This window comes from Malaclemys terrapin, chromosome 4 (genome assembly GCF_027887155.1).
Source record: "Malaclemys terrapin pileata isolate rMalTer1 chromosome 4, rMalTer1.hap1, whole genome shotgun sequence".
Lineage (NCBI taxonomy): Eukaryota > Metazoa > Chordata > Testudines > Emydidae > Malaclemys > Malaclemys terrapin.
In genome coordinates this window covers 23,693,572-23,820,572 of record NC_071508.1, presented here as the reverse complement: position 1 = coordinate 23,820,572, position 127,001 = coordinate 23,693,572, and the positions used below count along the sequence as shown (strand labels likewise).

At 44.4% G+C, this 127,001-nt stretch overlaps 4 protein-coding genes across 11 annotated transcripts; 1 reads left to right on the top strand and 3 right to left on the bottom strand.

Moving 5' to 3' along the window:
- Positions 1–2,976: 2,976 nt before the first annotated feature.
- On the bottom strand, positions 2,977–13,270 carry BNIP5 (BCL2 interacting protein 5). The gene is made up of 6 exons (XM_054027166.1): positions 13,187–13,270; positions 10,885–11,621; positions 9,700–9,834; positions 8,606–8,670; positions 7,331–7,594; positions 2,977–4,938 (listed from the first exon to the last, which is right to left on the bottom strand). Exons 2-6 carry the CDS (start codon positions 11,609–11,611, stop codon positions 4,894–4,896), a joined length of 1,236 nt encoding a protein of 411 aa, XP_053883141.1. The 5' UTR covers positions 11,612–11,621; positions 13,187–13,270; the 3' UTR covers positions 2,977–4,893.
- Positions 13,271–31,450: 18,180 nt separating this feature from the next.
- Positions 31,451–48,502, bottom strand: ETV7 (ETS variant transcription factor 7). Of its 2 annotated transcripts, XM_054027026.1 has the most exons (8): positions 48,312–48,502; positions 41,071–41,203; positions 39,905–40,069; positions 36,658–36,780; positions 35,766–35,981; positions 34,368–34,510; positions 34,125–34,225; positions 31,451–33,010 (listed from the first exon to the last, which is right to left on the bottom strand). In XM_054027026.1, exons 1-8 carry the CDS (start codon positions 48,315–48,317, stop codon positions 32,893–32,895), a joined length of 1,005 nt encoding a protein of 334 aa, XP_053883001.1. In that variant the 5' UTR covers positions 48,318–48,502; the 3' UTR covers positions 31,451–32,892. The 2 variants fall into 2 exon arrangements, with proteins under 2 accessions (XP_053883001.1, XP_053883002.1); XM_054027027.1 differs by lacking the exon at positions 36,658–36,780 and having other exon boundaries at positions 48,312–48,500.
- Positions 48,503–54,156: 5,654 nt separating this feature from the next.
- KCTD20 (potassium channel tetramerization domain containing 20) lies at positions 54,157–98,527 on the top strand. Of its 6 annotated transcripts, XM_054027018.1 has the most exons (12): positions 54,157–54,205; positions 61,480–61,564; positions 64,430–64,537; positions 70,385–70,430; positions 75,868–75,933; positions 86,767–86,836; positions 89,010–89,286; positions 90,082–90,184; positions 90,632–90,752; positions 93,103–93,300; positions 95,188–95,298; positions 95,595–98,527. In XM_054027018.1, exons 3-12 carry the CDS (start codon positions 64,434–64,436, stop codon positions 95,885–95,887), a joined length of 1,389 nt encoding a protein of 462 aa, XP_053882993.1. In that variant the 5' UTR covers positions 54,157–54,205; positions 61,480–61,564; positions 64,430–64,433; the 3' UTR covers positions 95,888–98,527. The 6 variants fall into 6 exon arrangements, with proteins under 6 accessions (XP_053882993.1, XP_053882994.1, XP_053882998.1 ...); XM_054027019.1 differs by lacking the exons at positions 64,430–64,537; positions 86,767–86,836 and adding an exon at positions 87,175–87,377; XM_054027023.1 differs by lacking the exons at positions 64,430–64,537; positions 86,767–86,836.
- Positions 98,528–103,174: 4,647 nt separating this feature from the next.
- Positions 103,175–125,041, bottom strand: STK38 (serine/threonine kinase 38). Of its 2 annotated transcripts, none has more exons than XM_054026679.1 (14): positions 124,858–125,041; positions 121,930–122,065; positions 119,976–120,027; positions 119,698–119,820; positions 118,856–118,939; positions 116,324–116,447; positions 114,249–114,403; positions 112,867–112,969; positions 110,909–110,970; positions 109,840–109,957; positions 109,393–109,516; positions 108,024–108,119; positions 107,584–107,678; positions 103,175–106,689 (listed from the first exon to the last, which is right to left on the bottom strand). In XM_054026679.1, the coding sequence occupies exons 2-14, from the start codon at positions 122,058–122,060 to the stop codon at positions 106,559–106,561; spliced, it is 1,398 nt and encodes a 465-aa protein (XP_053882654.1). In that variant the 5' UTR covers positions 122,061–122,065; positions 124,858–125,041; the 3' UTR covers positions 103,175–106,558. The 2 variants fall into 2 exon arrangements, with proteins under 2 accessions (XP_053882654.1, XP_053882655.1); XM_054026680.1 differs by having other exon boundaries at positions 121,930–122,062.
- Positions 125,042–127,001: the final 1,960 nt, after the last annotated feature.

Sequence of the window (127,001 nt, the reverse complement as noted above, 5' to 3'; positions counted from 1 at the left end):
TGACTATGGAAGCCAGAAATTATTACAGCTCCCATGAGCCCAGTGGGTGCTATTAAAAAAATAAGGGTGTTTGTTAGTTTGCGGTCAAATCCTGCCATCTCTGCTTGGCCCATTCTTAGGAGGAAAGGCTACCAGGGCTTCTTGCAGAGTAAGGTCCCACGGAAGGTGGCTAACGGTGTCAGGATCTGTCTCATAGTCTTTATTCAGTCGAAGCTCGCATCAGCGTCAGTGGGAGTTTTGCCTGAGAGGACCAAGGGCTCAGCGGTGGCTCTGCCAAAATCCCCCCCATGTAGGGTAGCACAAAATGTCTCTGACAATCCCAATCTGCCACACAGTTCCCCCTGTTCCAGGGTAGGACATACCCTGCGCCAACTTTGTCCAGCACATGTCCCCCAGTACCCTACTGCATCGCCCATCTCTTCGTGTCAACCCCTGACCCCATGCACGGGGGGAACAGGGCAGTCTCATGGAGGCTGCCCTTCCCTACCGCTCACATACCCATGATGTGAGTAGCTGGTGTAGGCAACAAAGGGTAACCACTAACTTCAGTGGGCACTGGATCCAACCCACTGAGAGGAGCTGAGACCACTAACCACCAGGATCAAGATCCTTCGCCACCGTGATCTGGAGCTATAAATAACCCTGGGATGGGGGGAGGAAAGGAAGGAAGTATCAATGAATGGCAGCTTTGTCCCTTGTTTTGACATCTGTTTACACACTAGGTGTTTCCCACCAGCTGAACACTTTGCTCTTGGCATGTTCGCCAGTGGGAAAGCAGAAAGTCTCTTCAGCATCCAGTGTGAGAATTCTTCAGTCTTCTGTCTGTTGCCTTTGCTTTGGCTAGGCATAAAACCAACTCTGAGCTGCAAGGCCCCATAGCATGAGATAGTAGGAACAAGAGTCTCTAGGTAATGGGATATGTTGGCTTTGGAAGGAATGGGTAGAATTGCATTGGTCTTGGAAGATGGATTTCCTAGCAGGCAGCATTATGGCAATGGAACGTGCTGCAGTGTTGCCTATGCATAAGGGGGATTTGAAGGGTCTCAGACTCACACACACACACACACACACACACACACACACACACACACACACACACACACATGCTTACACACTGGCTGAGAAACCAATGATTAAAGGAAAAGTCCTGTCTCCAACGATCTGTTTATCAACCCACCAGTCTTGGTGGAATCTATGCCAAGGATGAATTTTTGGCTTGTTAGAATGAAGGTTTGATGGTGTTAGGTGCTCTCACGCCAGTGTGCCATGCCAATCTTATCAGGCCTTATCACACTGCAATAAAAGACCTGCGGCACGGCTGTGGCTGGTCCAGGTCAGTTGATGCAGGCTCGCGGGTTGAGAGGATAAAAATAGCAGTGTAGCCCAGGCTCTGAAACTCCACGAGGGTAACCAGGTTCCAGCCGGAGCCCAAACATCTACACAGCTATTTTTAGGCCTACAGCCTGAACCCTGGTCAATCGACCCCGGCTCTGAGGCGCGGTGGTATGGGTTTTTTCTTGCAGTGGAGATGTACCCTCGTAGGGATGAGCATGTGTTCTTCATAATCACATGCTCCCTTTCGTAGATTTTTTTTTAAGGCCAATAGGAACCATGGGATCATCCAGGCTGACCTTCTCTATAACACAGGCCAGAGAATTTCATCCAGTTACCCCTGCATAGAGCCCAGTCAGTTCTGTTTGACTAAGGTATGTCCCCTGCAGCAGGGACCTTCCCAAACTACTTCTGTCAGGGGTCCTTCCGGAATTCTCTGGCACTCTCTACTGGCACCAAGCCAAGATCTGCGGCCTTCATCCAGAGATCCATTCTCCTGCTGAGGGGGTCTTTGCAATGGGGCAAGATTTAGGACCCATTCCCAGTACTTATTGTTTAATCTCTTTCACATTGTACATCTTAAAAATAGCTGTGTAGATGTTTGGGCTCCGGCTGGAACCTGGTTACCCTCGTGGAGTTTCAGAGCCTGGGCTACACTGCCATTTTTATCCTCTCAACCCGCGAGCCTGCATCAACTGACCTGGATCAGCCACAGCCGTGCCGCAGGTCTTTTATTGCAGTGTGATAAGGCCTGATAAGATTGGCATGGGGCAATGCCAATTCATGCCAGCACGGGCTCTAGCCCACCTGTGAACCACCTCCCTCTGTACTTTGGTGTCCGGGCAACCATCTTCTACTTACTAATAAGTCACTGATATCACTGTGCTGGAATTTTTGTAATGAACTCCTTATAAGAGCAGAGGCAGCTATGATCATGCGATAAAACAACACACACACCGATGGCCACCTGCCAAAATATTATGTCTCTTATCCTGCTTTTTATCTAATATACAAGAACTGGCACAGGACCCACATTAGGTTGTGACACTCTGCACCTCAGGGGAACACCCTGCACGCCCACGTTCATCCTTATAATATGATTGTGTGGTATCCAATGCAAAGTTTGTCATGTCGAGTGTCTCCGGAAAGCTCATGATGCACTGAGCATCGTTGTTATAGTGATGTTATAGGTTGTAATTTCATGTATATAGTTATGAGGCTGAAAATGTGTCCTCATGGCTTAAAACAAGCCCAGGCAAAACTCTCCAGGAGCAGAGGGGCAGTTCACACCTCATCAGGGCATGTATGGGACAAACCCAGCCCAGCCTCACAGGAACAAAGGACACTGGCCTAGGCAGCAACAAAGGATCTGTTGGACTCTCAAGTCAGTCACCTCCTTGCCCTTGGATAGTTTGGGACTGCGATGAGGTAATGTTCACCTGACTCTGAAGTGGAGGTGGTGGGGAAGCCAAGAGGGATGAAAGAACATTTGCCAGGCTCTCTCTCTTCCACTTCCATCTACAGATACCACCACCAAGCGACTGAAGCACTGATCAAAGGGGAGAGCCTGGCTGAAGGGCAACCAGCCAGCCTGTGATGAGAAGCATCTAATTTTGTAAGGGCATTGAAAGTGTTAAGATCAGCTTAGAATGTGTTTTGCTTTTATTTCATTTGACCAAATCTGACTTCTTGTGCTTTGATTTATTATAACTTAAAATCTATCTTTTGTAGTTAATACATTTCTTTGTTTATTCTACCTGAAGCAGTGCGTTTGGTTTGAAGCGTGTCAGAGACTCCCCTTGGGATAACAAGCCTGGTACATATCAATTTCTTTGTTAAATTGACAAACTCATATAAGCTTGTAGTGTCCAGTGGGCATAACTGGATACTCCAAGATGGAGGTTCCTAGGGTTGTATCTGGGACTGGAGATACTGGCTAGTGTCATTCGGTTGCACAATCTAAGCAGCAGCTGGCCAAAAGTGCTCACTCACATAGCTGGGAGCAGCTGACATGCCAGAGGCTGTGCGTGAACATCCTGGGAGTGGGAGTTCTCACAGCAGAGCAGGGTAAGGCTGGCTCCCAGAGTCGAGGATTGGAGTGACCTAGCAGATCACCGGTCCAGATAACACCAGAGGGGAACATCACATAGGTGTATTAAGACACACTTTACTCCACCTGTAACATAATATTCACTTGCATTCTGCCCCACCCCACTCTCCACATTTCACCCAGCATCTGGGAGAGGGATACACTCAAGTACATGCTCTCCAAGATATTCATAACAGCACTTGGGAATGTTTGTTCCTCTCTGTGTTGATTAATGTACGAGGAGAAACTGTAGATTCTAAAATCATCTGGCAGAAAACCTGATAGTTCAGTACATAACGTCATTACTCCAGCGGCAATCCACTTGTCAGTTCATGTGCGCCCAATCCATAACCCGCTCCAAAATGTGATGAGTTTATGGCCCTGCTGTCTACAGTAGGAAAATGGCTCATGGTTGAAGACACGTCCTCGGTGGACTCTCAACCAGTGTTGAGAATGGTTTGGTTGCAGGTGATGACAGAGCCAAATGATTTCCAGTCCCCCTTGCAGAATGGTTACATCACAGTCCTCTGATGGGGAAATGGAACTCTTAGATGTCCTTCATTCTGAGAAGTATTGCCCATTTTTGTCCCAAAATGTTCATTCATTTCATAGAAATTCCATGCCCCTCACGTTTATGTTTGAAAGAATCACCATGCTATTGGATGCAATAGTTTGGCATCATCACATCCAGTGGCTTCCTGGGCATTGCACTGTAACAGCATTTGCATTACAAACCAAGAACGTAGGAATACAGGCATTGCCCTAGAAGCTCAGAGCTGCGGCCCCTCTAGTTCAGTATCCCATCTCTGACAGTGGCCAGCACCAGATGCTTTATAGGAAGATGCAAGAACTCCAGCAGTAGCCGATGGCAGATAATCTGACCTCGTTGGTTTCATCCCAATCTCTAATACTTGGAGATTAGCTAAACCCTGAGACATGAGGTTTAATCTCCCTTGCAGAATTTGAATAGCATTAATTATAATAAATAAAAGACATACCAACAGGATTGGAGCCCAATTTCGTAAAGCAACCTATTCATGGAGAACACTTAAGCACGTGCTTAATATTAAGCATGTGCTTAAGTGATTTTTCTTACCAGGGTCTTGAATGGTAGAAGAAGTAAATATATTTTTATATCCTGGAGTTAAAATAGTCCCTGAGCTATCATATGCAACAATTTGGTCAATAGAGGATTATCACAGATTAGTCAGATGAACGTAGTATTAGCATTAGCTACTGAATATTCATCCTTAGCTAGCTCTCTTTTATGTTCTCCTTGTTGACCCCCATGTTACTCATTTTCTTCCGTGGTTTTTAATTCATGCTCCACGAAATTCTACCAAAGGCAGGAGTCAGTGACAGCTGGTCCCTCCCAGCCCAGGATGGCTTCCTGTTTCACAGAGGTGGGGCTGAAGTTGAAGATACCATAGGTACCATAGCAGTTCAGAAAGCAAACTCCTGGGGAGCAGTTTTCAGTCTGGGCTTTCACAGCTGCTAGTGCTGAACTTCTCACGGTCCTGTTGAGACAGAATAAACCACAGGTGAGGATCCGCTCCACAAAGGGGACGGGTGTGTGACGCTGGTGAGCACAGACCTTGGCGGGTTATGAGGAGTATATGGGAACTAGTGGCAATGCCATTGGCATAAACCAACCTCTAACTATTGGGAGTTAGGAGGAAAATTTCCCTGTGGGCAGATTTATCCCATTTCTGCCTCCTGCGAGTTTCTGTCCTGCAGAGCCGTTGGCACTGAGCAGACTAGATTGCCTGATCCAGCCCTGGCATTTCCTACCCCGCAGTGTACCTCCAGTGCCCAACTAGAGGGACTGGGCCAGGCATTGGCAGATCTGCAGGGGCCAGAGAAGGAAGGAATCCACCACACAGCAGCAACTGCAGTGGTGCTTCTCGGCAGCTCCTGCAGGCTCAGTGCTCCAGAATCAATGCAGCCCAGCTCCTCAGGAGGAAATGACTGATGGACCTATGGAGTCACAGGTTCACCAGCCCCCTGCCCTGCTCAAGCCCCTTGGTGTGCTGGGGTGAAGGCAGCTCCCACACAGCAGAGTCCCCAGAGAGTTCCCGTAGAGGCCATGTCCCCTGCATGAGCTCCCAGAATTCTGTCAGTGGAATCACACCTTGCAGGAATTCAATGCATCAAGCCCATCCTGACCACTGATGCATTAACCCTTTCTGTTGCTCTGCACCATGCGCGAACACTCTCAACCTTCTGTCCCAGCGCAGCCCACCAAAGAGCAAGAAGTGAAAAGCTTCCCTGTGTTGGTCTGCCTGGTGGGGGCAAGTGACACTAAATTTGGCAGTGTAGTACATAGGAATAGGGTAGTGTCCTTTTAAATGGTTTGCAAGCCCTCCATTAGCGCTTTCTGTGTTCTATGTTTTAGAAGTCACTAGAAACCAACCAGAGCAGCATTGTGTGTAGCTAGGCCAGGCATGTCTGCGTAGAGCTATTTGGGACCCAACTGTGCCCATGTCATTTCTTCATATTGTTGTGTAAAGAGCAAAAGACATAAGAGGCCTACGGACAAGAATCATAGAATATCAGGGTTGGAAGAGACCTCAGGAGGTCATCTAGTCCAACCCCCTGCTCAAAGCAGGACCAACACCAACTAAATCATCCCAACCAGGGCTTTGTCAAGCCAGGCCTTAAAAACCTCTAAGGATGGAGATGCCACCACCTCCCTAGGGAACCCATTCCAGTGCTTCACCACCCTCCTAGTGAAATAGTGTTTCCTAATATCCAACCTAGACCTCCCCCACTGCAACTTGAGACCATTGCTCCTTGTTCTGTCATCTGTCACCACTGAGAACAGCCTAGCTCCATCCTCTTTGGAAGACTTCAGATACACAAAGGAGGGCATTGGCAGAGGGATAAATAACATCCCAGGACCCATTAGGCACAGTGTCTGAATGATCAGAGAACACTCAAGGGACCACCCAGAAAAAAGACCACAACTGAGCCCAGTGGAAATGGAAACTTTTTTAAGTCTTCTGTTTTCTCATGCTCTTTTGATAGCTGTTACCCTAGGTCTTAGTTTATCTGTCTGGCAATGATCTGTTTTATGGGGCTGATACTACACACTTCCACGGTGATGTGTCAAAACGGTTTTGACAAAATTATTTTCTTTTGTCAAAAGTGGGGTTTTGTTGAAAACCATTTTAAAAATTAGTTTTAGAGGAAAATAGTGGAGGAAAAACCCTGAAACCCCCCAAAATGACAAGTTTGGGGTTGCTGAAAACAGAACACATTTTGACTTTTCTGACAAAATCCCCAAATTTTTGGCCAAAAGTCTTTGAAGGAAATAAATATTTTTTTCGTTCTGGCAAAGTGTTTTACGTGGGACCAAAATCATTTCCCAACCAGCTGCAGATGCCAGCCACGGAAGCTGGATTGAGTGATACCGGAGGGTTTTAGAACTATTACAATGCAAATCAGGACCATCAGGCAGGGAGGTGTGAGAGAGAGAGCATGGTCTTATGGTTAAGGCACTGGATAGGGACTCAGGAGATCTGGGTTCAGTTCTGATCTCTGCTATGAACTCCCTGTGTGACCTTAAGCAAGTCACTTCATCTCTGTGCCTTGGTTTCCCCATATGTAAAATGGAGCTAATAATCCATTCTTTTGTCTCTCTTGCCTATTCAAATTGTGAGCTCTTCAGGGCAAAGACTGTCCCTCATTAAGTGACTGTACAGCACCTGGCACAATGGGACCCTGATCTCAGCTGGGGTCGCTAACTGTGACAATAATACAAATAACAATGGTGGGATCAGATGCTCATCTGGTGTAATCTGGCATAACTTCATTAATGCCTATGGAGCTTCACTGGTTTACACCCCCTGAGGATCTGCCCCAGCATGCTGTCGTGGGCTGCATCACACACTCGTTTCTCCCTCTTACCCTGACGTTCTTGCTGTAGGAAAACTGCACAAAAGTATCCTGGAGATATTGGTCTCCAAAGCCCATGATCCTGTTCACCGCGTGGTTACAGATGCCGGCCACCTTGGCAGTTAAGTGCACAGCGAATGCAAATTTTATCTCCTCAGGAGACATTTCAGGCACTTGGGCTGTCACTTCTTTATTGACGTAGACATCGGCTAAGTGCTTGAAGGAGCTGTAGGAGATATCTTTGAAGAACGTGGTGAGATTTGTGTCTTCTTTTATCTGTTTAAGAGGGAAACCAGTAGCATGCACATTCATGAATATCATACATATTTCCCCAGTCTGAGTTTCCACCAACCTCACAAGCTGACCCACTCCCGAAATTGTAGTGGCTTCCTACCCATTTGGTCCATTCCTATCCATTCCCAGACAACCATCTCCTTCCTCTGCTAGCCTGAAACTCATCCCTGCACAGAAAGCCAGCACAAGGTCAATGCACTGCTTAAGTTCCATTTTAAGCCCTAAGTGCTGCATAGACTTTGTTCTGGCCCCTTCTGTCTGTCAGATTCCCTTAGGACTTACCCATCACTTCATCTCTCCAACCTCATCTGAGGTCTGATCCGAAGCTCACTGAAGTCAGTGGGAATCTTTCCACTGGCTTCAACGGTCTTTGGATCAGCCCCGGATGATAAGAAGCTGTGAGAAGTACTGAGCACCTTTGGCAATCCCTTTGGATGGAAAGCCACATTGTAGGTTAACCAGGCTTTCAGTGATGTGTATAGCAGGTCACTCAGATATTGCAAAAGGGCTGGGGATGGAGCCCAGGTTCAGAAGTAGCTTAGGAGAGGTGTCAGAGCAAAGTCCTTAACAGATAACTCTATGTGAGACTCCACTGAAGTCAATGATGCTGCCCCCAGGGCTGGCTCCAAGTTTTCTGCCGCCCCAAGCGGCAGAAAAAAAAAAAAAGCCGATTGGCAGCACTTCAGCGACAGCTCAATCGCGCCACTCCATTCTTCGGCAGCGGGTTCTTCACCCCCTCTCTTCCTCTTCGGCGGCACTTCGGCGGCAGCTCAAAGACGAAGAGAGGGACTGAGGGACCTGCCACTGAATTCCCATCAAAGACCTGGACATGCCGCCCCAATAGCGGACAGAGTGCCGCCCCTTTGTATTGGCCGCCCCAAGCACCTGCTTCCTTAGCTGGTGCCTGGAGCTGGCCCTGGCTGCCCCAGTTTAAACCAGCAGAGAATTTGACCCAGAACATCTATAGTCCACCAAACAAAGTCCTCCCCTTACCTTCTCGTCCAAGTGATCCCCAGTGCTCTTGAGCAGGGCAACTATTTTTCTTATGATGGCTTCTTCTGCAGACAGAGAAAGAGAATTACTTCCAGAATTTCAGACCGTCTCTTCTACAAGCCCAAGTCCTTCTGCCCTAGACGTTGAGGACTGGATTTTCAATGCAGGCGCTTAAAGGTTATTTTCAGAAAAGCAATTTACGTGTCAAGGGCAACAGAAAAGCACCCTTCATTCTAAGCCATGACGGTCCTGATCCCAGCTTGAGCTCTGCAGAGTCAGCCCCTGGCATGGAGCTCGTAGGACTGGGAATGTTGGCCTTGCTGCCCGGTTGCAGGTGTACAATGTGGCTCTGGGTCCCCCTCTGTTTGTAGCAGGACTTTTATAGATTCCCCACAAAGGACCTGGTCTGTTAGCTCACAGGCAGTAGCCGATTCCAATTGTGCTGACTAACATTGCCTGATTGTTTCCTTGTACTCCCTAGTCCGTCTGTCTGGGTCTCCATCTGATGTGTCTTTTCCAATAGTTAGATTGTCAGCATTTTGTTAGTCATTGCTAACCCGACAGCCAATTTTCATCCCTGTGCGCCCATAAACAGGCTTTAAAATGCTCCAGATATCACGAGATTCGTTATAAAATTGCCTGCTGGCAGCACTACCGATCAGCCAACAAGTAGTCCCTTCCTTGCTCAGAGCCGGCCACCTTGCTTACAAGGGCCACATGCCCTGCTCAGTCTGCATGGGCAATTCCTACCAGGATGAAATTCAGGCCTGGGCAGCAGCCTATGCTGCAGTAATGTACCCCACGCCCACTCAGCGTGGTACTCTGTCCTCCTCTAGTGGTGACTGGGCCACATAGAGAGGTTGATGAGCCTGTAACAGCTGCCGGTCCCAAGGTCCAGCCCCGCTGCTGACAACCCATCCAGGGGCATCACACTACAGCTAGTGCCACTCAGTCCTCAACACAGGGTTTATGCAGTGCCCGGGCCTTGGGCTGCCTCTCTGCATAGGGACAAATCTCATCCCACTGAGGGTTTTTTGTGCATAGATCAAGGGTGGCCCATGACTGTACATGTCCTGGAATGAGATGATACTGACCAGATTCTGGAGTGTCCGCAGGTCTCAGTAGCTCTTCGTAACTGTGTTTTCTTCTTCTCTTGGCTTCATTGCCCTGGATTATCAGTTGTATCTCTTCCGAGACTTGTGTGCAGTAAAGCTCATGTTCTTCCCTGTCTGCAAAGACAAAGAGGGCGAGGTTTTTAGATGGTGTGACCTTGCTGACTGAAAGGGAATTGTCAGATCTTCCAGTAGCAAAATTCCAGCTGACACTGCTCACGCTTCCCCTGGCTCAGGAATTCATGTGAAACTGTGGCCAGCGACTGAGCATGACAATCACATGGTGCTTTTCAAGCCCTGGCTTTTGCTACAAAGACAGTCACTGAGCCTCGCAAACATATGCTGAAAATTTACCAGCCGCTTCATAAAGACTGTGTAGCAGGGAAGAAATGATTCTTAAAATGTGTTTATAAACTATGGGCTGGCCTACACTCAAAAGTTGTTCTGGTATAACTATGTCAGTTAGGGGTGTGATTTTTAACCGATAAAATGATTCCAGGAAATGCCCCATTGTGGACTCAGTTATAGCAGTATAGAGGTACCGGCTACTGGTATAGTTTTTGCACATCCCAAACCGGAATAAGTTATACTCGTACAAGAGGGGAGATTTGCCATTTTCACTATACCAGGATAGTCAAAGCAGTGCAGCTTTCTTGTGGCAGCAGGCCCGAAGGAGAGAGGACTCCGCAGTCCTGTAACTCCCACAGAAAGTCACAGATCATTTTAAGCCAATGGGATTAAGGCCAGGTCTACACTAGAAATTTTGCCAGTATAATAATGTGAGTTTGGGGTGTGATTCTTTATGACTTCATACCAGCAAAAACCCCACCTGTAGATGCAGCTGTACCAGCAAAAGAGTCCTTTTCCCAGTATGGCTTATTTTGTTCCGAGAACTGGTATAAGTTACACCAGCAAAAGAATTTTTTGCCAGTATAAACTGCATCAAAACAAGGAAGATTTGCTGGTATAGCTATCCCGGTATATCTGCACAGGTAAACCCTTTCCAGTGTAGACAAGGTCTTTGACGTCTATTCATGCCTCTGCAAATCTCCCAGTATGTGTCACGGTTACAGTCACTTTTCTGAACATAATCCCACTTTAAAATTCTGCCCATGGTCCCCTCAGGGAACATGGAACTATTTAGCTACAAATATTCTATGCTCCTACCTTGTGAGGATGGCCTGTGAATGCTCCGCAGTGGAAGAAAGCTGGGCCTCTTTGCTTTTATTCCTGCTTCCGTCCCTGCTTTCTTTTCCTCCTCGGTGGCATGTTTCTTAAAGGAGAAAGCTCTCCTGAGGGTGGATCTCTTTTTAATGGTTTTCCCAGGCCGCGGCAATGAACTGGAGTCTGCTCCAGTTCTTGTAGCTGCTTCTGCTTCTATGCAGCTAGGAGCCCGCTCCATGCTGGCCTCTTTTTCCTTCGTCTTTTTATCGGAGTGTTCTTTATAGTCATCAGTGTTTTTCCGGTAGAAGAAATTCAGGAGAGTCTTTATCCAGGGGTGTTGATTTTTCCCCTGGGACAAATTCTTCAAGCCTTTCCCCTTTGGCTTCTGCTCGTCTTCTGTAGCATTCCCACCAGTCAATGGTTTGCTCTTCTCGCTGAGCGCGTCTTCCAGCCTCAGTGCCTGGGCTCTGTATGCTTGGCCCTTCCCTATCTTGGAGCCTGAGTACCCATAGAAGTCACTTGCTGCTCTTCGGAGCTTAGTCATCTTCTTCCCTTGTGCACCGTTGGCCTCCTCCACCCTCTTCTTAGCAGCAAAGGAATCCTCACAATTGCTCAGTGTACGCTTGACATAAATTTCCAACACCTTCTTGGCGTCTTTCTTGTCTAGAGATAGGAACTTTCCCCTGGGATGGCTCTCTGTTTCCCATGGTCTCCTCCTTTGGGTTTCCATGGCTTAGATGCTACAACAAAGGAAAAGAATGTTTCAGGTAGCCACAGAGCTGGATTAGACTCAGTGGGACAGCTGGTGTAAGTCAACATGGTTCAACTGGAAGCTTTGGCACTCTGATACCACTGGTCAATGATCGACAGTTTTATTGTTATTACTCAAACAAAGTCTTATCTAGGTTGTATATGTATTTCTTGTGCAGCTTTGTCACGCAAACCAGGATAAAGATCAGAAAGATTCAGAAAGAAAAATTGAGCGGAGGGACTGGAAGAGTCAGGGGATGAGCAAGACGCTTTCAGCAAAAGCCCATATGTTTCTATCCTAAGAGCAGCTCCTAGGGGGCAGACTGGCTGGGTCATAAGCCAGGAGGCTGTACAGGACACAATGGATTTGCAGGAGAATAATCCACATAATATGATTTTAAGGTCTAATAGTTCATAAACCTCCAAAGCTAAAGTAAAATGCTACATGCTGGTAATCTCAGTTTTCTAGTATTGTTCCTAGCCTCGGTGATTAACGCACTATCTGACCTTGAAATAATGGTCACTCCCTCAAATCAGACGATAAGCAAGCCATTTACCAGACAAATCAGGATGTTTTCCACTCCTGTCAGGCTTGTGACTTGATCAAAGGTGCCTCGCAGCTGTTCACTGGAGTTGGTGGTCTCAGCCCACTTCCTGGTAGACAGGTGTCTACACAGCAAAACTCATGACCAGCAGAGACCATGGATGGAGAGGACCATTGAATCTGAGCTCCCTGCTTTCCCCTAGAGGTGGTCTCTACAGGTGAGGGCTAGGGGCAGTGTGACTAGTACAGCCTGTGTGACTGCTCTCTCTTACATTATAATGATTAGCTGATGATGATGATTGTTACTCAAACCAGCTGATCAGTAACTTATTCCCCTTTTCTTGTACCTACACCATGAAACACTGCAACTAAAAAAAAAATCTTAATTTTTCTCTGACACTAGTTGGGCAACTCCATTCCCTTCAGTGGAGTTACTGCTGATTGACACCGTTGTAAGGTGAAATTCAGCCCTGCGCAGAGATCCAGCACAAAGCCTTTGCACCACTTAAGCCCTCTTTTGAGGGCTCAACTGGGACTTAAAGCGTTTCGTGCTTTCTGCTGGCTCTCTCTGCCTTGCCTACAAGGTCAATTTCACCGTGACTGAGAGGAGAATCAGGTCCAAAGGATACTTTCCTCGCTAGAAATTAAAGGCACGATACGCAAAATCCAAAATCACAATCGCCGCAGACAGCGCGGAAAAGCTGCAGCCGAAATAAAAGCATGATGGGGCTTTCACGGGTGCAAACCCCAGCTGACATCAATGGCACTACACCAGTGCAAGTTTTAGATCACAGCTAGAGCCAAAGGTGGTAAGACCACTCCACCCCTCCGAACATCAGAACTTTCTCTACAGCAGGGAGACATGATGTAGACTCACAGGCATCAAAAGCATCAATCCACCCCAGGACGGCTTATATCACCCACAAGTTTAACGAAGCAAGTTCATTTTGTTGCTATTGATTCTGATAGATTGAAGACAAATCATCTTTAGTCTGATTGTATTTTATTTACCTTTCTGCTAGTACTCCTTCCTTTCTTGGCCTGTTTCAAGACAGGTGCCTTAGCCACAAAGCACTAATGTTTATAGGACTCCCAGGAACCAGTGCAGTTCTTTTTATACTACAGCCGGTTTCACATTGCGCGAGATGTTTATTTTTACCAACCACTCAGGTAGCAGAAAGGTTGATAACACCTGCCGCTGGTCTCTCAGCCAGCACCTCCGCCCTGCAAGTGTATGTCAGCAGTAAATAGAGAAGTCCATATTTGGCATCCTGGCGTTCGTGAGTTTCACCGGGAGAAAAAAAACTTCCTTATTCCGAGCAACCACGAAAGCAACAGCTTCATAAACTCCAATCAATGCGGCCAGAGGGCAATAAGTGCATTTTGAAACCTTGATGATCTACTGATCATGATGTTTGTTTCATTGCCCTTTTTGGCTCCAGCGGTTAGTCAATATTTGAGCCCTTCCCAGTTCCTTTCCATTAGGAGGAGACATGGATGATAAACATCAGATTTATGCTTTGGCGAAATCCAGTTCATTTACAAAAAGGAAATATGTTTCCCTGAAACAGCAGGCCATTTGCTTTCTCAGAAATCCAAGTCTGCCTCTTCAGTGAGTAATGTGCTCATAAGAAGCTCTATCTCTTGGCTTCATCCTAGGGTCACTGTCTTGTTGGCTGCTGATTATTGTCTGCTGTCTGCCTCTCACACACAGAGCTGCAACCAATCTATCCCTCAGCCCCTGCGCTTTACAATCAGTACCAAGGAAACCCCTTCTGACCAGTCTTGCCAGGTGGCCTATGGCCTTGGGCTTTGGCTTCCTATTGTTTCCAGCTATCACAACATAAAGGGGCCTTTTTAATTGCTCCTTCCCTTTAGCCTGAAAGAAAGGCGATTAGCATAGCCGTCAGTTTTAACCAGGTCTGTGACTGATCTGTGGATTAAAGACACACTTGATGACAGCCATCTACATCTTCTAGCATAACAGGATGTTTTCCATCACTGGTTATTCAATAGCTTTTTGGCCATGGGGCCAGCCTTAAACAGAAAGGCTAAGATTTTCAGAATGGGAGCTAAAATTAGGCTCTTATGGCCATATTTAGGCATCTGGGATCTGATTCAAAGCTAACTGAAGGCCATGGAAGTCTTTCTACTGATGTCAATGGGCTTTGGATCAGGTCCCTAAGTAAGAGGCTTGATTTTTACCCAACAACTTATGTGCAAAAGCATCATCATTTATCCTAAGCTGTAGGCACCTTTACCAACATTTAAACTACAACATTAGGTCTCAATTCTGCAATCCAATCTGCTCCTACAGCCCCCCGCAAACACGTAGAGTCCAGCTGTAGCCAATGACAGGTGCAGGGATCTGCCCACACAAAGCTCATTGCAATATCGGGCCCTAATGAGACATCCCTGTTCTTTGATTTCTGTATGTTTCTGCTCTATGTGGTGATGGCCCTTCTTTTTCCAATACAAAATGTACCCTTGCCACACTACCTGCTGGAGCACCTTATACGCTTCACACGAGTCCCCCAGATGGGCCATTTGCAGGCTAAAGCAAATAGATTGATTTATTTTTATAAATGCAATAACTTACTGGACTTTTTGGACAACAGAGAGGTTTCAATTGCTTTCACTCCCCCAGTATAATTTCCTCTGGGTGGAGGCCATTCCATTATTGAGACCAAGAGCTTAACAAGCTGCAAAAAAAGCTTTATATAGCCAATGAGAACAGCCACAGTTGCAATACACAAATGGGATAAGCCCTCCTACTTCAGGGCACAATCCAACCACTAATTGCCTGGGAGTCGGTAAGAAATTTTGCCTTAGGCAGGTTAGTCCATGAGGGGGATTTTACACCTCCCTGTTAAGTAGCTGGTATTGACCACTGTCAGAGACCAAATACTGGGCTAGATGGGCCCCTGGTTTGATCAGCTATGGCAGTGCCTCACTGCCTGTACTCCAAGGATTGTTTATTTCTCACATAGGTACTGATCTCAGTCACTCTATATATGGACACATGTAAAAAGCAACAAAGGGTCCTGTGGCACCTTTGAGACTAACAGAAGTATTGGGAGCATAAGCTTTCGTGGGTAAGAACCTCACTTCTTCAGATGCAAGTGAGGTTCTTACCCACGAAAGCTTATGCTCCCAGTACTTCTGTTATCTCAAAGGTGCCACAGGACCCTCTGTTGCTTTTTACAGATTCAGACTAACATGGCTACCCCTCTTATAATGGACACATGTGTTTAGCAAAGACAGGTACAGTAAAACCTCACCCACAGCCAGCTCCTCTGCCAAAGCAAACACAGCAATTATTGCCCAAGCGAGGCTGGGGAGGAAAGAAAGAATGAGAATTTCACCCTGTTGTTAGCTGTGCTCCAGTCCAGGGGTTCTTTCTGAGTCCCCCGCAACATGCTATAAAAACTCCACGGCCCACCTGTGCCACAACAACTGGTTTCCGCCTATAAAAGCCAGGGCCAGTGTTAGGGGGTAGCAAGCAGGGCAGTTGCCTGGGGCTTCATGCCACAGGGGCTCCTGTGAAGCTACATTGCTCGGGCTTCGGCTTCAGCCCCGGGTGGCGGGGTCAGGGCCCTGGGCTTCAGCCGGCTTCAACTTTCTGCCGAGGTCCCAGTGAGTCTAATGCTGGCCCTGCTTGGTGGCCCCATTCCCCTGAAGCCTGCTTGCGGAGTTTTGCTGGTTTTAATTAGCTCAGCAGAGATGGATAATGGAGATAAGGCCATTCCTAAAAACAGAGTCAAAAAATATTCAAGGGAGTTAATTATGCCCTGGGCCAGGGAGGAATTTGGACCAGAAAGTTTATCTTCACAGCATGGTGATTACATTCCAAAAGCAGCTGTTAGCTGTTAATTGTTCTCATACCACCTAGTGGCGAAGCTGTGCACTGCCCCTTGAAACATCAGAGTAAACAGAACTCAGTTGAAGCTGTGCATTTAAGGCATCAGTTGCCATGCAGACAAAAACCTCCCCCCTTGTACAGCCCTTGTGGCCACAGACCTATGCACTGCAGCAAGGCTCCACGGGAGATGAGAGATTCATAAGAACGGACATACTGCATCAGACTAATGGGCCATAGCTTCATATAGTGTCTTCCGACAGTGGCCAGTGCCAGATACTATGGAAGGAATGAACAGAACAGGGCAACTATCGAGTGATCCCTTGTCATCCAATCCCAGCTTCTGGCAGTCAGAGGTTGCGGGACACCCAAAACGTGGCGTTGTGGCCCTGACCCTCTTGGCTAATAGCCACTGACGGATTTAACCTCAGTGAACGTCTGATTCAGTTCCTCCTTCTGTGTGATGAAGAGGGGGGATTTTTCCTGTTGAAGTTGTTCCACCTTAATTAAATATTAATTAGGCCATAGCAAGAGCCAAGTTCAAGAAGCCCTTTATGGATCAGGGGTTATGGTGCTCTTGTGGGTTGTTGCGCACCCGGCTTCCCTTCTTCCCTCTTCCTAACAAAGAGTAGATTTGCGCATGGAGCTTGATCAAGTTTTTCCTGTTCCACTTTAACTGTTAATTGGGCCAATGGAAGCACCAACCCCAGGAAGCTCTGAATAGTCCAGTGGTTGGAGTGCTGCCCTGGGATCCTAGAAAGCCTGGTTCAATCTCTCCCTCCATCTGAGAAAGATGTGGGATTTCAGTAGGGAGCTCACTGAGACTTTTCTTGTTGAAGCAGTGCCACTTTAATTAAATATTAATTGGGACAAAGGAAGACTCAGCTCCAAAGAGCCCTCTGCAGGTGAGGGTGCTTGGCTGGGGAGTTAGAGATCCTGGTTCCATTCACTCCTTGGGTCCCTCAAAAGAGGGAATTTCAACAAGGAGCTCACTGAGTGCTTCCTGGTGAAGCTGTCCCACTTTAGTTAAATATTAATTGGGCCACAGGAAAAGGCTAGTGTCTATAGCCTAGTGGTGAGGGCTCGCCGCTGGAATGTTGGAGAGCTAGATTGAGTCCCACCCTTGGCCTGAGGAAGAAGAGGGATTTGCTGCCTCAGCTTCTGCTTTTAATTGGGCCACAGCAAAAAATGCAAATTCCTCTTCTGTTCTTGCTGGTCAGGATTCCCACCTGGGCTGTAGGAGATCCCAGTTCCAATCCCCCCTCTACAAGGAGATTGGAACAAGGATGTTCCACAGCCCAGGGACCACCCCCATCCATCCCACCCTCCCCTCTCCTCTCCTCTATGAGCTTTTTCATTTTACATGCCAGCAATCTGGGTCTACTTTGGTTTAGCTGGAGCCCACCCTTCCTGTATAGGCTCCTCCTTTCCCAAAATGTTCCTAAATCTCTCCTCCCTACACCATCATCTCATCCATGTATTGAGACCCGGAGGTTCTGCCTGTCTAACTAGCCCTGTGCGTGGAATTGGAAGCATTTCAAAGAAGGCTACTAAGGAGGTCATGGACTTTAATCTCTTACCTAGCAGCCTACGTTTGGCCTCCAGGCCCTCTTGCCTACTTTCCCTATGTCACTGGCACCTACTTGTACCACAACCACCAGCTCCTCCCCAGCCCTGCACAATAGTCTGTCCAGATGTCTCAAGAGGTCTGCAATCTTCGCACTAGGCAGGCGATTCACCATGCAGTTCTCCCGGTCATCACAAACCCAACTCTCTCTATTTTCTCAGTGTGAGAGAATATCCTGACATCATCTGGAAGGAGGGGCCCAAGTATGGAATTGTTTCCCACTGCTCCAGCTTGATGTTCTCCTTCCCTGAGACCTTCATCCTCCTCAGCAGCACAGAGGCTGTCAGACTGGGGGTAGGACCATTTTACCGTGTCCTGGAAAGTCTCATCCATGCACTTCTCTGTCTCCCTTAGCTCCTCCAGTTCGGCCACTCTGGTCACAGGAGTCCGTCTCTGATGGCTATGAGCTGCTTGCACTGAATGTGCACATATGCCATCTCCTACCAGGCAGGTAATCACTGGCTAGCCCCCACTTTGCTGCTGGACGTCTGCCCATGTTATTTTTACCCTTGCTGGGGGGTTGTTTGGGGCTGGGTGTGTGTGTTTGTTTTGGGAGGGGGTCATTATTTCCCTAATGCAGAGGATGGGAGGGTGCTTGAGAGGTGAATGGACTGTAGATGCTGCCAAGCTGCCAGGGAGCTGGGTGAGGGGGGCAGAGCTCTCTGTTGGTGCTGGCTATTCCTGTCCATTCAGGTTGGAGCCATTCCCACCCCCTGAGATGGAAGCACCAGCAGCAGGCCTACTCTTCTCCTTTCCCCCCATGGGTCAGATTCCTCCAGCCTTTCCCCAGATGCCCTAATACAGGTGGCTTAATCCTGCCAAAGGACAAGAGAGGCAGGATCATAGAGGCATGAACCCAGAAAGCCGTGGAGACAGGCTGGGGTAGGGCGTCCTCTCTAGGACTAAACTCTGCAGAAGGGAAGGCAGGAGCTTGATCCAGGTGTGGTGCCCAGAGTCTGATCTGGGGAGGCACAATCAAAGGGGTGGAGCCCAGGGTACAGACCCTGCAGAACATGGAGAGATTCCCCCTTTGGGCTGAATCAGGGTAACGTGGGCCGGCGGCCCCCAAGGAATTTTTTTGATGGCAGTTTCAGGGGGCTACAGCACAGCCTGAGTCAGGGAGTCTCCATGCTGGAAATGGGGACTCTGTGTGTGAATTCCCACCCCAGCATCAGGCTCCTTGGTGCCAGGACAACGTACCCTGGGAGCTGCGATAGAGGGTCACCCACCCCACTGCCTCCACACATGAGAGAGAAAACTCTGGCTCACGTTCAGCACCGAGGTGCCTCCTCCCCATCTAGACTGGATCCAGGCTCACCCCCTGCTCTGCATCCGGAACTGGGGACCTAACCCCGGACCTAGACTGCAGAGCTGCTCGCTCCTGGGCCAGTTCAGTGCCTGGACTCAGATACCTCCTCTGATGAATGGCTTCATGCTGGCTGCTGCTCCCCTAGGCTGGACAGTGCTTGAATCACAGTTCATCCATTTCCCACTCAGTACATGGCTTGAAGGGACCCACTCCTACCACTAGACCCCAGGGCGCACGTTGCTCTCAAAATGACCTCACATCTTGGGCCTCGGTGCTGGCTTGGATTTGAATCACCCTGGTGGCACAGCCCGTACGGGGACACAGACACACACATGCATTCACACCATGCCAGGACGTACATACAAGATACGCACATCTAGACATGGTAGGCAGAGGGGGATGCCAACACGCTCAAACACATGTGCCTACAGAGTCAGGAACACGCAAACTAATCATCCCAAGTGACCAGCATAAAACAATTAAGTATCCAGAGGGCTTGACTGGGGGAGGAAGATTAAAAGAACTGCAGGTGTTTAGCTAGGCCAAACAACAGCTCAGGGTGGGACTTTACCAGCCCTGGATGGATGTGATGATCAAGGCAGGAGCAGGCTTAAGGGACACATAAGTAAGGGGGATGGATGGGGGGAGGGATAGCTCAGTGGTTTGAGCATTGGCCTGCTAAACCCAGGGTTGTGAGTTCAATCCTTGAGGGGGCCACTTGGGAATCTGGGGCAAAATCAGTACTTGGTCCTGCTAGTGAAGGCAGGGGGCTGGACTTGATGACCTTTCAAGGTCCCTTCCAGTTCTAGGAGATGGGATATCTCCATTATTTATTTAAGAGAAGTGGTAGCCCGGATCTCAGGAAACATTTGCTAAATGACAGCTAGGGCTCTCAGGCTGCAGAATAGTCTCCCCCATGGGCAAGAGGCCCTGTCGCTGCAGCTGTTTGAATTAAACTGGACGGAGGCCTAGAAAGTAGATTCCAGGGAGCAAATCTGCACTGGCAGGGGATAGGCTAGACAGGACCTGGAGGTGTTAGTCCATCCCTCACGTCAGCGATGCGCAGAGAGGCACCCAAGCCTGTGGCTGTGTGTGCAGACACAGGGAAACACAGCTGCATGGGGCACATGCACCTGCACCTGTGTACACATGCAGATACAGATGGGGCAGATTTACCACAGACCCCCAGCATGCCACCTCTCTGTCCTCATCCCTGCTCGGGTCTCGCCTCCTGCTGCCTCTCTCTTCTCCCCAGGACTCCCAGTCCCCACCCCTGTGCGCTCGTGCAGGCAGAGCAGAGAGGCAGACGTGCAGAGGACAGGGGCTGTGCCTGTCCCAGTCTCTCTCGCTCACTTCCCACCTCTTCCCCCTCCCTCCCAAAAAACATCTCCTTCTGCCCTTCACACAACTCTCCGCTCCCTCTCTCGCTGCCTCTCAAAGTCACCTGCCTCGCCTGGGCTGCATTTTCATATATTGATTGCTTGGCTCTAACAGCCCACGTCTCAGTGAGCTGCCAGCTCTGGGAGAAGGATCTTCATATGGGCCCCGCCCCCTATCATCCGTCCCACCCTCACCCCCCACCTATCTGCCCCTCCACTCCCCACCAGCCATCATTAAACTCCAGAGCCTCCAAAGCAACATGCAGAAACTAGGGAGAAAAGTGGAGTTTGTCCTGGGAGGGGAGGAAGCATGATGGATTACAAGGCACGGGGCAAAGGTGGCAGGAGGGTGAATCGTGGCAACCTATGAAATCACACTGAAGGGACTAGCACAGTGGGGGGTGGGGACTCAGAACAGGATCTGACCCTTGCTCGCTTTTTAACCCTTTTGCATCATGATTTAGCTTTCGGACGTAAATCAGCCTCGTTCCACCGCCACCTGCTGAGGCTCTGGCCCACTGTCTGTCTCACACCCTGCAGGTACTTCAGAGAGAGAACATACAGCTGACGCTTGGATGCCCTTCATGCTACAGCCTTCTCCTCCACCCCCCTCCCATCTCACACACACACACACACACACACACACACACACTCCCGCTTGCTGCACATATGGCACAGGACACAGCTGGAGCATGAATGTGGCCCCTGAATTTTAATGGCAGTTCAGGGAGAACGAGGCATGTGGGATGGGGTCTTTAATGGGGTCATTATTTATGGTGTGTCCAGGTGCGCTAGTTATTTGAAAATAGTGAGGATTCAGACTTTACAAACGATCAACTTTACAGGCTGAGAACTGTCTCTCCGCACACATTAAAAAACACTTGCAGAACTGTGGCAGAGCCTGCCCGGCTTAAATAATAGATAACAGTTAATTTAAAAAAAAAAATACTAGACAGGCCTGTATGTTGCTGTTGTACCCTCCATCCCCACCAAAATATATGATTTTAATTAGCGCTGACTTTTAATATGCTGCATCCCAAACTTACTAAGGGCTCACTCAGGGGCCTTAATTTAAACCATTAGGCCGCCATCCTGCGTTAGCATCCATTAGCACGGCCCACTGTTTGCGTGCACGCGCTCAGTAGAATACCACATGAGGCCCAGTGGGTCTTCATGCAGGAGCAAGGCCTAAGTAGGGTAGCTAAGGCCCATGAGATGCTGAGCTGGCCACAATGAATGGCGAGGGTCTTCAGCAGCTGTCGGGATGTGCTCAGGCCTGTTGCAACAGAGGTCGGGATGTAGGGAACTAGTCAAAGTGTGAGACAAATAGAACTGCTAGCTGGTGTGCATGGCAAATGGCTTCCTTTGTTCAGCTCATTACATCAGCTGCAAACCAAATTCTTTGCAGTGTCCATTAGAACAAAAGCTTTTTCCTCTCCGCTAGCACCATAAACCTCAAAGTGCTTTGCAAAGGCACTCAGTGTCATTTTACACCTTAGGAAACTGAAGCATAGAGACATGCAATGACTTGCCCAGGGTCACTCAGCTGGTTAGTAGCAGAGCTGGGACTAGAACCCAGGAAGAAAGCAAGAGGATTTTTCTGCTACTTTGATGTGCCACTCTGTACTCTATGGGACAAGTCCCCTACTGGTGTAAATCCATTCCCATTTACATCAGCTGAGACGGACCGCACATCTCCAAAGTGATAGAGCCGTCTGTCTGCTCCTGCCAAAGCACTCATACAACAAAGTAGAAGGTGCTCTGGAGCATCTCTTTCCCAGCATGCTCTCTGCTGTTGACACATACTGGTTTTTCACCTGGCCAATATTTGTAGCAGACACCTCAAGCTGCAAAATTCTTGCCTTGCTCCAAATACAGACACACACACACAACATTTGGAACTGTTTGGATAAGCTCCTCACAGAGATGCAGATTAGCTGGAAAATTCTGCTCCAGAGCAGGGTTCTGAACTCCGCTCCATTTCAGGTGTATGTATACCTGAGGTTTGCTGGGGGCCTAGCTCCAGGTTTCAGTGAGCACAATGCACTGATGTGGTACATCTTGGGCTACAAATGGGGGGCAATATGTTTTCTAGACACCGGGCATTGGTTTTCAGGGCAGAAGGCCCAGAAGTGTGAGCCAAAGCCTCACTTGGAATACTGTTTTTTTTAATAGGCATCAGGTTTAAAACAAATTAATCTAAAGTGTGATTAATTCCTTTAGTTTTATTGTTTTTAACTTTTGGGGTCATGACTTCCTATTCCCTGGCTAGTCCCGGGGAAAACACAATCCATTTCCCTTGCCTTATTTTTTAGCCCATACCACTAATCAATATGTTGTATTGACTGAGAACTGTCCAGACCTGTCATTATATGTCGCCATCAGTGCTTCGTTTCTGCCAGAGCTTGCTAGGTCCGAGCCCTGGCACCACTAGGCTTGGCAGTTCATAGCCCTGGTACCTCTGGGCTTGTGGCATCAAAAGAACTAGTCACCATCCAGTGTTAGTGGCAGTTCAGGATGACCTGCCATCAGTCATGAGTTCCAAGGTTCTGAGAAGTGTCATGACTGGGTCCTGAAATAAGAGGCTATATCTATTGTCTAGGACAGTGCAGCACAATCAGATATTGTTTGCATGCTTCACTGTCCCACATCCATCATCAGACTCAGTACTTTTAAAAAAACAGGCCTCAGGTAGGGGACTGGGGATGATGTACTGAGCCAACATAGGGGGAAACTAGGAGCTTTTTACCTCAGAAAATTTTGACTTTCTGGCAAAATATCAAATACTGAAATATTTTGGCTGAATGCAGAAACAGGCCAGTTCAAAATGGCACTGCAATGCCTCATGGGAGCTGTAGTTCAGGGGTTCCCATTTTCTCTTTGGCCTGGACTCTGGCCTGAGGGAAAAGGGTGTCCGACTGGTGACCCTGGCCATGGTCCATTATGGGGAGATGTAGTCCAGCCAAAGAGCCTGGCCCATAGAGAAGAATAGGAGTGGAAGGCACGCAAACTACAACTCCCATGAGGAACTGCTGCACTATTTTTGCATCAAAATATTTCAGACGTTGGCCAAAATATTTTGGGAGAGGGCGTTTGGTTTTTCAACAAAATATCAAAAGTGTCAGTAGAAATTGCACTTTTTGTGAAACTTTCATTTAGTCAGAAACCCAATTTTCCAATGATGGAAAGGCTTTGACCAGCACTAGTGTCAAGCCTTATATCACTGGTTTATATCCAGCTTGAGCCGATAAGAACTGAAAGTTGTTCCCATCTGAAACTTGTGTGTAAGGAGTCTGGAGGTCTTATTAAATTAGATGAGCTTTTATATATCTCCCTATAGGGCCCTGACCTAAAACCCATCACAATCCACAAAAAGATTCCCATTGACTTCAGTGGGATTTGGATCAGGTCCATAGGCTCATAAGGTATGTCTACATTGCAGCTGGGAGCGAGTCCCCCAACATGGGTAGACAGACACGCTAGCTCCACTTGAGCTAGTGTGCTAAAAATATCAGTGTGGCCACTGAGGGATGGGCAGCAGCACAGGCTAGCTACCAGAGCTTGGACCCAGGGGGTCAGCAGGCTTCTCTCAGGTGACTAGCCCAAAGCATCACCCATACCGCTACATCCACACAGCTACCTTTAGCATGCTAGCTTAGTATCTCTACCTGGGCTGGGAGGCCAGCTCCTAGCTACAGTGTAGACAAATCCATTGAAGCTTTCCCATGTTCTGCTGGTGCTTCTGGTCCCAGCCTGAAGGAGAGGTGGGGCTAAGCCAACATCCCAAATCAAAACCGCCTCAAAGCTTTGTATGGGATCGAATTCCAAACCTTGATTGCATATGTGGCCTCAACTTTTCAAACCAAAGCCCCAGATCCCTGAACATTAGGGATGTTCAAAATCCCCACCCAGGTCTGGATCCAGATTTCACCCCTATCTTTATACTGAGCCAGATCAGCCCCCTATCTCCAACACCCCAACATTGGAGGGGGGAGTGTTCAGGATCCGGATCCAAACATTGCTGCTTGAGTTTCTCTCTCCTTCACATCAACGGCAGGAAGAATGATGAAACTAATAAAGGAAATTGATGTATTTATATAATACACAGAGATGATTTCAACATCTGAGGCTTAGTGACCGTAGGGGGAGGAAGCAGAGGAATTCTGGGAGGACTGCATTTGGACAGAAATTAGTTTGTTTAGAAGAGCTCATCAGAGAGAACAGAAGAGGGGAAGACAATAGTCACTGCTCCCCTCTATGAGGGATGCATCCAGATCAGGACTTGACAGACCCCATGTGAGGTCACCAGGCAGCACAAGGTAGAAGGGCACATAAGGTGGGTAGTTGAGTAGCACAGTTGGTTAGTGCATTGTACTTATAGGGCAGTGCTGAGTAGAGATATGCTGAAGTTGTGAGTTCAAGCCTCACTGGGAGCATTATTTTTTTTAAATATGCAGCAGATTTAAAACAAATGAAAGGAAGTATTTCTTTACACAACGCACAGTCAACCTGTGGAATTCATTGCCAGGGGATGTGGTGAAGGTCAAAACTATAACAAGGGGGAAGGGGAAGAACTAGATAAGTTCCTGGAGGATCGGTCCATCAATGGCTATTTTAGCCAGGATGGTCAGGGGTGCAACCCCATGCTCTGGGTGTCCCTAGCCTCTGTTTGCCAGCAGCTGGGAATGGGCGACAGGGATGGATCACTTCATGGTGATCTGTTCTGTTCATTCCCTCTGGGGCACCTGGCATTGGCCACTGTCAGAAGACAGGACACTGGGCTAGCTGGACCCTTGGGCTGATGCAGTATGGTAATTCTTATGTTCTTAATCACAGGAGCTTGTCTGTGCCCAGCAGCCTCAATAGAGAGTCCCCTTCATAACCACTGCAGCTGAGTTCTGCCTCAGTCTGATCCTGGGGTTGGGGGGAGACCCCTGTTTAACATAAACCTCTTTACTTTGGAGTTTAGGTGTGATTCCTCTCCTACCCTCTCCATCCACCTCCCATACTTAGAAAAGCCAGTGGAGTAAAGCCAACGCACTGTATCCCATTACAACAGAAATCACTGGCTGCTGACTGCTCTCACATCTCCCGCCCGCCCACACACACACACTGGATATCACAAGCACAACCAGCGGTTAGGGTTTGTTTAGTAAAAGGGATAGGCCCAGCTTCCAGGCAAGCAGTTGGTTTCTTATCCTTGCCAATGACCTGCCATTTATTGACATTGCTTGGAAAATCTGGCCCGCACATGAACCTGGGCGGGGACTGCCTAAAAAGGAAAAGATCATTTCTCTGCTATATGCCAGGAAAGCAAATAGTCTAGTCCTAACCTTGGCACGCAGGCCATAAAAAGGCAATGGACTGCAGGTATCTACCAGGCGACTGTGTGCACATGCAAAAGCGGCCAATCAGAACAAGGACCTGTCTCCAGAAGGGCTGGCGCCCCCTCTGGGTCATTACAAGGAGGTGGCTACCCCGGAGTCCCGGCAGTTGAATGCATGGGATTCCAGTCTCTGTTCCAGGAACCTTTGCCCATCACTTAGTTATAAACACCACAACTACTTAGATCCCGAAAGTGTTCAGTGTAAAGAGGAATTAACGGCTGAGGCCGCTTTCCCGGACGGGAGAGGAAATCCCCGATCCCTGCTCAGTCAGGCATGGTCCAATCACCTTTGGCGCAAGAAGCCTAGTGAACAAGCAGCTTGCTGTGTCATACGATATCAACCCCTGCTACGTGCAGTCCTGCCTGTCCTCCAATGTCGCTGCTGAGCTTGGTGATTTATCCCTGCTGGCTTTATCCCTGCTGTAACCCCAGCAAGGGACCTGGCCCTAGACATTGTATCCAGCTGCCTGATTGTTTATGTGGGGGAGAGATGGGAGGGGATATTTATTGTGTAAACAGATGTGGTCTTTGATTTATGTCCACATTGTCCCTGACGGGTGTAAGGAGGAAACCAGACCTTCCCCAGCCAGACAGGCTTAGGAGAAATGTGTCTAAGCAACTGGGGGGGCTCAGTAGGGCTGGGCACTGATTCTGGGGTGTAGGTGACATGGCTGGAATGCGGGGTCCCACTGCGCAAAAACAGTGTAAGACATGGGGTCCGCACCTGGGACATGTGGCTAGGCAGAGTGACTAGTCACTCCCCAGCCCCTGGAGGCTTAGCAGTATATGGGATTCAGTGGTTGGGTCCACTCACAATGGACTGATGTCCGTCCGGACAGCAGGACTGCACCAGGTTGTGACAACTTCTGTGTGATTTATCCCAAAAGGGGAAGAAGAGACACCCTGCTTTCACCACTAGACAGTGCTTCCACCGTGCCTTCCATTGGCTCTCTTGTAATCACGTTACACAAACTTGGGGTGCTGGGGCATGTTTAGCAGCTTCCATGTAGTAGGCTCATGTGAAAATGTGGCCCTGGCCCAGGTCGCCTGGCCCTTTAAGGGTAGTTGAGCTCAGTCACACCTGTGCTGGGTTAGCAAACACCCCCCCCCCCTTCCCCACAAGCTAGTCCTGATCAGCTGAGTGATTTCTTTAAAAGGCTGAAGAGAGTCAGGCAGAGAGCTGGCCCTCTGGAGGAAAGGTTGCCCTTGGTTGGGAAATGGGGTAAAGCTATTGCTGGGGAACAGGTGACATGCCTGGTACTAGGGGAGGTTTGCCTGCTGATCCCTCATCTCACAAAGATGAGGACAAGGCAGACCGATGCCTGTGGGAGGATGCCAGGTAGGAGGGGCATGGCTGCTGGATGTTCATTTGAACTTGTTGTTCAAGGAAACAGATTGCCAAGAAGGGCTATTGTTGGACTCATAAAAGCCTTTTTTATGGGGGAAATAGAGGTCAGATGCCACAGAGCTACCCTGGCCAGGAGGGAGTGCTTGGGAGGAGGAGGTCCCTATTACAAGCCTGTAGTGATTAAGTGAAACCCCATAGTGAGCTAATGGGGGTCTTACATCCTTCTCTCCCTTTAGCTAGGGTACCTATTTCTGATGCTGCTATCTGGCCTGTGTGGTTTGCCACCTCAAAAGTGCTACAAAGAGTATTACTCCTGGATCACTGGTCATTTTGGACACTGCAGATGCTGCTGAGACCATATATAGCCCATGAATGGTGGGAAAGGCCTTTAACAAACACAGCTGAACTCTGCCAGCCATAGGTGTGTGACAGTTTGTCAAGAAGGAAGCTCTCTGTCCCAGAATGACCCCTTCTATGGAAACCTTAATCCATCAAATCTAGCACTGTGTTGCATGATAATATGTTTTTTAGCCTCTGTCCCATTCACTGTTAAGCCTTGGCCTAGTAAATGGAGTCCTAGACTGAGGCTCATGGGACCAAGGATCTTCTCCCTGCTCTGCCACTGGCCTGCTGGGTGACCTTGGGCAAGTTGTTTCTCCTTGCTGTGCCTCAGTTTCCCCTCTGTATGATAGGGATACTATTTACCTCCTTTGTGAAGTGCTTTGTGATCTATAGGGGAGAAGCGCTATGTAAGAGCTAGCGATCATTATTATTTCATAGGCTTTAGGCCAAAAGGAACATCTAGTCTGATAACATGAGCCAAACACCCTCACCCAATAAGGGTGGTTTCATGATGCAGACACCTGTATACTTAGAGCTGGCTGGAGACCTCCAAATGCCTTTCCTCCCATGCCACCTGGTTCTTAGGCACTATTAGGCCAGCCTGGATTCCAATGAACAGCCTGGGAGTGAAAGGAATTATCCCCAGGCCGCTGAACTGCCCAGTTCTTTAGCTCATTTTATCTTCCCTCTTTCAAGGTAGAGTTCAGAAATATTTCTACCACTAATGCACTGTATTAAAGGGAAGGCCTTGGAGCAGAGTGAGATAAATCCTTGAGCAAGGATGAAATCCTCCTTTATGCAACACCAGTGTGCCCTTTAAGCCTTAAAAATTGGGCTTCAGTGCAGCACAAGCATTGTACTGACTCTCTCCTCAGGGATGGATTTCACCCTAAGAAAGAAGGGACTCTTTTTACTTTCCTCTGAGGTGAAATTCACCCCTGCACGGAGGAGCAGCCCAAAGTCTGAGCACACTTGTAACACCCAGGCCCTGTGCAGATGTGAGTTTCATTCTCAGATTTTAAGTTGCAAAGAACTGGGCCCAAAATTCTGGGCTACTTGGATCTAGTGCGCAGCCAATGCTCCTCTCTCCTCTGTTGGGAGAGTTCCTGCTAGATCCTCAGATGTTGAAAACTGAAGCCTAGGGTACCCTAGCTGAGCACCTGGCCTTTCATTTCCTTCTCTTGCTACCAGATGGCTCCAGGGAGTTGTTTGGAACTCGCATGTTGTTTATGAGCCCTTTTGTGGAAGTGAAACTTCTCCACCAGAGTTTATGGAGAATGCGTCTGGTCATGCTGCTACGCGGCACATAGTGGGTGGAAAAGTATGTATTGCGTTGCAGTTAAAATACTGCTTCTATGAGTCCAGATATCTGGGCTGTATCTGAGGTCATGTTTGGGGGTTCAGTCAATAAACTTTGCAGACAACCAAAGTTTAAAGGTCAACAGAGGGACCATTTTCTGTGAAGAAAATGGGGGATTTAAAATACGAATAGAATTTTAATTATTTTCCCTGAAGTGGTTCAGCCTGATTCTAATTTTAGTCTACACCATTTTTACCTGAGGGAAATTCTGCTGACTCCATTGGAGTCAGCCTTGATTTACACCAATGTGAGCAAGAAAAGGAATGGCACCCTTAGGGACAGATTCTCAATCCGTGTAAATAGAGCTATGCCAATTTACAGCTGCAGGGCTGCTGGCTGTTTATCTCCCCAGCAATGTGCATTGCAGCTTTTGATACATGTATGTTGGGGGGCGGGGTTAGACATTCCACATCGTTCTAGAATTTAGCAGATCTCTCGGCATTTATACTACACTATCACCAGAGTTTCTGAACACCCTCTGGACTGTTGGCTGAGACTAAGCACAGGTTAGGAGTGGGGCGTGGAACAGTGCTCCACCCCCATCCTTGACTGCTTCTCTTGCACTAGTCACCAATGGGCTGATACCACAGCTGGGTTCTTCAGGGTGCAGTGAGATCCTGGCCAAGACTTTCTCCCCAATCACACCACCTACACTGGCCCCAGGTAGCAGGGCTGCATAGGAGTCTCCGTGTCCCCCTACACACCACAGCAATCTACTCTGTAGGGTCTGACTTTCTGCTATGGTAGCATTTGTATTTGTGTAAATGGCATCACGGTGCAGGACAATGGAGGAGTTGGCCCTGGGTGTGTCTACTCGTAGTGCAGCATAAAGCGTGTGCAACACAGCCTCGGATCTCAGCCACTGTCTGTAGCCCTTATACAGGGCTTTATTTCGGCATCTTGCTGCACGCACAGAAATTGACTCCTCAATGTATATACCCCTCCCCCTTGATTTTATTGTATTTATTTTTTTGCCCAAAGGGAAGGGAAGAACTGGCTGACAGTGACAAGCCATCTCTCCAGCATCCCATCTTCCATCCCTCCAAACCTCACTCTCAGGAAATATCTTCACAAGCCACACAGTTATCTTGGAAGAGCCATCATGATTTACGCACTGCTTATGAAAGGCATTTCATTAGCCGAGCATGTGCAAGCCGATTTGTGGGGCATTCATTTTAATCAAATTTTTTTTAAATCTGATCAAATGAAAACAACTCTAATTGCCTCAGGGAGAAGATTCTAAAAACACAGATGTTTGGTGTGGGAGGGAGGGAGATTATCATCTTCTCCCGCAGACAGGTGCGTCATGTTCGTGCTCTGGACTGCTTTGCAAGCTCTTGGGCAGGCTGGCGAAAACATGATGGCACTTTGCATTTTCTTTACAGCCTTTTGTGTACACGATCTCTGGGCATTTTATAAGCATCAAGATGAGACTTATTGATGGTGTGTGGCCCTGGCCCCCAGCACCGATGTGAAGCTTAATAAGGGTAATGCTTAGTCACATGAGTAACTTTACGAACAGTGGGTCATATCCCCAGCTAGTGTAAATCAGCATATGTCTATTGACCCGTCGAGTTCAATGCTATGTGGCTGCATAAAGTTATTCACATGCATAGGTGTTTGCAGGATCCTTGCCATACCCCTGTGAGATGGGTTTTACTATCCCCATTTTATACATGGGGAAACTGAGGCTTGCCCAGGGTCATGTGGAGTCTGTAATAGAGCCAGGAACTGAACACAGCAATGCTAACTTTCAGGGTCATTCCTTTAACCACTAGGACATATGTCCTCTCCTAGAGGTGGAACAGTCTCGAACTAGAGAGCAACAAAAATGATCAGAGGTTTAGAAAACTCGGCCTGTGAGGAAAGATTGAAAGAACTGGGCATGTTTACTGTAGAGGAGAAAGAGGAAGTGGGAGAGAACCTGGTAGCCTTCAAGTATGTAAAGGGTTGTTGTAAAGAGGACCATGATAAATTGTTCTCCATGTCCACCAAGGGTAGGACAAGCAGAATAAGCCAATTTCTTCAGTAAGGGAGACGGCAATAAGAGATTGGGAAAAGCTCTCTAATGATCAGGATACTTCAGCACTGAACAGGTTACCTAGGGAGGTGGTGGAATCTCCATCACTGGTGGCTGTTTAAAAACCAGTTAAGCACCTGTCTGGGATGGTCAGGGGGGAGGGATAGCTCAGTGGTTTGCACATTGGCCTGCTAAACCCAGGGTTGTGCGTTCAATCCTTGAGGAGGCCACTTAAGGATCTGGGGCAAAAATCTGTCTGGGGATAGGTCCTGCTTTGAGCAGGGGGTTAGACTAGATGACCTCCTGAGGTCCCTTCCAACACTGATAGTCTATGATTCTACTTGGTCCTGCGTCCGTGCAGGTGGGTGAACTACATGACTTCTTGAGGTCCCTTCCAGCCCTACGTTTCTATTATGTAGGGCCTAATCTTGCTGCTACTGAAATCCAGGGCAAGGATCCCATTGATTTCATCTTATTTTGTACACTGATTTTTAATTTAAAAACAGTGATATCCTCTAGAGTTGAGATGTCGGCAGTGGCAGCAAACTCTCATTGCCCCACTGTACCTGGTCTGTGGGTAAACTGAGAAGCCTGCAGATCTCACTCTCACCATTCAGTCACCACCAATAAATGGAGTGAAGCAAGTCAATCATTGGTGTTTATTCCCTAAACAAGAAGAAATCTAAAAATATAAATGGATATGGTCAGATTAAGTCATTTTAAAAACCCCACGCACGTACGTCCTTACCTGTGTTACTAGTAACACCCGAGATTATTAAAAAGGAATGAAATTGTAAAACCTAAATTGGCTTTTGCTGGCTGTTTAGGTTCTGCATATGACTCATCTTGGACACTGGAATCAGATTAGTCAGTTTCACTTCCAGGATCTTAATGCAGAGTTGCAGTGTCTTGGTCACAAATACTGCAGGGCAATGTTTGAACTAATTGCATGGACGTCTAACATGAGAACATCTCTCTCGCTGTCGGACTGTGTAAAAACACTTTTTGGACTAAATGCTCAGATAATGTAAATCAGCATAACTCCACTGGACCTATGGCAATAAATTTACACCAGGTGAGGATCCGGTCCATTATTTTTAGAGATAAACAACAAACCAAAAACTCAGATTCCAATCCCCCCAAATTTGGGAAGTTCTGGTCCAAATCTGAAATTAATGTCTGGCCCACTTCTCTAATGTGCCAGATCAAAACCCCAGTTCCAGATACCCCCTCCACTTTTGTAACATGCGGCTCTGAATCCTCCTGCAGTTATCAAGCCTGCTTCTTCTCACTTATGCCAGTGAAACAGCTAGCCGATCTGTAATTCTAAGTGTTCCTATCGTTGTTCATTCCTGTAATGTCACATTTTTTTCATGGTCTGCTAATCATAAATGTAGTATTAATAGAGTGAAATTAATTAAATATGCAGCTTAAAGAACCCCTTCAGTCTACACAAATCTTCACTCGAGCCCTGATTCGGCAAGGTACACCCGACCAACTTTAGCATGTGAAGCTCTAGTGAAGTCAGTGGGACTATCACACGCTTAAAGTTAGACATGCATGCCAGTCTGTTGCCACATCAGGGACAAAGACCCTGATTCAGGCAAGCATGCAAGATCATCCCTATTAATGGAAGCACTCAAGCATATGCTTAAGTGCTTTGCTGAACGGGGATGTCTTGCTGATTTGAGGGCCATCAAGAAAACAAATAGTTTTGAGACTCAAAGAATGAGCATTGTCCAGAATGTACCAAATTTGGTCATTTAAAAATGAAACAAAACAAAGAGCACCTATGAAGAAAAAACAACCAAGCAAAAGGCCAGACCACAGATTGATCTCCGATTACATAGGACTGGAGAACCGTTTCTGTGCATGACCTTTGCTGCTAACCCTCACGCACTGTGTAGCACTCTGTCCCTTGATGGCATAGTCTTTGACTAGAATATGTATTGAAGCCCTTAACTTGCAGCCCAGTAAGAAAGTTAGCCTCTTGTCAGAGCACAAGGCATCCTGATTTCTTCACAGTGGCATCAAAGCTTGTCTATAGCATAGCATGTTCCCACATTAGACACCATGCTGCAGAGTTCCTAGGGTGAGACCTCCAGCGTGTCCTCCTTAAACTCCAGTCCTTCCTGCTCCTCACTCTCCAGCTGCTCTAGTTTGCTTGATTTGTCATGTAGTATCTCCCCATGACTCTTTAGAAATCTGGAATAAAAAACACTTTGGAATTAGCATCACTAGATGGAGAGCAGCCAAAATTGCCTGTTTGTTCAAGAGAGGCCTGATCCAGAGCCCATTGAAGTCAATGGGAGTCTTTGCAGTGACTTCAGTGGGCTCTGGATCAGGCCTTAGGAGATCAGGGCATGGAGCAGCTCTCAGAAGATGCTGGGCACCTTACATGGCGCCTGATTCTGCAAGATGCTCATTACCCTCATCTCTTCCTCAGGAGTTAAGGGAGCTCAGCCTCTGGCAGGATTGGACCCATGAGACTAGTCTATCGATCAAAATCAGAACCTCTTATCCCAGCCCTTAGACTCCTGTAAAACAGGACCTAGATTTTGGCTTTGCAGAGAAGAGCTCACCACTGAGGCTTTGCAAAACCAAAACCACCCCCTGTGTTTAACTCGGCCTGAAGGCCAACTTCTGCTCTCAGAAACGTGTGCAGCTTTAGTGGGAACTGCGCGCGCATAAGGGTGGAAGTCAGGCTTTGGGCCAGGTTCTGATTTCAGTTAACAGCCGTGTCCATCTAGAGCAATTCCATTTACTCCAGTGCAATTACTCTGGATATGCATCAATGTAACTGAGATGAGAATTTGGCTCTAACATTTTTGAGGAAGCTTTAGCTCTAAGGAGACCAAGAGCACTCGGTGCACAGAATGGATGAAGGCAGCTGAGCAATTTTTCCATTAACTAGTAACATCTCTCTTTATATGGTCATTTTAGCTGTCTGACTTATGTCACCTAAATCAGTGGTTCTCAACCAGGGGTCTGGAGTCCCATGGGGGGCCACAAGGGGGTTTCAGAGGGTCCACCAAGCAGGGCCAGCATTAGACTTACTGGGGCTCAGGGTAGCAAGCCAAACCCCCACTACATGGGGCTGAAGCCCTGAGCCCTGCCACCCGAGGCTGAAGCCTAAGCAACATAGCTTTTGTGGGGCCCCTGTGTTGTGGGGCTCCAGGCAGTTGTCCTGCTTGCTAAACCCCTAACACTTGCCCTGGCTCTTGTATGCAGAAAAACAGTTGTGGCACAGGTGGGCCTTGGAGGTTTTTATAGCATGTTGGGGGAGGGGGCTCAGAGAAAAAGGTTGAGAATCCCTGACCTAAATAACAGCTTCTGTCCCGGTTCCTTTTTGATAATGTTGAGTTTGTAGTAATGTCTTAAAGCTCTCGACATCTTCTCATAAGTCATGTTCACCCGGTTCTATAAGAATAAAAGACATTTCAGTACAAAGCACCCCATAGGATCAGGCTCTAAAAGGAAGTGAGGCACTTCCCCTTTAAAGTGGGGACAGGTAAGACCTGAAGAGTTAAGGGATGACCAACTTATTCTCAGCCAGACTTACCTTATGATTTCCCCAGAGCCTGGCAAGTCCATTAGGATCAACAACCCGGAAAATCTTGGCTTCTTTATCTTCCCACTTGATGTATGGCTCATACCGGCTGTCAGAAAGGAGCTGATAGACATAATCCCAGAGTAACCTGCAGTCTGCATGTTAACAGAAGGAAACATTGACAGTTTTAAGCTAGGAAGTGTCTACACAATCTACAGCCAATCAGCAGACAGTGTTTAGTAATACCTCCCTCTTATATAGTGTTACATTAGATCTCAAAGCACTTTACAAAGGAGGTAGTTATTAACAACCCCATTTTACAGATGGAGAAACTGAGGCACATACTCATTGCTCTGGACCTCAGAAGCATGGGATAAGCTTTCCTGGCCAGGGAGACTGTCTAACCCTCACACACTGTGTAGCACTCTGTCCCTTTTTAATGGTGGCTGGGTCACGTACTGAGGTTGAACCTGCTAACTTGGCTAACAAGAGCTGGTCCTTTTAACGCTGGCAGTAAAGAACATAAGACCATAAGAACGGCCGTACCGGGTCAGACCAAAGGTTCATCTAGCCCAGTATCCTGTCTACCGATAGTGGCCAATGCCAGGTGCCCCAGAGGGAGTGGACCAACAGGAAATGATCTCTCTCCTGCCATCCATCTCCACCCTCTGACAAACAGAGGCTAGGGACACCATTCCTTACCCATCCTGGCTAATAGCCATTAATGGACTTAACCACCATGAATGTATCCAGTTCTCTTTTAAACGCTGTTATAGTCCTACCTCCTCAGGTAAGGAGTTCCACAAGTTGACACTGTGCTGCGTGAAGAAGAACTTCCTTGTATTTGTTTTAAACCTGCTGCCTATTAATTTCATTTGGTGACCCCTAGTTCTTATATTATGGGAATAAGTAAATAAAGACTCAGGCTCTTAAAACCAGAGGTTCTGGGTTCAGCCCCTACTGTAATGATTCACCCAGAGGCATGGCACTGGACAAATACAGCTGTCATTTCTGCTCTCAGAGTAGGGCAGCATGAGGCAAATGAGCCCCACACACTGTGCTCTCTCAAAGAGATCGTACTTTTGTTCTTGTAGTCTTTAGAATGAGACAAAGGTTTTTAGACTCTGTCCTGCTGTGTGGGTAAGGACACCTAACAGGACCCATCTCTAACTGTATATAGTAATGGTGAAAGCCTCAAGTCATCCTTGCAGCTCTAAGTTGGCTGCTCTCACCACTGAGTTTTGGAAGCATAAACCTAGATTTCCCAGTGAAACCTCTTGTGTGCCCTTGTTGGATGGAAACTGTTTACATCCCCAGGCGTCTTATTTTTCAGGCAGTGCTGCTTTCAATGGCTGAGAGCCAGTCTAACCTGTTTGACACAGGCACGAGGCTTTAAAAATTAATACTCACCTGCAATTTTTCCATCGACTGGGGCTGGCGGTGTATTGGGAAAAGAACAGATGATCTCTGCCCTGTAGCTGACTTCTGGGCTGTGATGAGAGAGGTTAAGTGGCTCCACTCTACAAGAAGCTTTGCCAGGAGACCTGGGCTGGTCTGCATGGCTCAGACAGCTCGTTGACAATGAGGGGACTGCAGCCGGGGAAACTTCTAACCTGCAGTTCACACCTGCAAGGAAACCCAACGCATCCTTGTTTGTTACAGTATTTCCAGGAAGACCCTATGAGAACAATTTCACAGTATGATGTGGAGCACAGACCGGCTAGGATGGACTTTGGGCCAAGTCCATGCCCCATGTCTGCTCCAGGTGGATGATGGACAAGGTTCTCCTGGCACTGATGTTAGTGTAATGCTGACTTCAGTGCATGCAAGTGGAGAATGGAGTCTATTGGGCCATCCTAAAGGAGGGGAACTGTTGCAGAAGGAAGCAGTGGGGAACTGAAAGGGCACTGAGGTGGTGGTAGGGAGCCACTGGCTAGGAGGAGGGTAGATAGTGAGTCATCAGAGGAAGCCAGGAAGGGAAGGGGAAGAATGTCAGATCAAGCTAGGACAAAACATCACATAAGGCATCTTAAAAAGCTGGGCTGCCAAAAACTGAGGCAACTCAAAATTAGAGGCCATGGCTGAAACTGTCACCCCCAGGTGACTTGCTGAAGCTGCAGTCTATCAGAGCTGGGATTAGAACTGGGGACTCCCTGGCCCCATTCCTGTGCTCAGCCCACTAGGCCTTGCCTCCCTCAGACAGAAATGTAAACGAGAGAGCTGACAGGCTTGTTTCCTTGACGAACCCCACCCCCACCTCCACCTCCCACACCCACTGAAGGCTCCTAAAGAGGCACGGTACCTTCCGGATGGCTCTGGAGCTGCATGTGTTTTGCCTCCCTAAAGGGTGAGTTAAATAAAGGGCTGCACACCAGGGCTCTTCTCTGGGTCTTAATGTACTGGAGTAACTCATACAAAACATCACCTGTGGGGAAAGGAAAGACAGTTGGGTGCATCTGGATTAGTAGGGTCTGAAATGTGTTTAATCACAGCAGTCTGCCTGGGCAAGGGGTACCCTGCGCAGTGAAATGGACATGGAAAGCTGACACACCTCCTCCGCTGTCACGTGGTCTCTAGCCATGTGCCTAGCTGCTGCCCAGTCCATCATGGTTTAAGGGACTCTTGTGAAAGTGTGTCTTGTAGATAAGGCACTAGACTAGGACTCATACCATAAATGGATAGATTTTTAAGGCCCAGAAGGGGCTGTTTGACCTCCTGTGTAACATGATGTGCTAACAAAGGACATAGAATTTCACCATAGTCTCAGATCTTCTAGACTCTGTGTCCTTGGACGAGTCACTTGCTGGCTCTCTGCCTTAGTTCCCCATCTGCAAAATGGGGCTGATGCCTTTGTCAGTCTTGTTTCATTACACTGTAATCTCTTTGTAGCAGGGACAGTCTCTTACTATGTGCAGGTACAATGCAGTAGGCGCACCGGCTCTGAGCTGGGTGTGAGCCTCTGGTGCTACCGTAAGGTAAATAATTATGGAGTCTTCTCCATGTGCAGTAGCAGAATTCAAGCAGTCCACCATCTGTTCCCTCCACGCTTGTGTATTTCTTGACAGGTGTATCCCACACTTGCATAGGACCTTGCACCCCAAAGGACCTCAAACTTTTAACAGACAAATTACAAGGGGTCACTTTGCCCACCACTGAAACTGCAGCCACCTCTGGGGTGGAACACAACAGCTGTTTTTAACTGTGCATTATAACTTTACACAGCAGTTCAGTGTAGGAAACAAACTTGCTATACCTAATTGAAACAGCAGGGGAACTATGTATGGCCTGTGTGTGATGCTGGCAGACCAGGTGCCAGCTCATGCACGGTCCCCACATCCCAACGAAACACTGACAAATGCACCGCTGGAATCAATCTGACTTACCTGTGTGTTAGCATTATTAAAATGGGTATTAAATTATAAAAAGGTGTTCATGGAATGCTTGTGAGTTGCTGCATGCATTAATTTCACTTAACATCCGTATCCCATATTGTAAGTAATATTCAAGCATTTGTATTGTACAGCTCTGTAACTCTGTAAATCAGACCGGAGAGGGACATGAACTAGTGACATGCTGGTCTCCAACAGACTATGTCCTGGTCAATAAGGGCTAGTCTACAATGGCAACGCTAAAGCACTGCCACAGCAGCGCTTTAACGTGGACTGTGGTTGCAGCGCACATCCCAGCGCTCTTAATAATAAAAAACCCACCTCGAGCAGGGGCGTAACTACCAGCGCTGAAACTTGCTGCGCTCAGGGGGGTATGTTTTTCCCACCCCTGACGAGAAAGTTGCAGCGCTGTAAATGGCCAGTGTAGACCAGCCCTAAGGAAGGCCCAGCAACACCAGATGAATTAGAGTGGAACATTAAAGAGGACGAAAGACTTTGTTTACTCTTTCCCTTGCCCACCCCATGAAGATGAGTCATGCAAATAATTTTTCTCCCTCAGCTGAGTTTGCAGATCAGAGCACAAGGAAGGAGGAAATAAAAACCCCTAACCAGGAGGAAATGATCTCTATGCTGCTTGAACGCTGTAAGGGGCAACATTTTCTAGACATAAACAAGAGCCCTAAAGGACATATTGAGCTTGCTTATTATAAAGCTTCTGTTACCTTTAGAATCTTAAGATTGGAACTCATTTGTGTGTGTATGTTCACCTGCTTAACCTCGTAAATAACTTTCTTCCTTTTCCTAGTTAATAAGTCTTTAGATCGTTTATTCTAGGACTGGCTGCAAGCATGGTCTTTGGTGCAAGTTCTAATGTGTATCTGATCTGGGGTAAGTGGCTGGATTTCTACTGTACTCCATTCTAAAGGAACCACTTTAACATTACCATAAATCAGAACAAAACCCCTGAGAAAATACAGTAGAGATCCAGCCACTTCTCCCAGTCCCAGAGGACTGGGGTTAACCTGACTTTTGCTGTGCTCCTTGGTGAAGGAATCCTCTGTTGCAAAGGTATGCCTACCTGGGTGGCAAAACAGATGGGAGAAACCAAGGGGACTGTCTGTCATTCCCTGTTAGGCTGTTCTAGCGCATGAGGTGCTTACACTTGATTGGCTGATGAAGGGAGGGATAGCTGGGGGAGAGGGATAGCTCAGTGGTTTGAGCATTAGCCTGCTAAACCCAGGGTTGCAAGTTCAATCCTTGAGGGGGCCATTTAGGGAACTGGGGTAAAAATCTGTCTGGGGATTGGTCCTGCTTTGAGCAGGGGGTTGGACTAGATGACCTTCTGAGGTCCCTTCCAAGCCTGATATTCTATGAATTCAAAACTGGATTGGGGGCCTGGTTCTTAACAGTCTGCCCTTGGTACTCCTGCTCTTAATCCACTGCAGGACAGCTTGACAGTGTGTGAGAACATAAGGCAGGATTCAAAACAGGACTGGACATTTATATGAATGAGACCATGCAGAGTTTATATTGGATAGTAAAAGATTTATACCCTTATGCTTCAGGGCATATGCCAATCTCTACAGCCAGGTCAGGAAGAAACTTTCTCCATAGGCAGGTTCCCCACTGCAGTGTTCTTACACCTGTCTCTGAAGCATTCCATATGGGACACTTCCAGAGGTAGGAAACTGGACTATATGGTCCACTGGTCTAATCTAATTTGGCAATTCCTGTAATCCTGCCTAGCTCTAGCCTAGATGGGTGAGGAAGGCATGGTAGGGATGCTCCCTGCATTGATTTTGTGGGTGGGGTTTATTTTTTCCCCTTTCCTCAGGGCATCCAAACAAGACTGAGCAAGATTTTGATACTTTCTGTTACTGTCTTTATCTGCATTACCAAGAGGCCCCAAAGAGAGCAGGGTGCCATGGTACTAGATCCTGTTACACATTGTGAAATTATCCCTCCCCTGAAAGGCTGACAATCTAATCAGACAACAGGTGAGTGAGAAAATGACTTGCCCTAGGTCACACGGCAGGTCAGTGGCAGAGAGATGAACTGAAGCCAGGTTTTTCGGAATCCCAACCCAGTGCCCTGTCCTGTGGACTGCATTATACAGCACATTCAGCAGTGTCATTACAAAAGACGATTGTTTCCTCTGACCTGAACTAGGAGCCCTGTATCTGAAATCCTCCTTGGTGAGAATGCAAAGGGCTTTTCCGTTCATTTCAAACTTGCTTTCGTCTGTTTGCCGGAGTGAATATTCTTTCTCAGCCCATCTTAGCCAGTGACTCACATCGTCCTTGCTCCACAGTGAGGGCTGGATTCCTGAAACCAAGCAAGAACAATCTCTGAAATAAAGCCCCAGTGAGAACAGGGGCGGGACGGGACACTGGTCTTGTCCAGCATCAAACTTCCCTTCTAAAGGAACTACTTTCTGATTACAATAAATCAGAACAAACCCCTGAGAGAGAGAATGCAGTACAGATGAGCTTGATGGGTAAAGTTTGGCTCTGGTATCATCCACTTACTACTCCTAACATCACTGGTTCAGATTCTCAGAGGACTAGGAATTATGTGCACAGTTACAATAGGAGTTGTGGGCTTATTTCTGAGCCTGTTTGAAAATCCCAGCCTCGGAGTATAACTAGTCCTATCTCCTCCCAAAGCACTCGACGGCCATTACTACATCCTCACACCCCGATGAGAGCAGTGACTGGCATTAGGCCAACTTATTTACATGACAGTAGAACCTATAGCTCCGGCTGAGCTGGTCCCATTACACTCGGTTCTGTACAGACAGTAAGAAAGGGTGCCTACCTCAGAGTTCATGTAACCCTCTGGTCAGTGTTATTTCCCCTTTGTCCCCAGACACAGGCACATAAAAGGTAACCTAGTTTGCAAGCCTGGGTCCTGGGAAGATCAGGGACATAGGGATGTGAGGAAGGAAATCAAGGCAGCAGGAACTGACTTACGAGTTCCATTTCTTGGGAAAAGTCACTTCACTGTTCTGTGCCTCGGTTTCCCCACTTGTGAAATGAAGATAACTTACCCACTTCTAAGGTAACTAATGTTTGTGAAACCAACATGAGCACAGTGTGTACTATTCAGTCACTAGAAGGGGGGTCAGCTGGAGCATAACAGCCTACTAGTGTTATTTGTTAATGGAGTTACTCCTTTAGCTCTAGTGGTAGAGTCTTCAGTACAGTATTGAAGATCCAGAAGTCAAATTATGCTGGTGTCCTATGTTGCTTTTGCACAGTGCTTTATAAAATAACTCATCAGTGATGTTAATTTGTAGGCCATTAAACAAGGCACCATCTACTCACTGAGCCTGCCTGGTAATTTGAAGATTTCGCCTTCACTGATTGGCTGCGAGAAGGCTGCACACCTGGACTGTGATTGCAGTGGTAAGGAAGCTGCTGTTACAGGGCTCGCGGAAGAACTGACTGTCACTTCACCCTGGGGGAGAGAGGTTAACACATCAACTGACAAAGAACAGCACCAGCTGTAAGTACCCTGCTGCTGGGCCCAAGCATGGATATTTTTTTAAGCAGTCTCAAACAGTAGCATTATTCTGTTTAATGCAGGTATCCTCTTGTAACCTCCCCTCAAAAGCTCAGCAAACTTGAGCCTGGTTTGGTAGGTGGAGGGGACACCATCAGGGAAAATCCACTGCAGGAACCAGTGCTGATTCAGTTTAGGGTACTCTCCTCTGAGTCAGTCCTGAATCAGTGCTGTGTTCCTGGAAGTGCCATCTTACACCCAAGACATAAAGCAGAAGTGCTAACTGTCTGTGGTGGTCAGATTCCACCTCACTTGCTGCAAGAGCAGGCTAGGGAAGGATTGTTAACCCTCATGTACTGACCAAAAGTCACTTGGGCAATTGCACCCTCTCCCTAATTTCTCCCTAAACTTTAACATTGGCTCTATAATTCTTCTTAAGCACTCCATGCACACACTCCAGATATGGAGGAATTGATCTGTGGGATGGAAGGAGCTATATATCTAGGAAGGATGGCCTAGTGCAGTGGGTCTCAAACTGTTTTTTACTGGTGACCCCTTTCGCATCGCAAGCCTCTGAGTGCGACACCCCCCCCCCAATAAATTAAACACCCTTTTCAATATATTGAGCACCATTATAAATGCTGGAGGCAAGCGGGATTTGGGGTGGAGGTTGACCACTCACAACCACGATGTAATAACCTTGTGACCCCCTGAGGGGTCCCAACCCCCAGTTTGAGAACCCCTGGCCTAGTGAATAGGGTGCTGGCCCAAGTTCAAGTCCTAGCCCAGCAGTAGGCTGCTTGAGAGCTCTTAGGCAGGTCACTTAATCTACCTTGTGCCTCAAAAAAAAAAAAAAAAAAAAAAACAGAGCTAATATTTCCCTACCTCACTGGGGTGGCTGAAAATTAATTCTGTTAATGACTGAGATGCTCAGGATACCATGCCAATGGCAGCCATATATTAGCTGTATTCCCTCTACCTCTCTCATTGACTTCAGCATAAATGGCAGCTCCTATCCTTGTATGGCCTCATTTACCATAGTGTTCAAGCCCCTCACGTTCTTTAATGGGTTTATCCTTCCAACATCCTGTGAGGTCGGGCTATCCCCACATAGATGGGGGAACTCACACATTGCCAGACTAAGGCCAAGATCCTCAAAGGTGGCACCTAACTGGGACTTTCCAAAGGTCCCGCAAGGGGGCTGTGGCAGAGCCTGGAATTAAACCCTATTCTCCACAGGTCCAGATTAACACATAACCCCCAGACCATCCATCTGCTGTAGGAGTGCCCTCTATATCCACTGGGAATTGATTATATGGGGTATGCACACCTGATTCTAATGGATAATCCTTGTTCAGAGCTTGGGAGGGGGTGGGGGCATGTCATGAAGGTCCCTGCCAATTTGCTCGGTGGGGGGCGGGGGTGAATATCATCCCAAACCCAGTCTGTCACTCCTGTTAATTGAGAATCTGTTTTATTGGCCTAGTGGATAGGGGAGAAGCTATAGACCTGAGATATCCTGATCTTTAGTAATGCTTTTGACAGTCTCACATGACATCTTCATAGACAAACTAGGGGAAATGTCATCTAGATTAACATACTCAAAGTGGGTACAAAACTGGTTGAAAGACCAAATTCTAGATAGTGGTTTGCTGTCAAACTGGAGGGACCGATAACTACTCTGTGGGGCACTGCAGGGATCTGTCCTGGTCCAGCATTAATATTTTCATTAATGACCTGGATAATGGAGTCTAGTGTGCATAAAAACTTTGCAGATGACAGCAAGTTGGGAGGGGTTGCTAACACTTTAGAGGAGAGGATTAGAATTCAGAGCAACCTTGACAAACTGGAGAACCAGTCTGAAATCAACCATCTGAAATTCTTTAAGACAAGTGCAAAGTACTCCACTTGGGAAGGAAAAATCAAATGCACAATCCCAAAATTGGGGATAACCAGCTAGGTTATAGTGGATCACAAACTGAATGCAAGTCAAATTGGTGCAGTTGCAAAAAAGCCTAATATCTTTCTCGGGTGTATTATGTCATGTAAGACAATGGAGGTAATTGTCCTGCTCTATTTGGCACTGGTGAGATCTCCCTGGAGTACTATGTCCAGTTCTGGGTGCCACACTTCAAGATGTGGACAAATTGGAGAGGGTCCAGAGGTTTAGATAAGAGGCATAGGAAACCTGACCTATGAGAAAAGGTTACTGAGCATCTTTAGCCTTGAGAAAAGGATGGGCGGGGGGAACTGATAACAGGTCTTAACATATCTTGAAGATTAAGAGGACTGATCAATTGTTCTCATGTCCCTAGAAAGTAGCATGAGGAATAATGGGCTTATGCATCCAATCCAATTTATATTGTGAAATCTGCAAGGAAGTTGTCTTTCCCTCTCCCCCTTTGAATCCCAGTAATGTGGTTCTAACCAATTGCTGAGCTGACTTTACACTCGAAAAGATTTCACTCCCTGGGAACTTTACTACCCACCCTGCAAAAAGATTTAGCCAAATTTTCTAAACCTGCCACTGATTCTGGGCACCTTAATTTCTGGGAGCCCAACTTGGGCCTGATTAGTGGAAGTGCTGCACCCTTGAAGTTCCCAGTGACTTCATTTGGAGTTGGGGGCGCTCAGCACCCAGGGCCGGCTCCAGGTACCAGGCACCCAAGCACATGCTTGGGGCGGCACCTGGTAAGGGGAGCGTGGCGTGGCATTCCGCAGGGGGGGCACTCCGGCGGCGCGGCACTTGGCAGGGGGGCGTGGCGTGGGGCTCGGCGCTCGGGGGAGGTTCCCGGCGGCGCTCGGCGCGGGGGGGGAGCGGGCTCCGGCGGTGCAGCACTCAGCAGGGGGGCGGTGCGGGAGAGCGGCGATCGGTGGGGGGGGAGGGTTCCAGCGGCGCTCAGCTGGGGGGGGAGTTCCACGGCGCTCGGCGGGGGCCTCGGGGGGCGGCGCTTTTTTTTGCTGCTTGGGGCAGCAAAAAAGCTAGAGCCGGCCCTGTCAGCACCTCCAAAAATCAGGTGAAAAGACACACAAATTGAGCAGCCCCAAATCAAGGCACCCAAAACCACCAGCCACTTTTTTTTTTAAAGTTGGCCAGACACTTTTCTCACTTTTCCAAGCTGCCAAGGAACATTCAGACTCTAAAGCAAGGATCCTCAGCCGCAGGCAGTTCCTTCACACAATCAGTATGTGTCACTCTAGTTGAGCCCAAAGGTGTGAAGCTGGTCTCAGCCAGAATGAATGGAGCATTCATGGGAGGGGCTACTGGCAATGTGAATATTCTAATCTACGTGCACACGGCCATTCTCCTCCTCAGGAGCGCCACCAGCTTTTTTGCAGCCCTAGGCGGCAGAAGGTCCCATCCCCGAAATACCGACGACTGGGGCGGCCGAAGATCTGGCCACTGCGGTCGCCGCCCCCCAAATATTAGTGCCCTAGGCAACCACCTAGGTCGCCTAATGGGTTGCGCCAGCCCTGCTCCTCCTGATCTACTGCTTACAAACAGGGAAGAATTGGTAGGGGAAGTAGAAGTGGGTGGCAACCTGGGCAGCAGTGACCATGAGATGGTTGAGTTCAGGATCCTCACAAAAGGAAGAAAGGAGTAGCAAAATACGGACCCTGGACTCCAGAAAAACAGACTGATTCCCTTAGGGAAATGATGGGCAGGATCGCCTGGGAGGCTAATATATGGGGGGGAAAGGAGTCCAGGAAAGCTGGCTGTATTTTAAAGAAGCGTTATTGAGGGCACAGGAACAAACCATCCCGATGTGCAGAAAGAATAGCAAATATGGCAAGTGACCAGCCTGGCTCAGAGAAATCTTCAGTGAGCTTAAACACAAAAAGAAAACTTACAAGAAGTGGAAACCTGGACAGAGGACTAGGGAGGAGTATACAAATATTGCTCCAGCATGCAGGGGTGTAATCAGGAAGGCCAAAACACAACTGAAGTTGCAGCTAGCAAGGGATGTGAAGGGTAACGAAGGGTTTCTACATGTATGTTAGCAACAAGAAGGTCAGGGAAAGTGTGGGACCCTTAATGAATGGGGGAGGCAACCTAGTGACAAATGATGTGGAAAAAGCTGAAGTACTCGATGCGTGTTTGTTTGTTTGTTTGTTTGTTTGTTTTTTTTCCCCCCTCCATCTTCACAGACAAGGTCAGCTCCCACACTGCTGTCCTGGGCAACACTGTATGGGGAGGAGGTGAGCAGCCCTCAGTGGTGAAAGAACAGGTTAAGGACTGTTTAGAAAAGCTGGACATGCACAAGTCCATGGGTTCAGATCTAATGCATTCAAGGGTGCTGAGGGAATTGGCTGATGTGATTGCAGAGCCATTGGCCATTATCTTTGAAAACTCGTGGTGAGCGGGGGGAGGTCCCAGACAACTGAAAAAAGGCAAATATAGTGCACATCTTCTAAAAAGGGAAGAAGAACCTAGGGAACCACAGACAGGTCAGCCTCACCTCAGTCCCTGGAAAAATCATGGAGCAGGTCCTCAAGGAAACCATTTTGAAGCACTTGGAAGAGAGGAAGGTGATCAGGAACAGTCAACATGGATTCACCAAGGGCAAGTCATGCCTGACCAACCTGATTGCCTTCTATGATGTCTCTGTGGATATGGGGAAAGCGGTGGATATGATAGATCTTGACTTTAGCAAAGCTTTTGATATGGTCTCCCATAGTATTCTTGCCAGCAAGTTAAAAAAGTATGGATTGGATGAATGGATAGAAAGCTGGCTAGATTGTTGTGCTTAACAGGTACGGATCAACGGCTTGATGTCTAGTTGGCAGCCAGTATCAAGCTGAGTGCCCCAGGGGTTAGTCCTGGGGCTGGTCTTGTTCAACATCTTTAATGATCTCGATGATGGGATGGATTGCACCCTCAGCAAGTTTGTGAATGACGCTAAGCTGAGGGGAGAGGTAGATATGCTGGAGGGTAGGGATAGGGTCCAGAGTGACCTAGACAAATTGGAGGATTGGGCCACAAGAAATCTGAGGTTCAACAAGGACAAGTGCAAAGTCCTGCACTTAGGATGGAAGAATCCCAGGCACCACTAAAGGCTGGGGACTGACTGGCTAATCAGCAGTTCTGCAGAAAAGGACCTGGGGATTACAGTGGACAAGAAGCTGGATATGAGTCAGCAATGTGCCCTTGTTGCCAAGAAGGCTAATGGCATATTGGGCTGCATTAGCAGGAGCGTTGACAGCAAATCGAGGGAAGTGATTATTCCCCTCTATTTGGCACTGGTGAGGCCACATCTGGAGTACTGTGTCCAGTTTTGCGCCCCCCACCCCCACCCCCACTACAGAAAGGATGTGGACAAATTGGAGAGAGTCCAAGGGAGGGCAACAAAAATGATCAGGGGGCTGGGGCACATGACTTACAAGGAGAGGCTGAGGGAACTGGGATTGTTTAGTCTGCAGAAGAGAAGAGTGAGGAGGGATTTGATAGCAGCCTTCAACTACCTGAAGGGGGGTTCCAAAGAGTATGGAGTTCAGCTGTTCTCAGTGGTGGCAGATGACAGAACAAGGAGCAGTGGTCTCAAGCTGCAGTAGGGGAGGTCTAGGTTGGATATTAGGAAATACTATTTCACTAGGAGAGTGGTGAAGCACTGGAATGGGTTACCTAGGGAGGTGGTGGAATCTCCATCCTTAGCGGTTTTTAAGGCCTGGCTTGACAAAGCCCTGGCTGGGATGATTTAGTTGGTGTTGGTCCTGCTTTGAGCAGGGGATTGGACTAGATGACCTCCTGAGGTCTCTTCCAACCCTAATCTTCTATGATTCTATGATCTCTCCTGGGGTCAGTGTCTTCATAACATCCCAAGATAGCCACACCATTACATTTGAGCAACAATTTATAACTGCAGTAGGAGATGCACTATTTCCATTTATGGAGTGGTTGTGTATCATGGAACTAGGAAGTCTCATACTTTGTGAACTGTCTTTAATGTCTAGTGTTCATTGTGTCCAAATCAGGAAGATCCTTCCAAAATTAATCTCTGCACTTCTTTCAGCAGGTCTGTTATTAGCTTTATTAGCAGTAGTATTGTTTATCTGCTTTAAGCTCTATTTACTAGGAGACAATCCAGCATGAATTTGTAACACTTTTTACAGCAACATGAGGCATGTTTCAGATTCATTCTAAGCAACAGGCTACAGGAAAAATAAAAGTGAAAGAGATTAGCAGGGTAAACTATGTATTTCTCTTCTGGAAAGATACCTTCTGACTTTTTTTCCCTCCCCTAGCTCAACTATATTGCAGCTAGATTTACCCTTTTGAAAAAAAATTCAGGTGGTCGATATCTGCCAATTTGCAGGTATTCTTGGGAGACCAGAAAAGCAGCCTTAATTATTCCATTTATTTTCTCCTTTTTAGAGTGTAGGAGGCTCCTTCATTTCCTTAGTTCTCATGGGTTCTCTTCAGGGGGTCTATGGATGCTTGCTGCAGACGTAAAAACTTCATAAAATTTACCTTGAAACACAACCTAAATCATGGAGTATTCCAGCAGCACTAAGTTAAGGTGACCTCCTTTAGAGGTTAAACTTGTAAAATTATGGGGAGGTATAAAAAAAAAGATATTCTCTGCACAATGCTAGTGTATTGGTCCACGCTCCATATACTGAAGCATGATCTAGCCTGCTTCGCCTCCTTCCCCTTATGAACTGTCCCGAAGGAAGGAAGGGGAATTCCAGTGTTTAATTACAGGCTTATTCAGAGCAAGGAGGATCAGAATGTTTCAAGGAGATCTGAAGCCTCAGCAAGATTGTAAGTATCTGGGGTGAGGTCAGAGTAGGGGGGCTAGGAGAGCTTGGGGATTTGGGGGGGGAGAGCTATACTGAGGGGGCAGAGATTTATAGCGAGGGTGTATGAGGGGTTGCTGGAAGTGTTTGAAGGGGGAAGATTGCTGGGGAGGGGGGTGAGTTAGCAGGGCTGTTTGAGGGGATGGGGTCGGGAAGGAAGCGGGTGGTGCTTGTGGGGACTGGGGGAAGGAAGGCTGCGGGGAGGGGGGGCGTGTGCACTGGGAGGTGGGTGGCTGTTGCAGCAGCGATGTGGCTCAGCTCTTACCTGCATTCCAGGTGGAGGTGGGAGGTGCAGCTCCGGCCCTGGGGGGCTCCGCTCACGCTGCTCCCCAAGCAGGCTTCCCCCAGCTCCCCCCCACTCAGCCAGCTGGAGAGCGATCCCTTCCCTCCGCCCCGGGCTGCTTGGTCCCCCACTCGCGAGCGCAGACACAGCAGTGTGTGGTCGCTGGTCTGATCCTTCCGGGAAACGAAAACGAAACAAACCGGATCTGAGAGAAGCAGGCGCTCAGCCCCGGGGCAACAGCGGCGTTCCCCCCCCCCCCCCATGCCGCCCTGGCCTCCTGCCAGCTCCCAGCGGTGCCCCGCCCTGCAAAGACCTGGGGGCGCAGGGTTGGGTGGATGGCGGTGGGATCAAGGTGGCAGGGCTTGTGCCAAACACTGGCAGTTCCTAGCCTCGACCCCTCTAGGCTTGGCAGTTCCTAGCCCTGGCACCCCAATTGCTTGATCCCTGCTACCTCTTCCATTACAAATTAAGCACTGCAGGGTGGCCACCAGCTAAGCTGCCTGGTGCCAGGGAACTGCCATCTCCGGGCACGAGGCAGGCACTTCTGGGCTGAAGGATTTTGACAGCCGGAGGCAGGGGGGTGTCTTAAGCCCCCCTCACACCTCTAAGTCCATCCGTAAATGGGTTGTAAATTTGTGTGGCACATGATGGTGAACACTTGCCAGTCAGATGTACTGGGTACCTTAATCATACCAGGAACTAGCCTTGCATAGCTCTCTGCACCCAGCTCAAATATCCTTGTTATAGCTTCCTGCAAAGTTTGCCTTTCCTACTGCAATGAACTGGTGTTGCTGCCCCCTACAGGATGAAAGCAGAAGTGCTCCATAGTGTCCTAGTGCCTATACTGCTAACACATACCCAGGATCCCCCTTTAGTTTAAGTGTTAGTGGCTTACAGGCTCTATTTTAGCAACAGGGAATTCTAGTTCCTCCCTCAGCATAGCTCTGAATGCCCCTGGTGTGCAGCATAGGGAGTGCTGTGAAATCATAGGTAATCACGGTTGGTTAGTTCAAGGTGAAATTGAAAGGCTGTGTATCCTAGCTTCTTGAGGACCAGCTTTGATTTACAAAAGGGGTGTGTAAGTAACTCTCTACTGTTTGTACAGTACCTAGTACAATGGGGTCCTGGTCCACACCTGTAGCTCCTAGGTGCCAAGATAATACAAACAAGAAATAGCTGGTTAGTGTATATCCACCCATCTTCTATTGGATAGCATCAGAACTAGACAACTGTCATAGACCCCCTGCTGCTAGAAGCTAATTGAGATTCTCCTTTCCTTCAAGTAGAAGGGGCTTATCAAAAAATCCTTTGGACAGCAGGGAAAGAACTGAGCTTGCTCTAAAAGTATAGGCCCTTATCACTTCAGCTAAATGAGTAGGATCTGATTTCTAATGACCACTCTTGTGATGTTCTAAGTCACCATATTACGCAGCTTAGTAACTACCATAAAGTCTAAGGGGGTCAGAATGTCTCTCAAGGTCTTTCTAATTCTCAATAAACAATGAATCTGTATAAAAGAATCTCCCTTTATTTATCAGCTTGAGAGAGTTCTGTGTTAATCTGGTCTGTAGATTGATTCCCTGAGCATCTCTACTACTGTTTTACATTTTCAAAGCACTGTACAACCATTTGTTGGGATTCCCTCAGACCTTTTCCACGCCGCTTACCTAGAACAAGCTAAGCCAGCGCTACACCATTACCTGGTTAATTCTCATAAGATGGTCGTGAGGTAGGTAAATAAGTATTACCACCTCCATTTGACAGAGGGGAAGATGAGGGTCACCATGCCCAGAAGTAGCCAGTTGACTTTGGGTGCCTCTGTTTTTTGAGGTACCCAAACTGAGAACTTGGGCCTGATTTTCAGAGGGGCTAAGAACCTAAAATCTCAGTTCTCAATGTTGGTCTTTGGCACCTGAAATCAACAGCCATCCCTAAAACTTGTTGGCTAAATGAGTAGCCCAAAACCACACAGCCAATACGTGGAAAAAGTGGTACAATAACAGAAGGCCTTGGCTCAACAATACTCTGTATGAGGGGTCCTAGACGGTAGTACGAAGACGTAAGAGCAAATCTGAAACAGAAAGAGGGTCAACTTAAATGCAGTAAAAGGAAGCTGACATCAGTAACAGATCCCTTTTGTGGGCATTGCAGCAGTTCTTCACAAGTAGATAGGCATGAGGGCTGTCATTTGCTATAGGGCAAAGGGGCAGGTGCCCCCCAACCTTGTTTTTCCCCCCGTTTCATAGGTCAATATGTCCTCCCCCCTTCTTTTTTGCTCCCCTCCCCTGACTTTGCAGGATATAATATAATCTCATGTAATGTTAACATAATTTTGCCCCTCCCTCTCTCTTCCCCTCCAAATTTTTCTGAAATTATGCCCCTGAAAGGCACAAGTCTTCACAGAAGGGACGTAGATGTTGCTTTTTGTTTTTGTTTTTGTTTTTTAAAACAAACAAAAAAAATGTATGGGTATGTTTTCTGCTGGCAGCCAATCTTCTCTTTCCTCTTTGTTTTTTGAATCCACTTTCCTTTCGGTGACCGTTAGCCCACTAGCAGTGAGCACCTCCCCTTATGTGGTTGCTATAAAAGCAGATCCTAATCTTCTTTTTCTCCTAAATGGGCTCAACTTCTCCCCTGGGAAGGGGAAGACAATGAAGTTTTGGGGTGACAGTGAGATTTTGGTGAATTCTATCCCAATTAAATTTTAGCCTAACCCATCCAGAAACTAAGGCCTTGTCTACACTGCTACTTTACAGTGCTGAAACTTTCTCACGCAGGGGTGTGATCCTCCCTCCCAAGCGATGCAAGTGTCAGCACTGTAAAGTGGCAGTGTAGACAGTGCTACAGCCCTGGGAGCCATACTCCCAGCACTGGTGGCTACTCCCCTTGTGGGGGTGGGTTTTTTAACAGCACTGGGAAAGCTCTCTTCCCACTGCTAGAGCCATGACCACACAGCCATGTTACAGCGTGGCAGCGCTTTCACAGTAGTAGTGAAGACATACCTAGGCAGTGAGAAACTGGCCTGCAAGGAGCTGACTGTCTTCCTATTGCCAACACCTTCCCCTCAGGGCCCAGCACCTCCTTACAGACAACTTCTCAAAGCCTGTGCCAAAAGATGATTTATACAGGCATAACTACTGTTCTGAGTTGTGCTTTAACAACCCTGCATCCCTTCTCCAGTGACTAACATGTGGGATGATTAGGGGCAGGATCACATTTGACTTCATTAACAAAAGAAACATGAAACACAAATTGCAAGGGGTAAATGTTTATTTTTCATAACTGAATAAAAAAATAAATGTGGTTAGAAACTTTTCTCTATACTTAATCCTGAGCTTTTTAATCGTAGAAACAACCATAAAGCAACCTATCATAGAACAAAGAACACAACTTATGATCCAAGTAGACTTTTTTAAATAATCTTATGAAACATTGATCTGTAATTCTTATATTCTGCCACCTTTGTTCCCTCATGACTTCTCCCATGTAGATTCAAGCTAATGCACGGTTACCACATGCAGGAATGCCCCACACAGGCAATAATTTCAAATATGTTTACACTGTCTGACTCAAGAGCTACTTTTAGAAATTAGCATTGCCTCTGTAACATGGTGGTGGGTTTAGGTAATAGAACCTGTATGTTGAAAATCACCATCATGAACATATTTGTTACCGCAATAGCTGCAAAGTACTACAGCGTTCTTTCTGCTGCTTTAGTGTGATCATAGCTTTAAACATCAAAGTAGCTGCTACGCAGAATATATCGCCACATAACCTGGAAATTTCTTGAAACTAACCAGAGACTGAAGCTTCCTGGGTATATAACAATTTAAAAAGTTCAAATGAATATTCATAGCCAACATTCATTGCCAAAGATAGGCTCCCAACTCCATATCTAGGCATCTAAATAAAAGTGGCCTGATTTTCAGATGTGCTGAGCACCTGCAAATCCCCCAAAAAGCCAATGGAAGTAGGAGGCACTGAGCACCTTTAACAAGTAGGTCACTATTCTTTCCTTGTGTAAATATAGGTAGGCAACAAAAATGTGTGTATTTGTGCGCTGGCATTCAGATCTCTTGACAAATGATTGATAAGGAAGTCTATATGCTGTGTATTAATGCATCTACCATTCATTTTTCAGGAGTGGTATAAGGTGTGGTGGAAGGTGACTGGCTACAAATAATACAATTTACAGAATTTGCTTTTTAACTAAATATAGGCCCAGTCCAGTAAACATTTATGCAAGTGAGTAACTTTACTCATGTGCCTAGTTCCCTGAATTCAATAGGTCCTAGGTGAGTAAAATTACTAAAATGATTATGTGTTTGCAGCATCAGGCCCATCAATGTGCATCCCAAAGGAATGTTGTGAATGGTCACAGAGGTTACATTTGATCCATCCAATCACATCACATGAGGTCTACATACATCACACTGTAAATCTAGCCCAGAAATAATGCAAAACTTCATGAAACTTTCTAAGCAAGAACAAAATAAAGTGAGCTGTCTCCTCTCTGACATCTCTTGGTTCTCCCAGGTGTAGGCCCTGTGAAAACACACATGCCAAGGTATTAAACAACATGCTGGGAATGCAAATGTGAGAATTATCACATCCTCTGCCTGTAAACAGAAAACATCAGGGACCTAATCCTGCAACCTCTTGGCTTCAGTAGGAGCCAATCCCAGGAAGGAGGACTGCCGAGCTGGGCCTCAAGAAACACTGGGTCAAGGTGTTTTTAAGGAAAATGGCAGATTCCCCTCCCTGCTTCACAAGCATGACCAGGAACAGACGGTCCTTGCTCAAAGGAGTTTGCTATTTAATTCAGACAATACTTGCATACAGAGCACAAAGGCCTGGCCCCCTTCTCTCTCTACCTGTTCAACATCCTCCTCTCGCTCAGCATGCTGCCTCAACTCTCTGACAAGCCTGTGGTCAATGGCATCCCCAATGCGAGCCAGCTGAAGGGCCAGCTTCTGGCACAGTTCCTCTTGGCTGCTGCTCCTGGAGAGAAGAGCTGGCTGAGGAAGAAGGGTAAGGTGACCTGGACGGGGATGAGCACAGGTTAAACAATAGAATTGTGAACGCAGTTGGCTCGCGTTGCCTGCATGGAAGGTAAGCCTGCCAGAGGCACTTGTAAAGGTATAATAAATGGGCATCAACAGCACCACACCTGTCCCTCGGGGGCCAGGAACATTTCCTGGTCCCAAGGAATAAACCCTCCTCTGTGTTAGACAAGGCCACTCCACCCCCTCCCCAATCCACTTGTGTGCCAGAGATATCACCCCTCCCCACACCCCTCCCCGCTGAGTTCCTCCTAGGAAAATTTCCTAATAATCACTCCCCATTATTTGGGGATCAGGGACATCCCCTCATCACTCCTGCCAGTGGAGTACCAGGGATAACCCCCCCCCCCTCGGGTCAATCCTCCCTTGGGATACCAGGGACCACCCCCATCACTCCCTATTCTTTGGGGCACCAGGGACATCCCCTCCCATCACTCCCTCCGTGGGGCACCAGGGACACACATCCCGGTCCCCAACACTCCTCCCTTGGGGTACCGGAGACACCCTCCTCATCACTCCCCCCTTGGGGCACCAGGGACACCCCCCGACACTCCTCCTTTGGGGCACCAGGGACACCCTCCTCATCACTCCCCCCTTGGGGCACCAGGGACAACCCCCGACACTCCCCCCTTGGGGCACCAGGGACATCTCCCCGCCCCATCAGAGAGCCCGGCCGCGGCCCTCTTCTTTCTCGGATCTGATTGGCTATCGGTGTCAAGCCAATGGGCCAATCAGGTTGAGGAGGGGGCGCGGTCTGGGGCGGTGATCCCGCCCGCTGGATGCCGAACTGGAGCGGCCTGCGGCGGGGAGGAGGTAAGAGAGAGAGGGGTCGCTGGGGGGGGGGTCTGCTAGGGGGCTGTCTGTCCCCTCACCTCTGAGTGATATGGGGCTGGGGCTGCCCCCTGCCTCTGAGGGGGGTCTCTGGGGATGCTAGGAGCTAGGACTGCCCCCCCCCCACACACACACACTCTGAGGGGGGTCTCTGGGGATGCTAGGAGCTAGGACTGCCCCCCCCCCACACACACACACTCTGAGGGGGGTCTCTGGGGATGCTAGGAGCTAGGACTGCCCCCCCCACACACACACACACTCTGAGGGGGGTCTCTGGGGATGCTAGGAGCTAGGACTGCCCCCCCCCCCCCACACACACACACTCTGAGGGGGGTCTCTGGGGATGCTAGGACTGCCCCCCCACACACACACACACTCTGAGGGGGGTCTCTGGGGGAGCTAGGAGCTAGGACTGCCCCCCACACACACACACACTCTGAGGGGGGTCTCTGGGGATGCTAGGAGCTAGGACTGCCCCCCACACACACACACACTCTGAGGGGGGGTCTCTGGGGATGCTAGGAGCTAGGACTGCCCCCCCCCACACACACACACACTCTGAGGGGGGGTCTCTGGGGATGCTAGGAGCTAGGACTGCCCCCCCTCAGAGGGGGGTCTCTGGGGGAGCTAGGACTGCCCCACACACACACACACACACACACACTCTGAGGGGGGTCTCTGGGGGAGCTAGGACTGCCCCCCCCACACACACACACACACTCTGAGGGGGGTCTCTGGGGGAGCTAGGGCTGCCTCCTCACACAATGTGACACTCCCTCACTTTCATAGTATCATTTACTCTTTTGCAAGGGGTGCAAAATGGTATTGAATCACAATTCTGTACTTGTACTGGTGTTGTTTTATGCTCACTTGGCACAGATGTAAATAAAATAAATAAAAATGTAAATAACTACACAAGGTGCAAGGCAGTCAGTTATTTAGTGTTTAAATTTAGATTTACTGTCTATACACAGAGTTGCAATGGTTTAACTATAGGTGTGATTTTTTTTAAACCCACTGAGACCAGGTTTACGGGCAATTTCTGTACCGGTGTAACTATTTTGGTTAGGGATGTTATCCTTTACAATAGGAATAATTATTCAGTGCAACCTATTGTGGATGCAGTTTTATCAGCGTAAAGGCACTTTAAACTGGTATAGTTTATTTCACTGTTATTTTGTATTAAATCACTCAGGTCTGTTTCAATATATCTTAAATCAGTTAGGAACAGGTTTAAACTGAACTGAAATAAAATGTGCTTAAACAAAAATAAGAATCCGTGCAGGCGTGTGCACTAGCTTTGCTAAACTGGTGTAGATTTATTGATAGACAACCCCTTGTTTTGTGTATTAAAATTATCTTTGGAAAATATGTTTTCAATTCTTCCAACCATGCCCCATACTAATAGTTCTGAAATATTTTTGCTTGGGTTGAGGTATAAAATACTGTTATATTTATATGTGGGAAATCATAGCATAGATATTTCTAAGGCCTCTCATTTGTGAGGTGTTCTGTGCAGGCAGATGCCTGCACCTGAGTGGAGCCCCATTGACTTCATTGGCTCCACTAGAGCACAGGGATTTGTCCATGTGGAACTCAAAAGGGCCCAACTCCCTGTCTGTGCTACAAGTTCAGCCATGTTCAGACACTGATTTTAGCAAACACAGTTGTGTTGGACAGTGTGGTTGGTATATAATTGTGGATTTTTTTTTAATCCATTGAAACTGGTCTCTGAGGAGGGGAGCAAGGGATACTGGTCTCAAACTGTTTAAATGTATGCCTAATCCACTCTGTTAGTGGGAACCACTTTCAAAATAATTCTCAAAATGGCTAAATTTGTAGTGTAGATGAAGCCGAAGAGAATGGAGATAACTCTTTACTTTGTTTCACACTCCAAAGACTGTGGTCCTAATGTCATACTTTTTTACTGATTTATGCATTGTGCTACCCCCTACTACCTGGCCCGCAAGTATATTTAGGGGAAAGGATTGAGAAGCAGTTTTATTTCATCTGATCTGTTTGTAAATAAATTCTTACCTGGGTTTCTTGCCATATCTGATGCCTCTTCTTTTTGGCGTGTTCAGTCTTGCCTTGCTGGTAGGCATCTGAGAAAAGGGCTACACTACCATCAGCTTTTATGTCTGTCGTCACTTTGTGATTGATACAACATAACATTTTTGTTGGTTAGATGCAGTCTGCCATAGCTCATCAAAAACAACTGTATGTTTCTTTTATTGGGGTGATGGTTTATAGTCTACTAGCATAGAGAGTTTGGGGGCATGCTAGGACTTGTTTATCATTTGACCTCTCCTTGAGCCACCCAGAAGAGTCTGTCACATTTTATTAGTATTTCCCTACTACTACCCCTTTTTTCACACTGGCCTTATATCAGTGGGTGGGATTTTTCCAAAGGGTGCTAGGAATATAGATGCCCAATACCAATTTAAAGTCAGTGGGAGTTGTACACATTTAAAAATTCCACCCAGTAAGCCTGAACACCCTTGTGCAGAAAAAAATTAACAAATAGAAGTTTAAATAATACTTTGCATTTCACAGTAAATTTCATGCCAGGATCTTACAGTGCTCTGTGAAAATTAAATAAGCCTCAACACTACTGTTGCACAAACTGTAAACATCGTAATGTAACTGCAGTGTCAAAGTCCAAGGAGGTGGCAGTATTTTATTATTTGCGTTACATTGATGACTAGAGGCCTCAGCCAAGATTAGGGTCCCATTGTGCTAGGTGCTGCACATACGCATAAGATTATGATAGTTTGAGGGGTTATGTTAGTATGCCCAGGCTGATTTTGTGAAAAAGCATATTGTATGTCAATCTCCATTTTGAGTCACCTTGATCGCATGCTATACTGTGTATTGCTAATGTTAGATTGCATCATCCCTCTTGTGCTGGGGAGAGGCACTGATATCTAGGTGTTTGATCGTGAATAACGGACATTAAGAACCACCAGAAATTGAATAGCTTTGCTCTAGCAAGGGAGGCTACTGTCAAAGACTTATGACTAGGGCCCTACCAAAGTCACGGCCACGAAGCACGCATCACAGATTGTGAAATCTGGTCTCCCCCCGTGAAATCTGGTCTTTTGTGTGCTTTTACTCTATACTATAGAGATTTCACGGGGGAGACCACGTTTCTCAAATTCGGGGTCCTGACCCAAAAGGGAGTTGCAGGCAGGTCACAAGGTTATTTTAGGGTGGGTCACAGTATTGCCACCCTTTATTCTGCGCTGCCTTCAGAGCTGGGCAGCCAGAGAGCGGCGGCTGCTTACTGAGGGCCCAGCTCTGCAGGCAGCAGCGCAGAAGTAAGGGTGGCAATACCGTATCCTGCCATCCTCACTTCTGTGCTGCTGCTGGCGGTGGCTCTGCCTTCATAGCTGGGCTTCCGGCCAGCAGCTGCCACTCTCCAGCTGCCCAGCTCTGAAGGCAGCGCCGCTGCAAGCAGCAGCGCAGAAGTAAAGGTAGTAGTACCACAACACCCCCTACAATAACCTTGCAACTGCCCCCCCCCACTCCTTTTTGCGTCAGAACCCCTACATTTACAACACTGTGAAATTTCAGATTTAAATAGCTGAAATCATGAAATTTACTATTTTAAAATCCCTATGACCGTGAAATTGCCCAAAATGGACCGTGACTTTATTGGGCCCTGCTCATGACTCTTATCCACCGTAATGGGCATCTCTGCCAACAGCGTGGGGGGTGGACAGAATGGAAAAGGCTGAAGGAGACATGGTGTTAAAAACTGCTTTAAAAAGGCACTCACTCTTTAGCAAACTGGGAGACTCACGAGGAGGAAAAGAGTGGTGAACAAGAGGAGTGGGGTACTGGACAGCCCTGGACTCTCTGAAGAATGCTGACCAAGACCCAAAGGGTTCTCAGGACAGATGACGAAATGGAGGAAGGGTCTTGCATTCAGATGTTTGTTGTTTTTTCACTCCTAGATCTGTAATTCTTGTGCTTGACTGAGTAAAGTATGTCCAATTAAGAAGTTCCTTTAAAAAGGCTGTGTTTTCCTTGCTTTAACTGTCATAGTCCCCAAAGAGTTAAACTGTAAACCAGAATACCCACGAGAGTGGACCTACTGGACAGACCTTGGGGAGGGGATCTACACTGGCCTCAGAGTCTAGGGCTGTGGGGCCCCACATTCTGAAAAGGGGTATTAGACGGGTTCAGCACCCTGGGATTATAGAGGCCAGATTTAGATGCAGTGTCTAGATGCTGATCAGACCCAGTAGGCTTGAAAATATGTGGGATCCAAAGATTGGGTGTATCTGACCACAGTGAGGGAACTCGGCCAGTGCCAAAACATGTAACGTCCCCATCCTGAAGATCTTAGAGTCTAAATAGACCACACAGGTGGGTGAGGCTCTGTGGCCTGCAGTGTGCAGGAAGTCAGATTAGATGATCATGATGGTCCCTTCTGACCTTAAAGTCTATGAGATAAAGGGTAAGAGAAAGAGAGATTAAGTAACTTGCCCAAGCATGCGCAGATGGTCTGTGGCAGAGCCAGGAACAAGATCTAGATCTCGTGTCCCATTCCAGTGCCTTAACCACGAGACCATCTTTCCTCACTGTGTTGCACTGTTGAGTAATTCAAGCAGTTGGATTAATATCTCTGGTGCTGAAGTTGAGGCTAGCTTAGCAATGGTATGAGACTATGAATTGTTTGGTCTCAAACCCATTGTTGGTAGGAGGTGACATGGACTTGGTATAAGTTATTCCTTCCTGCAGTGGAGTGTCTGGGGACTTGTGCATATTTCCTGAAGAAAGCCAAATTGCTTGGAGGATTTTAACAAGAGGCCTGACTAAAACTTGATACAACTAAACAACTCTCTCTCTCTGAAATGCAGTCTTGGAGATAGGTAGTTAAGCATTTGTAAGACCACTATTAATCATTGTTAACATGTTTTTGTACCTGGGCGTGCAACCGCTCTAGGGCTGTGTCTATACCACATAGCCTGTGCTGACGTAGCTACAGTGGCCTAGCTATGCTGGCTTAGCCTCCTAGTGTATACACAATGTGCACCGATCGAAGGAGGAGTTCTGCTGGGATAGAACCCCACCACTTCAAACTTCCGTATATCTGCGTCTACACTGGGGGTTTTATCAGCATAGCTATGTTTCTAGGCGGTGTGGCTTTTTTTACACCCTCGACTGATATTGATACACTGATAAAAATGTCAAGTGTAGACCAGGCCCGGGAATAAGGTGTTTTCCTTTTTTGAGTAAGATATCACAGGGTAAAATGTTAGTGAAGACACAGCTGTTCGTAGTTTTCATACATGTTAGCAAGGACACTGGGAATGTACATTGGTATGGCTATACCCATCCCTCCGACATAGCTGCCGTTCACAGGGGCTGGAGTAATTAAGTAGACGAGAGAGAGGGCTCTCTCCCATCAGCTTAGAGCGTCTCGCTAGCAGCATACGCTCTGTGGTGTAGACATAGCTGGGGTCTCAGTCAAATGACTTGGACAGATGTGTCCTCTCTCAGTTGAATTGCCATGAAGCTGCTGTGGGAAAACAAGGAGAGAAGCTGTAGGACCAACCAGGAGACAAGACTTGGACAAGAGACAAGGGGTCCAGGTCCATTCCTCCCATAATGAAAAATGTTGCAAGGGAACTTTGTAGATATGTGAAATAGAATAGAGAGTCAAGTTTGGACTGATTTAGAGTCATTGAAATTAATGGTTTTACAGGGGGTGTAAATCAGCACAGAATTAGGCACAGAGGGAATAAGTGGATTGAATGGGACCAAATTAATCTCTGGTATAAAGTCCCTGGGGCGTCTCTGCAGTTTACCCCATGTGAATATCACTTTTCAGTGTACATCTTAAAGTACCAGAGTGTTGTTTAGTTCTTGGCTGTGGGGATTAAGAGAGCTAAATTTGTCCAAGATAAATCTAACTAACATTTTATACTACCCAGATTAATTTGACAGTGGAATAACCTGCCAAGGGAATATGTGGAAGTAACAGAAACAAGTGTAGACATGTTTCAGTGGAATCCCTGTTAGTTCTCTATGAATACTTTTCTACAGTGGCACATAAGGGGTTGGAATAAATGATCCAACAGCAGCTTTTTACTCTAGCTGGGAGTGCCAACATCATTCTCCTCATATCTTGGTGGGAAGTAGCATTATAACATCCCATTTGAACAGAACTTTCTCAAAATAGACTTCTGTGATTTTTTTTTAAAGTAAATAGCTTACGCATTGAACATGTTCTGGAACTTCCTCTTTCTGCATAATGCTTTATTTCGCAATTGCAAAACAGTTTATTGCAAAGCAAAATCTAATAAATAAAGCTTAACTGTTCCTATAATGAACACAAGGTGGCAGATAAAACCAACTCCAGAACAGGCTGACTTGGATCTTGGTATTCCTCTGCTACCAATCATTTATTTCATTTGGAAATCTGTTCCCATTTTGTTGCTCTCTTCCAAATAAAACTTGTAAAAATACGCTTGTAAGATCGGCTGCCATCTGTCTAATCTGATCAAATTTGTAATGTGCCCATTACTGTGGTCTCTGAGCTCCTTTTTGCCCGATTGGAGTGACATGCTTCAGTTTAAATGGACTGTACAAGTAAAAGCTCAAAATTAATGGATATTATGCCATTTTGACATTTAATGTCCAATTATACCTTCATGCCTCTCTCTGTTTGTTTTGTTTTAGGACGGTTTGTGGCTGGGATGATTTAGTTGGGGTTGGTCCTGTTTTGAGCATGGGGTTGGACTAAATGACCTTCTGAGGTCTCTTTCAACCCTGATCTTCTATGACTTGGGAATGAATTGGGGCAAAACCAAGATCTGTAACTTGGGTCAAAGTGTTGGTTTGAAAGAGATTGGGCAAAGGAGAGGTAAAAAGGGAAAGATGGGTAGAGGAAGGGGCAAAATTTAAAAAAAAGAGAAGGGTATACAACAGGAGATTAATGATTATTTATAACTAGGATTGGCAGAATTCCATTATTTAAAATCATTTTGACATTTTAAAGCTTTTCTAACTGTTAAAACACAAAGTGTTAACAACACATGTCAAAATGTTGTCCTTGCATCAAAATCTAATATGTTCTCAAGCAACAGTTTTTTTTTTTTTTACTTTGCTTATCAGTAAATTTAAAGATTATTATCGCTGAAAATATTTTTTCATTGGTTTGTGGGTACAGTGAAATTGATGTTTATCAACATTTACGATAAATCTAATCCTTCCAAGCCTATTTATGTGTGTTAATTTTTCAGGAAAGCAAAGATAGAGTGAAACATCAGAAGAGAAGGAAACAAAATCGTGGAAAAGGAATAAAGGTGTGACAGACACAGCAATTAGGTTAGTGAAATTTGTTTTATTTATACATCTTGCTTTTAACATTATTGTTGTGTTTTTCTGGAAAGTGCCCCACAGTTCTCTTCTTTAGGGGAGGGAGGTGAAGGCTAAATGTTTTTGGATGAGTCTGCAGTCATAGGTCTAAGTAACGTTTCACACTTAATACTACACAGACTTAATAATTTGATATGTACATATCCCACTCTAACTTTGTAAAGGTTTTTTGGCTGTTTGTTGCAAGAGTATAAGGTTTAATTGTACAAGGTACAAAGTCAGACACACTGATAAAGGAGACTGTCACAGAGCTGGTTGAGTGGCCCCTGCTGAATGCTCACCAAGCTGCTGCATTTGAATCCCACCATACAGGACCCATTTGCCTGCGAGCTTTCCTTGGACTGGGTAGGCTCCAGCATTGTCTCTTTCTTTGGCTTCTCTGGCATGCTCGCTGGGCGCACACTGTTATCCCTTCACAGAACTGGGACCTCATGGACCAGCTGCCCCGGCCCCCAGAACCAGTGTGATCACCATGACCCCCAGACACCCACATTGCTTAAATACATCCTTTCCTGAGCTTCCAACCTTGTGGATGTTCTGGATTACAGAATACCACTTGAGGAACACACAATAGTTGAAACACACAACACAGAAAATTTGCAAAAGGTTCCAAAACAAATCACTCTTTAGTTTAGATGGCACAAGCAATATAGCTATCTAGACAAAACGATAAAACACCTCCGTTTCTCCCCTTGAGTTTTCTCACTGCTCTTGAGTGTTCTTTGGGATTTGGTCAGAGTTCTTGTGAATCACTGTCCTGCACATGTTTTCTCTGAATCATGCAGCCAGCTTCCTTCTTCCTTGGCTGGTTTAGCCGTTAAAAAAGGTTGCCTCTGCTATGAAAGCATGCCCCTTTGTTCCTGTCTTGCCCCACATTTCCTTATAGTCTTTTTAAACCAATGCTCTGTCACCTCTGTCTTTTTGTTCTGCTGTTTGGGGATTTTTCCACTCTCCATTTCCCTGTCCCGGCCGATAAAGTTGATCAAAATTGTTTTCCAGTTCAGGCATGCTCCCTACAATTTCTTTTGTTTGTAGCTCCTTCCAGACAGGGTACGTAATACTGTGTCAGGGACCTCATCAATCCATGGCTGAGTCATTAGCCATTAAGGCATTCAATGACACAACAATTACATAAAATTAACTACAATTCCTACGTCATACATATATCAGAGGGGTAGCCGTGTTAGTCTGAATCTGTAAAAAGCAACAGAGGGTCCTGTGGCACCTTAGAGGCTAACATACATACGTCATACATAGATTCCCCAAATCGTCACAAAGACAAACAAAGACTGTGGAGAGAAGCACCATTTAAGGAGAGGGAGAAGTGGGAAAGCAATTATGTATCTTGAGCCTGGATTGTAACTGTTCTGTAGCTAAACAATGGTATGGAGACAGATTTATTCATCATAACATATGAATTTGCCATTAATAGTTTAACGGAAAAATAATGCCGTTTCTAATTATCTTTCAGACAATGAGAGACTACAATTTCAAGGCCAGATTCTGCCATTTTAATGTTGAGTGTAGTATCTTACTCCATGAATAGCCTCACTGAAATCAGTGGGGCTACTTGCAGACTCAAGTACTGCTCACCATGTGTAAAAGTAGCAGAATGGGTCCTTATGCTTAATTCCCATGATGGATTAGGAAAGAGCATGAAATGGTACAGTGGAAATCTGTTCTTGTGGCCATTGTCCTGGGAAAAGGTATATGTGCAGTATATTCTCGCTGCAGTCTTGTCATCTTTCTTGTATGCAGTGATCTGGCAACATTATGTAACTGACAGATTGGCTGGATGATTTGCATTTCTCATTCATAGAACTCAAAGCCCTTTAGAAAAATAGGTAAGCAACGTTAACCCTGTTTTACAAACAAGATAACTGAGGCATAAGAGTTAAATGATTTGCCCCAGCACACACAGCAAATCAAACAGTGGCGTTAGAAGGAGAATCCAGATCTCTCAACTCCTGGCCCGCTTGTCCAGTCCATCAGCTGCCATCATCAATTGCCCATCACATTTCCTAAACTTCAGCTACAGAAGAGCTGTGAGACTAGGACGAATTTCAAAATGGCCTATCAACGCTGCCCATATTTGAAAAACTTGGTCTTTCTTGTGTTGGTGAAAGGCTTCCTTTAACTATTGCAAAATTTTTATAGTAATAATCATTGACAGTAGTCATCCATCTTGGATGTTTTGGACACAACGACTCCAGCGTCTTGGCAAAGGGTTAGACTAGATGACCCTTGCGGTCCCTTCTTACCCTGTGATTCTATTAATGTATTTTTAAAAGTGGTATTTGTAAGAAAATGTTTATTCCGTATACAACATGTTTGACTGTGACTGCTATTCTTGTGCTGTATATTGTGTAACTGGAGTAAGAGATCAAATAAAAGGGGAGGGGATAGTGACAGGAAGAGAGAAACCTTGTTTGAGCTGTGAATATAATGGCTGCAGCTTTTTTGTGGAAATGACTAGTAGAAGAGGAAGATACAGTTTATCTGGGCAAATTTTACAACCGTCTCCCAGGTTATGCATAAGTAATTCCATCAACAGGAACAACTCAGCTTATGTAGAGTAAATGGGGAAGGAAAATAGAGAATGAAGAACCTTAAACCTTTCTAAAAGCAGGAGGATTTTTTCTTCCACGCTGTTCTGCCTGAGAGTGGATTAAAAGCATGTTGTTATATAACACCCTGTCACAGGAAAGGTTACTACAGTCTAGTTTTATCTACAGTTTTAGTTAATAATTATGAATGAGTTCCCCTAATCCACTGATATTAACAGTTTGGCACACATTTGAAAACTTTCTGTAGTCTAATGCTCATTGGGATGACTGGTCTTCATCAGGCGAGTGACTTTGATTGCAATACAGACTCAAGAGACAGAAGCTCACAGTATCAAAGGCATTTTAGACCGACAAGGTAAAAACACGTCATATTTTGTTACATATGTTTTGAGCCACACTTTGCTTTTGAAAGAGCTTGTGTCATTGATTTAATTCAGTGTATGCCTAGATCTTGTAATCCCATATGGTAGCTTCATTTGTTTTATAGTGGAAACTGGATAAATTAAATTAAATTAAATTATAGAGATATACCTATCTCATAGAACTGGAAGGGACCCTGAAGGGTCATTGAGTCCAGCCCCCTGCCTTCACTAGCAGGACCAAGTATTGATTTTTGCCCTAGATCCCTAAGTGGCCCCCTCAAGGATTGAACTCACAACCCTGGGTTTAGCAGGCCAATGCTCAAACCACTGAGCTATCCCTCCCCCCCGATAAACTGATAATGATTTAAATTATAGTACATGTTCATCTACTACGCTGTTGTAGGTACAGAATGTTAAGTATATGTGTACAGTATTTTTCCCCTGAAGGGCATTTTCTAATTGCTATTCATTGCATTTTTTTTAGTCCCTGCACTCTTCCCCTTCCCTTCAGACAGCCCTAGTGACCAGTGTTGAGAATCATTAGCTGATTCAGTGATCTTCAGATCACAGAGCCCTAGTGACCAGTGTTGAGAATCATTAGCTGATTCAGTGATCTTCAGATCACAGATGGTTCAATATAAATTTGTTGAAAGTTTTAGTTTTATAGTAGACAAATTGTTCAAAATTTCTCTGACCGTCAAGTGGAACAGTTTCCTTACACAAGGTCAGTTTCACTAATCCACCAAATTTCTAATGGATCCATTCATATGGTCTGTTAATTAGTGCAATGTTTCGGTGGATTTGAGCTAGACAGGTTTTAGGTTTTTTCCTCCTGATACTGCATATCTGTGGTATAAGCGGGTAGTACAAAAGTGCTTAAAATCTTTGTGTATCGTCAGTGTGATTCAAGGCCATTCATTCTCATGCTTTACTAGTGGAGCAAAGTATTGACCATACATGTATTTATGAATGCTACCAGGCACTATATTGGGCAGGTGGGGAACATATTTAAATGGTATCCCAAACTGTCTCTTGCTGCTATTATGAAATGTTGTTTGGAGAGATCAGTCATGTTAAAAACCATTTTAAAAAGCCGTGTTTGAGACTATCGCTACCCAATCTTGACCATGGTTTCTAAAACGGATTTTAATATGGCTTAGCATTTGTATAGTCTTGTAAAGCATTTTATCCCAGAACTGTTTTAAACGATTTCAAACTACTTCAGGAAGCACTGTATTAATATTAAAAGGATAGAGTGGTTTTTTTTATTCTACCGAGGTTAAACCGTTATTAATGCAGGATATATATAGTCATATATCTCCCGAGTCTTACAATGAGTACCCGTGCCACTTGATGTTACTTTTCATTAGGATGACTGCCACCTCTAGCAGGATGAGAAATAACTTTAAAAAAAAATGTTTTTGTGAATTTAGTGCTGCTGCAAAACACCAGATTGACAGCTGTTAGATTGAAATCCTCCATTTATCCTCAGAACAAGTGGAGCTTTGACAATTACCATGCCAACTCCATCATGCTTCTCTACCAATGCACCTCAACTCTAAATGGGAGGGACTGTCCACCGCTAGCAGTGAGAGGGTGTTTAGGCTTCTTGCCCATTTAGGCCTCGGTCTCTCTGTCAAGGCTGCCAACAAGAAGGCCAGTTAGTGGTGGTGACAAATGTGGACGTTTGTCTAGTTAGTAACTGGCCTGAGAACATCAAACTGATTTCACACAAGCCACAAAACAGCCATTAGATGGCAACAATTTTTGGCATTACTAGCCTGGCCTGGATTAAAATCTGTAATTGTGGAGTAAAGAGAGATTATATACATTACTAATCTCCTGAGCTATCCAGGCCCCTTAGTAAAACCTATTTTAAATTAAATCTTTTACATAGGTGTCCCGGCTTATACACCAGATGTGCTTCTCAACATGTGAACCCATCAGACTGCTGAGCAGAATGGTGCAGCTTTCCTTATAAGGCAAGAGGTTTTAAAGATCAGATTTTCTTTTCATCCTTCCTCTGTGAGGTAAGGACTCACAAAACAGGCCTTAATTTGGACCCAAAAATTGGCATAAAATAAACGTTGTCAAATCAGATAAATTTAAATTTAGCTTAAATGGATTGTGTTGTGTTCCGGAGTACACTAGAGTTTAGCAACTTTTAGTTTCAAGAGCAACAGTATTGAGAAACCTCTATGGGCACTCACTTAGTTGTCACTTTATATAGGCACCTATTTATGCGTGTTGGAGTAGGTATCATCTTGGATTTCTCGGGTTTGGTTTTTGCACAATTCTCAGTCTTTGTGGATTTCCAACAACAGATTTCCCAATAGATTTTGCTAAAAACAGTTATGCTAACTCAATATTTTTACGTGAGAGGATATTTATTAGTCCTATAAATAAGGATGTTATGGAAATATTCCTAGAAAGTATATATTATTTATAAGTGTGCTATGTCAAATGTTCATTTAGTCACGTAAACAAAGCAAGAGGTCTGTTGCCAGTGCACTGTAGTAAAGCTTAGCTATTATGAAACAGGGAGCAAAACACTTCCAACTATTAAAAACAAAGGTCCAAATCCTCAGCTGTTGCAAATTGGCTTAACACCATTGATTGGAGCTATGCAGATTTATCCCAGCTGAGGCTGTGGCCCCAGAAAAATAAATCAGCAAAACATGTGATGTTTCCCTGTGACAGCTGAAATTGTGCTAAATAAAACAGTTGTGGTCATCTCGTACAAGAGTAAACAAAATATTACTTACAGTTTGTCAACACTACCTTAAATAGACTCTACATTCTTTTTGCTTTTTATAACTGTGTCACTTTGCCATTCACTTGATTCAGCTGGTTATTCCTAGAGTGCCCACTCTAGTGACTGCTTTATCCTTTTACACTCAGAACTTTTCCTCTACTCATTCAGAAGCCCTTGTTTTTCAAGTTACAAAGCCTTTGATTTCAGAGACATTTCAGTTACTCAATATGGTATTTTCCTCGCTTGCTTTCAAGAAACCTAACTATGCTCCAGGGTCACAAGGGATTTCTACAATTAATAGCCGCATTAACTTTGACAGAGCTTTCTAGAATCTGCCTTTTTATTTTTGTTTTTCTCACGTAGTTGGTTAAAAAACAGTGGCAGTTGGAGACTAGCAGATGAGACAGGAATGAGTTAGCAGTTACTTATTGGGATTCCTTCCAAGGAGAGAAGGTGGAGTTTTAAACCGATCACAATCTTTTTAAAATAAGAGTCTAGGCGAGTAACTGATGTATGCTGAATCTGTGGGGGACCCATCGAAGGACACTTCATAGGAAACCAAAAATCTCAGTGAGTGATGAGAAGAAATTAGGATTTTTTAAGGTTGTCTTTAGAGATTTTTCTCATATGACAGATACATAAAAATAATGTGGATATTAAAAATATTTTAACATGCTGCAAATTGTTAATACATTGGTCCTGATCTGCCTTTATTTACACTGTTTCACACAGGTGTAACTCATTGACTTCAATGGAGTCACTTCTGGTTATCCCTGGTGTGAGAGGAAAAGTTCTGTTTTAGTTGTACTGTGCAAATATGTGTGCATGTTACAGTTTGCACTAAATACATACATGTACAAACTCTGAAAGCAGCTGTACATTAATAGTACTGTAATAGCAATGATCTGATATCAAATAGTCATAATTATAGTCCTTGCTTCTTCAAGGTGACTGTGATTATAGACATCATAAAACTTGAATTGCCTAAAATAAAGTTATACTCCTTGACTTGCACCTTTCACATTTTAAAAACTTCCCCCGATTGATTAGTCCTTTATAGGGACTGCACAATTTGTTCCCAAAACAAAAATACTACTTAATGTTTACAGTGCAATTCAAAGCACATTACAAAAATGGGGTTAGTAAGTTAATGACAATCAGCTAGATTTTACATGTCAGACATTTTGATTTTTTTAGATAAGATTTTTTTTAATTAAATTGAATCATATATCTAGTGTGTGTTTAATAGTGCATTCAGATTTATAATTTTCCTGACAAAATAGCCATGTGTTTTACCACTGATGAGAGTCAGAACATCTTCACATCTTATAATATTGTATTGAAATGGAAATATTGGAAATATTTTACCATTAGTTTTAGCAGTAAAAGATCAGTTCTGTTGTTCTTGTCAATGATATTTGCATTTGATTCTTTCTGAGAAATCCAGTAATGAGTCTTATATGAAAGTATCTAGGAACAACAGAAGTTTTTGATTTAGGGCCTGATCTTCTAAAGGGTAGAATTTCAGAACCACATGCAGTAATGCCTATGCAATTCTGTGTGCAGGTACCACTGGTGTGTGTGTGAATCAGGTATTTGTAGCTCTCTTGCTCGGTGTCTAAATTGTCATTTGCACATGCAACTGTCTGATTTATCCACAGTAATTGTGCATGTATATTGTAGGGTTACCATATCTCATAAATAAAAAAAGAGGACCCTCCACGGGCCCTGGCCCCGCCCATTTCCCCACCCCTAGCCCCGCCTCAACTCCGCCCCTTCCCCACCCTAACTCCGCCCCCTCCTCCCTCCCACTCCCAGCCAGGGGGAAAGGGCTGCCCCAGTGCTACCAGCTTCACGGTTTCCCGGGCAGCCCCCAGACCCTGCGCCCCCAGCCGGCGCTTCCCCAGCGCAGCTGGAGCCCGGGAGGGGAAGCGCCCAGCCGGGGGCGCAGGGTCTGGAGGCTGCCCAGCAAACCGTGAAGCCGGTAGCGCTCGGGCTTTGGGCAGCCCCTATGCCTCCGGACCCTGCACCCCCAGCTGGGCACTTCCCCTCCGGGGCTCCGGCGGCTCTGCGTAACTTACACTGTATAAGTTACACAGAGCCGAAGAGGAGCAGAGCCTCCAGCCGCTGCGGCTCTGTGTAACTGACACTGTGTCAGTTACACAGAGCCAAAGAGGAGCAGAGCCGCGGCGGCTGGAGGCTCTGGGTAACTGACACAGTGTCAGTTACACAGAGCCGCAGCGGCTGGAGGCTCTGCTCCTCTTCGGCTCTGTGTAACTTATACAGTGTAAGTTACGCAGAGCCGCCGGAGCCCCGGAGGGCTCCGGTGGCGCAGGGTCTGGAGGCACGGGGCTGCCCGAAGCCGGTAGTGTTCGGGCAGCCCGGCTCTTAAACAGAGCCGAAGAGTCGGGGAGGAGCAGAGCCGCCATTTTCCCGGACATGTTCAGCTTTTTGGCAATTCCCCCCGGACGGGGGTTTGACTGCCGAAAAGCCGGACATGTCCGGGAAAAAGAGGACGTATGGTAACCCTAGCATATTGGAACCATGATCCAAATCCAGTGGAGTCAATGAAAAGGCCCAGGATACATCATTGCATGTGTGTGTGCAACTGCATGATTCTGCCCTCTTCAAAATTTGACTCTTAATTCCTTAATATCTGGATTTAGCATTTGTAGTGGGAGAGTGGACTAGGGTATGTTGTAAAGTGAAATTGAAAACCTAACCCTAGGGGATCAGGAGCTGCATCTTTCCTACCCGGCTACTAGTGGAAAACCAGCATAAAACAGGTGTCCAAGAGAATGTTTTAAAACGTCAAGCTTGAAAGAATGTTATTTCTTAGCTATCTGGCCATATTTAAACTAAATGTACATATTCTTGCATATGCAAACATTCTCTCTCTCTCTCCCCCTCTAGTGTGTGTGTGTCTGTCTCTCTCTCTCTCATATATGCTGGGCAAGGACTTTTAATTTGAAATATTAACATGAATCAGACATCTGGGTTTTAGGGGAGGAGCTTTTGTCGCTGCAGCATAAACAGTTTAAACTCTGGAGCTTCTTTATGACTTAGCTTTTTCCTTTTATTAAAGGTGGATTTCAGACTGCATAGAGCTACCAGGAACATATGAACTGACCGTAAGTAATTTGGGTATATTTCATTTGTCTGTCATAATGAGTGTTTGTATGAGAGCTTTACTCCAAGGTTAGAATTAGAATCATGCATATTTCTTTCTGTTGTTTTACAGTTTTAAATGCTGCAGTTAGAGGCTAGAATACACGACTTTTCAAAAATAGGCTGCTGTTGTTCTGGAGTTTTTCATAGAGATCATATAAAGAAGGGGTTTCCCGAAATGTTAATTTAAAATCTCAGCCTGAAGACTAAGATATTTTTATGAACTGAAACATATTAGGTGCCGATGGTTACTAAGGAAGAGAATGTAAAAGAGAAAATACCATTTTAAAATATAAAGGGATTTTTAAAAATCCTGCTTTATGCTATGTTGAAGTATAACTTGAGTTTTTCTGTAGGCCATGTAAATAGTTCTGTTATAAAATAGGTGGATCACAGAACTCAGGATAAAACACCATGTTATTGATCCCCTCATGATCCTTTAGTAAAAAGCTTTGATGTGAGGGTTTTTAGGTTTATCCAGTAATATAAAGGCATAGGATTGTTAATTAAAGTCCCTGGTTGTATTTCTGACCTCACTTACACCCATGACTGTATATGTGAAAGCAAAATTGTGTCAAAATATGGCCAAAACTCTTACATTTGGAGCAGCTCCATTTTCACTGGTCCTTTCCCCTAATCTAATAATAACTCAGGTACCTTTTCCATCTGGTTGGGAAAGAGGTATCACTTTCTGAAGTGATGAGGCTAACTTTACGTGCTAATTTATTTAAAAGATAATTATTTCACATAGTGATTGTTACAAGCATTTATGAAACTCTCATTCCTGTGGTATGTAGATGCTCTTTACAAGGGTTAGGCTTAAGAGCAAACATTTCTCAAAGGGTTCATCCCCAAATAATTTAAACAATGGAAACAGCCTTCATATGGTGTTGCCCCTGCACCCTTCCACGCATCATTGGTAGCACTCTCAGTTCTTGGGCAGAAGTAAATGTGTGTCACAGGATATTGACCAAGTGTGGCACTGAGGCATTTTGGGGGGCATCCAGTATAGATCACTGTCAGACGTCCAGATGGAGCTTAGTCTGTTCTAGTTTGGCAATATCTGTGATCCTGTGGTGTGCTTGTTTTGGAAAAGTTCACAGTAATCATAGAAAGGCAGGGACTGGAAGGAACCCTGGGAGGTCATCTAGTCCATCCCCAACACTGAGGCAGGACCAAGTAAACCTAGACCAGCCCTGACCGGTGTTTGTCCAACTTGTTCTTAAAAACTTGCAGTGATGGGGATTCCAGAACCTCCGGTTGAAGCCTGTTCCAGAGTTTAATTATGTTTATAGTTAGAAAGTTTTTCCTAATATATCTAAGCTAAATCTCCCTTGCTGTAGATTAAGCTACTACTCCTTGTCCTGCCTTCAGTGAACATGAAGAAGAATTGATCAGCGACCTCTTTCTAACAGCTCTTAACATATTTGAAGACTGTGATCATCCCCCACCTTCAGTCTTCTTTTCTCAAGACTAAACACGCTAGTTTCTTTCATCCTTTCCTCATAGGTCATATTTGAGGATAATGAGGTAGCTTTGTGGTTGTTTCCTGCTTCAGCAGCATTCTGAATAGATAGCGAGCAGGGCACTGCATTTGACAAGGCCAGAGAAAGAAAGGTTACAGTAATTGAGACAGGAGAGTTTAGGTGCGTGGATGGCTAGGAAAGGGTGTACTTTAGCTACATTATACAGAAAGAAAATGCACGATGTAATCATAGCCTGTATAGGAGGACCTACAGAGAGGTTGATGTTCAGGACAATGCTCAGCTTATGGGCCTGAGAAACAGGCAGGATTGTGGTGCTGCCCACAGTGATGGAAAAAGGGGGTAGGGTGGAAGGCTTGGGGGAAATATCCACGAGGAAATGGCAAAGAGGCAGGCTGAGATTTTAATCTGGATATTAGGAAACAAGTCTGGAGTGGGGTGGTAGAGCTGTGAGTCATCAGCATAGGGAGGTAGTTGAATTGGTTAGTGGATGAGATTGCCCAGAGATAAGGGGGCCAAGGACACAGCCCTATGGAACCTCCATAGAAAGCTGGAGCGGGGATCAAGGAGGATCCTCCTAGGGACATGGTGAAGGAATGATTAGAGAGCTAGGAGGAGAACCAGGAGAGGACAAGGGAAGACAAGATTTCAAGAATAACACAGTCAGTGGCGTCAAGGAGGAAGAGGATGGAGTACTGGTTCTGAACTTTGGCTAGGGAGAGATCACTGGAGACTTTGGCAAAAGCAGTCTCAGTGGTGTGCCCCAAATCTCTGCCTTCCTGAAACCTTCCCTTCTCATTCTTATCGGACCCTCCCTGTACTCTCCAGCCTTTTCCCTCCCAATATCCCCAGTGTTCCCCACTCCCAGGTAACCTGGATCGCCTCCCCAACCTACAGCACCAATGCTGGGCCCTCCACCCGCTTTTCCCCATTCCCAGTCTCCCATTCCCCCAGCCCACACCACTACTAGTTCCCAGGAGCTCCTATTCCTGGCTCCCTCCCTCCCTCTTCCTTCCACTGTACCGACCTTCCCTGATTCCCTCTAGTACTAATCTTCCATGCACCCTCCCCTTCCTCCCACTGCTTTCAGTCCTCCCTGCTTTGTGGCATGCCAGGAGTACCAGCTCCCCATCATCTTCTCCCCTCCCACTGCTCTCTGCTCACTCTTTTCCCAAGCACTCCTGAAAGCATAATTAGTTCTATACAATTAGATAAGTCCCAGTTAATTTTCATTGTGTGTTAAGTCCTCCTGCTGATCATGTGTTGCCAAGAAAACGCTGAAGAGTCTGTTCCCTCTGTTTCTGTAGAGAATTGATGTAACTCCCATTAATAATAATAGTTTTGTGTGTAAATCATCCAACCATCAGTGGGAGAACGGGGTGTTTCAGTGTTAAAGGTAAAACTGGCCCTTAAATCATGGTGTGGCCGTGCTGTGTTAAACCACTAAAGCCATATTCCAGACCATAGTTTCAGATTACATTTGTAGAAACAATGAATTTCTATTAGGACTCAAATAAATGAGAAATGCAATAAACTTTGCTAACAGTAAAGCACTATGCGCAGGATAGAGGGAAACAATCAGGCATTTCATCAGACTTTAAAATGTAAAGTCTGTTGCCAGAATTTTTGGGATTTACTGAATTGCATCAATCCTGGTGGACATTCTTTCCTTCTATAATTCTAACACTGTTGGCAAAATGAATCCACTGTGTATTAATAGAGCTCTTTCATAAAAAAGGAAAGTCATTTTGTATTGTGTGTGCATGCTGCTTCATACTGTAAAAATGCCCTTTTATTACCTGGTTGTGATTGTGAGTGTAGTAAAAGAGAAATTTCAATGTGCCATCTAGCGTGTATCTGAAAAAATCTGTAAAAAGAGCCATTGTAGTATCAAGATATATTTGAGATGTACCTTTTTTGGTTGCTTCAGATCCAATTGCATGAATTATGAGAGAAGAGCAGGATGTGCAATGTTTTGTACATAAAAATGTGCTCCAGATAATTTTTGGCTGTCATGATCAGGGTCGTAACTAATAATTTGCAGTTTGTACATATGTTGGATCTACTGTTCCTTGATCTAAATTTTATTTTATATATATATATATATATATATATATATATATATATAAAAATCTCCTAAAGTTCACACCCAATATGCTCATTAGCCTACTGTACTTATTAAAACAAAGCAACCTGTCAGTCACCATAAAAGATTCCACAGAGAATTAAACATTGCACTTTGTAGTATATGCCTATCTACAGGACACTTGGGGTAACTTCTGTCGTTAGTTCAAAAGAGAAGGAATTAAGAAGCAAGGGCTAAGCCGCGGCTGTTCTGCTTGTGTGTAGAGATCTGCACATGATGGAGAGATTCGCTTAATGTGAAGTACTGTACCATCACAGCGTTCCACAAAAATGTGAAAAATCCTCTATTTAAAGAAAAAAATCCACCAGCCCCAACAATGCCCAGCAGTATGCCTGAATCTGAATCCTTCTCATGCTGTCAGATATTGCTTATGGCACAAACAGGGCGCTGCCATCACTGTCTATCCTGGCTGCTCATTGCATGTTCTCTATTAAGTCACCTAAGTTTTCCCTCTCTCCATAGCATGTGACGGAGGGATTCTTTTGACTGGCCCCTTTTCGGTGTTCCTCCAGCTGCCCAATGGCACAACTGCAGATGCTCTCGCCTTATTCTTAACACGTGTCCCAAATATTTCCATCTTCTTTTTTGGTTGATTTTAATTTTGAATCGTCATACTGTTAAAGTATGTAGTATTAACAAAGTTTTTTGTCTGAGAATTTCCTAAACGGGGCTACGATACACTGATTCTATGTTACTTTCCATTTAAACGCGGTTGAGCCCCAACCTGTGTGGTTATCGGGAGAGTCTCTAAACCACAGGATTTGGGGACTTCAACAGCAGAGTCAAGGGAAAGGGTAGGGACGGCTTTGTGGCCTGCATCATGCGGGAGGTCAGACCAGATGATCATAATGGTCCCTTCTGACCTTAAAGTCTATGAGTCTATGAGTCTATAAACATTTAACAATTGTTTAGTGACCAGAAGACCCTGTGGATCTGAAACTGTTCAGACTGTGGAACTTAGCTGAAAATAAGGAATACAGTTTGAAAGCAGAAGTCAAAGGCGTTGTAGGTCACAAAGCAAAATAAAATTCCTTCACATAGCTCACATGTGTAAGAATTTATTGTCCAGAATTACGAAGCATTCTAGAGAGGGTATTGTGTAATTTATGATTGTGTAATGTTCATAACAAGGCTAAAAATGGAAAAGGGCAGCATTACAGGGCAGGCATATCGAAGGCAAAAGGTTATGTAGTGGCTCTGCGATTTTTTTTTTTATTATTGAAAGAAGTTAATTGTTTTTAAATAGTGAATATTTGAAGTAATTACATATTAAATATTGGGAATAACAGTTGGCAATAAAAATATGGGACTGAAAATATAAAAGATCAAACATCAATGTTATTGTGTGCACTAATTGTGCAGAAATGTCAGTAACAGTAGCTTCAGATTTGTAACAAGACACTTTTTTGCTAAATGTATTTGAGAGGCAATTAGTTTTTTCTGTTGAATGATAGCTCCACTTACTGACTGCAGGCAGAGAATCAGTGTGATTTACGCACTGCATAATATGGTTTTCCTGCAAGACAAAAACCTCCCTCCTCTATTAAAAACCATATATTATTGACACTGAACATGGAAGCATGGACTCACTTTTATGCTTGAGTGGATAAAAAATGCTAGGTTCATGTTTATTCTGACTAGCCTTTATGTATGACAAATAGAAAAGCAGCCTTATCTCCCTCTTTATTAGTTTGATACAATTTACAGTGAAAATTTGTTTTGCTAATGTAGTTTTCATATGTATCATGTATATATTATTATTATTTTTAGAAAGGCTCTCCATCGTGGAGCACAGAAAGGAGCAAAGCAGACCAAAAAGACGGAAGTTCAGAAAAAGTAAGGAGCAGAAACAATATAGCAGGTTTTGATTTCTCCCAAGCCCACTGAAACCCCTCTTCACCAACTCCATTTTGTTTGTTATGACTCCAGGGGCACCCAAGGTGCAGCCTGAGAACCAATGCAGTCTGGTGGTACCTCCAGTTTCCTATATTTTAGCTACTAGATATATGATATGATATATGATATAGGGAGTCTAATAATTTTAACCAGCCAAAACTCCAGAAGTTTGATTCTGATCTAATTTACATCAGTTGAACTCCATTGGTTTCAGTGGAGTTCCGTCTTTTTGACATTGGTGTGAGATCAGAACCGGGACCCTGATCTGCTCTTCCCCTCTAATGGAGCTGTGTGTGTGTGTGTGTAAAATTTTTTTTTAGATCATATTATGATTTTATTCTGTACAACGATCTGGAATTATTTCCCTATAACTGCAGGCTCAGAAGACAAAGTTGATGAAGGGGAGGGATAGCTCAGTGTTTAAGCATTGGCCTGCTAAACCCAGGGTTGTGAGTTCAATCCTTGAGGGGGCCATCTAGGGATCTGGGGCAAAAATCTGTCTGGGGATTGGTCCTGCTTTGAGGAGGGGGTTGGACTATTTGACCTGCTGAGGTCCCTTCCAACCCTGATATTCTATGACAAGCAATTTCTGTCTCCCTCTCAAGGAAGATATGAGCATATATTATGATTGTGCTGTGCTCATTTTTTGACTAACAATTTTGTGAAAATGAGTGCCGAAATTGGGCTGCTGACAGGTTGCCAAGATGGCCTTTTAAATAGCAAATTTTAGGTCCCCCTGTTTTAATTCCACTTTCCTGTTTTTTCATCACAGTTTTCTGAATCCCATCTTTCTCCAAGAAAAATCTGTTTCTGCAGTACAGCCAAATAATCCGTATCAAAAAGGAGTTGTTGGGCTAGCAGTTTATTGAAGCACTGATCAGCACAACTGGGGGCAGGGCTGATGTGGGTGATGACCTATTCGTCACTGTCAAATGGGGGAGGAACGTGTAACCCCAGGCTGCACCACACTTCTCTGTAACCCACTGAAATCAGAGGTAGGGCACTTACAATCAGCCAGTGGGGCTTGTTCCCCCACTCTTGGCCCTCTCTGGAGTGGTCCATAAACTTCACGGTTCCTCACCGAGACTCCCCGCCATTCATGAGGTTCCGCTATACACACTGGAACTGTCTACTTTGTCCTGCTGTCAGACCCTGGGTTTGGAGTTCCATTTTATCCTCTCCTTCCCATCCAGGTCTTTCTCGGGCCTGTTGTTTTGTAGCTTGAGGATATATTCCTTCTTGTTCTTTTGCCTTTCTCTCCCACGAGTTACAGAAATCATTTATCTGCCACAGCCCCTCAGTCTTAAGTGATGCTAACTGTTATCACCTTCTTCCCTTTGGTCCCAATTGTGCTATATATAGGCATAGCCTTGTGCTGAAGCCACATTGACCCCTGGAGACCTCAGGGAAGAATTCCTTGCCCTAGTTCTCCAACACACAAGGGGAGCACTGCTACACCCCTTCAGGGGGTGCACTATACACCAAATCTCCACCCACCTGTGTAGTCAGCCAGCTGTGCTTACCACTGCTTCATGGACTGCAGTTGTGCCTGGCTGCTGAGCAGAGGCTCAAGGGGTACGGGCTTCCCTCGGTGTCACATCAGAAACCAATTCCGTCGTGTTTACTGTTTCCTCCCTAGGTATAGATACAAAATCCACAAAAGTGGCCTCAATACCAATTCTTGCGACATGCTGTTCCTTCTATATTTTTTCCTCATTCATCTTAACCTCTCGTGCAATCTCCCTTTTATTCTCCAAACTAGGAATTGTAAAGGCATAGGCAAATGTGCAGCTTCCTTTCATTTTGGCATGTTCTCAGGATGTGTCTTAGGAAATTACAGCAAGGATAAACCTTTAGAAAGACGTGCAATTAGAGTACACATACATTCCTGTTCTAAATTGTTATGTAGTATAGAATTAGGTCAGGCACACCCATTCTAAGTGTGTATTTCCTGCTTAACTCATGTTTCTCAGCCTACTTCCATATGGAAATTTCTTTGGGGATTTAAAGGGACACTGTCACCTTAAAACTAAGATTTTGTTTTATTCATCTTGGTTACACTTTAAATTATTAAGGTTGGGAGAATTTTAAATATGAGATTGTTTCTTTGTTGCCTCTAGCATTTTGAATGGTGAATTAAACTAGTCACTTTCACTGTTTTTAGTCAGTTTTACTCTTCCTGCTGTCATGCACAAAGCACAGTGCTTCAGTGCCAGGGCGGGGTTGCCACACACTAGGGAAATGTTTAATTCCAAACAAAATTCAGTTTAATTCATGAAAAATTTCCATTCATTTTAGGTTTTATAAAACCTCCTAACCTAAACCACCTGGTAATGTGTCTTTAAAAGCTATCAACTAAATATCAAATTTGTATTGGGATAAGGAAGAAGGACATAGTATCGCCATGAAAATAAGAGTTGGCAGGAGACAGCTGGTCTGCACTAGGTTTTTATTATCTTTCATTTTATAAAATACTTTGAATGAAGATAGAGCCTTGCATGGATACAAAATTTGTATCTGCATCCGATCTGCAGACCATGTTTGCGGATATCCACAAACATGATGCAAATATCCATGGATATAAAGCGGATATCTTCAGATTTGCTGGGCTCTAAATTCAGATGAACTTTTGTTGCTGGATATTTATTTTTGTGAACATACTGTAACTATTTTCCATTGCTACATTCTCTGTTTACAATTATTTTTTATTTCACTCTGTAATAGGTAACCCAGTCAACCCCTCTAATATCTGTGTGAGGGGATTGTGTGCTGTGGGGTGTGATCCCTAATATCACAGAGAGCAGGGAAGAATAGTGTAGTAGAGGCAGCTAGCCATTCCCCCCCCCCCCCCCCACGCCCTTTCAATGCGCAACAGGGAAGATCCAAATGGAGGGAGTGACGGGTTCAGTCACAGAGACCCCCCTTGGGACTGTCACCTGACGTGCTGGAATTACCTCTGAGCCCGTTTTCCCTGCCAGCTTGAGACTCCAGAACCCTGTCTTGTTGTGCCAGGCACGCTAGCCTGCTGCAACACAGACCCAGGTCTGGTCCATGCCCCCAAAGCTGCAGACTTTAACCAAAAACTGCTCAGCAGGTCACCTATCTCCAGCACCCAGACACCCAGCTTCCAATGGGATCCAAACCCCAAATAAATCCATTTTACTCTGTATAAATCTTATCCAGGGTAAACTCATAAATTGTTTGCCCTCTATATCACTGATAGAGAGATATGCACAGCTGTCTGCTCCCCCAGGTATTAATCACTTACTCTGGGTTCAAAAATAAACAAAAGTGGTTTTATTAAGAATAAAAAGTAGGATTTAAGTGGTTTCAAGTAATAACAGAACAAAGTAAGTCACCAAGCAAAATAAAGCAAAACATGCAAGTCTAAGCCTAATACATTAAGAAACTGTTTACAGGTAAAATCTCACCTTCAGAGATGTTCCAATAAGCTTCTTTCACAGACTAGACTCCTTCCTAGTCTGGGCCCAATCCTTTCCCCTGGCACAGTCCTTGTTAGTTCCAGCAGACATCTTAGGTGAAAACTAGGGGTGTTCTCATGACTGGCAGCCACCTTTGTTCTGTTCCACCCCCTTTTATAGCTTTGACACAAGGTGAGAATCTTTTGTCCCCACCCCTCCTTCTAAATGGAAAAGTACCAGATTTAAAATGGATTCCAGTATCATGTGACCACGTTACCCACAGGCTGGCCCACACCTCCACAGGAAGGCTTGCAGGTAAATAAATTATCTACAACTAATTGTCCTAGTCAATGAGAGCCATCAAGATTCTAAACCACCATTAATGGCCCACACTTTGCATAGTTACACTAGGACCTCAGAGTTATACTTCATATTTCTAGCTTCAGATACCAGAATGATACGTGCATACAAATAGGATGAACACACTCCGTAGATTATAAGCTTTGGAATTATACAAGAGACCTTTTGCATAAAGTATATTCCAGTTACATCATATTCACACTCATAACCATATTTCCATAAAACATTATGGAACGTCACAGAGAGTTCTACCTTATTGAGAATCATATGGAACAAGCATCAGTCTGATTGTTATTTAACTCTGCAGAGTGTTTTGCAGGCTGTCTGAAAGATGCTGTACCAAATGAAGCTGTGTCAGTTTTCACTTTCAAATGTAAAAACTGTTCTTCCTTATTCCCTGCCGGACTGCCTTTGTAGCTTCTTACAACCACATTCCTCAGTGAATCACGACAGATAACCCTGCACCTTCCAGTTTTGTAACCAACACAATTTTTCTCTCAATCTCTTGACTATTGAGAAATGTTTTAATTTTCTAAGTTATTTTAAAATGGAGATTTCCTTTTCGAGGAAATGGGCAAATGTCCCAAGCCAAGTATATCAGCCCTGTAAATCTCCCCTTGCAAGATACTCAGTAGGCTGCAGTGTGTGGGCCCCACTACACAGGACCCATGTGCTCTTAAACTTCCCTTGATCTGAGTAGGCTCCAGCACGGTCTTTGACCGCTGACACGCTTCCTGGGCACAGACTCTGTTACCCCTTCACGGAAGTGGAACCTCATGGCTCAGCAGCCCGAGGCCCCCAGGAGCAGTGCTGACCTGTTTTCTCCCTCTCCGCGAAGAAACCCCAGTCGTTTAAGCACACTCTTTCCCAGAGCTCCAGCCTTGCGGGCCCGCTGGTTTACAGTTTATCTCTTCAGTAACACATGATAGTTGAAGCACATAACACACAGGCTTTGTAAAGGTTTCTAACATAATTATTGTTTACTTTGGATGGCACGAGATACACAGATCTAGACAAAATCATAAACCACATATATGCCCTTCCCTGCCTCCGTTTCCTCACCACTCTTGAGCATTCTTTGGTATTTGGACAGAGTCCAGGACCCCACTCCTGTATGTAGCCTCTAGAAATAATAGAGTGAGTTTGTCTCCTGCAGCCAGCTTCTTTTTTTCTTAGCTGATACCTCAATCAAAAACAGTCCCCTCTGCTATGAAAACATGCCCCTCTGTACCTCTCTCTTGCCCCACATTTCCTTTAGTCTTTTTTAGCCCCTGTTCTATCACCTCTGTCCCTTTGTTCTCCTGTTTGGGGATTTTCCATTCTGTACTCCCTGCAGATAAACTTGATCAAAGTGGTTTTCCAGCTCTGACACTCTTCTTTGCATATCCATTGTTTGGCCAGAGCCTAATCGTTAACTTTAACAAGTTTTTTCTTTTTTCTGAAGCTTCTTCCAGACAAGATGGCTGACACCAGGGACCTTGCCAGCCCATGACTGACTCTCTATGCATTGAGCCATTCACTGATACAACAATTTCATATAACTAAACAGATTTCATAATATGCACATAGGCAGGTTCCCCAAATTGTCACACCAAGTAAAATCAAATGCTAGGAACAGGGCTGGTGCAAGGAAGTTTCGCACCGTAGGCGAAACTTCCACCTTGTGCCCCCCCCAGCCCTGCGGCAGCTCCCCACCTCCCCCCCCACACCCTTAGGTGCCCCCCCCGCGGCAGCTCCCCCCCTCTGCCCTGAGGCGCTCCCGGGGAGCTGATTGGCGCCGCAAGCCTGGAAGGCGGGAGAAGTGGAGCAGCAATGGCATGCTCGGGGAGGGGGCGTAGCAGAGGTGAGCTGGGGTGGGGAGCCCTGCGGCAGCTCCCCTGACGCCCTGAGGCGCATACACACACACACACCCCGCGGCAGCTCCCCACCACCCCGGCCCGGGGAGCCGTGTGGCAGCTCCCCACCCCAGCTCACCTCTGCTCCACCTCCTCCCCGAGCACGCCACCCCTGCTTTAATTCTCCTCCCCTCACAGGCTTGCTGCGCCAAACAGCTGATTGGCGCCGCAAGCCTGAGAGGCGGGAGAAGTGGAGCGGCCGCTGCGCTGGGAGAGGGAGTCTGAGGGAGCGCACCGCTGGCAGCCCAGCCCAGGAACGCTGTAAAAAAAAAAATTGGAGGCACCACTTTTTGGCGTCCCCAAATCTTGGAACCCTAGGCAACCGTCTAGTTTCCCTTAATGGTAGCACTGGTCCTGGATAGGAACCAGACCTGAGTTTTAATTTTGGCTCTGGCACTAACTCCCTTGCAAGGTCACAGCCTAGATGTTCAAAAACTTGTTTTGGTGCTGAACTTGAGACATGATGGGCCTGATTTTCAGAGGTGCTCAGTACCCAGAAGTCCAGTTGAAGGCAGTGGGAGCTGAGTGCCCTCAACACCTCTGAAAATCAGGCCCAAGCTGTTTCAGGTTGGGCACTCAGAATCCATGGCCACTTTTGGAAAAGTCCTTGTCTTCCCTGTGCCTCTGTTTTCTATCATTAAAACACGTTCTGACAGTACCTCACATGCGTGTTCAAAGGATTAATTAGTTAATGTTTGTAAAGAGCTTTGAAGATGAAAAGTGCTAATTATTTTATATATATATAATATGCTTGTTCCCACCATGGCAAGGATTAAGGTAATGTACCTTTACCCCAGTCAGGATATTAATGAACTGGGAGGATTTCAATATAGCCTTGTTATATGGGCTTAAGAACCATTGTCCATGCTGGATTGTTCATATAATTGTAGGTACATTAAATAAGCATCTGTTGTACCATCCACGTGTGGTCATGGCATAAAATGCTGACTCAATAACACCCATCTTGTTAATCCACCAAAACTGGGGTTCAGTCACGTCTGTAAGGCACAGACTTTTGTTGGGGGAAGAGCGGAGCCACGCTGCCGCAGTGGAAACACAACTGGCATTATTCACATTTTGCCAGATTTTCAGAAGGGCCAAGCACTCACAATTTCAGTTGAAATCAATGGGGAACACCCGCCACATTGCCTCTAAGAACTCGCAGGGTTGATAGTGGTGTGCACCTGCTGCTACATCTTGAGGGCTGTTAGTCTGGTACCTTTCACCAGCACTAAATTCACTTACTTGTGTGGGAGGAAGAGGATGAGAAATAAGGTGTCTGAAAGCCAACTTTTCTTATAAAAAGCACATTAAATTAATATAATATGGAGATATACCTATCTCATAGAACTAAAAGGGACCTTGAAAGGTCATTGAGTCCAGCTCCCTGCCTTCACTAGCAGGACCAAGTACTGATTTTTGCCCCGGATCCCTAAGTGGCCCCCTCAAGGATTGAGCTCACAACCCTGGGTTTAGCAGGCCAATGCTCAAACCACTGAGCTCTATCCCTCCTATCTGAAAAAAAGCTATCTGAGTGATATTACATTTATTGCAACGTATAGGTGTCTGGTACATCTAGCTTTCTCTTTCATAACACCAGTTTATAAGAAACTATGAGAAAGGATTGGGTCATTTCAATCCAGGCTCCGACAGAGTGCTGGAGATCAATATGTGGCTCATGGAATCTCTGATGTATATATGTATTTAATCTGGAGCAAAACTGACGGCAAAATTTGTTGGTTGACTGATCACAAAAATTCAGTTGAGATTTGATCACAGCAGCTATTTGATAGTTATACAATTATGATCAATAGGTACCAGTATTTCTTTGTCACCTATCATTGCTTAAATGTAGCATATTTGGAAGGTTTGATGTAGATTTATAGTGTGTGAGGTCTTGTCTACACTAGAAACGTTTTGCTGTGGTATAGCTATACTGGCAAACCCTCCTAGTGTAGACACATCTTATATCAGAAAAAAAGTGGTTCTGCTGTCACAGCTCACACAGATTCCCCAAGAGACATACGTTATGCTGGCAAAGTCATATTTATGCCGGTCTAAGTATGTCTACAGTCGGGCTTATACTTCCATAGCCATGCTGGTGTAAAAAAACAAACAAACTGCACTCCTAGCCAGCTGCTATGCCAGTATAGGTTTTACAAGTGGAACAGGCCTAAAAAAATATGTGATAAAGCTTTGTAATCTTAATTGATTTATTTCTAAATATATGCGATAGATAGAAACAGAGTTGTCATGTGGTGTTCATTTAAATGTGTTCATTACTTGGAGATTAATTTTGTCGTGCAGCAGTTTAAGTCTAGCCAAATTCTAGTAATTGGTGATAGGAGTTCTGTACAATGATGCACTGTGATCTCTTAAATTTCCTCAAACTAAAACGTCCTTACTAGGTCTCTCGTGTTGCTGTGCATCCATTGGAGCCAGTCGTACTTCTCTAAAATAGAATTGCTATTCAGAAGAAGGTGCTGTGGTTGCCAAAGAGCTATTTTTTCTCATGAATGTTACATGAAGCACAAGCAGCGTCTTTTCTAAAAATATGCAGAAATAAATATGTTGCTCAATTAGTGTTCACATGTAGAAAAAATAATTAGTTGCCGCTTTTGTTAATTTCTAATTAGGACTGAAACACTTCCACTGAGCTGCACTAATGACAGCCCTAAAACCCTTATTTCAGCTCCGTTGTACTGCTCATTAAGACCATCCCTCTTGGTGCATTATGACTGAAAAGCTCCCTCGCTATTATTTATTAGTAGCTCATTGTTTCATTATCTAATATATTTTATTCACTAATTCTGTAGCTTGGTACATGTTATATCCTGTTTTACAGAACACACTTGAAAACATTAGACTCTGAGACAAAGGCAATACAACTAAATCATGGTTGAAGCTCAGGAAGTGGTAGACACCTCATTAGTGAAATTAGGGTAGGAAAGGTTTCAGTGGTAGCCGTGTTAGTCTGTATCAGCAAAAACAACAAGGAGTCCTTGTGGCACCTTAGAGACTAACAAATTTATTTGGGCATAAGCTTTTGTGGGCTAGAACCCACTTCATCGGATGTATGAAGTAAAAAATACAGGAGCAGATATAAATACATGAAAGGATGGGGGTGTTTTACCAAGTATGAGGTCAGTCTAACGAGATAAATCAATTAACAGCAGGATACCAAAGGAGGAAAAATAACTTTTGAAGTGGTAAGAGAGTGGCCCATTTCAGACAGTTGACAAGAAGGTGTGAGTAACAGTAGGGAGACATTAGTATTGGGGAAATTAAGTTTAGGTTTTATAATGACCCAACCACTCCCAGTCTTTATTCAGGCCTAATCTGATGGTATCTAGTTTGCAAATTAACTCCAGTTCTGCAGCTTCATGTTGGAGTCTTTCCTTTATTTTTTACTTCATACATCTGATGAAGTGGGTTCTAGCCCACGAAAGCTTATGCCCAAATAAATTTGTTAGTCTCTAGGTGCCACAAGGACTCCTCGTTGTTTTTAGTGTAGGAATGTTTTTTAAAAAATAAGGTGGATTTGAAGGATCAAAGGGAGGGCTCCCAAAGCAAAGAGAGGGGAAAGTTGTCTTGTATCAGGCATAGCATGAAAGAAAGTGTCAAAATGAGAATGGGAGAAAGAGGCAAAGGGGAGCAGTTGGGAGAGAGGATACAGCAGGATTGGGTGAAATGAGCACAGATATATGGGTAGAGCTTTAAAGATAATGACAAACAAAGTGAACCTGATATGGAATGAGAAGAAACCAGTGATTAGATAGATACAAGGAGTAGGGGCGATGGGATCAGAATGGTAAAAGTGGAAGAGGGTGGCTTTTAGTGTACACGGGAGGGGAGTCGCATTAGTTAAAGCAAGAGCCGATGAAGGCCTGGACCAGGGTTTGGCAAATGTGGGACAGCTCGGCAATAACGCAGGAACACTGCGATACGGTTTTTGGGGTTAGTTACTGTACAATTGTATTGGGTTAAATATTGGGAGGTTTAATATGCAGCAGCACTGGGTTAAATGAACAGGGTTGGGAAACCAATAGGAAGGCAACACAGTGGTTTGAGATAAGATATCTCCTGGCAAACACTTCCGAGGGGTTAGGAGACCGTGCCTGAGCTACTAACTGTGAAGATCATACCTTCTGGGCTCCAGCCAGGTTACAAAGCTTGTTTTGCCAGTGCTGGGAACCAACAGATTAAAAAGACTATAAACAGTTAAAAGGACTCTGGCCAGCAGTCAGTCAGTTGTTTGAGGGCTCTTTGGGGGACAGACTGATACACTGCGGGGGCTGTCTGAGGAAGTTAGGCCATTTAGGTTCTCTTCGGGGGGATGGTAATCCTATGGATGAGATAGATGCATATAGACCATTTATTGTTTTAAAAAACTATTCTTTTCTTGTGTTATGCTTTGTTCGTATAATTAAGATTAAACAATACGTTGGTTAAAGGGCTCACTGACTACTATTTATCACTGGTCACAGACTCCCAAAGGGAAGAACTTCAGGTATCAAACCCAGTTGGACCTGCTGGCTTAGCATGGTTGATAGCCTGGGCCACAGTACCCTGTGTAAGAGTGGGAGAATTGCATGACTCCATCCCAGGAGAGGAATGGCACGAGGCTGGTACCCGACGGGTGCACTCAGAGACCAGAGAGAGCACCGAGACACACCTAGCCCTGTGACCATGAGGCAGGGGTTTAGTAGGAAGGATGGAGAGGAAAGGCTGGATTATTAAAATGTTTTAGATGAAGAAGCGACAGGTTTAGGTATTGCATATGAGGGTTGGAAGACCTCATGTGCAAGAAGGTACCAGGGGAAAACAGGGATAAGATGGCGCTACACAAATATTGAGAGGAAATTGTGTGAAGGGGGGGGAGAGACCCTATTCAACACTGAACAAAAATGTAATGGCACTAAGTCTTCAGAGAGTAGCTACTGAAGGAACCTCTAGGGGACACTGTGCTCAGAGGAGGGAGGGTTTGTGGCTGCTAGGACGGAGGGTTTGTTTGAGACTTGCCATCAATGAATCCCCAATGGTCCTCCCTTTTCTCTCCTTGGAACCCCATTGTTGTCCCTGGCGGCTGCGGTCAGGTGCGCAGGAAGCAGAAAGCTCTCTACCTTCTGGTGCTTGGCAGGGATGGGATACGAAAGGACTGCGGAGGTGAGAGGGAGCAGGTGTGGGGGGGAGTTGGGACCCTTACTGAGGGTCAAAAAGGTTCATCTAAAAATGGCAAGTTTTGTTTAGATGTAGGACAAGCTTCCTGGTGGTAAGTGTAGTTCTACAACAGAACATCTGCCAGGGAAAGTCACTGAGACGTCAGTGAGCCATTCAAAATGAGATTAGCTAAAACTCTCCACGGATTAGAGTAGGTCTGAAGTCAGTGGAAAGACACCCATTGACTTGAATGGGCTTTGGATCCAGCCCTAGGTAGAGGGAGTTGAACTCAATGACCTGTGAGGTCTCTTCCAACCCTACTAGCCTGTGATCCTCTCTTATAGGACCTCTCTAAGGATCGACAGTCAGTTTGCGTTACAGAGGCCCAGCATGAATATTAACTGTGCCAGTGGGACTGACCAGTCAAGAAATCAAGAGTCCAATCACCCTGCAGAAAATATAACTCCTCCAGTCCATGATCCAGAAGAAGATAGCCTGGCCCTAGGCAGCCAAACCCCTAGCATTTCTGCAGTGCCCAGGAATGATGGTAAGGATGATGGACACATCTATTTTGTAACAACATGTAACTAAGGCCCTTTGATTCCTGGGGAAATGTTTCTCAGGATCCAGAAGGCAATTCAGGATACTGAAGGACACATTTTCAGCTGGGCCTCGAAATGGCCTGCACTTGTGAGTGCACAGAATTGAACGTGCACATACATGTGCCCTTACTTAGTTATTTGCACTTGCAAAATCTGTGTTAATCATGTCAGTATGAAAGATGCAGGTTCGCGATGAGGTCTGGGATAGTGTTGTCTTGGAAAGATGATCATGTCTCTTTCCCAAGCGGCTGGGAGGGAATCCACTGGACTCCACTGAAGCAGGCCCCAGTCTTTATCAGCCTATTCTTGGTCATATGTACTTGCCCACTATATATATAATTCATATTAAAAGCTGTTTCTCAGTTAATATTTATCAAGTAATGGACACGATCCAGTGAGATGTTGTGTCCTCATCGGCAAACTTGACTTCAGTGGGAATGGAGGGCACTCGGCATCTCACAAAATCAGGCCCATTCTTTATGTTTGTACCCCAAATATTTGTTACTAATGGTACATGACAGGCCCTATATATTTATACCCAAATGTCTGAGCTCTAATTAAATTAAATTAATGGAGATATCCTATCTCCGAGAACTGGAAGGGACCTTGAAAGGTCATCGAGTCCAGCCCCCTGCCTTCACTAGCAGGACCAAGTACTGATTTTGCCCCAGATCCCTCAGTGGCCCCCCTCAAGGATTGAACTCACAACCCTGGGTTTAGCAGGCCAATGCTCAAACCACTGAGCTATCCCCCAATCAATAAATAATAATGATTTATTGCTTCAGTAAAACCCTTATTAAATGACGGCTGTGTCTCCGAAAGGAAATAACATATATGTATTTAATATCTCAGCTTAGAAGCAGCTCTCAATTAAAACCAGACTTATTCTATACCATTCTTATAGAAGCCACTCTCGTTTCAAACCTGCCCTTGCAGGGCTGGGCCAGGGTCATGGAGGATTACTTGGAAGCAATGGTACGACAGCCCTTTTACACGCCACAAAATTATAACATTTATATCCAGTTTAAACCCCACATCCATTGAGAGGGCCCCTGTAATTGCAGAGTTCACAACAGCTGGCCTTGTTTAGTTCGCTAGACCTTTACCACACATACCACAGGAGAAGGTAATTAAATGAAACCAGCACAAGAGGCTGCTCAGAAATAAGAGTATGATTCTGCTCCATTTTCAGTCCTTTGAGCGGTTGCTTAAGACAGGTATCAGTGTATTTTCTCTCAGCCTCATTTTAATCTTCAGGCTCCCATTTTATCCACTTAAAGATCCACGTTAAGCGGAGTTCCCTAGAACTGTAGGGAAGTTTGCATCTGAATCTAGATCAGACGTCAGGCCCTCTGTAGCATGAAGATGTAGTATGGTGTGACATAATATAATGTCCTGCAAAATGCTATTCCATATATTGACATCCCTTTTCAACTCCAAGTGTTGATGTCAGTCAGCAGCTCTTCCTTCTTGCATGACCCAAAGCTTTTCTATTTAATTGTTGGGTTTTAATATTAACTGTGCTTATCCAGCAAATAGTGTTTCATTCTCACAATATTTGTTTGTGTTGGGTTTAGATACGGAATTCAGATACACTTCTCGCCCAGCAACTCCCCAATTCAGTAACATGCTACCCACCCCTGAAGATACAACTGGCACTAATCCCAAAGCTGGGAGTAAAAGACATCTAGACCATTTTATTGCTCAAGAACGAAATGGAAGCAGCGCTATGGGCTCCACCAGTAGTTCACAATCCTCCCAGGCCCCAGAGAAAGTGACTCTTGTTGTAGATGGCACTCGATTTGTGGTGAATCCGCAGATTTTCACTGCTCATCCTGACACCATGCTGGGAAGGTAGGTGATTTCAATAACTTTAAAGATGTTTAAAATGGGACAAACGCTTTCCAAAAGCGACTAGAACGTGAGATCTCAGCTCTCATAAGCTAAGCGGGATCAGACTGGTTCAGCACTTGGCTGGGAGACCTTCTAGATTAGAGCCAGCAAGAGGGAAATTGATGATTCAGTAGGTAGTGCTCCCGCCTCTGAGTCAGTACTGAATCAGCAGTGAGTATTGCAGTAGGAAACACTCCACTGGCTCACTTCAGCCTCTGCCTTTCTGCTATTTGTCATGTCTTTCACTCCTCCCCAGTCCTGCCGTGAGTAATTCAGGGGCTTAGTCCCCCAACTGTCCCAGGAGCCTCCTGGAGATCCCTTCCAAACCCGTATAACATATTTTATTATGCAGATAAGTGACCTGATCGTAAACTCACTATCTTGATTACTTACTACTAGCCAAGTATATATACTCATTGCCACTTCACCATCCTTTTTCCATCTCAAGCTGGACCTCAGTGGGAGGGCATTGGTAGCCAAGAAGCATTTATCTGACCCAAGGTTGAATGCCGGCTTTCACAGAACAGAGACTGCTACTTCTTCCATACAGTGGAATGGTTCAGTTATGGACACAGAACTCTGCTACAGCAGGGCCTGTTTGAGATCAAATCTCTTAAAGTCGCAATAAAATAAAGCATTGAATTTGGGCCTCCAGCTATAATAGAAGTGTTTTGGATTGTTTTTAATGCCAGTGCACCATCTGGTCCACATTATGAATGTATTAAATATATTTGTATATGTGTTTTTATCTTTCAGAATGTTTGGAGCAGGTAGAGAATATAATTTCACTCGGCCAAATGAAAAGGGAGAATATGAAATTGCAGAAGGAATTAGCTCCACTGTATTTCACACAGTGCTGGTGAGGGCACATTTTTAGCTATGAAAACTGTTGTTCATCATGTTTGCAAAGCTGTGCTTCCTTCAAAGCAGCCGCATGCCCTTTCAAATTTACGTTCCCGAACTATTTTACATTCGGATTATAAATCTTAATCTTTTCTTTCTTACGTGGCTCAATCTGCCATCTCGGAACTTGTGTTGCCACTTCTTTTCCCTCCCTTTATACCATTTCAGTTTCTGAGCTCTGCCCTCAGTCACCCCATTATTAATTGCATGAATAATTCCTCTGTTACACAGCAAAGCTGCTTTCTTTTCTTTTTTCTTTTTTTTTTTTTTTTGCTAGCTAACACAGTTGTCCGTGACTGTCTGCCAGCAGAATGATAAGTTAATTAACAACAATATTTCAGGTTAGCCTGAGATTTTTTTTAAAAAAGAAACATCATCTTCCTCCTTAACAATTTATTTACAGGATTATTACAAAACTGGAATCATTAACTGCCCCGATGGAATTTCTATCCCTGATCTCAGAGATACGTGCGATTACCTCTGTATCAACTTTGATTTCAACACAATCAAATGTCAAGACCTAAGTAAGTACAGGGGAGAGAAAATTAGCTAGAAGTTAGGGCTTGATCCTACAAGGTGCTGAGCACTTCGGCCCCAATCCAGCAAAGCATTTAATCGTGTGATTTACTTTAAGCACTTTTGTCCCATTGACTCCGGTGGCACTACTCATGTGCTAAAAACTAAGCATGTGCTTAAGAGCTTTGTTGGACTAGGGCCAGAGTGCTCCGCATCTTGCAAGATCCAAGTTCTTGCTCTTCACTTTGTGTGGGATTGCAAATAATTGCAAGAATGTAAATACTGGAGGGCTATTGCTGGAAATGATGCTGTGATGAGGCAATATTTTTGTGACCCGGGTGTGGGCCTCAGTTTCCCTTATGCATTGCATCATTAGTGAGAGGAGGACTGTTCGCTCTCAGAGCACGCTGAGACATCTGTATGAATGAAGCCTAGCTGTCTGAGCCTGAATGAGTCATTGAAAGGACTGGCTGACGCTGACCCCATATCTATGGTAAATCTGAGAAGACAATAGCAAATCCAATCACCAGGACATTGACCCCTAGGCCACGTCTACACAAGCGAGTTTACAGCAGCACGGCTGTGCCGCTGTAAGATCGCTCGTGTAGCCGCTGTAAGCCGACAGGAGAGAGCTCTATAAACCTTGAGCAACCTAAATTTTGCCAGCATACGTAGCCATGACTCTCGTAACCAAGGGCTCAGAGGCAGGTGGATTTCCCTACCTCCCAGCAGGGAAACAGGGCAAACTTCCTCAGCTTGGGAACAAAGGACTGGGAAGATGTGAGGTGGGGATAAGAGTGGGCTGCTGGAAGGGGTCTGGGCTCTCACCTGAGACGTCACAAAGGAGGTCGAACTAAGGGCTTGTCTACAGCAGCACTTTAGTGTAGACTCTACCTACGCCGAGGGGCCGGGTTTTCCTGTTGGCGTTGGTAAGCCACCTTCCCAGGAGGCGGTAGTTAGGTCAACGGACGAATCCTGCTGTCGACCTAGCGTTGTCTACACTGGGTGTTAGGTCAGCTTAATTGTGCTGCTCAGGGGGGTGGATTTTTCACACCCCTCACTGATGTAGCTGGGTCAACCTAACATTTAGTGTAGACCAGGCCTCAGAGAGTCTCAGAGCTTGAATAATGGAGTTCACTACAGCTTGGCTGAGCTCTGGGCTAACCAGAATGGGCAATGCTTTAACCTTCAGGTCTTTGTGGTAACCTAAAGACTTCCTGTGCTGTGTTCCAAACCCGACTGTTGGGTGTCACTGCAAATGCTTGGTGAGGTGCATTAATCCCTGAAGAGCATACAAGTCTCTGCCAGGCATCTGTCTCTGCTGGACTTGCTGTGAAACAGGAGTGCTGGTGCCCTAGAGGTTCAGTCTAAGGCGGCGGTTGAGATAGCATGACCTACCCTGTGCAGGAAGAGTGAGACCCCTTGGGGTCTGGCAGGCACACTGAAGGGCTTAATCCTACAGACTGTTCGAAACCTGGGGTGCCTACCACTGATCCTGTGGATCTGTGACAATGCATACATTTAAATTCACTAAGAATTCATGATAATCTATTATTCATTCTCTATTATGATTTTACTATATTGATTGGGTCTTGGCTCTTTTTTAAAAAAAAATCATTCCTTGTAATGGCCCTAAAATTTAAATCAACTTTGTATTCTATTTTTGCTGTTGCCAGCATTGTGATCTGGAAAGTGGACTAGAGATACTGTTCGTATGAATGTATGTTTTTAAGGGGGTTGTCAAATGTTCCCAGGGCCTTGGGATGGGTACTCGTTTGTTGTAGATATAACTATCAATAAAGCATAGGGTTGGGATGTATGTTACATAAAATGGTGAAATGGTACCGTGGTTAAAGGGATTGGGATTTATGGGCTCTCCTAGTGACTATGTGTGGACAAGCCATTGAGTCCACGCTTGGGTGCCTAAATCTATCTACAGGTACATAAATAAGTGGCCTGAGTAAACACAGCTGCCATTGACGTTAGAGATCTGTGCATGCTCAGCACCTCTGAAGATCAGGCCACCTTTATTTAGGGGCCTAATTATAAATTTACAGTAGGAGCCTTGTTTTTGAAACATTTGGCCTTGATTTTTTTTTTCTACCCCCAGTTTCCCATCTGTAAAATGGGAACAACACTTTCCTTACTGGGAGGTTATGAGGCTTTATTCATTAATGTTTATAAAGTGCTTTGAGATCATCAGATTGAGTGCTACAGAAAGGCAAGTGGTGGTGGTGGTTTTAAAGCCATCTTACGGAGTCATATCCCCAGAAATGTGTGTTCTAGTTCAGTTTGGTATAAAACACCATGGCAGATCAGTAATGCTTACTTATTTGTACTTGATTTGTCTCCTTTTAGGTGCGTTGTTGCATGAACTCTCTAATGATGGAGCTCACAAGCAGTTTGATACCTACCTGGAAGAGCTTATTCTGCCCATAATGGTGGGCAGTGCCAGGAAAGGAGAACGTGAATGCCACATTGTAGTATTAACAGATGAAGACACAGTGGACTGGGACGAAGACCATCCACCTCCAATGGGAGAGGAATACTCACAAAGTAAGAACTGAGAATTGTTTTTTAAAACCATTTGTTGAATGAGGTGACAGATAACCAGTCACTGGCCGCTTTCTCAGAAGCTCTATTTGATCCTGGGCAAGGACGTTTCCTTCTATTGAAAAGACGATATTGGCTTGATTTTCAGAGGTCCTGAGCACCTGTATCTCCCACTGGAGTTGTGTGTCTGGTCAACACTTGGGAAGATCAGACCCTAGCTGTTTATTTCAGAATGCCTGATTCACATCAATATCAGATTTAACACAATAAAATAACTTTGATTAAATTGTTATATAACACATCAGATTTAACAAATTATTCTGTTGAGATTTCATTAGTGGGGGAACAGTTTACCATAGAGTGAGAGATTTCATCAAAAACTTGTAAAAATATTTATTTTAAAGCACAATTGTCCCATTAATATCAGCATGGCTAAGTGTTTAGTGACAACAGGGTCAGGTAGCACGTTTCTGTATAAGCCATATGTCAGATCTTGATTCCAACCTTTTGCTGTCAGTATCTGTAGGAAAGCAGAATAACCGAATGAAGCTTGGTTGTTTGGCTCTGCCATTAGATTTCTGGCTTCAAACAGAGACTTTCATATTGGAGCAAACCTTAAAGAGAACATTTATAGAAAATAATATTATTTCCTCTACTTTTGTCAGTGGACCCAATCATGTATCCTTCCTTCACTTAAGATTCATATTGATATTAATGGGAGCTTTGACTGCAGGATTGCTCTCATAAATATTGGTGTGGGAATAAGTGTGTCCTTTCTTACTAGCTTGTCTTCTCCTTGTAGGTGCTAAGGGCCTTCCCACCTCCTAGGATCAGGCCTCTTCTACTTAATCCTACAGAAAACAATCTTGTTTCTGTGACATTATAGCCTGATAGAAGGGAGCCGGCAGTGTGGTCTCAGGTTTAGAATAATGACTTGAGAACAAAGAGCAGATGAGTTGCAATGTAGAAAAGAGAAATAATCTGCTTGATAAGAATAACATTCTAGTCAGCAATACTAAGGAAGGGTAATTATAAGGTAAATGGATCCAAGTTTAAAGGAAGCTATTGTGTAGCTGACCATTTTCCCTAGCGTGGGGACAAAGTCCCTCTTTAGTAATGGAAGTTGCATCGTCCTTGCTTGAGATAACATTTTAATCAAACAAAGGCACAAAACATTCATATTTCCCATGTGCAGTTTCCTGGATAGAGCAGACAGACCAGATTTGTTCCGTTTACCAACACTAAAAACTGGCAAATGATCAGTGATGTCCAACACCCTATAGTTACAGGGAGAGAGCAGCTGCCAACCAACCATGTTTGAAGATGCGATGGGTTGTTGTTTTTGCTTGAGACACACTGCACCCTGATGCAAGAAGATGCTACTTACAGAAAAGTCTTGGGGACAGATTCACTAGAGAAGATGCAATATTCACTGGGTTTGGAAAATGAATATAACAAACAATGAGAGGATAGAACTAGTGAAAAGATAAGACAACACACACACACACACACTCACTAACTTGCATCCTTTTCTTAATTTGCATTTCCTGTAAAAACTCCTTCTGCACCTTCCCCCCAAAGAGTGAGTTGTATTCGTTTTACCCAGCCACTGAATGGTAGATTGGTGCAAGTTACATGAATTTACCACTTAGCTGTTTCCAGACCCATTTTTACCCACCCACATCACCAAGGAATTTGGGCTCTTCTGGTGCCTGATGATAGGTATTAAAAGTAGTTCTGAAACACCAAGGCTGACTTTTCCAGCACCCAGACTGCGAAGCGCTGCCCACAGGCATCACAGGATAAATATCCCAGCCCATACCAATTATGCCAAATGCTAGGTGGAGATGCATGTCTTGTAGTGACTAATGAATCATTTTGTTTCTCAAGTTCTTTACAGTTCCAAGCTGTACAGATTCTTCAAGTACATCGAGAACCGTGATGTTGCAAAAACTGTCTTAAAGGAGCGTGGGCTGAAAAATATTCGAATTGGCATTGAAGGTAAATTTTATTTGCTAAACAACAACAGAAACCTTAAATAAAAAGGGAGAACAATTGGTTTGGACACCAACACCACTACTGCCAGAATCTGAAGCTCTGTACTATAGTCCTAGTTCATTTTTACAGGGTCTAAATGTGGAATGAGAGCACTTTTCCACCTAGTGCTAGAGGTGTTGTCCCAGCTCTACCCAGTATTCTTGCCGGCCATAACTTGTTCTTTAGGGTTCCTTTTGTTTGAGCAGTGCTGTGATGCATGCAAGGGGTGGATTGAAACTGACGGGCTGATTGTGCTTCAGGTTATCCCACATGTAAAGAGAAGGTCAAGAGGAGACCCGGAGGCCGGTCAGAAGTTATATACAACTATGTGCAACGGCCGTTCATCCAGATGTCTTGGGAAAAGGAAGAAGGAAAGAGCCGTCACGTCGACTTCCAGTGTGTTAGAAGCAAATCTCTAACAAACCTGGTGGCAGTAGGCGAGGATGTTTCAGAAGACCAGGAACTTCTGATGCATCATCCACCCCAGGTAGACGAACTCGATAGATTAAATGCACCATTCTCACAAATGGCTCCTAACAATCTTCCGGATTAGTACAGACTAAGGGGTCTGCGGCTTTCCTGTGTTGGGAAATTTCTCAGCAGCGTTTCATCCCAGGACATGGGACACGCTCTCTTGCAAGGTGTTTTATCCTTGTAGTCGCTCTTATTATAGTGGAATATTTCAAGCATGTTAATAATGAGCTCTGGTCCCTAAATCTAACAGTGCAATTGCAAGCACAGTCTCCTCGAGAAGGAAGGGATGGAAGCTCTTCGCAGCCGGAGGCTTTGAGATTTCCCCAGGTGCCTGTGCCCACATGGATTGGTGGTGGTTGAGCTTTACCTGAACCTGTGAAAGAACAGAAGTGTTTTAAAAAAAATTATTGTTCAGCGTGAGAAGGGGAATTCCATGAATATTAGCATCAAGAGAGAATTGTATTGTAGGCGTTTGCCTTTGTTTTAACGATAATCACTCAGTTACAAAGGGACCAACCAGCACCGCGAGACAGATTCCACTTTTCCCTCCAAGCGCAGATGTGACACCGTTGTGTCAGTAAAATCCCAGGAGTGAAGGAATCTGTCTGCACCACCAGTAGGCTTTGCATCCAGCATGTATACTGCTGTACTCTAGAAAGGTGGAGCTGGTTTAACAAGGAGCATTCGGCTGGTCACAGGCCCGTGCTCCTTTACAGTTCTGTGCATGTCAGAATCACCTCTTTTTATTAAGGACAAGGTTGTGCTGTTGAGCTTAACCAGAGTAGAAAGTGGTGTGGAATGAAAACAAATCTAGATGATAATTTACCAAATAAAGCGGTCTGACTTAGCCTGTTAAATGTGTGAAGCTCCTTTAGTGATGGCTCCATAGCTGAAGAATCACCGTTTCTTGCTGCACATGCATGCTAAGCCAGAGTCTCTCAGCACAGCCATGCAAACTGAATTTACCTTGGCAGAACCTGGAGGTAGTTTTGTCTTCCTCTTTTATAATTGCTGCAGCTATTGGTTCAAAATTCCCATTGGCTTCAATAGGGGCACCCCACGCACATCCGCTTGCAGAATTTGGGCTGCTGGGCAGATTTCAAGGCAAACTCCTTCCTTCCAGTTTGCAACTGATTTGGGTAATTTTATTCTGTCAAACAGGCAAAAGATAGAGGGGGGCGAATTTTAGCAGCATTTTATATATACACAGTAAGCACAGCTTTGTAAGGAAGTAAATCTACAGCTGAGAGAAAATATTTCCTGCTTCTCCTGACTTGGCATGTGCGCTAAAGGCCCAGTTCAGACTGGATACAGGAACATACTAGCCATGACCATGTTCAAACATGGTTGCAGCCAGTCCAGTCTGAAGTCCTAATTTTTTTTAAAAGGTGCAAATGTTCAGTTCTCCCCCTCCAAATAACTACACCTGCAGGTAATTGTGGTTGAAACTCATACCACTTACACATCTGCCTGCCTACAAAAACAGAGCCCAGTTCCTTAAAATCAGCCCCTAAAATACATATCCACTTTTAGCATTGCTTCTTTTCTCTTCTCCCCCAAAAAGCAAAGCATTTTTCCAAGCATATTTTCCCTCTGTTTGCAGATTGTAAACTAGACTCTCTTGCTGCTAAAGGTATATTTGTGTATTTTTTTCTCCCCATATTTATCTTGATAATATTAAGCATAAATTGTCTTATGAATTTACAAACGCTGCTTTAATTTAAAAAGGGACAAATACTTGCTGATGTGTATCTAGTTCCTATTTGTATCTGTGAGCCCAGGTTCCCATATTTGCAGTGGCGCTTTCTTGGCCTCAAAAGAACAGCAAACAGATTTCCTCTCCTTACAAGTGCCTAAGGGAAGGAGATTTTCAAAACTGCCTACTGAAAGTCACTAGGCTGTGTGCTCCTAAATCCCTTTAGGTGCTTTTGAAAAGCTCCTCCTAACTCTTTAGGGCAGGACAGAAAAGTGTCCTTAACCATTTGCTGGCAGGTCAATAGACATTTTATGCAATCACTTTCTACTGTTGTTAGTTTTAATTTCTGTTAAATACTGGAAGACTTTACATGGCATGTGAAAAAAAATCTGCTTCCTGGAAGGCCCGATAGAGCCCTTTCCTCAGGTTGGAGGGAGTACTCACCAGTGAGATTCCAGGGCTTGCAGTTTGGCCTTATGGGTTGTATGTTGTCTGTCTATTTCTGCACCACCTTCAGTTTTAAGTAAACTAGATATAGTGAATAGCTGGTCTGGAATTTGAGTTTACATATTTCTGTACACACACACAGTGCCCTCAAATCCCCTTGTCTGCATTGGAGTATCGGGGCTGAGCCCTGGGCACCTGAACACCTTTCATAAGGTCAGACCCTTTTAGATTCAGTGGGTGTTGAGGGCCCTCAGCACTTCATACAATCCGGTCCTAGTGTGTTAGGAGTATGGAATACAGCTAATTAAAGGGTTTACATAAAACCATTCTGTTCACCCACAATTGTGTCGTTTACCAGATCCGGTTTTGGAGCTAATTAAATATTTAGAATGTTCTAAAGTGAATTCCACTGGAACAGTTTTAAACTAAGTAAATGGTGACATTGACTGTCACCAAGCGTTCAGGTACAAGAGCAACTCGTTTCTTACGTTTTATATTTGGTTCAGTGTTACTCATGGTGTTTACAGGATCCTGCAGTTTTAAGATTTCTTTTCTGTAATAAAGTGTTATAATTTACATGCAGCCTCTGTTGTCTCTAGTAAGCAGAAAGGGAATTTTGAATGACCGAGCTGTCCATCAAGCCTGGAGCTTTCCTGAGTCCCTCGAACAGAACTGTCAGGAGAAAGCACATCCTTTCGCTCCTTAAGATCCCGCTCACCCTTTATACAGCCCTGAAGAGACCCCCCCATTTTCCTCTGCTTTATCCTCAGAGCCCCATGTTGTAACCACTGTTGTCCTAGCCAAGGAAGATTGAATGAACTTATGGAGCCTGTCAGTGGAAGGCCTTAGCCCAGGGTAGGCAACCTATGGCATGTGTGCCTAAGGCAGCACACAAGCTGATTTTCAGTGGCACTCACCCTGAAGCTTCTTAAACATTTTAAAAACCTTATTTACTTTACATACAATAGTTTAGTTATATATTATAGACTTCTAGAAAGAGACCTTCTAAAAATGTTAAGATGTATTACTGGCAGGCGAAACCTTACATTAGAGTGAATAAATGAAGACTCGGCACACCACCTCTGAAAGGTTGCTGACCCCTGCCTTAGCCTGTGTGGGTAACAGGAGGGGACCTTCCTTTGCTCCAGGGGCTAAGCTGCCCTTGCCCTTCTCAAGAGCTGGGACCCAGGAACTGAACTTTGTCCGCCATGCAGCACTTACCCTTAGCAGCCAATCATTACTGCTAGGTCACATCTGTTTAAAGAGAGTTTCCCAGGCTAAGCTCTCAAGGGGCAGGGTTTGAGAGTCTTTTCAAAGACAGGCCAGGATTGTCACTGAGTAGTGATGAAATCTCATCCTTCCCTGGCAGATTGAAGGGCTCGGACAGCTAGTGAAATTCAACTTCCGATTTTGGGATTAATGCCGTTGGTTCATCTAGCACAAACGTTTGCAGGTGTCAGGCACCTTTAAATCTCTCGTGCAATTGTAGGCTCAGTTGGCTATAACAAGTTACACAGTAAGATGCTAATGCACCAGCTTTAAACGTCAACTCATTTAATGCTGGTATAAGTGGTGGCTAAGATTTTCAGAAAGGGCTAGTGATCTTGGGGCTCTCAGTTCTTGGGGGCCCACCATGACAACTTAAAGGGACCTGATTTTCAGAGTGTAGGTCAGAATAGCCCGAGCCTGGCCTAAATTTGAACGCTGACTCAAGTTTCACAGCAGGCATGGTCGTTCCATAAAGAACTGTACCTAACACCCCACAATCCAAGCAGCCCCCACACTGCGGCTCAGTTCCAACTGTACATACAACAGGGAGTGAAATAAAGGAGTGGCGCTCAGATGGTCTGACCCACTAAAGGAAAAAAAACTGAACTCCTGCGTGCTTTCCCTCTGCCATTTAAATGCCGTACACCCTTTTTTCCTAGCCCTAAGTGCCTTCCTGGGGATGTGGCAAAGTCTAATAAACAAGAACTGCAGTTCTGATTGCCCTTGACCCTCCAGCCCTAGCATCCTATAACAGGTGCAGCTCCTTCCCTATGCATACAGCAAGGGTTAAGTTCACATGCAAAAGGTCATCTCTGCACACATTTCAGGGGTTACCACTGAGCCATGTGATAATTTACTTAGAATAGACGGTATAGGCTCCATACTGGGATCAACTCCCCATTGTGCTAGACCCTATACACACAACAGAGATGGCCCCTTACACAAAGCGCTTGCAGAGTATGAGAGCAGTGAGTTGTCTAACCATCGCCAAGTGTTTTGTAGGTGTCGTGCCAGCCTGTGGTTACCACCAAAAAGTTTTAAAATACTACCAGATCTAGACAGGTCGCACCACTCAATATGGCTACAGCTGTTCTGTTGCTGTAAGTGTAGCCTGGGGAAAAAAAATAAGGTTACTGCAGAATCTGGAAGGGGAGTTATTACAATGGATTATGACAGATTTTACTCACCCTTCAGTAGTCATTATTCCTGGTTTTGGTCAGTGCTGTTGGCTGCCTCTTGTGTACAAGACTAACTATTTGGCATAATCATCAGCCATTGAATGCCTCTGGCTGGGTACGGTGGAGGCTAGCACTAAAGGCTGTTGGCTGGGTGGGGAAGCTTGAACAATGCTGGGAAGGCTCAGGGTTCTTCATCTTCATGAGCAATAATTTCTGTCAGTGTAAAACAAAAGCCCCATGAGTTTCATAAATACAGCCCGCACTAATCTGATTCATTGAATTTTCTTTTTAATTTGGGACAGGCGGGGGGAGGAAATGTATGTTCATTCATTCCTAAGAATGCCTTAGAACTTAAGATGAAACCAGGACCAGCTTCTGACTCAAACCTGGAGCTACAAAAGGCTATCTGAACAGTCCTTGTTTCTATGGCATCTTCTAGTGGAGGATCTCAAAGTACATTGAGTGAGCTCCCAGCCCTGCATAGGGGCAGGTATCAGCCCACTGGAAGAGACAGTGGATTGGGAGGCAGGTGACCTGAATTCCATCCATGCTCTGACATGGTGGGTGATCTTAGGCAGTCAAAGACAGGCCCATTTATAGGTTCCTAGGCTGAAGAGCTAGCAGCTGCTTATCAAGTTGATGGCAATTATGGAAGCTTCCATAAAGAAGCAAGAGTCACAGCTAGTCTGCCTCAAGGGAACTTCTGAAAAAAAAAGTTAGTTTAATTTTACCACTCGGGAATATCAATAAGTGGCAAGGTGGCCTGGGTAAGAGACTGACATTACTGCTATCCCCTGACAAATGCCACCAGGTTTCTGGGACTAGGAGTGATTTGTACAAACAGACAAATGTGGCCCTGAAGCCATCTTTAATTAGATCCAGTAAGAGCAGAGAATACCCATCATCATTTAGTAATCACTCTGCATCTAAGCTGGCCCTCATGGTCTAAGAAGGTATTTTAAAGTCCTAGATCATTTGTAAAAAAAATTAAAAGAACATAAAGCACAATTTTAAGTTAAATCCAGTAACCATCCACCCATCTACTGCATTCTAGCTTATTGCAACTTGATCTGGGGTTAAGGCATTTGTAAACAGAGCTTTAGGAATCCCAAAACCTATTAAGTGGAGTTATAGATGTAAGTGATGATCAGATATTGGCCCAGGGCTGTGTGCTTTGGCAAGTCTGATCCTGTGCTCAAAAGCAGACTGGATAAAAACATTATGTGTTGGGGTCTGAACTACCAGCTGGCTGTGGCATGCCACAGTGTGGTAGGAAATGAGTCTAATCTTCACTCACACCACCAAAGCCGCCATCATGTCATCCCTCACCCCTTGTAAAATAGTGAGCCATTTATTCTCCTATTCCTGTCTCCACACAGCACTCCCGCCTCCCTAAATGTAACCCTCTTTTTACCAAACCACTTCTCTCCTTCTTGATCCCCAGCCCTACCCTACAGCAACTATAAACCCTACACTTTCCCCTTACACACATCCTCAGCTGGTGTGAACTGATGTAGCTCCATTGAAATCAGCAGAAGTAATCTGATTTACACCAGCTGGAGATCTGGCCCAGAACCTTAACAAATCAAGAATGTCACATGTTCCTCACCAAAGCAGCTTGTAACAATTCTCAGTCAGGGTCTGGTTGGGGAGCATGGCCTAGTACTCAAGGCCACAACTCCTGACTGCCAAGGGAGTTGTGGGGAGAGCCCAAGCCTTCCCACTCCACTGGGCTCCAACCCAGGGCCCTTTGGGCTACCTGTGGTCTAGCAACCAAGGCTGCTTAAGGGGGTCCTCCCTGGGCCTCTTCCTCTCATTCCCTCCTCACCCCCGCATCATCTTAGTCCGAGACTTTCCCCTCGTGGGGAAACCCAAATCACAATAAGTAAGAGGGGGTTACCAATGTCCAAGGTCCACAGGATACTTCCCTCGCAGGTTGTCTCTGGGGTGCGTCCTTTCTTCCCTCAAGAATGGCCCCTTTGGGCAGTTGTGTCAGAGCCTTAGGCTTCCTCTGCTCTGCAGTGCTGGAGCTGTGGGCTGCAGCTCTGCTCACCTCCAGCTCTGTCACCCAAATGAGCTAATTCCCTATCTCAATTCCTCCAGCAGATGGAGCATTTGCTGCTGGGGGGGGGGGGGGGGGGAGGGAAAGAGTGGCTAAAACCCAAATAATCCCTTAACCCCATGTTGCCCAGTGTGGGGTTTGTACACCCCATCATACAGCTACATGATCTCATGGTCATGACCTGTGTCTTCCCATCAGCCTAGTACCAGGGTTTATTATAATCTCTTGTGCTATTATGCCTCATACATAGGCCAGCTATTGCAAACGGCCAAGATGAAGTTAGTAAGCGGAGCTCAGTGATGTATCACACAATTGCAGCCTTTAGCAATTGAGAGCAGACACTGCCTTCGGTCTGTCCAGGGCAATTCACATTTATGGCACTCTATAAAGACACAGGTATGTTCTTTTTCAGAACATTTGACTATGAGAAGAGACCATATTTCTTTCACCTGCAACACCTTATTCATTTGGGCAAAAGTAGAATGCACATAAGGAACAATCCTCAGTCTTTTTTTTTTTTTTTAAATAGACACTTCCATCATCAAATCCATAGTTGTTGTATTCTAAGGGGCTAAAATGCCAGTCAATATCTAAGCCAGTGTGCTTAGGTGAAGGACCCTACTCTCAAAAGTAATTGCTATTTTCATATAAAAAAGTGTAAATATCAGCAAGAGACATTCCCCTTTGTAAAAACAAAACAGCAGCAAAACTACATTGACAGAAGAGGATTTATTTATTTACACAGCTGAGGAGAACGTAAAGATCATTCCATAAAAATAAGTTGGGTTCCCCCATGCTGAGACCCCAGCATCACACAGAACAAGTTTGCCAAATTTTACAATGCGATTTAGTAATAACATCATGTATTTACAAAACGCTTTTTCAATTGACAGTTTAAGGCAGAGTCAGGGCACAGTGATAGTAAGTGGCACCTAAGTGCAGTTTTGTGCTAGGCATAATATGAAGAGAGGAACTGGCAGCATAACTTACAGTCACATCCATTAGGAAGTTTAAGATTGGAATTAGTTTCTCCTGCAGGTCTAGCTGGAAAAGAACCAGACCCACTCCTTGCAACCTTCATCTGTTTGTAGCTTTAAACAAAAAACCACAAGGCATTCCTAATTACCTCCATTTATCAGCTAATGAGCACATAGACAAGGCTGGTAACTTGTTAACTTAATAAAAATGTTTGGCTAGCATATCTAGAAAAAAAGTACAAAAATCTTATTCTGATAGCAGTGAAGTGTGGATCGTGGAAATAATACACAGTACTGTTTTTCTAGTGTTGACAAAAATACCTGTAGGAAAAGGCAGACTTATGATGCATCTGTTGTAAAGGAAAAGTTGCCACTTAGAAGGGATGACTGACAGGTTTCACATTTAGGGGGAGATTTTCAAAGGCACTTAATTCCCATTGACAGTTGAAAGTTCTTAAGAGCCACTTGTGCCTTTGAAGATCTTCACTTTTTAACTCAAGGACGATAATATACAACACCCAACTGGACAATCTGAGTGTGGGGTCAGAAGGCATTCAGAAATCACATGTGCACTAGAGATTTCCATAACAAGGTATTATTGTTTATAGACTTTCACAGAACCCCTACAAGCTATAATTGTATAATTCTCTCCCTTGTTCTTTGGTATTTGTAAAAACACCAGTCCCTTTTATTAAAGGGTTAACAATGCAGCTGCTGTCTCAAAACCTTTTACTCCGAAACCATAACAGCTTCAAAAGGGTTTTGATCTTCACATTTTAAGCAAGCAAGAATTGCTAAACAATTTTCAATAGTTAAAAATGCCAAGAGCTCTTAACTTTCTAATGGCTTATAAGGCAACATTTTCAAATGTGGGTGACAGAGCAATTTTACCACATCTAAAATGTAATGATCAGTCCTTGATTTAAAAATCAAACAAACAAACACTATAAATAGTATAAAAGGATGCTTTGCTGGCTAGCAAATAAAGACCCTGATCTTTATTTTACTTTGCTTAAGTAGTCCTGTGAATAATCCCATGGGCCCAAAGATCACTGTTGTCAGAGTAAAGACTACTCTTGAATTTAGGATTGGCAGAATTTAGCATTTAAACTGTTTACAGCAATGCACTGAACCAATTCCTACTACGCAGAAATACAACAGCACAGATTCAGGGTTTCTGGATGGTCTCAGTTATGGCATTTAGGGAGAGGATGTTAACAAGTTGTCACCCACAATCTTAATCAGCCTTTCTGTTATGTACAGTATTTGCACTCAAATTAATCCTTCATTCAACATTTACTCTGTGACACTTTAATCCAAAAGACATTTAGTGGAATATTCCCTAATGCAGCCATTAAAAAAATTATTATATTACAATCAGATTCTTCCCTTTGTTAGTCTAGAAAGCTAGGGCTAAATACAAACCATAGCCACCAGGTCATCTTGACACACTGATCTAGCTTTAAAAAAAAAAAAAAAAAAGTCTTTTTAGATGCTAGGTATTTTTAGCGTTCAGCACCAAAAATATAATGTAGCAGGAATTTAAACTGTTCAAACTGATATGCACTTGTTAAAAATCGTTAATTTAAAATCTAGTGACACACTAAAGACCAGCACCACAAGGGGGGGTGGGGGGTGGAGGTGGATCTGTGTATTTCACATGCCACTAGGAATGCACTGATTGCACCTATTTTGTAGATAAGTGGTGTTCCTGCACATGGAAAGGAATTATCAAGAGCTCAGCTCATAAAGAATCCTCCAAATTAATTTGATCCAGCTCCAAGAGGTGCTTAGGCAAGGGAAGGCACTTTGGGGCTCTCATGGAGAGCATCCTGATTATAAAGGAATACACGTTCATAAACTACATTAGGCAATAATTAGTCAAAGAGAGAAATGGCAGGACCCATGTACCAGAATTTTCAGACCCCCTTGGAAGACTCTGGGTACAGAGGTTTTAGCCATGGTACTGAGAGAAACTTTGATATACTAAGTAGAGGATGGGAAGGCCACTGTGAATAAGTGTTTGTAGGAGGAGCCCTAGGCAGAATTTCACACGTTTTGCCATATCTTCCTGCTTGACACTACCCCATGCCACTAGCAAGTAACATCATCATCTTTGAAACTGATCAAGGCTGGCAGATTTTACAAGTGGCCAAGAGATGGCAGCAACAAGAACAGAAAACCCCATGGCCTGTCCTATTATACATAGGAGGCCCATCAGCAATCAGGATAAATGGATTTCCCTCCCTCCCCTTCCTATGCCCCCACTCCTTTTCTAGGTCAGCTCTTGTTATTGGCTAGTTTACTAATAATCTACAATAGCCATTTGTTTGCATGGAGGTTCTTCAATACAACAGTTGGAAACTGTTGGCTTCCATGGAGTAAGTTCTACCAGGATGAGTGGCCTGTTTCTCCTGTCACTGCTCAGAAAAAGCAAAAGTGTTACACAATTTTAATTTAGAAAAATATTTAATGGCTTGAGGGTCATTGTCTTAGTACCAAAAGTAAAGTGCACCACAACTTGAGGCTACTGATTGAGCTGAAAAATGCTATTAAAGAGGCTTCTGAGTTATAAAAAAATAGCACTACAAACTACGGTTAAGGCAATACAAGTTTTGTTCATCTACTAGATAATTTACTGGACAGTTTTGTCTATCTCAAGCTTTAATTATTGCTTTATTTCCTCTGTGCTACAGTTCTTAGCCATTAGGAAAACAGTGCTGGCAGAACTGGCAGACTGAGTATATCGCTCATTGCAGGACTGGTGAAATATTTTGTAAATACCATATGCTTTGTGATGTTAGAAAGTAAAGGCGCTCTTCTCTCTCTCTCCTCCTCTACTGAACAGTCTAGCAAGGAATTCAATGTGAAAACAGAGACAGGCTTGCTCCTGAAGCAGCAAAAAAATATCTGCCTGCATCAGAGGTAATAGAGTTTGGTGGAAGTTTTCAGTGGAGTGGAAGAAACAAATCCAAGTAAATAACAATGGTGTGTAATATATTGTGTCCTGAAAAACTTTTCAAAAAGAGTTCATAGCCCTCAGGTAAATTGTTTTAAGGGCATAAACCCAGTACAGAGAAACAAGATCCAAGGCTCAGAAATAGTCTCAGGTCACAGTTCACTACTTTCCTGCTTTCATATAGGATGGGATTGCCCCTCGGGCTGTCAGCCCCTCAAATCGTTTGTAGGTGTAATTGATGAAGACCCAGTCTTTGTTCTTGTAGTCAGTCTCTGGATGGTTACTTGTGGCCACTGAAAGACAAAATTAACACAAGTGTTAGCTTCTTCAGATATTAAACTGTACTCAATATACTGACATGACACTGGACTCAGTCTTTTAGTTTTAAAGAAATTATACAACTTCTGGTTGGGAAAATTTTGTTTCCCAGTTTTATTCTTCAGTTCTAGAAAAAAGGGAGTCGTTACAGTCTACGGTGTGTTAAAAAATCCACTTGCTAACAAATGCTCAAACAGGCCTTGACATAAAAGCAGTCATTATGAAACACATGGTGGAATAGCCATTCATTGATTAAAGCAGACCCATTTTCACCATGACACTGGAGAACGTTATAAAATTACACATATTAAATCTCACGGCTGTGCCCTGAGAAGCACTGCCACATCCCAACTATACATTTCCATGGCAGTCATGCGTAACACCAGAGGAACCATCATGGTCTTATTTGTACAATAAAAGATGAACATTTTCTTTATAAACACATTTATATGAAAAACTCAGGTAAGGTTATCAATGGCACTTCCATGAGGGATTTTTGGCTTTAATGCTACCACAGAACATATTACACTAGTCAAGTGAGGAAGACGGAGAGGGAGAAAGTTCCGAGTTTCACTTTAGTTTGTGGGTTTATGTCTGAAAGTGCCCTCAAATCCCCTTACATCTAGATATTGCAGCAAAATACAGAGTCCCTTGCTGCCCTGCGATGTCAATGGAAGTTCCGTGCACAAAGGACTTGCAGAATTGGAACCACAGTTTGTAAAATTTACCATTCAGAATTCCCCCTAAGTATTAGATGATTAAGGATTCTTATCCCGAACTTGCTATCAAGACAGACTTGTAGGATTCCTGTTAAAGTAAACTCTGCATTATCATTATATGTAAAATAGTGACAAGAAGGCGATATTTACCTGTTGGTTTAAGGATATCCGATTCTGGAAATTCGTCAAAGTTTGAGGTGTCATCAATGCTTTTAATTTCTATTGATATTGCAGCAGGTCTCTCTCTGCCAAGAGCAACATTCTCAATATTAGGTTTTAAGGCAGGCAATGAATACATTCCATTTCTATAGGGACTCAAAACAAAAGCCTTGACCAGGATATGTTTGAACCTCAGAGAAGTTCGGATCAGGATCTGAACTTCATCACAGCCACGCAGGCCTGGTTATTGCACAGGCCTGGTTCCCTGCGTATTCAAGTCAGAGCTGCTCATTTTACCATCACAGGCAAGTTTTTACTGTAGCAGCACTTCTGACAAACCTAACAGTCTAATGTAATTAGACCACTGGACTGGAAAATTAAACAAGGACTAGCTTTCTGGAAGGATGCTGAAGTGTCTGGCAATGTCCTACCTGATATGCTCCCAGTCAACCCCTTCAAAGAAGGGGTTACCCTTGATTTCTTCGACACCAGGTGCACCAATTCTGTGCTCCCATTCACAGCAAAATCTGTGAAAGGAAGCATGAAAATAGTGAAGTGTTATATTTAGAGACAGTGAGTCATTTTAAACTGAAGCTAGTATTTACATGTAAGAAATTGTAACTGAAGGATAATGATAAGAGTTCTTATTTTAAAAAAGTAATACACAAACTATGCTAAGGAATGCTAAGGCTGTGATAGAATATAGGGAATTTACATTCAAGAATGTGCCCTTTCATCCAGGACCAGCAGAGGGCAAAAGTACACACAAAGTACGTACGTAGGAAATAAGTTTTTAATCTGGTCTCAATACAAAAGTACGTATCAGAAACATCATCTACATAGTTAAGACTAAAGAACAAAATGATTGCATATTCTCTTTCCCAAGCCCAGCTCAGTGTGTACGGAATATGTTTATAAATCAAACTCTACACACAAACAGTGTCAGACACACTTACTTACCTGTTGTGTTACAACAGTGGGTCTGGAAAACATTTCGAACCAATTCCAAGGAGGTTTGTAGGGAATTTATTCCCTGAACTGAGTCTGAGTTTTAGTGTGTATGTTTGCCTTGGTTTAGACAAGGACGAAATGTTTCTAGGTTGGCGACTGCTTCTTGTGGAAAGCATAAAGGCTGATGGGGAGTTAATACATATCTGCCTTAAGGCTGTTATGTGGAAGCAAAGTGGTAACCCTTATTTCAGACAGGAGTTTGTTTGGATAAACTATTCAATTCCAAAAGGAATTTAGACCACTCATGAGAAGCGTTTCAAATACATCGGATGGAAAGCCAGCAATTCTAACCTGCTGTCCTAACAAGCGTAAGCCTATTTCAAGGACATCCTTTGCCAATATAAACAGAAAGTGTCCATACAGCCAGTTAACACAACTCAACATTCTCATTCTGTGTTTCCTTCAAGTGGAGATTAAATTTCTGAAGAATTCAGAGGCACAGGAAATGGGGGACAAAGACATGTAGGAGGCAAAAAAGCTACGAGATGAGGTGCTCCCAAACATAAGATTTTATAGGAATCCCCATTAATGCAGCTCTTTAAGGGCTCCCAATTTAAATGATAGTGAACCACCATGAATTTGATGAGAGGATATTTGATTAGCGATCTTCCTAGTCAATACATACGTGTGACAAATGCATCACCTTAAACTTCGAAGCACCAGCTGTCTCGTTAGGCAAGTTGTAAGAGAGGTGTTTCATACAGTTTGTAGGATGAGAAAATTCATGACATGTAACAAGTGGCACCACACGACAAGCTTGGTCAGCTGCAGCAATTGACTGACTGGTACCTTAGAATAAGATCCTTTGCTTTCTCAGAGATTGGAACTTCTGGGGGGAAGATCAGAGTCTCTTTCCAGTTCATCACTTTCTTATAGGTTTCTTGAGGGGTCTCAGAACAGAAAGGGGGATAACCTGAAAGAGAAAATACACTCTGGTAGTCACAAATTACTCTTTACTTCATTGCAGAAGCTTAAATTGAACTAATTTGAAGCCACTGGGGGGGGGAAGGGGAGAGGAGAACAGCAATAACTCCATTTGGGTTACAAGACAGAAGTTTAAAAAAAATGCAGGTGAACAGCAAACTGGAGAAAATTGCTTAACGTGAAAATGGGCACCAGGTGTGAAGGTGTGCCAACAAAAGGTAAACGAAGCCATGAAAAAGTGAACTTTGACTCTGCTATTATGTAATATGAATTTAACATATACACTCGGTTTGTGCATTGCTCGTTTCTTACCAATTAACATCTCGTACATGATGACCCCAAGTGACCACCAATCACAAAGCTTGTTGTAACCCGTCTGCATGAAGACTTCAGGAGCGATGTAATCTGGAGTTCCCACAGTGGAAAAGGCCTGAAATTGAATGGCTTCAGTTACACATTTTGAGAGAGATCCCGTCTGACTGACGGGTGACTGAGAAATCTTCGCAGAACCAGAGGGCTTGAACAGAACCCTCACAGACAACTTATTCAAACCAAAAGATAACTTTTTTTTAAAAATAAGATCCCACATGCTATCAAGATACCATTAAAGTGACAGCAGTGAAAAAAACCACTATTGTAGGGGAAGGGAATAAAACCTATTTAAATACTGCAGCTCTATTTTTAGAGAAGATAGACTTTTAGAAACATTTTAAGAGAGATTAAGAAAGTGATAAATAATACTGTTTAAAAGTCTTTGTAGGAAGCTGTTCCTCCATCCCCTAAGGATACAACAAGGCTAGACAGTGACCAACAACTGCAATACAAATTGTAGCATAGCCCTAGTTCACAATGGAGACTTGGCTCATGTTCATCTCTAGCATTAACACTGCCAAGTAACATGCGATAGATACAAATCTAATCATGGAGTTTCTCTGCCAGATCCAGCTAGACTTTGGCAGATGTTATTGTTTATGAAATCTGCACGGTAAAATCACCACTACGCACCTCCATCTGCTTTGTCCATTTCTCTTAAGGCATCACAGTCTGGGTATGGGCTAGAAGTCTCTCCAGAGGCAATGTTACATTGGAAGTAGCTAAGAACTTGGCTAGTTTTAGCCATAATTGCACCAGAAAAAGCATCAAGCCATGCTGGTTCTCTATCTTAAGCGTAAAAGTCACCAGAATTATACAGATGGACAAATGAGTTATTTCTTTTTTAAAGCCCAACTGCAGAGATCTTTCACAGTACTTCAGAGAAGTGTTCTGAGAGTTTTGAAAAGTGCCACAGTGTAAATGCTGTTCATTTTAAATATCAAACAGCAACCCACTTGCATCTCAGAGCTCACCCGTGAGCATCTGTAGACAGAGGGACTGCACTTACCAACTGACGTCTATTTCTCTTCCACGTTTCTGCTTTCCTTTTGGAATTCATGTTCTGGAAAGCTAAAGAGGACCAGAACATACAGGCATCAGTATTACTCATTTTTCTTTTCTTTTCCACTTTCTGTCCAAGATAAATAGCCCCACTTGAAGTTATACATAAAGGGGTAGTGTTACTCCTAACTCATCAGCAGCTTCTAGAGCCTGCCACTTGACAGTCTGCAAGCACTAGACACTGCTGCATTCTGAGCACTACAGTTACAATTCTGTAAGCACTTCCATTAGACGTCCACGTTTTCAGAAGCTGATAACTCCAGGAACAAAATACTCACTTCAAGATGGCTACATTTAAAGGATTAGATTCTGATCTCAGTTACATCCATCTAAATCTGGAATAAATCTCATGAATCCAATGGTGTTAGCTCAGCTTTAAAATGATGTAAAAGAGATCACAATCCAACCTCTACTCTCTGTAAAGTTCCAAACAAATCTATTCACACATGGTATATGCTTTTGTTTGCTGAAGTTAAAATAAAAACATTGATGTTTGAGGGTCTTTTAGTCAGTCACATAGCATAGGCACAGCTAGTTAAAAAGCCTAGATTGGGAACTGCTTAGTAAAACCTTATCTCTGACGACAGACATGTCAGGTATAGTTATGTTTATGGTATTTTACAGTGCAAGCGCTCAAGCTACAGTGCAACACAGAAACAGGAAGGATAATATAGATCAGCATTTCCTTTGCATTTATCTCTTCTCTGTGAATTCAGTTCAGTAGGGAAGTTCTCAGATTGAGAGCCCTGGAAACGGATGTCCTCTCTATCCACAGAGCAGGTAAAGTAGAAGCAGCAGCAGTGCCAGCTTCCCAACACTGCCTTCCTATCATGCCTCAAACCTGATTTGAAGGGACCATCTGTAAAGGATAGAGGGGTGTTCCGTCTCTACAGCTCAGAGAGGCCAAAGACAGACTGCCAATAAAGGGTCAGTTAGTACTAACTGTGTTGGTGGTTTTTGTAATGTGTACTCCTGTTCACCAGGAACTGGACTCACGGTGGTGTCAATCATTTGAATTAAACTATTTCGAGATAGCCAAGACACTGACTACTAATCATAAATGTTAGTTAATTGGGATCTCAAAGCCTCTAATCAGGAGGAACTGTTTCTTTTAAAAGCACTAGAATGAATATGTCAAAAGCCTCTTTACCAATCACATATCCTCACCACAGAGAAATAGCCAAGAGAAAGTGACTGCCTCCTCTTTTTCAAGTAATATATGAAAGAAGAGCACAGAGTCATACCAAGATGTAGCACAGAAGCATTTACACTGGTGTTACTGCAGAGGGAAATTGACTAGAAACTGAAGAGTACGAAGTTTTGTTTCTTGCTAAGAACCTAGCTTCAGGAGAGTCTGCAATTTCCTATTGCTCTGGTGCCATGCTCCCGCTCTTCTTGCGAAACAGTTTTAAAGACTTAGATTCTGGGGATGTGCATTCCCAAGAGTTAAACTATCTCCATGCCTCCACATGTGATATGGCAGGGTTTGCCATGTTAGTCTTGTGCGCTGCTAGCATGTGATCTGCTAGCAGTCCTTGCTAAAGTACATGCAATGAGCCTATAGTGTAGTACAGCATGGAAAGGATAATATGAGACTTGAAGGAAGGAGCAAGCTTATTGGAAAGGTAAACACTTATATTTACATAAATATCTTGTTAAGTAGCAAAAATAAGAAAGGAAGTGCACAGTGCAGAAAGTGCAAGAGGGAACCTGCAGTTTAATAGGGACTAATGTGCTACATATACCATTCACCGTTTCATCCCCAAACCCTCCACATATGCAGGGTTCATTAGATCCCTAACAGCAGCTTTCCACCATTGTGTTGAAATCAGTCACCTTTGGAATTTCTAACGCAGTTCCCATAGGAGAGAATATAAGTGCTGGTACTGATGAGAGAGAACTTACTGAAATCACTCGGAAGACTGTGGTTCAAGTTTCTGTAGAACTCCGTTCGGTGAGCCTTCTTTAGCCCAGTGCAGAGACCGAAATCTGACAGTTTCACATGGCCCTAGAGATGTAAAAACCCAAAATGCAGAAGAAATACAACACATCCACCCAAAGAACAGAGTTATTTACCCATTTATTTCATATGACAAAACACTAGGCATAATTATCATCTTGCTCTAGCCTACAATTGGAATGAGATATTGAACAAACCTAGGGATAATTTTCTGTACTGCCACACAGTGGATGTGATTGAATTTCCAATAATGTTCCCAATAAATGTTTACTTCAATGGGGGCTGAAGGCACTTCCCCTTGCAGGATCAGCCCCATAGTCCCTTGAGGGAGAATATTGCATGGGATGAGGCAACGACCACCCCAGGTAAGAACAAATAGCTTCCAGGAGGAGTTCTGTCTAATCCTCTGTCAGAAAATGGATGAGTTGTGGGTGGACTCAATAAGACACAGGATATTCCACAAATTAAAAAAATGTTACTCTGCCCAGGGCTTGAATTTGTCTTATCCACAGTGCAAGGCAGCAATGACACTCAATGTGAAGTTCTTTTTTGAGCCTAAAAATGGCATATTATATCCTAAACTTGCATGACTCTGTAAACGTCTGCTCCAATCAGAGCACTTAATTATATTTTGGAATCAACAGAAGTAGGTAAATTCTTCTTGTCAGCAAATTTCTCCCAGACAAGGTAAGTAGAAAAACATAAAATTTTACTTAGCAATAGTAAGGTATTAAAACACACCAACTTCCTGGATACTACCTACTATAAATACATACAAGTAAACCTGACCAGTCTGGAGAAAGATTCTGAGAAGAGATAAGAGCTAATGAGACTGGAAGCCTAATGGATCAGCTACATCCCCACATTTGGTGTTAAACACACTCTCAGTATTTGGTGACCACATGCAAAGCAGATGTCAGGCCCAAAGGAAACATCTTAGACTAAGGAGGAAGAAATGAAACCAAAGGATGGTTTTAAACAGCACTGAAAACCAAACACAGCTCAAACAACTGCCACAAGAGAGCACTCTGTAAATAAGATACTGTCAGCTGAAGGTTAGATTGATGTAGCTTTACTTCCATCAGGTCCATGGAAAATAACCTTAAATTTCTTACTCTTACAGAGGATAACTAAATGATAGTGCCATCTATCATAGCATTCTGAATTCTAAGTTACCCAGTGTTTTTGCTGCTAACCCAAATGTCACCCAGTTGTTATGGGAATATCTTTTGTTGGACCAATTTCTGTTGGTGAGAGATGTTTCTCTCATATCCTGGGACCGACATGGCTACAACAACACTGCATACAGTGGTTGATATATTTGTACCTTACTATCCAAGAGGAGGTTATCTGGCTTGATATCCCGATGGATAAAACCAAGCTGATGAATGGAGTCAATGGCTAACACAGTCTCCGCAATATAAAACTGAGTCTCTTCTTCTGTTAGGGTGTCTTTTTTCATCAACAGTGTCATCATATCACCTAGAAAAAGTCAGCCACCACAAACAGCAGAAGTAAATACAAACTGATAATTAAGCCCTACATCCATTTTACATATCAGTGAATTCAGACACCGTTTTTATGAAACAATTATATTTTATACATTGTGGATTCACAAACACCCAAGAAATGCATACAGAAGTGTAATTAGTTCTTCACTCAGCTACAGTCGAGCCTGTTGGTGCTCATTAGTTTATTCAGTTGAAAGAATTTAGCAATTAGATTATGAAAATAAAGCTTCAATAGAATGCCAGTTCTTTGGGGCAGGGACCATGACTACCGGTTTGTTTGTACCCTGATTGAGGCCTCAGGTTGCTAGCACAATACAGATACATAAATTTAAGATATATGCTATCTTAGATTTTTAAATTAACCTAGATTCCAGGGAATGTCTTCTCTCGGTGACATCACAAATAGAATGACCACAGGCCATCAGTTGGCGCTAACAGAGAATGTCAGCTTGATGTTGTTTAGTAATGTAAAGCCACATACAGGAATTTGTTGGTGGCAGGTATTGAGACATCCAATTTTACAGAAATCCAGTAGACCCAAACTAGTTTGTACTAATCAGCAAGAGACCCACTGAAATACTATATTCTGTGAATTAGCGAGTAGATGAAATTTAAAAGGATACGCCAAATGCACTTTGGTTCATTATAATTTTAGTTTAGTTTTCATTAAAGACTTGATAACATACCAAATAATGGTATAAAGTAATGGATATAAAAAAGCCTGACTACAACAGTCAGGTGTATAGTCGTCACTGAGAAGTGAAGAGAGACTGTCTTGTGAGCATGTAAACTAGTGTGTGCTATTTACCAAGCCTCTACTGCATTTGATATTGTGCCAGTCTGAGAGTTTCTGTCTCAGTTATAAAACATCTAATTAGCAAAAAAGTGAACTGTCTGCTAGAAATGTCTCTCAAACCAAAATTAGTTATGGACAACCACACAAGATCTGGACCTTAGATAACAATTCTGCAGCCACACACACATTTAACAATAACAGACTGCATTATTGCACAATGTCAGGTCTGAAGTCAATCATTTGGTTTCAATAGTCACATCATGTTTTCAGTATAACCCAGCAAGATTTCAGCAGAACATTCTTCTTGTTAGTATACTATAGTACAGGGGTAGGCAACCTATGGCACGCGTGCCGAAGGCGGCACGCGAGCTGATTTTCAGTGTCACTCACACTGCCGAGGTCCTGGCCACCAGTCTGGGAGCTCTGCGTTTTATTTTAATTTTAAATGAAGCTTCTTAAACATTTTAAAAACCTTATTTACTTTACATACAACAATAGTTTAGTTATATATTCTAGACTTATAGAAAGAGACCTTCTAAAAAGGTTAAAATGTATTACTGGCACGCGAAATCTTACATTAGAGTGAATAAATGAAGACTCGGCACACCACTTCTGAAAGATTGCCGACCCCTGCTATAGTAGTTTCAACACTCAAGAGTTAATCTTTAAAGCTCTTCTTTGCAGACAATAAAGAGGTTATTTCTGATGCAAACCAACTACAAGAAAAGAGTTAGAAAATTGAAAACTGGTTATGGTTCTAAGAGGATAGGTGTCAGATTGTGAAGATAAGGCTTGACAGAACATCTAGGTCAAGTATGCAAACATTTGTACCTAAGCATGCTTGCAAAAGAACATACCCATGGCAGACAGGTAACTATGGGCCTGACCCTGCAAGGTGCCAAGCACCCTCATTCTCCAATGAAGTCACCAGGCATTAAGAATGGCTCAGTTCCCTGCAGGATCAGACCCAACACTACACTATAAAGCAATTACACATGTACAAATACCGGTAACAAAGACAGACAAGATTTGTTATAAAGCCAGAAGACCGCCACAGAACAAAATGAAAGTGACTTTTTTATCTCAGGTAATTACCTCCAGGCAGGAACTCCATGATAAGGTACAGGTTTAACTTATCTTGAAAACTATAGAACATTTTCACAACCCACAAACTGTCTGCCTCCACTAGTATGTCCCGCTCCGCACGAATATGGCCAACCTAGGATATATATATATATATATATGCATATGATTAATTATTAAGTTTTTGATGTTTTATTAGATGCATTTATCTTCACACACAATTCAAACACTGTTTTGAGGGGATTCAAAGACTGAATATGCAACTGTCAAGTCTCTACGTTAGGAATGGAAATACCATCACGTTTCAATACTTTTATCACTGGATATTTTCACGTATTAAAATAGTGCAACAGGTTTTTAGGCAAGTATAACCTTTGAAGACTGCAACAGCTTTATAAAATATGCTTCTGAGAATGAGCAGGCAGAAAACCTTACTAAAGATCACTGACATTCTTTCATATGCTTTGTCTGGAATGTACGGACTGAATAAATTCCTTGGGATTCTGACTCCATCTGACCCCTCAGTGCATAGATCTGAAGATCCTTTATGTTCAAAGGTTTCAACTGTAAACCGTATGACACATTTTTGTTTTGAGGACCTTCAAAAAAATTACAGTTACATCAGTAGATCTACTAACTGCAAAGGGAATGTTTGCGTAAGTAAATGTTCACCAATGTAAGCAAAGGGTTTACAATACGACCCTAGTTTTAATGGCAATTGAAGGGCTTGAACCTAGAAACACCACCATAAGTAGTGTTTGCTACAACAATTAGTCCAATTAAATGCACTCAGCAGGTCTATTGACAGTAGTGAGCACTATGACTGGTAGTGAATGGTTGCAAGATCAGGTCCTAGAGATGTCTCTGTCCTCATCCATTTGAGTAAAAGACCAGTCTAACACCGTAGCATGTAACTCAACCCACTGCATACAACTATTCAGCAAGTTTTCATGGAGAAAAATAATTCCATTTTAGTCTAGATGACTGTTTATATATACACCTACTATACCTATAAAAAATGGATCCCCTCCAAGTCAGAAGTACAGCTGTGGCTAGGGTAGTATGGAGAAGCTTGTCTTACAGCTACCTGCTTTATATCTGGACTGTAGACAAACAGAGCACTTCAACGTCTAATATTGTTACTTCCTTAACCTTCACATGGAAAAGAGAACATTGATTGAATTATAGATATGATGAAAATACACATTTGATTTGAGGCGCTTATTATACAAGATAAACTACTTACTATTTGGGTTATAATATCTACTATATTAAGAGCACTAACTAAAACATGCACAAAGGGTACTAACTACAGTTCAGAATAGTTAACATCTAGCAGATGAGACATGGATATTTCATAACCGAGATTGGGAGTCAAACCCAGGTCTCCAAACACATCAATGCAGGCCCACACACCAAGCACTGACTTTCAAAATTGCTATGTAAAGACAAAGAGGTCAAGAGTGCAATGCTATTTTTTAAACTAATACCTTTAAAAGACAAAAGTTAATTCAGGAATTACTGCCTACAAAAACATTGCTTCCTAGATGAACTCCAGTGCCAAAGAAGGATTGGTTGGTTCAGACTATAATGGTCCCAGAAGGGCTATCAAAGATATAATACAATGACTCAGAGATTGGCATTAATATGAAAAGTGCCACTACTTTGGAGGTCCTGCGAATGAGTCTGAAGGATTCATGCAGCTCTAGCAACTGATATTTACAATTAAATCCATTAGACATGCTAAATCAGGATGAAATCAGAATTGCAGCAAGCCAGGACTCTGAAGATTGTATTGAGAGTTCACATACATATCTTTGGTATCAAGTGGTAACATAGTATCACAAAATGCAGAAAGAGGAACATAATCGGTTGTAATACAAGTGTTCCTCTATTGCTGTTCAGAGGAAAACTGCCATTTTCCTACACCTTGCTTCTCCAGGTTTTCAGATGGAAACAGAATGTTCAGTCACACTCTATATCTGCCCATAATGCCTCTTGCAAAAAGCCAGTGCAACTGAAACCTTCATCAAGAAATTGACCAAGGTTGCAGAGACAATTTTTTAAAATGCTGTTTTGAATATGTGAATTAATACATGTTATTACATATTTACAATTGGTCACTGATAAAAATAAAGAAATATAGCAAGTGAAAGCTATATTTTTCCTCATAACCACATAAAAGTTAGACTCAAGAGAAACCACATTTCTTCCAGAAAGAGTTACAATAAGTCTGAAATGTTCAAAGTGGTTTAGGGAAAACTGAGTATCCAAATCCAAGGCAGGTTGAAAAGTCTCCAAAAAAATTAAAAAAAAAAAAAAAAGAAATCCATCTATCCACTCACCCACACACCCCTAGCAGTTTTTAGCTAGCCAAATCTAAACCATATGTTGCAGTGATTATTCTTTAGTGTTTTGTTTTGTTTTTTTAAATATAGGCCCACTTTTGTCCCCCAGGAATCTGAGTTTGCAATGGAGCAGAAAAAAAGATTTTAAAAAGAGGCAGAGCTACTAGAATTGCTAATAGTAATTTCAAATAATCACCTGCTCTTTTTCAAGCATGTCAGCTTTGCGTAGTATTTTCATCGCATATACATGCCCTGTGTCCTTCTTCTGGACAAGCCGCACCTTCAAGTTTTGCAAAAATATGGAGTCAGAAATACATCCTTATCACACCAACTTTTCCAGGTTTCTTTTACAGTATTCTGGGTATCATACCCTAAAACCCAAACATTTCACTTCTATTTTGCAGAGCAGAATCAGATTATAAGGACAAATAACACTAGCTGGCTTATGATAATGGGATACAGAGCCTGCTACCTCTAGGACACCAGATCATTCTACCAGAGCCCACTACCTCTAGGACACCAGAAGAAAGATGATACCATTTGATAGCATTTGGCAATCTGTGACATGAAACGAGTTGGATGGTCAAAACCCAGTTGAGTGGACAAGTTTCTATGTCATGAAAACCCATTATAAAAGGCCCTTTGGGGTGCAGCTTCTGCTATCACTGCATCACAAAAACCATTACTACAGGGTCATGATGGAGGCACACTGGCACAACAGCATCACACCTACACTGCTGCTGTTATATCTGTTCTACAGATAGAGGGGCTTTCCAAGGTTGCCAACCAAGCCCATTTCACCAGCATTTTGGTCCTTTTGAAGATGTGGGGTTTTGTTTGTTTGTTTAATACAAACTAGCACTGACTACACAAAGTCAGATGCATTTGAATGTCAAACTTTAAACAAACATTCAGCAGTGATTATTGTGTCATTTGGCTTCAAATTGTACTGTTCTGATCTTTTAAAAAGTCTTTTCAAAGCATTCCAGTCCCTATAATGCTACTACAGTTTTATTCAGTAATCAGTTCTGTTCTTACCTCTCCAAATGCTCCTCTGCCTATTACTTTTAAGGACTCAAAATCTTCCAAACCAAGTCTTGTTCTCTTTAACCGAAGAAACTCTGTTTCCTTTCGGGCATGTGCGGACCTCCTGAGTCTCTTCTAGTGTTTGTTTTAAAAAGAAAGCCATATAGTTTATGAGATTCCATAATGAAGTTCCCATCTGGATCATACTGAACCAATTAGAGAGGTCACTAAAGGTATGACTATGGGTTACTTATATTATCTAACCAAAAGACTTGTTTTGTGTTCATTACCTCTTCATCTTTTAAACCTTCCTCTTCCATCACTTTTTCTAGCTTCTTCTGTCTGGGGGGGGGGGGGGGGGGGGGAGAGGAAGCAATGAAAAATAATGTTTAGTTCTTCAGAAAATCCTTTAAAAAGCATACATACTTTCAACACCTGTGGGGAGTGTTGTCTAAAACTAAGAGTCAGAGGACTAGGAATTTGGATTCAACATGGAAGTGTGAAGAATTAGAGTTATGGAAAGATGCTGGTCTCTCCAGATTTAAGCTCAAGCCTACCTTTCCAACAGAAGTCCAACTTCACCACTTTCCCTCTATAACTTTGCTCATCTAAACCAGTCTCCCTGAAATTTCACATGCCTTATTTTATGCAAGGATAGTCTGATGGCTACACACGGACTGGGACTCAGGAAATCTGAGTTCAATTCCTGGCTCGGCCACTAGCTTCCTGTGTGACACCACACAAGTCACTTAGTTTCACTGTACCTCAGTTCCCCCTCTGTAAAATGGATAATACAATTCCCCACCTACCTAGAGATGTTGAAAGGATAAATTCATTGTCTGTGAGATGCTCAGCTACCTTGGAGATGGGGGCCATATTTGTACCTAAACTGATATTTATGGTTTTCTCCCTTAAAATATTGATATATTTACAACCTTAATTCCACTTTTTTCCCCTTTTTGGTCAAGGAAAGTAATCTATTTTTGTTGTTAAGATTTAGCTTTGGCCACTGCAGGAAAAATTCCTAGATTAATGATCTTCTGAGCTTCCTGATGGCCTTTTCAGCATCATGTTATACAAATGCACTGAAGAATTCCTGTTCAATATGCAAGTCATTCTTTGCAAGATCCTTTTCCAGCCTCCAGTTGCCACTAAACAACTGCTGGGGTATGATAACATTTTAGCCCAACATCTCTGTATCATGTATACTGAAATTGCTCTCTCCTTATTTAGGCACCTAGGAAGTACAATTTGCTCACCATCTCTCTCTAACACCCCACTCAAATGCCAAATGTGAATTGCCGCAGCAGTACCTCAGCAGGACCAAACAATGTTTATGCTTTTTCCAACATTAAGTGTTTACAGATAAGGGAAGGAAGCATTTCTGAAAATTCTGGTTATAAGGCCTATTCTTGTGACATGCTCACCACACTGAATTAGATGGGAGTTTAGGGTGCTCAGCACCTCAGAGAATCTGGTCCACAAAGAGAAAAAGGTTTCCAAGGATATTTAAGGAATTTATTATATCATCCATCGAAGCCTATTAGACCTCCTCCTGCCTATGAGTTAGTCAAGTTAATGTTAAATTACAGTCTTTACAGCAGTAGCTTGGCGCCTTTGAACAAGTGAATTTCCCCTTATCAGATGGCTGCATCATAAACTGTAACACAAAATGAAGCTGAAACCACATGACTTCATAAAACTACAAGAAATGTTAAAAGGGAATAAAAATCATAAGGAGCAACTGTTGAAAGAGTAAATATTTGTAGAGACTGGTCTCTTACTTTACTGCTTAAATGAATCTAAGCTAACGATACAATTGGTTTCCACTTAGATATATTAAATCTTGCCAATGTGTCTATTGGACTCTATTTTTAAGTTTGAAAAGAAAATGTTTCAACTGATTTCATCAAAGCAGGCTCAGCAAAATGGCTTTTTTTAATTGCTCAGCAATGGAATAATGGATTTAAGAACAGATATTCTGAATCAGAAAAATATTTTCTTCCAATTTATAATAATGTCCTCTAGCTAAACATTTTTACTCATCAGCATCATATTTGAGAAGCTCAGATAAGTAAGGTAGTTACTAGCAAGGCCTAAGGTAATGTTAAGGTAACTTAAATTTGAGCTATAATTTACTAGATAGCACCTGCTCAAATGGGACCTCAAGTTAAACGATCAGGCCACTAGTTTCCTTTCACTTCTACACGTAGACACTTTCCATCTCCCAACTGTGATTTTTACCTCATTTCCCGTTCTTCATGTTGTGCTATGAGATTGCTATAGAAGTTTTCTAATGTCACTTTTGTCATTGTAACTCGCTCCTTTGTGTGGTTACTCATGGATGAACAAGGTGTTGGACCAGTCATTGCCATGGCTACTAGAAAAAGGGAGGGGGGGAGAAGGGGAAAAAATACATTTGACATTACTAATGACAACACAACATGGAAACAATAATTCTGACCAATTAACTGATGCTCAACTACATTAGACGCTGGAATTAAGAATCAAGACCGAAGTTAATATTTTTATATAGTTTTAATATCTAAGTTATCAGAGAGAGAAAAAATGATAGACTAGTAGTCTAAACTGGGTACCATCAGTTAATGAGAGAGTCTGTAGGGAACAGGGTTACAAAATAAAAGGTACATGTAAGCTTCCTGTTTTTGAACAGCATTCAAAAAGAGGGAAGGAAACTTGACAAATATTATGCCTCAAAAACCACATTTTAGCCAGTATTGAAAATGTTTTGTACTTCACCCAATCTATTCTCCTCATCTTCTAAAAATGTGAGGAATGAAAAAACCCACCCTGAGTCACCCAGTCAGAGGTTCCTTTTTCTTTTACACTTTGAGAAAGAGGATACCTCTACGTTTGTCAGTCACATGCAGAGCCCCTTATTATGAAACTTACCAGGAGCCAAAATATTAAATGGATGTGTGGAGTAGTTGAAGACAGACAGACAAATTTGCTATTTTTAAACTACTTTTGCAATTAGGGTCTCCCACTGTAGCAGAAGTTTCCACAAAACAGCCTGTCAAAATCCAGATAGATAATTACCTCTAAACAAGTATGAACTTTAAAAAAAAGAAAAAAGATCTTTTTTTAAAGTATACTGCATCTACATCTTAAATTAAATTAAAAATAAAGTTTAAGAAAGACACAAAAGCTCTATGTTTTGGCTCTAATTCAGGGCAAGACCCATGCACCCTAGCTTGTTTATTGTAAGAAACAATAAGTAAAATATAATGTATATAAAATGTACAAGCTCTTTGAACAATCTAAGACAGTGTTTTCATTGAGGTTTTCTAATGGCAATATAACCCAAAAGAGCAAAATTCCCATGGCTGGAACATATCCCTAGAAGTCAGAGAGAAAGACAAAGGTATCATTTAGAGACACTCTCTCATTTATAGGGCTGCAGGTTTGGCAGGGTGCAGAAAAAGTCATGCATACTGTGACTTCTCTGTCCATGAGGCTCAAGGGGGGTGGATCCTGGAGGGTGGTGCAGAGGGAAGGCCCAGGGGGGGGGGGGGGAGTTAGATATGGACCTCACATTCACCCCACAGCAGCAGCTCCTGTGGGGCTGAGCCCAGCTCCCCACTCTGGGCATGTTGCAGCACTACTTACTCAAATCTGGCCCTGCTGCCTCTCCCCCGATCACAACGAAGGGGAGGCAGGACCAAAGCAGAGCAAGTGGCGCTGTGACCCCATGCACCAAGTCGCAAGGCCTGGAACAGGGAGTTTGCCCCAGCCCCATGGGACACAGGAGCCACCACTGTGTCCCTGGTGAGTGCAGGGCAGGCTCTCTCTCCAGCCCCGTCCTACCTCCACTCCTCCCAGGGCCTTCTCTCCTCACCGGGCTAGGATTAGGGCTTCCATGCCAGGGCCAAGGGTGCTGCTCCCTCATTTATCAGGGCATTTTTAATTTAAAAAACAAAAATCACAGAGCAGTCACTAAACCCTGACTTTTACTACATTTACAGTGACTGCTCCATAAATTTTAGTTTTAAAAAAATGAAGTGACAAATCTGAAACCCTACGCACCACATCTGTGCATGGCCCTTTAGATAACTAAAAATGGCAGGCCCCAAAGAACTTATAATAGAAGTTATTTTTATTTGACCTGTTAGATATCTTCTCTTTCTTCAAAGAACACAGGCAATCTAGGGACTGTTGAGGAACTTTTGCTGTATTTTTTATGAAGTTATTTCTTAAAAAACACAGCTCAAAGTGACACTATCTGAATTAGAAAAGACAGATAATCTCTTTACACAGCACTTCAAGAGCCTGCAGATCAGGTATCTGTGTATTGTAAGCACATTTGCATCATACACATTGATTATGCTACTAGTTCCTATTTCCCAGAGAGCAGAAAACCTTCAAGTGACAAGCTGGTGTTGGGTGGCAGTTAAAGGAAGGAGGAAGAAGAAAGACAACTGTACCTTACTCCAATGCAATTATGCTTGTGTCAAGTTTGATAAAAGGGAGAGCGAGCGCCTGCCTCTATTTATCTATATAACATGGACAGAAACAGTGCAGGCTCCCACCACCACCACCACCACCTGGACTTGGAAGGACCACCTCGGCGAGCCAGAGGAGAATTAAGTCTTTGAGGCCCATTTGGTCCTCCGCTGGCGGTGCCAAATAAAGCGTGAAGCGGTGACAGCAGGAGCCAAGAGGAACTCGATGGAGTGGCAATAAAAGGAGCCAGCCCAACTTTCAGCCACCCAGCAAATAAAGCAGCAGAGTGACCGCCCCTCGCCGCGATGGGCTTTCCCCCTGCCCTGGGAGCTCAGCCCGGGCCAGTTTAGGCAGCTGCCCCCCGCGATGCTCTGTTCGCATAGAGGCCAGCAGGCCCCTCACCCCCGGCTGCTGGGGCAGCTGCAGGCTTGTCTGCCACGGGCGCTAGGGGCTGAGCCCGCAAGGGCGCGTGGGCCAGGTGCAGCCAACGCTGCCTCCAGCTGCCCGTGAGCCTGGGCGCGGGGCAGGAGCAGAAGGGGAGACCGGGGGGGGGCACAGGCCGGGAGGGAGGATGCAGCAGCAGCAGCCTGAGGAAAAGGGAGCAGGGGGGGGGGAGGGGGCAAAGCGGGGGGGGAGCGGTTGCCTGAGGGGGAGGGGGCGCGTCACCGGGGCAACAAGCTGAGGGGAGGGGTCGGGAGAATCACTTACCGGAGCCCCTGCGGGGCGGGTGGGAGGAGATGGGGGCGCGGTCCCAGCCCCTCCTCAGAGCCGGAGACTCGCTCCTCACTAGGGGAGGGGGGGAAGGGATCGGGGTGCGACGCTATTACGGCCCCCCCAGCGCTCTTCGCACCGCCACTCACGGAACGGACGGCGCCTCGGACGGGACAAGACAAGCAAGCACCCCTCTGAGCCCTCGACGACGTTGCGCATGCGCCGCCACCCTCAGAGAGAGGCGGGGCGCTGACGGGAAAGGCGCATGCGCGAATTCCTTTTCCCTCCAGAGGCGCGTTTGCAGCCGGGGAAGGGTGATCGCGCTGTGCGCGTGCGCATGCCTCCCTTTCCTTTGAGCTCATTGCCCAGGCGTCTGACTCCGCCCCGCACAGCTGCAGGGACTACAGGTGGCTACAGCTGGCAGGGGTCGGTTGGTGAATGGATAAAAAGCCTTGGCTGTAATGCTGCTAGTGCCATCTACTTGATGATGTTTAACAGGGCAAGATGACAGCACTGATCATGCCAAGCCGGCAAAGAGTCCTGAGTCAGGCCCTCCCCCAAAATCATGAGACGGGCCTAAAATTCATGAGATTTTGTTACAAAATAAAGAGCAGGGGCATAAGAGTCAAGACTCAGTGTGTTCTTTGCTCAGCCATTGACGTACTGCATGGGCAACTTAACCAGTGCAAGCTTTATTTTCCCCATCTGTAAAATGGATCTAAAAACCTCTGCTTCATAGGTGCCTTGGGAAGTATACTGTATTTCATTAATGTTTCTAAAGTGTTTTAAGATCCTCTGACAGAAGGTGCCATAAATGGCAAAAGAATATTATTGCCATAATGGAACTGGACTGAGACAACCAATTCATTTCGCATAGGTTGTTAAACGTGACGTGACTTTTGATTGTTGCCAACAGGCTGATCTTGAAACGGGGACTTTAGACGCTCTTATTCCAATCTCAGTTGAGCCATCCAGTCCTCCCTCTGTCTCAGTACATAAAAGAAAAAGAGCAATTGTGACTCCATGTTAATTACAAATATATAGAGATATTAGCGAAAGATAATCTTGCTTTATTTTATTTATATTTCTACAATAAATCAAGTACAATACTATATATATATATATTTCATGTTAAAAGCCTTTTAACTTTAATGACACTGAGGACTTTTGTTTACATTCTGTCACTGTGTAAAATGAGAAACACTCCTGATCTCTGCACATATACCAACAGTGGATTTTCAACTAATTCAGGCGGCACACATAATCCCCAGTCAATGGATATGTTGATACATTTGTTACAAGCATGACAAAAATATAGTGTCTGAAATATTTGTTTTGCAACTGAACTGTATGTTGCTTTGCTTAGACACAAATGGAAAAATTGTCATTAAAGGTGACTGGCAAAATAAAAACGTGTTTGTGTCCTTTATTGCTCCTTTTGGATATGTGGAGATGCCCTTATAACATTTATTTTTCCCCAAGAAAATATTTTTCTACTTTTTCCTTGGGGGACTTTGGAAATCTTTAGGAGGACCTGAACCATGATATCAAATATGGAGCTTGGAAGCTAAGCTGCATCTCTTTCATTTCTTCAAAGATGCAGGGTGAGCCTTAGCACTTGTCTATCTGGGGAAAATGACCAGCATAGTGATAGCAGAATAATCATATCACTGTAATTATGCTGGTATAGTTTCCCATGTGGACACTCTATTCAGAAATAAAGTGACTTTATTCTGGTATAATTACTCTGGTATAATTATTCTGCTTTAGCTATGCTGGTCAATTTCCCCATGTACACAAACTCTTAGGCTGGGAGAAATGCTGAGTAACTCCCAACCTCCAGCTATCATGCCCTCCAAAGATTTTCCAATATCCTCCAGGAAAAAGTTAGAGGTGGGGAGCTTCTATTTCTGATGTAAAAACAACCAGAAAAATAAATCCTACGGCCTGGCTAATGGTTGCAGAAGCCCATGAAAACAGTGGAGCAGGTGCAGGGCTTCTGCACAAAGGGGGATTAGGAGGTGGCAAATTGATGCTCCAAAATGCTCCATCCTAGCAGCACCCAAACATGCAAATGGGGCATTCAGAATCATGGGGATCTACAACCATGCAGTTCTACAGATAAGTGACTTAGCAAACAG

Coding starts and splice junctions, on each gene's coding strand:
- BNIP5 (XM_054027166.1), bottom strand. CDS start 11,611: ATGGAAACCCAAAGGAGGAGACCATGGGAAACAGAGAGCCATCCCAGG. Junction 9,835..10,884: donor TCACAGGCCATCCTCACAAG/GTAGGAGCATAG, acceptor TTGTCTTTGCAG/ACAGGGAAGAACATGAGCTT. Junction 8,671..9,699: donor TGCGGACACTCCAGAATCTG/GTCAGTATCATC, acceptor CTCTGTCTGCAG/AAGAAGCCATCATAAGAAAA.
- ETV7 (XM_054027026.1), bottom strand. Junction 36,781..39,904: donor ATACAGGGCTCCTAGTTCAG/GTCAGAGGAAAC, acceptor CTTTCCCCACAG/GTGATGTTTTGTATGAGTTA. Junction 35,982..36,657: donor GCTCCAGAGCCATCCGGAAG/GTACCGTGCCTC, acceptor GTTTCCTTGCAG/GTGTGAACTGCAGGTTAGAA.
- KCTD20 (XM_054027018.1), top strand. CDS start 64,434: ATGCTCATTGGGATGACTGGTCTTCATCAGGCGAGTGACTTTGATTGC. Junction 64,538..70,384: donor AGGCATTTTAGACCGACAAG/GTAAAAACACGT, acceptor CTTTTATTAAAG/GTGGATTTCAGACTGCATAG. Junction 90,185..90,631: donor CTGTATTTCACACAGTGCTG/GTGAGGGCACAT, acceptor ATTTATTTACAG/GATTATTACAAAACTGGAAT.
- STK38 (XM_054026679.1), bottom strand. CDS start 122,060: ATGGCAATGACTGGTCCAACACCTTGTTCATCCATGAGTAACCACACA. Junction 118,940..119,697: donor GCAGAGGAGCATTTGGAGAG/GTAAGAACAGAA, acceptor CAAAACTTGAAG/GTGCGGCTTGTCCAGAAGAA. Junction 106,690..107,583: donor GGATATCCTTAAACCAACAG/GTAAATATCGCC, acceptor TTTGTCTTTCAG/TGGCCACAAGTAACCATCCA.